Source organism: Pagrus major, chromosome 19 (assembly GCF_040436345.1).
Source record: "Pagrus major chromosome 19, Pma_NU_1.0".
In the NCBI taxonomy this organism is placed as follows: Eukaryota; Metazoa; Chordata; class Actinopteri; order Spariformes; family Sparidae; genus Pagrus; species Pagrus major.
In genome coordinates, this window is record NC_133233.1 from 15980507 (window position 1) to 16124685 (window position 144179).

Here is a 144179-nt window from a genome sequence, read left to right on the forward strand (position 1 = left end):
AAAAAATAACTCCTTTGGGTTTAAGTTTGACTGAAAATCGTTTTGTTCACAATGAAACACAATAAATTACAGTCCAAGACACTACGGATATACAAAAAAAGACGCCTTAAACTTATCAGCAGGATCGGATAAACTTGCAGTAGTATGGAACAAATGTCAACAACGACATCAGGGCGCTGAGGATAGGATAATGAACACAATGCAGGTAAACAAACCATAAGGAAAACAACAAAAAAACCTCCAAAACTACTGTCAGAATACATGATATTACTGTATATGTTACTATGCAGCTGAGATAAATGAAAGCTTGTCAGTGTGCTTGATTTGGTCCATTGATATCAAAAGGAATATTGTCTTTTTTTTGTGGTAGTCTGACCCTTTTGAACTGCCAAAATATATAATTATAGCGTAAAGCATATATGTGTGTTAATGACCAGACCTAATGTGCTGAATTAATAAATAGTCTTAACTCTGTTTTATGGAATCTCACTTATCTAGAAAGTACCAATCTAGACCTACGTATTTCATATTTTATTCTTAAAACTACTTTTAGATGTATATATCTGAAGTCGAAGAGTAAATAAGATGTATTTTTGTGGTTTGGACAAAATCAAAAAGGCTGAACAAGGAATAAAATGTATCAAAGGCTCAGTGTGTACGAGTTAGTGGCATCTAGCAGCATCATATCACCCTCCCCTATGGTGGTTGCTAAAAACGCAAAAAAAAACAAAAACCCTTCTAGAGTCAGTGTTTGGTTTGTCCTTTCTGGGCTACTGTAGAAATATGGCGGTGCCACATGGAAGATAATCTGCTCCCTCTGTAGATATAAAAGGCTTATTTTAAGGTAACGAAAACACAACCACAACCCCAACCCCAACCCTAACCCTAGCCCTGACCCCCTAACCCCCAACCTTAACCCAACCCTAACCCACTAACCCTAACTCCAAACCCCTAAACCCCAACCCTTTTTCCCCCTAAATCCCCCTAAAACCTACACACTGGACCTTTAAACCTTGTCCTAACTTGTGAAACTGCATGATAAATATTTTCAGAAGTATGTGATAGTTCCTTTCCTTACTGGTTACATACATTATTTGGCAACTACAGATGTATTTAGAGGGATCAAGGTGTTTTTGTCCTTCTTGCCCACCGTCATTTATTCGAAAGACTGAATACCGGATGCTCAACTGAAAGTTCAACAGTCGTTATGAAAACCAAAAGCAATAATGTCAACGTTACGGTTTCATACAACAGTTTTCACACGAAAAAACATTACAGGGTCATCATGGGAACACTTTGCATTTCCACAAAAGGTAATGATATGTTTTTTTTAATAGGTCGCTACGATGCAACGCCCAGTCTGAGGGCTCTTAAATTATCCCCCCACCCCCTCCCCTTTCACATTACAAATACTTGTACCTTCAGTGACAGTTTTCCTTTGCCATCCTGTGCATTGTCATTGCCTTAGTTGTCCTCTATTTACAGTGGAGCGCTTTCAGCAAACTAAGCACCGTAAAATATCTGTCTGTTTTTTTAAATGCATGCTTTTTACAGATAAGTCCCTCTGTGCATTTCCTTCTTTTGCTAGAAAAAGGAGACTGTCATTATGTACATCAGGAGGACCAAAGTGTCTACATTAGTTGATGAATTCCCTCAAGAGCCTTCTCTTTTGAGCCCACTGTTTGTCCCCAAAGTCGCTCTCGAATCTGCACGAAGCACTGCAGTTTCTTTTTCAGCAACACACAACAACACAAGTAAAAGGGACTTGTCATGCCATGCAAAAATATCTGTCACTACAACAGCACCCTTGTCTTTTCCCTTCCCGTCTCCCGCACATCGGGTTGAGGTTGCAGTGGGTCTATTGTCCCTCAGGAGCTTCTCTCACAGTCACATGCTGGTTTCACAGGTCGGAGACAGGCTGCCGTCCCCGGGTATCAGGTGGATATCTGATGTAAACATGTGGTTCTCTACTTTGTGTCCACTTTGGTTGCTGTCAGCCTTGACCTCCCCACCTGCCCCAACCACATCTTGGGTGCAATTTTGTGCTGCTGTCTTGGGCGACAAGGGCGCCACTGCAGCGCCCGCCACCTCCATCAGATGCTTCTCCTCATGGTTCTCTACGGACTGATCTTCATCGCCGGGTGGTGTGTCTACCACCAACCTCTTACAGGTCTCCTCCTCTGTGACTGGGAGCAGCTCCTCTGAACTGGGGATGAGTGGTGACATCTCTCCCTCAGGGGACTCGTCTTCCAGGATGCTGGAGCTGATGTCTCCAGGAGAGGTAGTGCTTGGCGGTGTTAGCGGGCCTTCAGCAGAGGTTTTGGTGAAGTTGACCTTCAACCCCTTGATTTTAAGAGGGTTATTCCCTCTTTGAGCGCTCTGGAGGTTCTCCACAGCGCTGTTAAAGCTCTCCCCTTCTTCTATGCGAAGCTCTGATCCGTCACCTGGGTTGACGGATTCATAGAAGCCATCTTTGAGAGGGGCGCCAGTTAAGCTGTCACAGCTGACCCTCCGTTGCCTAAGATCCAGATACGGTGGTGCCCTGGGGTGTTTGATTTCATAGGGCACAGCTTCTTCCTCATCTGAGTCATGTTCTCTACAGTCTGCTGAGCAGCTTGCAAAGTTATCAGGTGAGGAGGGTTGCACCTCCTTCATCTCAAGCTCTACTTCCTCTTTTAATGTGAATTCAGGGCTGTGAGATTTCTTGGGTGAGGCAGGGCCGGTCATGGTTGTGCTCAGAGTGCTCATGGAGCTTGTAGTGTTGAGGTTAGTGAAGGACTGGGACTTGGTCATCTGGTTGTACATCTCCTCCAGTTTCTGCACATTGAGGTGCTGCGGGGTCCTGTTTGTTCGCTGGGGACTTCCAGTGGTGGTGATGGTTATCCGATGAGGAGTACTTTCCAACAGAGACTCTGGGTTTCTTTTATCTGGCGACTTCAGGTTTGTCTCGGAGCTGGCGTGCCTGGTAGAGCCCCAGCGGCCAGGTGACAGGTGGTTGTCCAGGGAGGTTTTGTCGTCTCCTTTCTCTACCACCACGTCCATCAGTTCCATACTGCGGGCAAAGGCATCTTTTAGGTTCATTGACACAATGCTGCCGTTTCTCTTGGCTCTCTCCAGTGCCTCCCTCCTCTTGATGGCCTTCTCCTGCCTCTTCTGCTCCTTGTAGAACTCAGAGAAGTTGTTGACAATAATAGGAATGGGTAGGGCAATGACTAGCACTCCTGCAATGCAGCAGAGCCCACCCACGATCTTTCCAAGTAAAGTCTGCGGGTAAATGTCACCATAGCCCACGGTAGTCATTGTGATAGTAGCCCACCAGAATGAGGCAGGGATACTGGTGAATTTGGTGGCATCTTCATCTTTCTCAGCAAAGAAGACCAAGCTGGAAAATATCATGATGCCCATGGCAAGAAATAAAATAAGCAGCCCCAGTTCGTTGTAGCTCCGTCTCAAGGTAAACCCTAGAGACTGGAGCCCTGTGGAGTGCCGGGCCAACTTCAGGATCCTCAATATTCTCATGATCCTGAATATCTGCACCACGCGGCGCACGTTCTGGAACTGCAGCACGCTCTTGTTGGACTCAGTTAGGAAGATGGTGACATAATAGGGCAGGATGGCCAGCAAGTCAATGACATTCAGCGGGCCCTTGAAGAACTTCCACTTGTTAGGAGAGGAGAGGAAGCGAAGGAGGTACTCCATGGTGAACCAGGCGATACACACAGCCTCCACATGAGCCAGCTGGGGGTTGTCGCTGGCCTGGCCGAACTCGTCTACGACCTGGAGCTCTGGTAAGGTGTTGAGGGACAGAGCGATGGTGGAGAGGACGATGAACAGGATAGAGATGATGGCTAGAATCTGAAAAGAGAGCACAGGAGGGAATGAAAGATTAGTGAGATTCTAAGAAATTTGTTGTCTTTGCACACACTACAAATGCATGAGCCATGAAACGCTCAGTTAATCTATCTCTTTGTCTCTGTCAATCAACGTATTATGGCTCACTTGTTTTGACAGATATGGGATACGCTGTGAATAATCATAGGCATCTGATTTGAGTTAGAGTCAGGAAAACATGCATGATTAAAGGGCTGAGTATAAGTGATATGAGTCTAATGGAGTGTCTGTCTTTGCTTAAAAGGCCCTAGGGGTGTGTTCTTGAATGAAAATGAGCCACCCTTACGCATATTCAATATATATAAAGCACATCACAGCGTTGTTTATGAGGACAAAGGAAGGTAGCATGGTAATGTAAAATGACAAACGAAGGCACAAAATGAGCGATTCAATCTTTGAGTGAATGAGTCATCGCAGGATGGATTGTTATATGAGGAGAAACTTTAAATAAAGTAAAATAACTAGGTCGGATTTCTATTTTGGAAACAGAGAAGCGTGTTTGTGTGTGTGTGTGTGTGTGTGTGTGTGTGGGATCTACAATAGATAAAAGGACAAAGGGATTTTGGCTCCACCTGTTGGCAACAATATAAAACTCCCTCTATCTGTCTGAAAATATGATGTACTGCTTTCAACAATAAAAGAAAAGTTGCTGCAAACAAGTTTTTGAAAACTTATGTTGAAAATATAATGCTTTGATACAGCTCCCTGTGCTTTCTGCTCAGTCAGGGAGTAGGTAAGAACATCCTGCATAATCCCATGAGGTCACGCGCAGCATGAGGCAGTGTTTCAACTACAGCTCTTTACCTTGATCAGGGTTTATTGACCTCAGTAGATTAAATCTTGCCTTTTCTGACTGAGGTTTGGTGTATGTGAAATGACAGTGTGAGCAGTATGGTCAGGGTTAGGGTTAGGGTTAGGACATCATCCGTCCCTCTTCCCTTTCTTCTATAGTACCTCTCCATATTCTATCCAAGCCTCTTGTCTTTCACCAGAGCCACAGATGTTACTCCTTTCAATGCTGCTGGGATTAGCTGATGTCCTTTTTCCACAGCTCAACTCTGCTCAGCGTCTCAACCCACACAGGTGAAAAGTCTCTGTCCTACACTCTACAGTACTGCAGCATAACCTCAGCAATCTACTAAAATCCAGTGCATGAAAAATTTGCATTCCTTTGTGTGAAGTCCTCTATGACCGGAGCAATATAAAACCTATTAAAACCTAATGAACAAAGATTGAAGAGTCTCAGTCAAGATAGGAAAAACAAGGCACAGGGAATACTAATCACAAACCGCAAGTAAGTTGCAGAACACACTGATTATCTTACATAAATTTGCACAGTGCAGTCTGGTGACAGCCACTTCATCTCCTGTGAGACTTGCGTATTTTAGCAAATATCACGTATTAGCGACTATCATGCAGGGTTGTTTGAGTTCAAGGATTCTGCAGAAATTTTCAGGGGACAGCCGTTTCTATGATCTATCCATTAGCCTCTAGCTTGCAGTGACACACTAGATAAAGGGGCTAAAGGCTAGTGACACTGCCTGAAATTGAAAAATGTTTTAAAAGAAGGAAATTCCTTTTTGGTAAGAAAGAGGGGACAAGGGGGTGTCATGGTTCAGCAGACGAGTGTTATCGCTAATTGAATGCTGGTGCTGATAAGGTTAAACCTGTTAGCAGCTAAGTGAGGCACCTGGCCCTGGCTTGGCACAGAGCTGAAAAGACGCAGATTGGTTCTGAACCCCAGAACTTTTTGGCAAGCTCACTGGAGGCTCAACCACTGGTGCCAAGCCACTCGATCAGAAGACCTTTGCTTGTGTCCTGTTGCTGAACACCTTGGCACCAAGTCAGCTCCAGAGGTAGAGGACTAGATGATGGCATGCGATAGTGATTTTGAGTTTATAGGCTTACTGGCGTTCGCCTTTGTGGATTCATTTTTCAGATACAGTAGAAGAATATAATAATAGATTTATGAAAATACAAGCAAAAGGTTGCTCATTCTTCAGAGGTCAACTGTTCTTTCGCAGAGGAGACAGTTAATCTCTTACTGTTGCACACTTCGGAGCAAGTGAGCCCTTATAAAACTGCACTGTGAACAGCTGAATGACTCGTGGGCATGCACACAAACACTCTCAGAGACACAGAGAGAAAGTGATTAATGTTTTCCCTGACCCACACCCATGCAAGCTCACCTTCCTACACACCCATGCACCCCTCCCTCACGGACAGCAGCAAATGGCATTTGAGCGTGAGGATGAGCAATCCTGCGGTGGCTTGCATTAACCTACTGTAATTGAGTGGGAGTAGTTAAGAAGATCAATTACTTGGACTCAGTCTTCTTTGCCCCTGATTTGCATGTGCGATGGCATTAAGGATAGCATCAAATGCCGCGAGCGCTGGATTAAAAGAACGGAAATGAGCGCGGCCAGGCCAGTTGACCTGGAAGTGACCCAGTGGAAGAAAGCCACAAGAGGCAGGAAATGAAACAAGAAGTGGACACTTTCAAATCTTAAAGAGGCAAAGAGATTGGGATTAAAATGTCACTAGTATCCTGATAATTTAATAAAGGAATCAATTGTACCATCCTAAATACAGACCTCGACTACTGTCTGAGAGCAACAAAATAATTGCTTTTGTCCTTAAGAGCTAAAACAAAAAGCAATTTAAAAGAAATATGCTGTTTCTAAGTAAAACTGGCAGCTAAATTAAATGCAACCAAATGGAAGCTGTCATAAGTCAGACATGATATTCAAAAAATTAAAGGGGCACTGTGTAGTTTTGGAGAATAAATTCAAACTCAGAATTTTAATATTTACAATATTAATGAGGTAATAATACAAACTCATATTTATTTTTTCCATAAATGAATAAACAAGCGGTTCTCAGAGGAAAATAAGGTCCCCAGAACACTGTTTGAAGCTAGAAGGGTGGAAGGGTCCGCCAAATATAAACAAAGTAAAACAGTATGAAACTGTGTTGTCCTTTAAGGTCAGTTTGTTTGTTCAGTTTATTCAGTCATGAAAAATGAAATTATTTATTTAGTTTGTTAGTCGCTGAAGATCTTTCTCTTCTGGTTTGAATTTCCTCCCCAAAACTATGTAGTGCACCTTAAAAAGGTTCTCACACTCTTCACTTGGTCTTCATCTTTCCCTCTCCCTGTTCCTGTGACCTTATGATGCCACAGCCAGGTCATGGTCAGGCCTGATTGGCTTAGACGGGAGGGTAATGTCCTCAGATGATTAGGTGATGTGTGTGACGTGCTTCAGTTCCCTGTGGCTATTTTGGCTCTTTTACCACCTCCACTGAGTCTGCTGCAAAGACTGCTTAGCATGACTGTGCAAGGGGAGAACGGCTTCACTTTGAGGTTTACAATGAGATGAAAGACAGATGGAGGGAGAGAATCATTGGACGTCACATGACTTTTATTTTTGTACAATACTCTGAGGATTTCCCCCCCGGGATACTTTGGTCCTTTACTCCTGAGCACATTATAAAACACATCATGAAAAAGTAAATCACTTGATGAATGTCCTTGCAAAAACAAAAACCAGCTGGCTCAACTCCTCAAGGGACAGCTTAAAATATAATGCCAGCGACAGTGTAGGAGGCAGTTTTAGGAGAATATCTTTTGTGCGTCAAGGGAGTGAATGTGCTTTAGCAACAGACGCAGCACAATCTGAATTCCACAGCTCCTTTAAGGTGGTATTAGATCTGCTGGGAGCGGGACAAGTGAAGTCAATCCACAAAGGAACCACTGAGTTAGGAGCTCTCTGGAGCCTCTCTTCTGAGCCACTCTCGATTTCCATTTTCAGCCACCTGTCATCTCCACCACTACTCTTGTAATTGCTAGAATCACCTTTCCCCATCCGCTTTCAGCTCCCACAGGAAGCAGTCAATAGGTTCACTAACTCCTCTCTTAATGTCCTGTCATTGGTGACAGCCCTGTGGTCGCACCCCACTTCACCTCCTCTGCCTGCTTCCCCATCATTCCTTACTTTGAGGGAGGAAAGGCGCTGCTGGGAAGAAAAATAACCTGCACCACACCAGTGGCCCATCTGCCAGCTTTGGGGGGTGGGCTATTGATTGTGTACACATCACATTATGGACACTGAGCCAGGTCCAGCGAGCCCCTATTGATCTCCTTGCTCAGAGCTCTTACGGACCATGATCCACCTCTGAGGTCCCCACTAACCCTCCCTCCCTCTACCTGTGTCATCAATTTGCACTGGACAAATTGAGCCATTCCTCAGGTATGATAATTTTTTGCTGCGGAATCAATCTGGGTGATTATGGCTATGGTAATGGGGATTGATCCCAGGACTTGTGTGTTATTTCATCTTCTCGGACTGTATCTCTTCCAGTGACGTCGCTGTCAAAGCATGGGCGAGTGTTGGGTGTCAGGTAGCTATGCAGCAGACATACTCTGCTCATTTTCAGGTTCATACATTATATTAGGTTACTAGTAGATCAGGTTTACAAGCTTAATGTTACACACACTAGTTTTCTCATACTGTCCAGTGTTGCAGCACTGTATTGCCTCTCTGTCTGAAACGCTCTGTTTTAGCTCCAGTCTCTTTAAGGCCCCGACTCCCGAATACCCAGGCTGCTCTTATCAGTCCGCTCATATATGCCTGAGCCAGCACCGCTAACAACAACAGAGTAGCTTCGCTAAATTAATATTTACGTGCCAAACTAGCCGCTTGGCATAAATTATGTAAATATGTGACATGGTGACTTAGTGTGATGTCACAAAGTCACGAGGCGTTTCAGGAGCAGTGTTTTCCATGGGAGAGAGGAGCTTCTGTTGGTGCAGACTTTGACATTTTTAACTTTCAAAAATATTTTACATGCAGAACCTATATAACACACAGGCGAGGAAAAAACAAAAAAGCATAATAGGGCTCCTTTAAGACAAAGCATAATTTGTTAAATTAATGAATTACCCTGCTAAGTTCACATGTTCTGGTGGGCAATTTCTCTTCATTAATCAGACCAATGGCTCCATATGCTTAGGAGGATGCAAATGGCAAGATTTGAGTCCTGAATGTGCACAAATTCGGTTAGCGAGCCATTACCAGCTATTAATGATGGCACTGAGCAAATATGGCATTGTTAAGGAACCTGGCACACATACTTAAAGAGAGATTTATTAGGCATGGATAGTGAGGGTTATGACTTAAATACATGCACCCTTAGAGAGATTCAACATTAATCAACAAAAGAGGAGAGACATTTTCCCTCCCACTCTGTCAGGATTCTGCTGGGTAAGTGCCTTTTCCATGGCGAGTTTCCAGCGAGCTCACACAGAGAGAGAAAAAGCAGAGGGGGGGGGGTGTGATATTTGGTGGCCGTCCACTGTTTTGTCCCACAGCTCCTCCAAGGTTCAGAGAGATTTGGAGGAATGCCACAGTCATTACGATTTGGACAAACTCGAGTGAATTCCTTAAAAACTGGCAGGGTGTGCGCGCAACTGAAATATGTCCCAATATTTTCTTTATTACAACTTTGCAACAAAATCAGATAAAAGAGACCACTTCAGTGTCCATCTGACGAACTATTTTTGGCAGCCCCAGTGGGAGTTGAGCGCATACTAATGAAGGCTTATTATTTCATGAAAAACTATTGAGCTGTTCATATATCTTTGACAGCTCTCAGTGCAGTCAATAATTGCAGTGGATATAACCCATTTGTCTTGCCATAACGCAGTATCACCACACTGTGTCACTTACAATTTAATTTGTCATCAGTCAGCTCAACTATATTATGTGTCCCTCTGTGCTTGGCAACCTTTATGAGGAATATTGGCATAATGTGATTAAAGTCACAATTTCAGGGTCAGGTCTCATTGAGGTGCTTTACAATCAGCCCAAGAGACAAACATTGCATACAAATGATTTGTCTTTGTTGGGGTTTGTTTGAAAGCACAGAGCCTTTGGTAAATCACCCATAATACCCCTCTGACACTGGACAAATTAATCACTAACACCCACAAACATCTGACTTTGGTCTTCGGTGTAAAAGGGTACAATCTGCATTCACTCCTGGGTAAAATTACAATGCAGTGGTCATTGGTATTTAACGGCTACAGCTCCAATTGGTATTGATAGAAACATAACAACCAGGTGTACGAGCTAATTTTCACCAAAGTCCTTTCAGGAAAGTCTTTCCATTTGGCAGCCATTTTGGCAATGCCCCTGGACAGGTTTCTTCCTTCGAAAAGGAGACCAGGCCCCTATCGAAATAAATTGGGCAGAATATGTGCCATACAAAAAGGTTTTCAAGTCAAAATATTTCCAGTGGTGTGTCTCCTCTCTTATAATGTCTCTATTTTCACCCCTTTTCCGGTGCAATAGTATGATCGGTGTTACAGTTTCTGACACTGAAAATTCAAAAGGTTTTTCTTCAGTCTCTGTTTCAAGCATTGCATATATGCCCTAATTTTGGTCCAAATCTGATTCCCCTTTCATGTTCTCCTTGCTGAAGACATGCAGCAGCAGGGGTCCTAAAGGATTTAGCCAACACTACATGCTGAGGGTGTGAGGTTCCCGCAGCAGCACAACAAATTGGTCGAGTGGGCTGACAGCATTTGAGAGGAATCAATAATCCATTTCTCATCAGTTTACAGGCCACCCGCACCTTTTGCCTCTAGAGTGCTTGAGTTAATTTTAAGCAACAATGTTACAGGGGAGAAAGTAAAGGACGACCAATAAATAAATAAATTCATCTACATTATTCAGGAGAGTCCTTCCACCATCCACACATTTTTCGCCTGTAGTGGTTCCCTTCATGGTTTCTGGACTAAGTTTCCTTTGAACTCTTCACCAAACTTCACCGTATCCCGTTTTCGTACCATTCTTGTAAACACATTGTTCGTGTGCTTTTCACTCTGCCCCTCGAAGCCCTTTCACTCCCTTTCCAGGCTTTTTTTCTTTTTTTATACCAGACTGATATTTGTTTCTTTGTCTCTTTCTTTTTTTGTTGTACAACCAGGGAGCAAAGTGGGCTTGTATGAAATATTTATAGAAAGCATTCGTCCGTCGGGCCAGTAGTGGCACAAACACGCCTTCACAGAACAGGCAACACAGCCGCGTGTGTCAGCATGTGGCGCTCTATTACAGCTCAGATGGGCTTAGGGTTGAGTGATGCAACCATGATTAGCAGATTGAAATATCATAGGCTACATATCAGCAAACACATTGTGCTGACATTTCCCCCTTTGGTGTTGTGAAATTCTGTGAAATGTGCCAGTGTGTGAGAAGAATCTGACTTCTTTTGTGATGCTGCAGTCATGTTGTGGTGGTGTGGAGGAGACAGTTTGTTGTTTTCAGGCGCTGGTAGCGCCGGCTACCTGCAACTCTGAGACAAAAGACGAATTTTCCAAACTTTCCCAAACTAGTCCCGTGGGACTAAACTAAATACGAGTCGGAAGTTGAAAAGTTCAGCAAAATCAATGCATTGCACAGCCTGTCCAGCTTTGCTATCTGCCCTGTCAAATAAACACAAACTCCAGCAGAAGTAAAGGTTGGCAGCCATCTTCTATCTCTACTGTTCTCGACCAGTGACAAAGCACATTATAAAGCAATGGGCCTTTGATTTCACACAGAAGTAAATGACATGTCGGTTTTGTCAGCTGGAATGACCACTGTTGCTAGCAGGTTTTATTACCTGGAATTAGCTAGCATTTGCTCAACAGCTGACTCAATTTAAGACCAGAGTGCTAAAAGGTACGTGTATGACAATAGGTTGCTAAAAGAGGCTAAAACAACATGTCCCACGCAAAGCATCTTCTCCAGTTGATGATCCATGTGGAAGTATCAAGAGCAGCACTCTTCTTCTAGCTAGTTAGCCCTACAGTAACCTGTTAGAAGCAAACATGCTAATAAAACATTTGCTATGTTGCTATTTAGAAGTATGACTAAATCTGTGTTTTAATGTAGGCTAACGCTCTCAGGTGACACGTTTGGTCCAAAACCAAATAAAGAGCAGGACAAACCTGACAGCTAACGTTACACTCTGCTAGCCTAATAGTAGCATGTTATTTGGATGTTCCAGTCCTAAAATGAAGATTTTAGTTTATAAGCTAAGTAGCTTGACATGCTAACATCTGGGGCAAGGTAAAATTAAACATTTATAAGCGAGTTGCCACACAACAAACTCACAGTCACACCTGCAACACCAGTAGGCTACTTCAAATGCTAAGCTTGACATGCCAGAAAGGCCATTTTTGGCCTCAACCTTGAGAGAAATTCCGCAACTCTCCTTCTCAATCAACTATATTGACGAAATTATTTAAAGCCCTGATAGGATCCTTGAGCCATCCGCTTACTGAAATAGATACCTAATGCTTGGTCCATCCTACTGTACTATATCCTGTAACATAGCCCTCTCACTCTGGTATCAGATTTCTACACCCACTGTAGTCTTCAGGAGAGATATGATTGCAGTTTAACAATACCTCATCAGTGTATTAAAAAAAGATTTCCCACTGTGAGCCGACGCTATTTCTGTGGACGACTCAGCAGTTTTGCGAATTAAGCGATGGATTGTGGAAGTGGTTCCTGCTGAGACCAAGCCTCCCAGGAAGGGCAGTGGGGAAAGTCATGCACACTGCGCCACAAAGCATTAAATACAAAGAATAAACTGAGATTTAGGACGATGTCTTGATTAGTCTTAGTGAGGTCATCACTTTTAGCTCCTGTCACTTCTGGCCAACTTCTAATCGCGCCAATCTTTGTCCCTCTCTTTATCTGGCTCCCTCGCTGTCCGTCCTCTGTAATCTGTCCATCACTATTACCCTCTTTGCCACCTTGCAGCCAATCACGGCCCCGTGACTTTCACAACAGAAATGTCAGGAGAAAAAACAAAAAAGACACGGAGAGAACGCAGTCGCAGGGGAGAGCAGGCTGTATTAAGCTGCAAAATAACTAAGATATGGGAGCAAAAATCATTTATGAAATAAAACTAATTTATAAGCTTAAAAACCTGCAGTAATAAACAACAGACAGCACTCCTAGCGGGAGAGAATCCAATAAAACTAATTCTTCTAGCAGTAAAATATGTAAGAACTTGCCTGGAGCTATGAGACAGTCAGAGCTAGAGGTTTGCTTGTGCCTTTGTCTTCTGTTAACATTTCTCTGTTGCTGTGTAATTGCTTCAGCCATGTCTTACAGTGACAATAAATCTTTCTGATGATGGTCAAGATATATACATTTACATTAGGGGCCAATTTAAACAGTGTCCTTCCTTCATGTCCTTTCCTTGCCTGGAGAGACGGTGTCGGTCATGGAAAGAAGAACGTGTGCACATGCGTATGTTTCTGTGCGTGTGCCGCTGCATGGCGTGCATGTGTTTCTGGGTAGAACAAGCCTTTGGCCTTCATGGCGTGGCAACATTATTAACCTATGTGCCTCCGACTTCCCCCTGAGGAGAACAGCAGGCAGACCGTTACAGCGAGTACCCTCCGCACACACTGATGCACATGTACATGCACATGAGGGCGTATATATGAGCTAATTATACCTCTAAACACATGCTCATTATGTTATGTCTGCATGTGCGAAAGATGAAGCTTTAAAAAAGGAACAATGTCAAATGACAGCAACGTAATTGCAGCAGATAACTTTCTTACGTATCGGATAATTTGCGGCAGAGCAGCTCTGCGTTCCCGCTGGGGGAATGTGCCATCATGTGTGACAGAGAGAGAGCGCCAGAGAGGGCTACAGTGTAATTACCGCTAAGTGTGCTAGCCCTTGTGCCTGAGCAGTGATCGCTGTGTTAATCACCCGGCCAAGGCCCCCATAATCAACACTTCCTCGAGCCACAGACCAAAGGAAGGAAGGAGAAGCAAACACGCAGCCCTGCGACGGTGAATATTCATGACGCTCTGCAAATAACTCGCCGAGGCGCTCGCATTGCTCCGGCGCACGCCTGTACGTATGTAGATAAGAACACGGCAAGGATCTCTTACAAGCTCCCTGCTCCCCTCTACCCCTGGGTCTCCTGATAACATCATCCATCTGAGCTTGGAGGCAGAGGGAGGATGGAGGGTGGAGGGTGGAGGATGGAGGATGGGAAGGTGGGACAGCAGTGTTGAAAAAGTGTGTTTGCTCTCTTGTGTGGTGCTTTCCAGAAATTTACTTGGAATAAGAATTACTCTCCCGTCACCTCTCCTGGGCGCTTTTTTTTTCTTCTCTCTCCTTCACAGATAAGGCCGGGAAAACCTCGCAGGAAAAACTCTCCTCCCACACACACATGCACACACACACACACACAAAACACACCAATACATACAGCGCAAACGCTTGTACAAATCCCCCCCCCCACACCGCTACCTGTCTCTTGCTCTCTCACAATCCTTTTTCTCTCTTTCCAAAACACACACTGTCACATTCAGCTGCACTCAGCAGGCTCCTATAGCTCTCGGCACAACACCGGCACATTTAAAAAGAGAATTCCCCTCTCTCTCTCTCTCTCTCGCTGTCTCTCTCGCTCTATCCACCCCCTCCTCTCGTACCTCTATCTGTTATCCTCATGGAGAATGTCTTCCAGCACTACTCGAGCCGAGCTGAGAGCAGCTTTGTGACTTAAACATTGTTTTTCTCCCGTTATGCTTTACCATTCAGCCGAGTGATCCGCAGAAGCCCCTTTGAGCGGCGGAGTGACGGCGACAGATCTCTGGGGTAAAGAGAGGTGACGCGAGCCATCATGAATTCCAAACAATATGCGGTAACATCTGCAGTTACGAGAGTGAGCTGAACCCCCAAGCACTTGTTTCCTCCACTGGTCAGCTGTAGTGACCTTAGATACATTCAACGAAGAGTGCCTGCACCCACAAGAGGGAGCTCCTCATCTCTCTTGCTGAATTCAACTAGTGGAAATGTCTTTTTGTGACTTTGTTATTTGATTTTTTTTCCCATGGAGGTCAGATGGAGGTGGAGAGAGAACTCAAGCTGCCTGGGTTTTTGATGCGCAAAGGAGGAGTTGAGATAATCCCTCGGCTACTCCCTCTATCCTTCACGCAGAGAATGAAAAACAGACACTTTCTTTCTCTCTCTGTCTCCTTGTCTTTGTCTCATTTGGGATTGCAGGAAGACTAGTGGTCACTGAGGACCCGGCTAATCCTAATCAAGTATATAAAGCTCAACCCTGAGACTCCCCCCTTCATCTATATTCCCCACGACATCAGCATCCAGCATCTGCCCCGACACCTTCACAACACAACTGTTTGACTGCTGGCTTCAGACGTGTGCATTGTGTCAATCTCAATTGTACCTCTCACACAGTCTCTTTCAAGTTATGTGCTAGCGGTGCAAAACTCCCCATCGTGGCTTCGCGTGATTTATTGTTATTCAGCTTCACTTCCAAGGACGGACCTGTGCCTCCATCACTGTCTGTCTTTACCACAAAATCCACACACATATGCGCACACGCACACTCGTTCATGCTTTTCTCGCATTCGCTGGCTTCTATTTTGGAATATTTTTTCTGTCCTTCCTCTGGGAGGCTGGGGTGAATATGAGCCGAACTCTGTTTACAGAGAGAAACACACCAAACTGACAACACGGTTTCCTTTCTAATGAGATTCACCCTGATGATGTTGGCATGAATATATTCATGAGTGACACAGCGGAGAGAGGAGACGGGTACAAGAGCAACGAGCAAAAAAGAGGGAAACAACAGTTATGAGGACCAACAAACAAAACAAATTAAAGGTGCAATGTGCACTTTTGGGGAATGAATTTTAATCAGAAAAGAAAGATCTTCAATGACTGATCTTTTTGTTTTGCCAACTCAAACTCAATAAACAAACTCTCTTCATTTTCACAACTCAATACACTGAATGAACAAACTGACCTTAAAGGACAACACAATTTCATACCGTTTTACTTTACTATTTGGCGGGCCCTGCCACCTTTCTAGCTTCAAAGTGTTCTGGGGACCTTATTTTCCTCTGAGAACAGCTTGTTTATTCAGTTATGGAAAAGAAAAATATTTCTGAGTTTGTTTGTAAAAATTTCACCTCCAAAGCTACATAGTGCCCCTTTAAAAAAGACAAAAATACATGTGAATTTAGATTACAGAGCCTCTCTATATATCCCTCCTATTTTATACAAATTTCTTTTCAGTCCTCTTCATCCTAATTACCAAACAACACCTTCGCTGTCTGTCCTTGGGAAAGAGAGGAGCTTAGCAACTGTGGTGTCAGCAACATATTGACGCTCGTCTCCATAACCACAGAAACTTGTGAATGAAATCCCCGGTTCACATGTGTGAAAGGCAGCCGTCATCACTGCAAAAAATCCTGCATCACCCGGAGGACTTGGATATCTTATTTTGTCACTGAAGCTTGATAAAAACCCACTTGCACAAACGCACACTCCCGTTTTAATATCAGCTGAGTGATTTCTGCAATTATCTTCGCTGGGGCAACCCCTTCGGCGGAGCACCACATGCTGCTGCTCTCTTCCCTCGCAATGTGCCATGATGTTTACTTCAGTAATGACTCATGCCGGATCATACTCAGTGGTCGTCAGCAACAAAAGAATAGCCAACACGCTACAATAGAAATGTGACTTTGGAGGAGAAGGGGGGAAAAAAAAGCGGTATGAATGACTGAGCAATTGAGCTGAGTGCTGCTTCGCGGCAGAGGCAAGCAGGGAGCGCTGATAAGGGAGCTGTAATAACAGGCAGAATTTCACAGCCTTTGTTCCACGGCAAATGAGAGTGATGATCACCAGGCTTGGGAGCGGCACTGGGTGACTGTTTCCATGGAGTTAGAATGAGGTATGCCTGTGTGTGTGTGTGTGTGTGTGTGTGTGTGTGTGTGTGTGTGTGTGTGTGTACATCTGAGTGGGTGGCAGTATTGTGTGTAGGTTGGGGTGGAGACTGGGGTATTATTGATAGGTTGCCTGTCCTTGAGAAGGCCAGATTGGGACGCCCCCACTCTTCACGGGAGATTTCCTTTAATTAATCCGAATGAGGACACACTTGCACACATGCACACACAAAAAACGCACACACACTGATGACTGCATGCAGTTGTCACTGAGCAGTGAAGGAGAGGATGGAAGTGTAGGACTGTGTGTACGAATTTTACAGATGTTATTTCAAAAGTTGCATGATAAAATGCTAAAAAAAAGAGCCCCTTTCACACAAAGTTCCCAATAAATTACTGGGATAAGCTTTTAGGCACTGCTTCCTTATTCACAACTGCAGCTACATTCAGGAACATTTACGTCTTGCGCCTTTTCACACATGCCTCATGTAAATACTGTAAATATCCTTTTTCCTTAGTATAGTTTATTTAGTCTATTTTATTCTATCTTACTTGTTTTTTGTCTGAGTACTTAACCTGATGTGTACTCAACGTGCTGACTGACAAATAAAGTATTTTGAATTGAATTGAATTGAATGCCATGGAAATGCCGGACTAGATAGGGCAAATGACAGTCCAGCAGATGGTGGCCCTGCAACAACTCAACAGAAGAAGAAGAAGAAGAAGAAGAAGAAGAAGAAGAAGAAGAAGAAGAAGGGGCAAGGCCAGATATACCAAGCCCCAAGGAACCTAAAAAAGAAGGGTCATTACGTCACTGAATCTCGCTTTGGTGCAAGACTGTGGTGACGGCTGCATTGAAGTCTATGGGAGATGCATGGAGAAACACGCTCAAACATAGCATGGCTACGTCATACGACTTCCGATGAGGAAACACCTCCAGAAATTGACACAGAAAAACACATTTGACAAATTAACAAGAACATTAAAGGAGCATTGGATTCAGCGGATTCAAATATATCACTAGTGGAGTCTTGTGACTTGTTTGATCCATTTGAAAGCATCTTTCGACAATCGCCAAACATCATGACCCCGCCACTATGGCCACATTAGTAGCTCGGTGAAGCTCCTCATTGGAGCAGTGCTTTGAGCTCAGTGGTAATGTTAGCATGCTAACATGACAATGCTAACATGCTGATGTCTAGCAGGTAATATTTACCAGTTCCGCTGTCTTAGCTTAGCGTTCTAGCATGCCAACATTTGCTAACTAGCACTGAACATAAATTAAAAGTGACCCTGAGAGGAACGTCATTAGTTTTTCTGGTTTTTGGTTGAAGAAAAGTATTTGAAAAATTACAATTTTGAACAATTGCAATTTCATGGCAATCCATCCAATAAGACAATAATATGTCAGCCTTACGGTGACCCTAGAGGAAAAGTCAGGGAATCACAAAAGTCAGTAGGACTCATCCTCTAGGAGTCATGAATGTCTGCACCGGATGTAATGGCAATCCAATAGTCCAATACCAGCATTGCCATCCCTAGAGGCACATGGCTAAAATAATATAAGAGAAAAAAAAAACATATTGTAAGCAGATTAACATCTTTCACAGTTTACCTGTGCCTGCTTGACTTTGATGTATTGATTCGTGTCTGTTTCATTTTCAATTGCCCATGTCATGTTTGTGTGTCTGTATCCATTGCCTGTATTGGCAAACACTGGAGTGTTGATGTGAGTCAGCGTGGCCTTACGGCTTATGGCTGAGTCAAATCAGGTAATCAGCACAGCTGCGTCGGAGCAGGTATAGGATTAACAAATCTGTGTGTATAAGAAGATAAGCCCCCACAACATTTCCGCAAACACTAAGAGTGGTTGCGTGCACGTGGGGGGTGGGATCAGCTGAAAATGAAAGGCTAGGTGTGCAGTCAGATTATTGTCTCTTACGTCTCATGTGAGGGAAAAAGTGAGTAACTGCTTACAACCTTCTTAATATCCTTACTAAAGATAGACCTGAAATCCTATTACAATTATCTTGAATCATCCTCAGATTGAAGGGTACGATTGCCCCCACAGACTCAAAACCCCAGCCTGCAGGTCCCTGCAGGAGGCCGCGGAGGAGTGAAAGGAGAGCCTCTGGTGTTGCACCAACACACGGACGGTGAGGTCTACACACTCAAGATGTTTCCTTTGCGCAGCATGGGTTAAGTACACTGCTGCATGGTTATTACAGCCCAGTGTGGGGGTTGACAGGAGCAGATAAGAGGAGGGTTGAACGTACATGAGCAGACACAGCAAGAGACAAAAATTACAGACGACGAGCATTTGCTGATAATAACATAGTCATCGTTCCCCGGGGCCGATTCACTCGTGAATCAGAGCAAATGAAAAAATTCACATGTAGAGGCAATGACGTGGTTTGAGCGAGAAGTGAGAAGAGATGCCCTTCATGCAGAAGACCCATTTCAAGCCCACACGTTGGCAAGCATCTGCGCTGCTGAATGTGCAAGACACCAAATCCCAACCAGCTCTGTGGCTGACTGACTGCGACCTTTGAACTCTCAGAGGAGGGAAGTACAGACATTATTACTGCTATTAATGTCTCTCGTGTGACGCTGTATTCAGTGATAAATCAAAGATGAAATCCTTTAACAGCCAGGTCTAAATTGAGCAGGTTACAGCAGTAATGTGTTCATACATGCTCACATTCTGAAAACCAATTAATCAATAGTTCGATTGACAGAAAATCAATGTGGATAATCATCATTTTTCAAGCAAAAATGCCAATTATTCTATAGTTTCAGCCTCTCAAATGATCTCTGAGGAGATGATAAGCATCTTAGGGTGTTATTGATAGGTTGCCTGTTGTCTGTCAGATTCAGACGCCCCCACTCCTCATGAGGGATTTCCCTTAATTAATCCAAATTAGGCCACACTTGTAATTCATGCAGGCACACACACACACATACATAAAAATGATGAGGATTTGAGGCTTATCTCAGTTTTTATATCATTGTAAATTAAATTATGTAAATTAAGTAGTTTTGGGGAAGAAATTTTAATCAGAAGATCTTAATTGACTGTTTTTGTATGCCTCGACAAGCTAAACTGAATAAACAAACTGACCTTAAAGGACAACACAGTTTCATACTGTTTTACTTTGTTTATATTTGGCGGACCCTGCCACCTTACTTGCAGTACTAACAGTGTTCTGGAGACCTCATTTTTGTCTGAGATTAGTTTGTTTATTCAGTTATGGAAAAATAAATATGTCTGAGTTTGTATTATTACCTCATTAATATTGTAAATATTAAAATTCTGAGTTGGCAAAACGTTACAACTCACCATTAAAGCTGCAATTACCGCTACCAGAGGCCAAGCAATTGAACAGGCACATTCTGAACGGGCACTGCACTAGTTGGTAAAATATTGACACAATGATAATGTTGATTACTATTCATCAGTAATGTGTACATAATGACAAAGTGGGTAAAGGTACGCATTAGAACGAGCAAAACAGTCTGATAAGTTAAGAAAATAACATCACTTTACTGTAATGCAGCGTTTAAAACTAACAATATCTAAAAGGTCAGACAATATATAGTCTTAAATCATGATAATGTTGTAATATTGATAAATTACCCAGCCCTAGACTAAACAATAAGTCATTTAATCAGATAAAACCTTAGAAAGTAAAAAAAAACATCTGTTAGTTGCAGCCCTTCTCCAGTAATGCATTTGTTTGTACCTGCAACACCACGTGTAATACAAATCAGATAGAAATACAGATTTAAATAACACACAAACACAGAGTAAATAATAATCAGCGCTCGTGAGCTGGGATGACACAGCAGGAGAACGGCAGGCATATTGTTCTCATACCGAAATCCAATAACGAGTGAACAAACGATTAAACCTTTACACACTGACATTCTTGGATATGTAATCCTATTATGGAGAGGAACTCCAGCGCTACATTAGTGGACTGTGAAGTGGATCAGCAGTGTTGAAGAAGATGATATTGACTTGGTAAATAACCTTTGTTGTACAGCTCTGTCTGCGGCTGAGTGTCACGATTCATAAGACAGAGAGGGAAGAGAGAACACTGCTATTGGCTGATGGTGAAGAACATGAGCTCGACTTAAGCTGCGTCAAATGCTGCCAGCCTAATGCAATCAGGAATCGGTACGGCCCTGGTACTGACCTAAAATGGCTTTGAAGTGCGCCAGGCCAAGGTCTGCTACTCAGATCCTCAGGGTTACAGAGGACATTTGTCTTGGGTGCTGTAAAAACTCTTGAAATCCTCATTTAAATTCTGTGAATCAGCAGTTCTTTCACGTCTGTATCACTGCCTTTTAGATGTTTTATTGATTTATAGTTGTCACCAAAAAGTCCGGTAAGAAGAGGTCTGCTTACATGCTTTTTTAAAGGTGCAATATGTACGAATTTTAGATAACATTCAAAAATAAACTAAAATTACCAACAGACCGTGAATAAAAAAGAGCTGATGTTATATCAAAGATGTCTATGTATTGTGTTGCAGAGATATGAAGTTAACATGCTAACCAACTAGCCCAGGCCCGTCCTTTTCATAAACCCACTCAGCAGTCTGGACTGCAATTTGCATGGCTAATTGAGATAACTAGCTAACAGCAGCTATAGTTAGCAGCAGTTAGAGGTTACTCTGGCGATACGCTGCCCCTATTTGTGTGAATTCAACAGGTGGCCAATTCTTACATATTGCACCTTTAATGATAAGCAAGCAAAAATGGTTCATGATTCCCAGATGATAAAATATTTTGTTGCTATAACAATGCATTACCAGGGTTTTAAAGGTCTATTAATCATTCTTATTGCACAGACTAATAAAAGGCAGACACTGCAACCTTGCAGGGACCTAACACATTTTTAAAAGCCTAATAATTCCAATACAGCGCAGAAAGAAAACACTATAAAACAGACGTAATGTGGGATCAGAGGTAAATTATATCTTGATTAAGAGGGAGCCGGGAGCGTTTCTTCTTTGGCTTGAATAAAGGTTGTAAAATAGAGACCCTCTCCTGTGACCTCATCTTCCCTTTAAAACCTTTAAGCATCTTTGAAAACTGTCCATCTCAAACAGCCATATTATAGTTATTCGCAATGGCAAGAAGTCAAACCAAAATAAGGTTAGCTTTGTAAGGTTTTTTTTTGCCTCTGATGTAACAGCTACTACACATATTTAAAAAAATAAATCTTGTCGCCGTATTATGTTGTTATGGAGGAGGTGAGAGTGCTGTGAAACCAGACTTAGTCATCCTTTTTAAAAGGCAAAAATCTTTGTGCTCTCATGGAAAGTTTAATGCTAAAGTTTAGTGAACTCTGCGATGGATAATTTATAACTCTGGTTTCAGTTCTTCCTGAGCGTGTGAAAAAGTTGATAACTGTTAGTAAGAGTTTTCCAAACTTTCAGACTTGCAGTAATTGGCCTTCTTTTTGAACTTTCATTTTCCATGTATTTGCTCCGGCTCTGCAAATCTGAGTAAGAAAACAGCTGAACAACACTTCACACTGTGATGCTGCTTTAGCTGCCTTCGCTGGAGAAAGTCAAGGTCAAAATAATTGGCCGTGTCTCTCCTGGTGTCACGGACTCCCATTCGTTTTTCCGCTATGTTGCCTCAGCTGTGTAGTAACAGGTAAACAATGTATTATGGTCACCCTCCCCTCGCAGCAGGGGAGCTCTTCCTCTTCATAATTTAAACCAGGATACAAGAAAATAGGTCCCCTCTGTCTCGCCCTGGTAGTGATGCACATCAAGCTAACACCTCACAAAGTGATTCTTCGCTGAGCAAACATAACCACTCTCCTCAACACTTAGCTTAACACGATTGATACGCTTGGGGCGAGTCTTAGGAAACAGCAGGCGCTCCCTCACAGACGCACACACACACACACACACACGCACACACACACACACAAAATGAATAATGTACAGTATAATGAGTGTAAAACTCTGCCCCTGGCTTACAAGGTTGAATACATTCACATTTTATTATGAGAAATTGCAAAGCAAAAATACTCCCAAATTACTGAAGTCATTATACAATGATAAATATTGTTCCAGGATATTTGCTAAATGATCTCATGCTCTTTAAATCTGACTTTATTGCACAAATGCTCTTGTATTTCTTCTATTTTGTATTCTTTTATATACCTCTACTTTTTATTTCCTTTACTTTCAATACTTTTCTCTGTACTTATTTTTGCTATTGTGCTGTTGCAACAACTGGATTTCCCTCTCTGTAGATCAATCACCGTTAAGAAAATGTCACATGTGAAATGAATATTTTCAAACATTAAAAAAAGCAAGGACATTTGAAACTCATGCTAGCTCTTGCAAACTGCAACTCCTTGTATCAAGGCATCTGTCTGTTTATAGCATAGATTTTAATAAAACAATAGGACAGTGCTGCTCAGTGTTGTTTCTAATCTGGCCCAGTGGCCACTCATGGTATTGCAGGGAAACATTCTCTTGCGGCCCAAAAAGTACTTTCCCCACAGAGCACCTGTTGACAGGACGACCGTAAATAAGCTCGATTATGACTCTTTCTATTATGAATTTTTGATCCATGGAGGTTTTATAGTATATAACATTCCTTAAGCTGAGAAAAGCAATTAAAAATCGATGACATCATCACAATGTAAAGTTTATGGGCCAAGCGGGAACTTAAACCCATCTTTATTGCCTTTATTTTACATGAAATTTTGAATTTCGACATATGAAAACAAGATTTATCGTATCTTATCTTACAATATTACAAGTATGGTCCAGAAGAGCTGAATACATCAACAGGATCATCATTGTCAATATGAGAATAGTACAAGTACATATCTATATATGCTTTTCTGTTGGAGTATTTGATTGATGATGAGAGACATGCATTAAATCACGCAGCTCTTAGCTACTGGCCCATTAGCAACCAGTACTAATGAGCAGCATGAGAAGCCTCTTACTTCCTCTGTTGACCTCCCCTCACTGTTAAGCGTCACGCTCCAGTTCAAATACAAAATTTATGCTCCCAAAATGGCCCGTCGAGGCACGCCATACCCTCAGAAAATCCCACGATCAATGTCAAATATTGATTCTTATTCATTAAGTCCAGTCACAAGCCCTCCAAGTGTGTGGCTTTTACTCTGAAAAGCCTGTCAGAAACTTTCATCAGTATTAATAGGGACTGGTTGGTTGGGAAATGTGACTGCATAAACTCGGAGGTGTGTGTGTGTTTGTAATAATGGATTTAGGACAGCGGTATGAAAGCTCAGGTGTACTACAGGGATTACTGCTAGAATGAATCGGTTTTCTTTTCGTTCCACAAATCGCAGTTTAATCCCTCTTTATGATGACTGTCTCGCAAAGCAAACAAATCGTTTCTTTGTTTCTCTCAGGTCCGCGTCTGCACCGCTTTTTTTTTTTGCTCCAGTGAAGAAGAAACACAGGCTGGACTGTGACTTGACACCAGCGTAACACAAATAACATCGACTGCACTTGTAGCATGTAAAGATGATATTCCTGTAGGGATCGTTGATGCCTGCTGTGCTGGTGTGTATGTGTGTGTGTGCATGTCTTTGGTTTAAAAGCTTGCCGGTGCATCTGAATGATGATGTCATTGCTGGCATCAGTGGTTGACAAACAGGAACAGTGGAACCAATGGCTGCCAGCGTATGTGGCTAAATTAGGCCTGGGGACAGCAGACGACGCTCTGGTGTCGCTGGGGGTCTAAGAACAGTTGTCACATGAACAACAGTGGCTTTAACCTTGGCACCCAGCTTACATTGCATTCTATCAGTGCATTCCCCTCGCACCATCCCACCTTATTGACCATGTATGCAAGCGGTCCCTGAAGATGCTTGGTATCTTTGGTCCATCCTTCCTCTCATTTAAGTCTCATTTTGCCTACATATCCATCATATCTTACCAGATAATAGGCCCTTTTCACAGCACACTGTTTGACTTGGCACAGGTGTGACCTGAGTGAGCATGAACAATACCACTTTCCTGGAACTGGCTCACCTAAATGGATTGCAGCCATCATTAATGTTATGAGCTCCACCTGTGCGTTTCCTGCTTTGACAAGTCAAAACGTCATCGGTGAAAAGGGTCTACTTCAGAAGAGGTTTTTGAGAATGATTTCTGGAAGACAAGCTCCACCTGCACCTCTTTTTAAAGAAAATATTCACCGCTGTCTTAATCTTTAAGTATATGAATTGCAAGCATGCTCTTCAAGATACTTTTAATATTTACCTCCACCAATGTTTTCACCTGTCTCCCTTTGTTGGTTGGTTGTAAATTCTACAAGAGCCCAGGACAGGCATGCTGTCATACGATGTTGGTGGTCTTGATTCCAGTCAAAAAACATGTTTATGTAAAATAATCTCAATGGGAACCAGCGACTGGATCAGAAGGCAACCAATTAGAGTCATCAGACACCACCCACTGTATGACTTTACCTCCTGACAGTCAGCACCAACTGCCACAGACTGGTTCCCTCCATTGTAATGCCCAAAGCATTATAATAATCTGCTTATTACAGTTATGCTTTGGGTGTCATGTGTCCCCCTCTTGATACTAAAATGGTTGCCTCCTTCTCCTTCCACATTTCCTCTCAATTAATCCCCTCATTTCAGCCCTGCTCCTCACAGCATCAAACTAACACATCATCACTTGTGGCTGACTGACTGGAATCAACACGGTGTGACAGCGTCTTTGTTTTCTCCGACGTCTCCGTTCAGGACAAGAAAAAGAGACAAGTTGCTGAAGCCATCTGCACGAGGATCAACTGTAATCCAGCCTGACAAGCAAACCCCATAATGACTCTGTGTGCCTGCAGTCAAGTTTATTAACACGAACAAGGCAGATATTGATGATAGTAAGTAGCATCACTCATATGCTGCAGTGCGCCGGAGCATGTGGCTTCACTGTGGGCTGCTGGATAAACAAGCGATGTTCTATTCTCTCATGTGCGTGTGGTGATGTGTGAGGCCGGGTAAAACGAGGGAAGACAGAGATCACAGAACATGTAGGTGCCTTTGGGGGCTGCGTCCGAGGCACCTGAATGCCTACAAAGACGTACACACGCAAAACATCATAAACATGCTGAAAAAATAATTTCTCCTGCTATGTTCTTTCTAATTAGGCAAATTGCTCCTCTTCTTCTTAATAACCCTTTGGACCTTGAGAGGATCGGACACTGATTATCAGAGACAAACGACCAATTAAAATAGAATACATGGCAAAGATTTCTTATTCAATAATCAATCTCTCTCAATTATTAAATTGATGCAACTTTCCCTCTTGATCTCCCAAGTGTGCCATTACTTTGGCCTTAATGGATACACAGACGTATAATGCTGATCCTCCTGTAAGGATCTGTAACAAATACCCTCGACTGGCTTTATCTTTATTAGGAGCTGCCTGTCCTTGGTCAGCACTTTGGGCAGGTGGGTTATTTACAGGAATGTAAATGCTCAAAGGCTTTCATGAGTCTCAAAGGGAGACTGTGGAGGGTGAAGTGGATTGGGTGGATGTTGGAGGGACTTTGCAGCAACCTCAGCATATGCATTTTATTTTCTGTTATGTTTCCTTCAGTGAGTTATATAGGTTCTTCTCCATGTAAAATATTTTGAAGTTAAAAAGGTCAAAGTCTGCACCAACAGAAGCTCCTCTCTCCCACAGAAAACACTGTTCCTGAAACGCCTCGTCAGTAGTCCCGCCTTTAATACTGTGACTTTGTGACATCACACTACGTCACCATGTCACACATTTGCATAATTTATGCCTAGCGGCTAGTTTGGCACGTAAGAATTTTTTTTACCACAGCTGCTCTGTTGTTGTTAGTGGTGGTGGCTCAGGCGTGTGTGAGCTGACCAATCAGATGAGACTGGATATCTGGGGGGGGGTCTTAAAGAGACAGGAGCTAAATCAGAGCGATTCAGACAGAGACAGTATGATGAAACTGTTGTGTTTTTTGCACTTAAGCATGTGAATCTTTTCTAGTAGTAACCTAAGATAAAATCATAAACCTGAAAAAGAGCGTAATATGTCCCCTTTAACGGGTACAGAAATATCTACTGAACTTAGCATGCTATCCAGCTAGCCTGCGTCCCCCACCCAAAGCTCCTGTGCTAGCAGTGTAAACCAAAATACACCCCAGGTCCCCGAGCTCCCAGTCCGAACTTCTAGCTGCAACGCTTACTGAGCAAACTAGCTAACTGCAGCTATAGTTAGCAGTAACTGCAGTGATATGTTGCTCACTATTTGTTTTGAGTATGAATTTGACAGGTGGCCAATTCGTACATACTGCACCTTTAATAGTTGTTTTTTTTCTTGCTGGGTGTGTGTGTTTATTTGTGAACATTGCACAGATTTATGAATAAGGTATGAAAACAATCAGTACAGAGAGAAAGTCATCTCTAACCTCTTGAGTGCTTCTGTGAATAACATGAGGAGGGGGATTCAGAAAGGAGAGTGTCAAGAGAGTGAATCAGAGAAAGATGGAAGAGAACAGACCATGTGCATGACCGTCTGAGGAAATGAGTATAAATATCCCTCTTTCATGACTAATGAGCTACACACACACACATACACGCACACGCTGACAAAAATAGACACTACTTTTTAAGCGAATTTCCTCACTCTCATTTTAGATTAGTCTCTTTGGTAAATTCCAGGAAGAACAGCCTACATGACCCAGTACCTGCTAATAATAAGAGATCTGCGGCTGGTGTGATAGATAAACTGGCTTCTTTTCTGCTGTGTGCATGTGCATGCACTCACGTACACAAGTGTGTGTGTGAGGAGCGGGGAGTCACGCGTTACCGCAAAATGCTCCAGATGGGAGTACATGTGGGAGGACCACGGAATCTCCCCAAGTGTCTGTGCCGCATCCATGCCATATTTGGTGCTTCAGAGTATCGCTGTCAGTCACGCCAAGTTTCGAGTACAGTGTGTACATCCAGTCAACCTCGGATAAAAAGCCTTTCCAAATAATTTCTAGTGTTTGTTTAACCCTGCTCAGACTGCTTGAATGTTGGCATTACGGTATCAGCGCTATTCACATGTGCCAGATGTTCACAGAAATGTATAATAAACTGACTTTCAAGGCATTGCTTAAACTTTCTGCAACTCCAGCTGGTCCTCGGTGCCTCTGTGACAAATCCAACCTATTTGGAGCCTAAAATACAACAAAGTCAGCTCGTACAAACCCTTGTGTGACATTAAAGCACCCTCAGCTGTAAATAAGAAGCCAGTCCAAGCGTGCTGGTACTCCTGAAAGAGCCACTGTCCTCTCAGCTGCTTGAAGTACGCTCCAGGCATCCTGTAGCCTGCCTTATGATCCCTGACCAGAAACAAGCACAATCCCGGATATCTACTTTATGATCTATAGACTCCTCGGCACACACGCATTTTCTCACACCCGTCACCTCTCTGTCTCTCATAGTTTTCCACTTCAGAGTCGGTGTCGGAGCACGATATTAGTATCTGTATCCGTGCATGTGTATGTTTTCACTGCAGCTCTTCCTGCCTGCCGCTCTCTCCACTGATCTGCAGCGGCGTTGGTGGGGGGCCGCCTACACACCTTCCTCATCATCAGCTGCATCCTGACTCCTCTAAAGTAGTAAGCCCATTACCGATGCCAACATTTTGCCACCGTATGCCTTCAACAGCGGATGTTTGGAGGGTTGAGAGTAACTTGACATGAGGGGAGCTTTTCCATTTTTAGATACTTGCATAGGCACAGGCCGTCGCTGCTCCTCGGGATGGACTGAGCGCACTCGCATTTCACATGGGGATACACCTATACAGACTGGAGCTGAAACCTCTCACAGGAAATGCAGACTGCTCTCACACAACAGCAATGAAAAACATCCTGAGAGTGTCAGCTCCTGTTACTGTTGGTTATAGCCTGCTGTAAACACGAAATAAAAGAGGGAACCTATAGCAGCCCGTCTGCAGCAGAGAGGAGGACAGATCCTGACATGGACATATCGCCTCTCCAGTGATGCATGGAGCACTAAGGCCTAGGGAACCTCCTCTTGACTTCCTTCAACCCTCAATAAAGACAAAAAGAAAATTCCCCCCGGACGACCTCGCTCCTCTCGCCCTCCCATCCTTTTTTTTTTTTGCTCCTCCTTCTTCTTCCTTTGAAGAGGCCACCTTTAACCCAGCAGTGAGAAGAGGATCCATTGTTTTCCCTCCCTCTTCCCCCTCACCTGTCACTGTTGCTGCTCACAAAAAGGCCTTGGTGATGGGGAGATTGCTGCCTTTCATTTGTCTAGCCCACTGCACCGCTTACTGCGAAGCTGTAATTAGTGTCAAGAACAAATTTGTTGGTGCTAATAAGGCTGCAAGCTGTGGTGCTAGCAAGCACAACATGGCTACACACAGAGCGGAGGGACCAGATGTAGCTGCTGCTGGCTGATAGATAGATAGGCTGGGAAGCTGGAGTTTGAGAAGTGCCATGCAGTTTTGATCTGTTCTATCTGCATGGCTGTGACAGTCTGTTGACAGACAGTTTACAACATAGCTGCAGTTTATTGTGTTAAATTCTGTTGCAGATTAAACTGGACCTACAGTTAAGTGTAGGGTGGCCTATAGTGCCATATATAAACAAGTCAGCAGCAGTTATTGCATGGCAGATGCAATACGCGTTAGCCTCACCCTCTGCAATTTCTGCGGTAGAGGGTATTTCAAAGTTACTTAGCTAACAGCTTACTGGCCAATATGTTTCAATAATATGTAGTTAGTGGACTAATTCATCATTATGGATGGGTGCTGCACAGTAGTTAAGCGTACGGTTACATTAGCTTGCTCACATGATTGAATGAAGAATCACGGGTAGACCATGATCAATGCTGTGTATTTTTATTTATTTAAGTTTATCTTTGCTAATAATATGTTGGATTCATGTTAATGTCTATTTATAAAAACATTTAATGCTGCTGTCATCATTTTAGCTAACTTCCTGTCCGTTTTGCAGTGAGCAATCCCCTCCATCCTCTCTACGTCACCACAGCGGTAATCGCCAGACATAGCAGCATACGGGAGGATCCTGCAGACAGACCGCCTCTTTATGGGGTTCTCTGTCCAGATTGGATAAATTGGGCAGGGATATCAGAACATTTCTTTTCATGTTGCTGCATGATTAGAGGAAGGCGAGACATGGGTTTCTGACAAAACACTCTATAACAGTGATTACTCTTGGAATATAGAGCCATGTAACCATTAATTTAGTTGAAAAAAAAAATCACTTGCAGCAGCTTTAAGTTTTTGAAATAAAAAATATTTTGTCAAACTAAAATTCAGCAGCCCACCTGCAGTTACTCTAACGACCCCGGAGACCCAGGATGTAGACTCTTTGTCTTGTTATAGCAATGGTCGCCTTCTCACATGACAGGACAATAAATCTGCTGCAGCCTCTACTCGACACAGTGTGCTACAAAGGTCTTATCATAACAAGCATGTGGTGTTGATGTCGCCAGAATTGAATCAGTCATGAAAGATGAGTCTTTCATTTGGATGTGGCAAAAACTGCAGCGATACCTAGTTTGATATATTGCATTCCCTACAGAGACTTCACATAAAAAGTAAGTCGGAATAATAAAAAATAATAATGATGCTGGGGGATAAAGTATGTATATGCCTGACTCATGTGAGCTAAGATTACATTGTGACGTAGAAAGGAAAGCCTTGATGAAAAGATTTATGTACAATGAGATTTTCTCTAATCCATATAATGATACCCAATGAGAATTCAGCTCACAGGCTGGCTGAAACCAGGCAATGTTAATGCAAACCTTAACAGGAGCATTTTACACAGTCTGGGGCAGGAAAAACATAATTTTATTTCCTATAAGATATAATAGCCAAATCAATCACTTCCATTTGAAATGAGGAAGGAAAAATACAGCATTAATCTCTCTCTCTTTAAAGCTATAAGCGCTTTCTGCTCAAGGCTCCTTTCACGCCTTCAGTGTAGTTTGTGCGCCTTGAAAATAGATCTTCGAATATTTCCAGCAGAAGCGCTCCCAATGTCACACCTCGGCCGTCTCACAGAGGCCCGTTATCAAAGGGGGTATTACTCCAGTGTATTCAGGAAGAGATAATCCATATGTACTGAGCTCTCAGCAGATATATGCCTTAGGAGAAGCCATTTCACACACCTATCACAAATTTATTGCTTATGAAAGAGGAACTAATATCCTTTCCTGTAGACTGAGGTATAAGCGCCAGTGTGCTTGATTGAGAGAAAACAAAAGCGCTTATGCAGCTCAATTCACCTTGTTTTTTTGGAGATGAACATAATTCAGAAATGGGAATAGCAATTTAGTGATTATTTGAAACAAAACTCAGCTTATTGGTTGAAACCACTCGATTGATGTAATTCTCAAGCCCCATTAAAGTGTGTAACAAGGTATGCATCCCATCCAATCCCTCACCGTTCTGAAAGTCTATATGCTCGCTGAATATTAGGTTTGATTGTCTATTCTTTCCTCCCTCCTGTCCTCCTCCCCTCCCTATCTGATGTCCCTGTCAGTGCTGTCCACCTGAAACAAAGTTAGCCTGTTTATCAGATAGTGCACAGCGTGTCTGATTAAAGCTCTGCAGGACAATCTCTATTCATCTGGCACACAAATTGAGCCATAGATTAGACTCAGACCCCCCGCCTGAGAGGAAGGGGGTTCCTAAAAATAAACGAAACGACTCCAGTTTGTTAAATTACACCGCGCATCGGAAAATAATGAGGATAGGAGTTTCCCGCTTCGACATGCAGTGTGCCTAATCATTTGGTATTCATCATTACTTGTACAATTTTAGTTTCCTCTGGCTGATTAAAGTCTGAGATGGTCTCTATAGGTGAGGAAATGGACTTTGCCTCTTTGTCTGTGCTATGCGCTTAATTGGAAAGAGTGCGCCTCAGTATCTCTCGGTAACTGAGGAGGTGGGAGATGGGAGAGGCCATTTTCCTTTTTATTGACTGAATATTGACTGGTACTGTAAAATTCAAGAGTTTAACTCATCCCTCAGGCTGCACCCTCTCTGCTCACCTACTGTTTTTCATGGATGACCAAAAATATGACCTTGTAATCTCACCACAAAGCACACAACACTGTTATCCCCTCGTGAGACATGACTGTAATGTCCCATTACAAAGAATGCAAGAAGTACTTAAAGCACATTTCTCCCACTAAAATGAAATACCAATGCTGTAAATGCACAATTGACATGAAAAAGAAGGAAAAGTGTTCGAGACCGCATATCAGCGTTTATTCCTGACCGAATGTTTGCGTTGTGATCGAGTGCATGTTCTGGAAATTTAATTGAGAATACATTTACTGACAATAAACACGATTATGAATCAGCACTGGCCGATACTGAGAGAAAATGAAATAACAACCCTGTCAACAAGAAAAGACAACAGCATTACATTTTGAGAGGAACGCAGTGGCTTCCCTGTTGTGTTCTCTGAACTGCATGATGCGGAAACATGCTTTATGGAGACTTGCATGCGTGCCCTTAATACACTTTAAGATGAATCACGGTTGCTTTCACAATAATGAAATCATGGCAAAATACGATAAAGATCAGTAGTGAATTCTGTCTCCACCCCCTTACACTTAAAACAATTCACTGGGAGCAGTTTCACATATTGTCTTTGTACCGTTGCTGTAAAAAAAGTGGAGGAGCAGCTGCAGCTGTGAAATGAAGAACTACATGACTCTTCAAACAGAGAAAATGTGGAAGGAACTCAAATTAGTCTCTAATGCTCATCCGTGTGACTGAACAGTTGTTGAATTTAATATCTTAACGTTATTAAGTGTGTTTTCTCAAGTTGACTTCACTTGTTAAGTGGAAACAGACTACATTCCCTCTCCCGAGCCTTTTTAAGTGGTATCACTGTTGGCAGCAGCGTTTTCCTCAGAGAAGCAGCTACCAGCAACTCAGGACAAAACGTGAGTTTATTCATTCATTTAGTCAACGATGGAGATGTGAAAGCTGATGGAAATGGTGCCAGGCTGCCAGCCTGACTGCGGTGGCAGACAAAATAGCATTGTGAAAGTGAGGTTCGCAGCGAACCAATCTAAATGCTGACGGTATCAGTATTCTACAGCCATTACATCGTGCAATCAATCATACTATAGTTAGTCAGGGACTCCATAAATAATTAAATATGCTACATCTGTAATATGGATTTTTTTTTAATTGAACGAGCATTGTCAATTCAATTCTATCAACTACTGAACCTATGCAACTACATTTCACTTTATCTTTTCTTTTACTTTGGTTTTCGTATCCAACTATCTTTTTGTCTTTATGTACACGTAAGTATATATTGTATGTCATCGTATAGTCATGTGTTTATATGTTGTATCAACAGCTGCCAGACTTTATTCTCCTTGCAAAAGTAATTTGTGTTATAACATTTATTTAGATATTAGAATTTAGATAATATATAGTATAGTGTAATGCTTTTGATCAAATCTAGTTAAGCTATTTGCCCTCAAAAGTGCAAAAAGAAAGTGAAAATGATAAAAAACAAAAACTGTCTATCCAGTTTAACAATCACCTTGGTCTAATTATGTTGCAGTTGAACTTACATTTTTTTAGGTTGAAGTAGCTCAAATCTTTTCACAGTGTTTGTCTGCAAAACCTTTTTACTTGTCTGCTCATGCAGCTAAAGCATGATTTTTATTTACCTTAAAGCACTTTGTTAAAGTGGAGGAAAGTTTGTCTTTGCCAAGAGTGCTAAAATACCCAAATCTCAGACAATCATAGCTTAAATTATTGATATTTTATTGATTTTCTGTTACATTTGGTGTCATGATTGTTTATAAGTCGCTCTCAGTGGTTGTCTCCGTGGTTCACAGACTGTAAGCAGTCAAGGATGAGTAGTTTTCTAGGGCACAAAGACAGACTCTGAGCATTACTGGCATCACCAGTGACTTATGTACCCCCAGAACCCAGATGGTTGGCGTGGATAGAAGAGAGAAAAAAAAAAGAAAAGAAACAGGAGCAAAGATTTAGACAAGGTGGCTGGAAGGGCAGAGGAGATTATGCAGAGGTTTGTAGCAACTCAGGGGCAGCGATGAAGTTCTGATTTCTTTATTCCCCTTGTCTATTTATTTCTCTGACCTGTGCCCTGCTGCAGTCTCTCCCAACATCTGCCCACAGGGGAGCTAAGCAGATTAATTGAAAGATTTGGATTTCTTTTCATTTAGCTTGGCTGACTCTGAGACTCTTCTCTCCTCATCTCCCCCCTCCTCCCAACTCATCCTGCTCACAATCGCTCGACCTTTTCTCACACGGCCCCTCTCCACCTCCTCCCGGCTCTCACTGCTCAGAATGAGATGAAGAAACCCAAAAATACTGTCACAGGATTGTTTATAGCAACGCGTCCCGCTGCAGATTCTGAGGTCCTCCTTTAGCCTCGCCTTGGGAGTGAAGAGTTATGTTTACCATTTATAGAGGAGATAAAAACAGGCTGGCAGGAGAAATTACAGGCCTGTGTGTGAGATGAGGACACAATGAGCCAAATAAAAAATATCAGTCATCAGGGACATAAACTTATGATCAATCCTTATGTCCCCAGAGTGCAATAAAATGCTATTTTTTTTACATTACCGATGCGTTAATGAGATTTTATACGATTGTATTACTGATTCTGAACCAGCGAGATTGATCAGTGACACTATTCATATCTACATTATATCGCTCTCGAGACTCACACACACACAGAGTCATATGAGACTGAAGGACACATTTCTTAGGAGCATTTCCTGCTTTCATTGCTGTGATACTCCCAGACAGGCGAGCTGATGGGTTTCGAGGACGTGCATGAATTACAGCAAAGGCTGATGGAAAAAAGTGGGGAACAAGGGAATAAAGAGAGCCGAGGAAATCATGGGAGAGGCAGGTACAACTTGTAATCTGGAGTTTTGAAGGTGAACCTTCAAGGTAGCTATTACTGTACAGGCTCTGGGCACTTGGCTGAACTCTATTCTTCCAGCTCACACGCGATCCTGCGTACACACATACACGACAAAATCTCACTCACGCATAAACTTTCCACTTTCCATGAAAAGGTCAAGTTGCTTGCTACCGTTTCCGAGTCAATTGATTGGTGCTCATTCGACATCAGAGAGCTTGGACAGAAATGTGCTGATGGGATTGAAGAACGGTCTGAAAGAATGTCTTATAAAAGTGACATTTTGCCAGAAAATCCTCATTTTATACCATATTAACAACAGTGAGTGTCTTGAAATGTCAACTGCGACAAATCTGGCGCACTGCCCTTAATTTGATGTGTTCTCTGCGTCCTAATGACTGAGCCAATAATTACATTACCAAAGAGAGACATCAGCATGCATGTACGATCACACGCTCACGTAAAAACGCATACACCTCGACTAATACTCCCCAAAATGCTCGTACGCACACACACAATAAACTTAATCAGGCACAAAATTAAATCCTGACACACAGACTCGCACAGAAACACACACATGCCCATGGGTGCCGTAATGAGGCTGTCTGATTTAGTGTATTGATCACCCGCTGTAAGCTACAGAGGGTCCTTGGAGAGCATGGCATCACATAAAAGACAACATTACGGCTTATCAGCTGGGGCCAAACACAAGGTGACCTTCACTTTACTACCTCATGGTCCAGCCTGTTACAATTAGTCGCATGGGTGGAGCGATAAAGACCGTGTCCCAGGGTTTTTTCTGTGTGTGCAGCCGACGTGTGCATGGACACGTATGTCAAAAGCACTTTTACAAGCAGAGCAGGAAAAAGGTTGAGCAGGTATAAACAATGTGAGCAAAATATTGCAATCTATGTGGGTCTTTTGGGGACATTTTTCTTCTTTTCTTTTACTAAATGTTCTAATCCCTCAATTTTTATTGCAATATCATGCATATTCAACAACAAATTGCGGGGGTACACTTCATTTTCCTCATACCACCACGTTTGAAATAATGAAAGTAAAAAATCAAATGATGCTTCCCTTGAGGCCTTACAGATATGCCTAAGTGGAGACAAAAAACTGCAAAAACACCTGCAGAGACTTAAACCCACCCTTAAGAATGCATAGAAAAACACACAAATTTAGATTTTTTCATTTATGTTCATAGAACAAACAGAACACGTCTGTAAATGTCAAAATGTCTTCAACAAGACTAACTTCTTAATCACACTAATTAAGAAATTACATCTATGTATGTTGTATATTGTTAAATCTGTTGAAATGCCAAAGTGTAGTGAGAGTTACGCAGAGGGAAACCATAAATTGTTTGCACTTTGCACCTTCTTTGCACTTGAACTCTGGACAGACCTGCCTCGCTGTTTCCTCTTGCTTTCAGTCTTCATGCTAAGATAGAAGATAATAGTCTCCTGGGTGTAGCTTCATGTTTAGCATACAGGTCTGAGCGTACTTGCCAACCTTGTGACCTAAAAAATGTGGAGGATTTTTAAAAATAATACTGAAAATGCAACAGCATTTCTACGTCAAATCATTTTAATTTGACTTTTAATTCTCAGAAAACAACACAGAGTAATTGCCCTCTGACATAAACCTGTTTTAATCTGTGGCAAGTAATATTCATCACCTTTCATTCTTTCATGCCTTTTTGCCCCTGCCCTTGAGAGAGTCTGTGCGGGCCGCTGCCCTACGTTTGTCAGCCTCTGGATGGGGATTGACACGGCGGGACCCCCGTGACTGACAGCAAAATCAGCGTGGCAGAATTTACAGCCCTGTTCATCTAAAACTTTACGTAAGACACGGGAACTCTTCTCTCAAGGGCGTCTGAAAGTTGTTAAAATATTCTTTCTTGTCTTCATCTCTCTGCCCGTCTCTCGCTCACTGAGGAGGATGAGGTGCAACAGTACTGCAGACTAAACGCCGTTATGATAACTGAAAGGGGGAAAAGTGTGAGGAGGAATCAGGGAGAGAAAAAATCTCAAGAAAATGGGGTGTGCATGGATATGAGATTTGGTTTTGATCTTTACATCTAACTCTCAGCAAGAAAGTGAATAAGCGTTATTTTCCAAAATGTTCCTTTGAAACTTGCAGTTACAACAGTCGCATGCAAAGTTGATCATAAAATATGCGCGTGTTGTTAAAAATACAGAATTACAGGAGCATGCTGCAATCAACCAGCAACCCTGACACATACAGAAATACTGTACATATGCAGTTTCAACATCCAGCATCATCCCAGCACAGCAGCGGGCCTGTTCGCCCATCACGCACAGACTGTGCTGAACAGCTTGTCCATACAACTTCCTTGTACAACAAACAGCATAAAGTAACATCATTAGCCAGCTACAGCAGGAGGGCTGAACATTTTTGCTTTGCACCCTCCTCTCTTGTACTTTCAAATGACCATATGGCTTATGCATAATTATGTGTACATTTTGAATCCATCACTCCTGCAGAGTAATCCTGTTCCTCTCCCACGCTGCGAGGTCAGTGTTGAACAAGATGTTTCAACTTATTAAACCAGCGAGCTTTCATTCAAAATCTTACAGAAAAATTCAGCGGCAGGCACCGGAGAAGACAGAAATACAGAATCACAGATAGAATTAAATATAATCCTCTTTGTGTCATTTATCCGTGCATCTCTAGTGACTGACATAGCCCGTTTCCAGATGAAAGAAAATATGAGGAGGAGGAGTAGATTTTTCTTTCCTTGACCTATGCTCTGACAGAGGTTTAGATCTGCACCACTTTATAATCCCTCCCTGGGAAATGACAGATCTGAGGGGTCATCAGAAGACAACCTTCTGTCAGGGGGCTACAATGATGAAATACCACTCCTGCCAATGGGACGTTTGGAGGATGTTATAGATTGAAGTGAGCTTCTGTGTATTTTGTGTTTGAGAGGAACTGTTTCATCATTTTGTTTCCAACCAATGCGCAAAACAATATTCTCTCTCGTTTTTGCACTGGATCCCAAATACATCAAGGTTAATGAAACTCAACATTAGAGCTCAGTTTACGTCTTCTCGCCTTTGATTGCTCCTTCTGTGGAACAGTAACACTGATGTAATTATCACATGATATGTGAGCAGCAGATTTATAAAGTGGTCCCCATCAAGTGGAAACTTTTTTGCTTTCGATTGCTTTGCTTACAGCTTTGTTTCAGTGCGTCTAAATAGTCTTGTAGGGTTTTAAAACCCTTAAAAGAGCCAAATGGTGTGTTTAGAGTAGGGCTGCATGGTATTTGAAAAAAACTAACCAAAGCTCCCGTGCTAGCGGTGTAAACACTAACACTCCCCTGGTTCTCGAGCTCCCAGTCTGAACCGCATGTCACTCACATGCAACAAACTCCCATGTATCCAAGAACCGTTTAATCGGATAAAATTATGTAATATCAGACTTCTCTTGTAGATAGAAAATAGAAAATAAGAACTGTGCGAACAGCTGACAAGCAGACCTGTGTCTGTTTGTGTTCAATCAGAGCAAAATCAGTACTCACCAGATACATAAAGTACATTTTGCCTTCATTCAGCAGTCGAATCAGAGAGTTATAGAACATTACAGTGGATTTGGCTGGTTACGGCAGGCGAGAGTTAAAATGAATCCACTTTTTAATCCCAAAAGTTTTAAAAAACTTTCCCTCTTCGACGCCGGGTCTTTATTCCTCCATTTGCACTGCCCTGGGTGAATCCACTAATGTCCTTTTTCCATTGTTGCAACTGTGCTGCCTCCTAACTTCACCTGTCCTTCTGTCTAAACACACAATAAGAGGTGGATACATACATAGTTTAACTGAGCAGTGACACTAAGCTACAAAGAAAAACTATATCTGCACAGATTTCTGTGTGCAGTGCTTTGGATATTGAAGACCTTTTTGTAAAGTCTTCACCACTTAGTTCTCTTCATTAGGATTTCTTCCTCCAGCAAAATTTTGCTGGAAAGTTCTGACTTTTCCATTTCCTAATTTCCCTGGAGGGGCTGATTAACCTTTCATCTAATCTAACTGTGGCGGGGAATAAAGACATTCCCTCAACTTTCATCCATCTTGATTTTCCAAACCCATTCAATTATTTATCAGTTGTAGAGCAAGTGTGGACCAGGCGAATAAAATGTTGGATTCCTAAAAGCGTTTACAGCTTTACAATAACATACACTATCGACCTATGATCTCACTCTGTACATCGCGGCTATTTACATTTGAAGCTCTCAGACGAAGAAAGTATGCAGTAAGTCTAAACAGGTGTACAAATTCAATCCATCACCCCAAACAACGCACCCTCAGGTCACAAGATTCACATATATCTGTTATCAAAGCCACCCAAAAATGAGATGATGTGATTATAAATGCAGTTTTCTTTTAGCCAGTCCTGTTACCAGGGCGGAGGCTGAAGGATGGTGTATTTTGGGGGAACACTTTTTGAGTGCTCTGTCCTCCAGAGTCCGGTGCTCCTTGCCAAAAATGGAAGAATGCCATAATCGATACGGCCACAGCTATTCCAGGGGCAATGACAAAGTGGGTGTATTGAATTTTCCACATTTTGGTCCAAGAGAGATGATACTATATTGGAGAAAAATCCAAAGTGTTTCCCAGGAACATTTCAAAGAGTGTTTTTTTTGACGCCCTTTCTTTAAAATAGCAACGCCTCGGCCTCAGCGAGCTCATTTCTAATGACGTCGAAATTGCACCTGTCATGTATATTTAATATATTTGTTCAAAGGCACTCAATTAACAGACGAACAATCCCCGGCCTGAAGTCACTGACATCATCACTTTCAATACCTGTAGCTGCCTAAAATAGCTCACATTTTATTCTGTGGCAGTCATTTATGAACTTGCCGAGTGCTTGTGAGCGTGTAGGTGTATATGTGTGAGTATGAGCGAGTGTGAGTGGTATTTTCTCGAGCTGTTTCTTCTGTTATGATTTTTTCCTCTCTCTTCCTCTACTCTTTTAATGAGGTGGCCATGGTTACCGTTTTCTCCAGGCCTCGGTGCAGGAGGATGGATAAGGTGTTCATGGCAGAGCAGCATCATCTATCGTACCTCATGAACTGGTGGCTACAGTCGACCACCACAGCCTGTAAGGATGACCAAGTATCTGGAACATGTGTTGTGACAGTCATATTTCTTTATATGGTCAACTTTCCACAGCCTTTTCCTACATCATGCTGCTGACAGGGTACCTGCTACTATGAGGTAATCTGCTCCATTAGGCTGTAAAGTCGGGTGCTTTTTCTTGTTATACTCTTACCATATATTCATTTTAGCACAGTGAGGTTTAAGTGAAATATGTCAACTCCAGTTTAAGGTGCAGGGTGATCTATTTGTTGGGTTACTGGGGTGTTTGCGGAAGTGGCAGAGTGTCATTTCACTTGGCCTATTGAGCCTACACACATCAAATCATACTTAAAGAGGTATTTCACCGCTAGAGAGATGGCCCTTGCATAAAACTGGGCTGTCTATGCAGTAGAAAGACAGTTATGTGTGTATCCCACACATATACTTTACTTGGGCAGGCCGTCAAGGTTTATTTGGCGACCCATTTTAGCATTTTTTACTTTTCTTTTTCTTTTAATCCATCCGAGAGAACGACGCCATCCGCATTGACCCATCACAAGAAGTCCCAGCTAGCCATAAGCTACCCTCAGATTAACTGGTTACTAAGAGGTTAGCTAGCATGATAGCTAAGGAGCTTATATTGGTACTTCAGTATCTGTTTATTTATTGCAAGTCATATTATATTTACAGTATCAGACAATGTTATCGCACATGGCAGATTTTATTCTTATTGTGCAGGGCTAATGTTGAATGATGGAAAAAAGATGGAAACAGCTAAGGAGCCAACATGCAACAACCTAAAAGTATTCATACTCCACAATTTGAGATCTTCTGGTCCGCAGTGTCCCCCACTAACACCCAAACATGGCAGGATATCAACATAACATGGATGGGTTCCACCAAATTAAAACAAACATCAGTACATAGTATGATAGGACAAATGTAGTTAATGTAGTTTATTCTTTCAAATGTCACAAAAGTCAGATCTGTGTTTTCTGAATTAAAAAAATCTAACCTGAATGCATCTTTTAAAGCTGTGCTAAGCCTTTCCTAATGACTACCCTTACACTGCACCAGCTTATCATTCGGCCAGTTAATGTGAGCTTCTGCCCTGGGAGTGGCTGCCCTGAGCTTTATGGGGACTAGCATTGACTTGGTTTGCTGATTTTTACAGGGAGTCATTCGACTCTGTGTTGATTCAGAAATATAGCTTAATGCAGCTTTAAATATCAGAGCGCCTTGCCAAGACTCATCATCCTTCAAGGTTTTTGTCAATATAAGAGCAGATGGACGGACTGACAAGCAGAGCTCAAGCTTCAAATCCGAGCACCAGACGATCGTAACATCATAGTGATAACAGTCATAAATACAGATTTGTAGCATCGCTCTTAGTTACTCCCCAGACAGAGCTTTTATCAGAAGGATCAGTGTTTAACTCATGAGGCACCGTGCGACAAAACAAGGCACAAGTTGTCACATTGTTTATACTGAGAGGTCTCCGGCTTTACATAACGTTGTATCTCTCCATTTGGCACAGTGTTTCTTTGGTTTAAATCAAAAGTGAAAGGTTATAAATATTACACACCCAACCGGCAATATAAATAGAGTGAGTAGACACGGCTAGGACTCGTCATGCCAGCTTGATTTACATAAAATGCTGCATAAAGCTGTCTTGCTTTATGAAGATAAGCTTGTCAAAACCAGACTCGAAACATGAAAAGGAGATTAACATTAGTTCTTACTGCAGAAAAACACAAGTCCAGTTCAAAGCGTAACTTTCAAGTTGGGTGGAAAGAAGCAGCGGAGGCAATTCTTCTGCAAAGTGTGGGCGTTAAATACAAAGAAAAGGACTCCTATATGTCTTTAAGACCACGTTTCAGGTTGCAGCTTTCTAATATTATCCTGTGGAGACACGTGTGTGTGTGTGTGTGTGGTCCATTCATGTTTACTCTAAAGCATAATCACAAAGATGTAGCTGCTGCCTGAAGGAGCCCAGTCAGTGACAGTTAGAGAAAAGGGGGGAGACTGCAGGAAGACATGCGATACAGTAGTGGAGTAACTCAGAGGTGAAATCAACCCTCAGGCCAAAGAGTGCATGACAAGTTAGGAGGTCGAGGTGGGTCAGATTGTCAGGGACATGGCTGCAGGGAAGTGATTAAGAAGAGGCAGTCAGCAATATGGAAATGGGCGAAGGATTAGGATGTTGAACTGTGCTGGTTGAGTGTCTTTAGATGAGGCAAGCGCAGCGTAGAGGTGAAGAGCAAGAAGGAGAATATCAGGCGTTTTGATAGGAGTTATTCAACAGGGAAAAGCTTTCTGGCCTGACAAACTCAAATATAGGCTGTATGTTGAGCATGCTAAATGCTCGCTATCTGTCTGTTAGCAGGCATGTTAGCTCTGTTTCTAACGGAACAATAGGATCACAGTTTATTCTTAAGACGTATCGGTATCGCCGACTTCTGTCTCATAGCTGTCAGTAAACAAAGCCTCTTTTGTGGAGCAGTTTATACTCCAACAGAGGAGGGTTATATAAAAGAAGGTGATGACACACAGCTAATAAGCAACAGTAGCTGTGTTTCCATCCAACTGTCAAGAGAATCTGAAGCCAACTTTTGAAATGTTGCAAAAACAATTACCCCCCCCCCAAAAAATGAAAATACACCTTTCCAGCAGCTTTTTTTGGAGTGAGTAAACTGCACTTCACAGAGCAGTTCGTCAGCAGGGAACATTTTTTAAAAACACACCTCGCGTTTAGCATTTTTTTGCCCGCAATTCTGTCGTCATAACAGCAGGTGAGCCACGTGTGGAGGAAGCTTGTTGTTAATCATGTAGCCGATCAAAATCAATGTGTGTCGAACGACATCGCAATTAGGTGTGCTATTTGCATAAGTAGGCCTACATAAAATAGGAGACATCGCATTTTGAAATCTCAGCTGTTCCCCTCGACAGGGGATGTGCTCAGGGAAGAAGAAGAAGAAGAAGAAGAAGAAGAAGAAACAAAACCAGTTATCTTGGCTATCTAGAGGGGAATGTGAAATATCGGGAAAGACACCAACAGAGGGCACAGCTTCTTCTTCTTCTCTCAGAGCGGAAACAGCTGATCAGAACTTCTTTGGAAAAAGTGTACATTAATGCTTTTTAAAACATGTTGCAAAATTGAGTTTTTTTTTCTTCAAATAATTGGTTGAGCTCCATCATTTTTTTTTATGCAATATTTGAAAATGTGCACAAAAATAGGCTAATGGAAACACAGCTAATGGCTTCTGCTCTAGCTTGTTCTCTCAGTGGTCAGCGCTGTGAGGACGGCCCGCAGTTGGTAAGGTTCCAGCTTCACCACTGTTGAAGCCAACATGAAAAACTTTTACTTCGCCCTTGTGCATCAACCCACTTGAGGTTAATCCACTGGAATGAAGTGATTTTACTGCAGAATTTCACCATTTCAAACGCCTGTATAAGCAGGCTTTCAGTCCGTCCGCCTTTGACAGCTCTTTGTTTTCGGCGACAGAAGAGATGCATCATCTCTCAGACTCTTTGACTAATAAACTGTAAAATGCACAAAACCTGATATAAACAAACCATAATCCGCTTTGACACCCAGCACATTTCCTCCTCCATAACGCGGCTTTTATGCGGCTACATTACAGCCTCTCATGTATGTGATTAAATTAAGAGTCAAATGCAGATACTGTCACTCCGGCTTTGTGCTTGCTGAACTTTCATGCGGCATCCCATGAGACTTTGATTCGCTGTGTATGGTCCTGAGGGACGATGGTTCATTTTCACAGCAGGACATGTGCTCTCTAACTTTTGTACAGTCTTGCAGCATTTCTCAGTGCTGAACAGCAAGATATCAAAAAGGGGAAGTTACGCCTCCCCCTCATCCTCCTGAATTCCTAATGGGGACAGCGCTGTGCCTTCTCTTAGCTCACACACCATGAAATTGAAAGATAAATAATTAAATTGATCAGGAGCCAATCAATGAGTTTTAAAGTTGGCAGAGACCAGTTCCCTTTAGCTTCCCACACTGCCACCTTCTACAAAACGCCGCTCATGTGCTTTGAAGTGAAGAAAGAAGGGGAGCGTCATGTTGTCAGCGAGCAGTGGCACACACACATTTGCGCACACACGCGCGCGCGCACACTTCCAGACCAGAATTAATGAGGTAAGAATGCCAGCTTAAGGCTCGCTTGGGATAAATCCATGTATAGATGAAGCAAAGCTGAGGAAATTCAATCTGTTGTCTTAACCTTTGCCGCCGAGGCTAACACACAGGCTCTTCTCTGCTCCCGTTCTCATTTGTGATCACTGGCCATCGAACATTGGAGAGTTTAGTCGATAACGCTTCCATCCATCAAGTCCTCTCCACTTATTGAGGGAGAGCAACCAACCAAAAAAATACCTTAAACCTTAATCCAAATATCTTTCCACTGGCTTATTGGAGCTTACACTGGAAACAGCCCTCTACACCATCTCCTTATAGTATTATAGCTTCAAGAGGGTCAGCTGTCATTGAAGCTGAAAAAGAAAATCATCTTTTCCTTTTCTCAAGACTGCAGTTCAAGTACACTTCAGGTCAGTTGCATAGCGAGGTCTTATGTAAGTGCCATATTGTCGGAAGTCAACAAGTCCAACGTGATTTGCACCGGACGAGGACAAGCAGTCAGCTGAGTTTTAAATTATTGCAGAGCATCGGTGTGACGAAATATTAACCATAAACTGATTCACAATTCAAAGACAAATTTATTCGAAATGATCTGTAACAGGATATCAGTGGTATCAGGTTCCTGTCATGCTCTGTCATGTTTTCAGATTTCAGTTTCAGATCGAAAAGGATGCGAAGGTCTAATATTTAAGTGTTAACATACACACTGAAAAAACTGACTCTGACCACTTATAAATGTTACATGTTTTATATCTGGTTTATTTTAGAGATTTTAAAGGTGCGATAAGTAAGAATTGGCCACATGTCGAATTCATACTCAGAACAAATAGGGGGCAGCATATCACTAAACTAACCACTAACTGCTGCTAACTACAGCTGCCTTTAGCTAGTTAGCTCAGTTAGCAGTCCAGACTGGGAGCTCGGAGCACTGGGGAAGTGCTGGTGTTTATCTCGCTGGCACAGGCGCTTTGGACCATGACAGGCAGGGGCTAGCTGGTAAGCGTGCTAACTTCAGTAGATATCTCTGCAGCGCAATACATAAATGTCATTATGTCAAAACTGTTCACATTTTGGTGATAATTTCTAATTGTTTTCAACTAAAATCTTACATATCCCACCTTTAACACACAATTGAATTCTGCGTAACTTTTTTCAAATGAATTTTAAGATGCACTGCCCGTGTTTAAAAGCAATTAAAGAAAAATGTGTACAGATAATAGTCTCTGTCATTAGCCGTTCAATTCAATGTCTACCCTCTCATATTGATACACTTTGAAAACATAATGTGGGTGTGACTTCGTCTTTGATCAAAGCAGATCCAGTAGGACTTACAGCTCTTAATTACTGTCATAACGTTGATAAAGTGTTGAGTTAAGCTATTGGATTGATCTGAATATGCATAATTCATTTTAGTATACTGAACATAAAAAAATTGACTACCTTCTACTCAAAATAGTTGAGAAAATGCAAATATAATTAACCTTAAATTACTAGATAAAGATAAAAATGGCACTCAACTTAAAAAATATAACAATATCCAACTTAATAAATGTATCTAGTTCGGGATTATTTTTATTTCGTGCAACCAGTAAACAAGTAAAGTTTTTTTCAGAGCAGAGGATCTTATTACAACTGTATCTTCAACATCCTCGGCATCATGATTTCTGCTTTAAACGGCAATCTCTGTAGCCGCATCCCCCCCATCACTGCAACGTGGAAGCTGGGTAGATTGATAGAGTTTTGCATGGCAGATGAATAAAAGTAAATGAAAGCCATGGCGGGTCAAACATTGCTACATATAAGTCATATAAGTCTATAAGAAGCTTAAGGTATTGTTGAAATGTTTACATGAGAGAGCTTTCTTTTCCGCAAAGCTTCCCACAAACATCTGCCCACAGCAGGCCAGGAGGAACAGCTGAGCCAGCTGCCACACACAAACACACAGATACTTGCTCGTGAGCCACTCCTGTAAATTTTCAGCCATGCCTTGTATTTTTATTTCATGCCTTTGCAGATGACCACAGGGACCTTCTCCATCGACCCGGCGACAATTCGAGCATTACTGTTAAACAATGGACATTTTATGGCTCCATAAGCCACCGTGGAAACAAACTGCTATATCTTCCACTCTTCGGAAATCAATGGTCCCTTGGGTTCATTTCACCAATCACCTTCTTCTCGCCCGCCTTAACACTGAACCTCCCCACTGTTGCGGAAAAAAAAAAAAAAGCCTGCGCCACCAAGACGGATATGTATGCATGGCAACAGTTGCCCGGAGCTACCAAAGCTAAGAATAACTGGATTTTGGATCAAGGGCGAGAGAAAAATCATTCACAAGAAACCTTTGCAGTTCCAGTTAATGAGTCTCTCCTCTCATGCTGACAGTTAATTTTAATGAAATGCAGTCCTTTCAATTTACATAATGATCCTTTCACAACAAAATTAATAACAATGTTGCAGAGAATCAATCACTCCTAATTACGATATCAGCAAGTAATTTGACTCCTTATCTTTATGTAAATATTCTTATTTATGCAGGAGGTGGCCTTGTTGGGAAGAGTTTAGGGCACAGGACATAAAGGTCAGAAGAGAGACTCATTTATGGATTTAAGTTTTAGACATATAATCACAACACTCCTAAAGCTTGATTTCCCAAGCTCAGTGTTGAAAACAAGACCCTGGACCTGCACACACACACACACACACACACACACACATACACAGCTGTCAAGACCTCACAGTGGCCTGCAGTCGGTAAATACGGTACACGACCATGGCAACAGCTAAATGCCACAGCACAAGTGGAGCACATTTTACCCACTGGGAACTCACACCACAAATCCAACAGAATGTCAAAAGAATATTCAAATAAAGGATCTCATAACTCCGGGGAAATAAAACAAATACCGGTGACCTTTTTAGCTGTCTTTAATGGATCGGGAGAGAGGAAACTGATTCGGGAAGTCTGATCAACAAGTTAGTCGATGCTGTAAGATGGTGTTTTTTTGAGAAAATGTCTTTGCTCCAAATACTGATATTTGTAGATGTATAACGGAAACACTTCATCAAGTGAAGGGTTATGAAAACGAATAACTTCAAGGTGCTATATAAATACTAAGAAAATATCAAAAAACTAAATCCAGGGAGAAATGCACAGGATCTGATATCGCCGTGGTGGTGATGTTCCTGGATCATCTTAATTAGAGGTCATAGTGGTGACATTTTTATGTAGACATAAAACCAAGCATTGGCAATGTGGCCGTATTTTAGAGGCTGAATGTTAATGATGCCTTTAACGAGGCTCCAGGACAATCACTCCAACTGACCAATCACGATAATGTAATGTCATATCTCTTCAACTCTGGGGGAAAAGAAAAATATCCACATGGGAGAAGTTATCTTCTTAAACACATGTTTAACATTGTGAAAGGGTATATTTGAACCCAAACCATAATTTTCTAAACCTAATCAAGGACTTTTGATTGTCCCAGAACAACATCAATCATTAAGTTACATGTTGAACAACACCAGCACAAGTTGCAAAGCAATGACATCACAACGTCGTGATTGGTCAGTTGCAATAAGGGTCTTTGAGATTAATTATGAGGGAACACCAACGTGGTTTTCACCATCCGTTCCGTCCTTTCCACTCCTCTTTTCTCACATCTTTATTCTCCATGCCTGTTTATCCATTGTTGTGCTGACTCCCCTATGGCCGGCTGCTGTCTGCTCAGTGGGATGCTCAGTGAAGGTCCATGTGACCGTGGCTGCATCCTTTGCACCCTCTTTGTCCCTCATCCACCACTGTGAACACACTAGGTGGGCACACAGCTGAATATCTAGCTCTCTCCTTGTGCCGCCGTGCTGCTATCATTAGCCTGTGCCTTTGTGAGACAACTGACCCTTGTATCCCTCTGTTCCCACCCTCCCTTCTCCCCGCTTCCCTATCATTCGCTCACCCGCACTCACCCACATGGGAGCAACAATTAGGGAGGCATAAGACTAGTGAGCCAAACCACCTCTCTCCACGACCTCCCCGAGGGGGAAGGCGGGTGTGTCAGGAGAAACGGAGAGAGAGGAGAGCAGAAAAAGCTGCAGCACACAGCTGCACCCCTTCCTCAAAGGCTGTAACCTCGAATAAAAGACAACATCCAGATGAAGAGAAGGGGAAGCTGGCTGGAAAAGAGAGAGAGAGATATGTGATGACACTGTGGCTGTCCAACTGTGTCCACAGCGGAAAGTAAGAAGGGAAGTCGGGGGGGGGGAGGGACCGCAGTCTGACCGCACTCGTCCGTGACTACACCAGCTGCAGCTAACCTGACCACAACCTCACCTGTCTGCGTCCTGCTTTTTTAAACCACCAATGCTGTTTACGTCTGTACTCGCGGGCATTCGGGTTTTATCTAAGCCCTGAATTTAAAAACACACATAAAAATTAATTGGAAATCTTGCTGTGAGCCATACTTTAGTTTAGTTTAATTTAGTTTATGACCCGGTACTCTGAGAAAATGTACCCTTGACTAAACTTAGCAAAACAAGGAGATGATTCACACAAAATATTTTAACATAATTCCATTTATTTCACTGGAAGTTAACCTTTCAGTCAAGGCAAACTTTACCAGAGTTGTTCACATATTCGTGCAGACCGGCTCATCACAGATAAGTAGGCTGTCGGGAAGCACCAGGGGTTTTTCCACCAACTAGTCTTCAAGCTGAGTCACTCCACCATCTCACCAAATATGCACACCACAGCCAAACCAGTGTGGGTCTTACAGAACTAACTAAACAACAACGGATATGTAGAAACAGTTGCAACATTAGAGCACAGTGTAAACCACATAACACCAGAAACACTGCAGGAACACACATCAAATGAAATGCTAGGAGGTTTCCCACCTGCCTAACAATGGATGTTGCAATTACATCTATCAATTTAATATGTTTTTCTTCCACCGCAAACTTAATTAAATCCAATTAAAAATGTGTACTTGGACCAAACATAATTAAATATCTGAGACAACACAGATTAATAAATTAATAGTTTTACAGTCTTGGGATTAGAGACTATTTATTAAATGAACATCATTGTTTTTTTCAGTGCAGGCCTTCAACTAATGGTTATTTTAACTATTTAAAGGGGCACTATGCAGTTTTTGGATTTAGTTCAAATATAGAATCCTATTCATAATATTTATGAGGTAATAATACAAACTCAGATACTTGGCTTTTCTATAACTGAATAAAAAAGCTGCTCTCAGAGGAAAATAAATTCCCTTTAACACAGTTTGAAGCTAGAAAGGTGGCAGGGTCCACCACATATAAACAAAGTAAAACAATAGGAAATTGTGTTGTCCTGCAAGGTCAGTTTGTTCATTCAGCGTATTCAGTCATGAAAACAAAGAGAGTTTGTTTATTTAGTTTGTTTAGGCATAAAAAAGTAAATGAAGATCTTTCTCTTCTGATTAAAATGTCTTCCCCAAAACTACATAGTGCACCTTTAATTAATCTGTTTATCATAATCTGATGAATCATTAATTGTATCAAATAGTGAAAGACAGCCGTCTGAACTTTGAGGAGCCCAAGATGACGTCTTGAACTGCCCAAACCCCAAAGATATTTGATTTAAATTGATATAAAATAGAGAAAAGCAGCACTTCTGAGTCAGTGGAACCAGCAAATGTTGGAACATTGGAACATTGCTGCTTGATAAATGACTTCAACAATTATTCGATTAACAAAATCATTCAGTCAGTTACTTAATGTACTTGAGGCACGTTCAGCTTGAATCTCTGAAACTATCTTGGAGTATCTGAGAGTCAAGAGCAGGTGAGAAGTTACTTAGTATTCTATGACTAAATGTGGCCCCGAGGCTCATTTTCCTCCTCTGCGTGGTTCACCCTTCTATTATTTGGGCAGGATTTGAACATTATCAAAAGGTAATTACAGGAGAAAGACTTCCTTTGTCACCCTTTTGCTGTTATTTTCTCAGAGGAGGCTATGACCTACAGGGATTTCCCGGCACTGCTCATCTTGAATCTCTTTATTATTCTCAGTTTAGCGTTGATTGATTGTTGATATAGTGCACAGCTTGTTATTAGTTGTTATATTATTGTAATCAGGCTTCAGCTTACTCACCGACAGCCTTAAATGGCATCCACACACCCTCGTAGTCATACATGTGACTGAACTCCCCCACGTCTGTCCCGAGCTGTGATGCACATGTAGTCCAATGCATAAACATGAGCACTCGCCCAGCCATGTGCAGTCATACCCGTACACACATCCCACAACCCACTGTACAGATTTCACACACTCTTCAGCTCAATTTTTTTCAGTGTTTTTGGAAAACACTCAAATGCCCCCTGACGTTGTGTTGACTAGGCGACGAGTTTGAGAGCAGGTAACGAAGACGCAAATCAGCTATAAAGAATAAACTTCGGGCAAAGAAGAGTGAAAACTGACAGCTAAAGTGCAAAGAAAGATGACGGGCCAAGAAAGGAAGGAGAGGAATAGAAAAGTAGAAAAGAACATTTGAGAGTAGATAGAAGAGTAGAAGAGTGGGTACAGTAAAAGCTCTCCTCTGTGTTGGCACACCGCCAGCCCCTGGACAGAGATGCAGCTCGCTGCTCCCCGCCTACTGACCGCCTCCTCATCTGAACGCTCACTCTGCATTAAGGGCCTCAATCAAATATTCATTCTCCAAAACCAGCACTTATATAACCAATACAACAAGTGTGTCTCCACGCTGACCCGACTGAATAGAACAATGTGTTACACGGAGCGAGGAGCAAACAATCATCCGCACGGCAAGCAAAGGGTCAGCAGCGCCGGCTCACTCAGAATAGATGATATTCTTTGCACAGCAGCTAACAAGCTGTGGCTCCAAAGTGCACCGCTGCGGCTAATTAATGAATAAATCACTTCAGAGGGAAAGTAGGAGGCTCAGTTCATGAAACTGAGAAATGGGCAAAAACATCGCTTTTATTTGCTTTGATAATGAGAGCAAAACAGCTCTAAATAAATGAAAAGGAGACAGACATTTCGTGCATCCTTGAGTACTAACAAGCATGTTGAATACACTTCCTTACTAAAAAACAACACTTGCAAAGCCCATTTTTGATGCACCCTGCATTGTTTACCCTCATGTTTGCTGATTAGCAGTCTCTTTGTTTGGTGCCTTTTGTTGGCACAGTGCTGCATTTCTTGGCATGTTTTCCACAGTCTGAGTGGAATAACCCAAAACTGCTGTCAGGAAAGGGAACCTCATAACTGTGCACATGTGCACATGGATGTGTGTCCTTGAATATCTGCCAGACATACAAATAAATAACAAAAACACTTCACAGCGCTACTGGTGGGAATAAAAATTCAACCTCTACCTTTAAAAACACACCAAAGTAGTTTAGTTGGAAAGTGGGTTTTTAGATGTCTAGGCTTCATATGACTAATATTTCTTTTATGGGGCATTTATTTGTCCAGGCAGTCTGTATTTTACTCAAATTTACAGACATTATCTCCTGGATGTGATGTCAGAGGCTCTGTGTAACCAGGGGTGCCCCCAGACCTTTTTATAAGGGGGGTAGAAGGAGCCAGTGAAAATCTTAAGATGGCCACCTTTGGTCTTATTTGAATTTTGAATTTAACTGAATTTTGAAGTGTGTGTCCTTCAGCAGCCACATTATTAATATAGTTTAGAGTCGATTTGCCCATTTTCTGTTTTCAAAGCTTAAATACATATTTGCAGCTTATTTTGATCAAGTAAAACATGCTCTGTGGCTGTACTTGAATATAAAAACCTTCTGTCACACATTTGACACGTCAATAAAGCTGATCTCACAGCACAGCTGTTGACTACTTTTCAACATATTATGAGCCAAAATCAAATGTTATACTTCTTCAGCTGTCTGACAACAGAAAACAGATGCTTGACATGCCGATTTGCACGGGACTACTGTGTTTGGCGAAATATGGTAGGTAATATGTGTGAATTTTTACTTTACAGATTATGGATGTGGCAGATTCGCCTAAATTGTTATTTATTACAAGAGATCCCCAGGTAATACTAGTCCTGTGTGAATAGGGCTAATACCTAACCTTAACCCCAGATACGGAGGAATCATTCATTTCAAAATATAGTCTAGTTTTAACAAAGATGTCGTGACCCTTCCTGACCAAGCCTCCAGGAAAGGTGCTGGGTTATTGATAGTGGCAGCACAGGATATTGGATCCTCCACGTTCATCATGTGACACACACTGGCCCATAAAGCATTTTTCCCATATAAAATCATTGGACAATGCAGCAGCTGTAAACTAGAGAATAAATGTTTTTTTTTCAGCATCAGAGAACTTCCAAAATGTATCAATTTTGTCCAGTTACGTTTGAAAAGTCAAGAGGAGGCGTATAATTAAATTGCTTTATTCCATCCACGCCTGCAAAAAGCTAACAGGAAGTCAGAGGAAGCGGTGGGTGTGCAGTTCAGAGCTCGTGGTCTCTGTCTTTAAAATGTCCAAAAAGTAGATTTTTCATGTACTGCCTTTTCCCCTTCACAATAAAACCCAGTAACTGATATAATCTTGATCCTAATCATTCCAACAATGGCAGAACTCAGTGGCCATTACATTCTGTCACCATGGTAACTAGCCTTATCAGCCGACACCACTGAACGCCTTTGTCATTTGTCAATTGACCTCAATTCTTCTCATGGGTTTGACCCGTGCAGAGATGACATCTCCTCAGAAAAGCTCTAACCCAGGACAAGAGCCCCGGCTGAACGACAGCATGTTATCTGCCAAATAAAGACACTTTTCTCTGCAGATCATTCCTGCTGATGAAAAAATCTGTTGCTCATTCAAAGGGGTAATATGTTTGGTCTTGACGGAGGATATTACACTGCCCTTAGAATATGTCAGAGCAGGAAAAGTTTTTGCCATTAGTGGTAATATAGTTAACATAAAAACCAAACTGCTCTTGACGTTTAGATGATTTGTGGGTCATAAACAAGACATTAAGGTTGAATTGACTGACATATGCCACAAAATTAACCCACCACTATCCTTTAACCGTCAATCAACCACAAGCTGCAGCTCCGCTGCTGCCTAATAACCTTCTTTGTGGGCAATTAAGTCAGAACATGAATCAAACCTCAATACTTTCTGATGCAATGTTTCCCTCAGTTCTGACTTTAATGTTACATTAGTGAATTTCAAGTCCCAACAGCAGACTTTGGCAGCTTGATGTGCGTTTCTTTCTCCAGTGTTCTGTCTCCAACCTCTGTCTCCGGAAAAGTGGATGAAATAGAGTGCCTTTCATCTAGACTCTCATAACCTAGATGCTACTGTGTTGGGTGGGGGAAGCCAAAGTCTCCACTGTTAAGTGGTCAGTAATGGCAAAGTAATTCAATCCGAGTGGGTCTTTCTCTATCCACTCAAAACTTCCGGTACAATCCCTCCTTGTTATGCGGGTGGGCAGCTTTCCGGAAAACACACCAAGACATCTCATTGAGTCTGCCAACAAGACAGTGATGCAATGGCAATTAGAATGCAATTAGGGTTGCAATTGTTCTTTAATTGAATTGGGTTTTCGGGCTTAGAGGGCTGTGAGAATGAAGCATATAGGCCACATCTTAATCTTGAGACATAATGTTCACCGTGCTGCCTGCTGAGGCACGACGGTGATGCCAGGGTTTAAGAACAGACTGAATTTTGGGCTAATCCTCATTGGAACACAAGATTAGGGTTGTGTAGGATGAGCTCCAAGGCATGGGAAGAGAACGAGAGAGACAAGCCGACAATGAGAAAAAAAGCTCAAAGTTTAAGGGGAGTTTTTGTTCTTGCACTCAAAAAAGGTCATAATGATTCTGTGCAAATCACCCCTGCCTCTGGAACAGAATATTGTATTCTCTGTCGTTGTTGGTCCTTTGTATTTCACAATCCATTTTAAAAGAACTTGTTCACTTCAAGCAACATTGGATGACATGCATAGGCCGCGGGTGAGGATGAGGATAGGCAAGTCTAATATTTGACTAACGATCTTTTTGTTTCTTTTCGTTTTAACGACCTTGGAGGACAGTGCTATCGTGTTCATAACTAAACCGTCATCACAAACAAAGCAATTTATTTACATGTGTTTATTGGAGCATTTACAATAACCACGTAGAAACAGCTGTTGATGTTTTATAGGAAGGCAGAATCCGGCACAAATTCAGCCATTTCATACAGTGTTTTCTTTACCAATATATTTTAATGATTAGAGAGGAAGCTTTTAGTATTTCAAACATTTCCATGCGCGCATTTATGTCCTTTTATCAAATATCGTGGCAAGCGTCTAAAATAAATATGTTTAGACATCCCATCAGCTATTAATCATAATGTTAATGTTTTGTTGAGTGGGAAATGGAGGTCACTGTTTCAGAGGTCGTACTATTTCTCTGGTTATAGTTCAGAGTTCTCAGGTCCTACTTTACTTGTCATAAGAGAAGGTTTATTAGGTGCCAGAATGTCACAGCAGAATTCACACTTCAAGCCCCCTGAGCTGAGGCATTTTACAAATCTCGAAGAAGTGGTAGGATATCAAATGAGGTGCCAAGAAGCACATTGCCGTGTCCGACAAAGCATAGCTGCCACTGGTGAGGTTTAGGGGACACCTGAGCTCGGGGCTCTTCAGTGGTGTTTGGCTTCTATAATTGGAGATGGTCTCATTCGAGGTTTTTTTCCACTGAAGGAAGGAGACGGAGACCTTTAGATAGATGAAGTTGCTGCTAACAAACCAGAGAGGTTCCTTTATTGTGCGTTAATGAGCGCGAAAGCACCTAATTACACACTTCATAGGTTACCTGTTGTTCCTAAAATGCTTCTGAAATAAACAAAAAACCCTGACTCCTTATGAAAATGATTCAGCTTCGCCAGTCCCTTTGAAAGTTCATTCTTAAAAAGAACCAACTTTTGCTTTACAAGTAAACTCATGTTTTATTCTCTTTATTGTGCATTTTCAACATTTATAAATGAGGCTCTCTTCTGCATGCTCAGACACATTTAATACTTGCTCACAGTCCACTAATTTCTTTGAGTACTCGTATACCAAACAGTGATGCAATAAACACTGCCATAAGCAACACATACACATATACACACACAGCCAGGTGCAATCCCATTTAACCAGATTAACCTCAGCCAAACGCTCACTAAACATGCAACACTGACTCAGACAGGTTGTACAGCAACTCTGACCATGCTGCTTGTTAAACATGACCCAACTTTCCCTCTCACACACACATTTATACACACACACGCACACGCACGCACACACACACACACACACACACACACACATGCGGAAGGAGAAATCAAAGCGACTATCCTTCTGTACATGTGTAATGATGTTATGAATTATGGATGTGCTGCACCATTGTCTGTGGTGAAGGTGGAAAAGGCAATGCAGTGCCAACTGATGTGTCATATCTCAGAGAGAGGTGGCAGAGGGTTCTTTACATAATTATTTTGTTTTAACCTTCCCTATATGTACATATATACATTAGGAACGTGTAAGCTTTCATGTTCTTCGTGCACACGTGTAATTGTGGATGACTTACACACTAATACACTATGTGGTTATGGTGACTTTGTAATGCTGCCTGCACATGTTGGGTGTTGCTTTACGTCAAGCCTCAGTAAAGTGACACATAGGCTGGATGCCAACAGCCATCCTCTTATTAACTTTCATTGTTGTCTTTTCCAGCAGGGCACTCTGACAGTACACGCAAAAGACATGATGAACTTGGAGACAACACGCTTCGCTTCCCCTGCCTAAACTGTTGACTCTGAGAGGCTTGTGTTTTTCTCTGTAAACTGATAAAAGCATCACCAAAGAGAGGCAATATAACCTCTCCAGTGTTGATAAAACCGTCACTTAATTCACAGATGGGTTCATTTACAAGTGCTTTATATTACAGCAGAGAAATAACAAGGAACTAGCCAGGAAATAGCTTAAAAATATGAGAATATCTTGTTGATATTAGGTTTCATTTTTCAAAACACATCTCAAGGTAATAATTATATGGCAGAATATCTTGTTAATAACATGGTAGCATTGTTATCGATATATCGATTCTGAATATGATACATGCTCTGCAGCAATGCCCACACAGGCCTCCTCCCACTCGTTTGACTATAGTCAAAAGTTAATTAACTTATGCTGTTGTGTTTAAAGGTGCAATATCTAGCTTAGGGAAGACATTTTAATCAGAAGAGAAAGATCTTCATTTACTGATTTTCTTTTTATGCTTAAAGAAACTCTCTTGTTTATATGTGGCGGACCCTGCCACTTTTTCTAGCTTCAAACAGTGTTCAATTAATATTGTAAATTCTGAGTCTGAATTTCTTCTCCAAAACTACATAGTGCCCCTTTAACACATCTTTATATATTCATCTTTTAATAAAAATGTAAAATTTGAATGGTTTAAACCAAAATATTCGTACATATTGCACCTTTAAAATCATGTCATCCCCCTCTTTCATCTTTGTGTTTTGGTAAGTTACTTTTTGGTAACTACACATAACGAAGTCATTATGACCCATTACACTCCTCTCCCCTGTGTATCTCTTCCAAAAAGTGACTCTAGCTTTGGACTAAAGAACACACTGTGCAGCTGACGAGGAGAGCCACGTGTGGTGTGAAAGCTTTCCCCTGTGATCTCTGAGAGCTTTTACCATCTCTATTTCCCAGAACAGACTTTAGGGAGGCTCTGATATCTAACAATTAGCAGCTTCCTCACAGTGATACCCGAGTGTATAATTAATGTCCCGCAAAAACATTTTGGCCAGCCACTGCGTACTGTATAACCTGATGCTAATGCATGCTTTCATGTGCTGCATTTCCTATCGTGGGCATAGTGCACAATCTCAAAAGGGAAAAATCTGTGTCGCTGCCAGTATATGGAGTGGCACACCAGGGGAGGATGCTCCACTAAATTGTGTGATGTATAAACAAAGTGAAGTTCTACCATAAAAACAAATCAATACTTATTCAGAACATGATTTATGAATGCAGGCAGTTACAGGGAGTGTGCCAGACTCCATGCACGCTGCATGGGTCTGGATAAAGTAGAGCCATGAATCATTTTCACGTGGCAAAAGCCATGGATAAATCATAATTGGCTTGCACTGAGTCACGCGCCGGTGCTGGCTACTAGACGGGATCTACAAATTGCAGCGGAGATGGACAATGGTGCGGCGTGATGATGATGGCTGGCTTCTCTAACTTCTTGGAAAGGGTCTCATCATAGGACACAGACAAACTCTCTGTCTCAGTTAACAGATCCTTTCACGCGGTGTCACACCTGCTGCGCTGTGTGCTGAATGGGCCGGCGCGTCCTATATGTCAGCTCATGACAAGACCACACACACACACACACACACACACGCACATAGACACCCCAGAACTGGATAAGAGGAAAGTCATCAAGTCCTTGACAGTTGCAAAAATTACTTCCCCTACAGACCTTCACACACACGTCCACGCTCGTTGTCCGTCCCATCCTGATAAGCATCGTCAGTGATAATGGCCTTGTTAATGAAGTGAGACGTGCTTGAGACCAGCGGCTGATGCAGCTGATGGTTATCAGTGGGTGGAGCCGTCAGTGGTGCAGTAATAAAGTCAATATTTCCTGGGACACACTGCTGAGACAGGGGATGAGCCTCGATACGCGCTCGCACATCATCTTTGCAGTCCGTGTCTTTTTATATGTGTGCGTTTTGATTACGTGTCCGCCTTTTGTGTGATACGTGATAATCCTGCGTGACGATGACCTAACGAACACACGCTGGACATGCACTATGTATTCGCATGTGGAGCTATAAAAAGGAGCATTACAATGGAAGTTTTCCCGCACTGCTTCCTGCAATCAGCAACAAAGCATCATTCAGCTAATGACGGCTTTCGTGTGGAGCAAATTACAACATTCAATAGTAACAGGAGATCGCAGCGGAGCCCTCTTGACCATTAGTAATCCTGCCAAACACACATCACACATATTTAACTCCCATCACTGAGAGAAAAAAAACCACACAGAGGATGTAACCTCTCTTAACAGCCCGCAATTTGTTGGGATGAGGGATGGGGAATGTTCTATAATGTGCTGGATATATCAGGCTTCATAGTGAATCATTTTACATCTCTCAACCGCTCGATTACTGGCAAGATTGACAATAACGTTGGACCTCAGAAATTCGTTAGAAAGGAGACAGTCATCGCTTTGATTGAACCCAGGTCCCACAAATTCAGCTCACGTCCTGTAATCTGGCGGTGAAACCCTTCAGGTGTGTCAGGTTGTCATATAATCAGCTCGCGTTAAATTAGACCAAGGCTAATGTCACTGCAATTTCAATAGGAGGGAGAGAGGGAGGGCTAATTACTGTCACCCATCCTCTCATTCCCCCGGAGATGTGAGGTCACGGGGAGGGGGGGGGGGTCAGGAGAGGCAGACACAACAAAGGATGAAGAGTTTGGAAGAAGGAAAACTGACTATTTTCATCATCCTTCAAAGTGAAATAGGAGGACGGACAATGGATCGGTCCTGATACACCTGACAACTGTAATATATTGCATTTAAATTTTGGCAAACCTTGGACACCACGGCGCTCCAAAAACGTCAAATTACACTGACAGATTACTCTGAAGTCCAAGAAGGGCCAGAGCAGACAAGTTATTTGCCAATCTGTGCATTATCTCTACCTATCTATCCATCTATCTATCTATCTATCTATCTATCTATCTATCTATCTATCTATCTATCTATCTATCGTATCTATTGTATGCTCTACAAGGTGACTGACAGACATCAGCTCATCCCTATCAATCACAAAATCTTCGCACATTATGCCCATTACATGCCATCCAAAAAGAGGTTAAGACACATCAGTCTTTAAAATGCTCGGCTGTTTCTGTCAAACAGAACAAGTGTAGAGGAATAGAGTGAGGGGATGTGGGGTGAAATGAAGACAGGGATGTAAGGGGGGAGAAGGAGATGTGCACACCGACATAAAACCCCCATTAATCACAAGGCTGTCCTGCACGCCTCATGTGACAAATGAAACAGAATAATGGTTTCTGTGCGGAGTAAAATATGGGATGGAACGGCCCTCATACTGTAATGATCCCCCCACCCTTCCTCCATAGCCGGAAATCAAATTAATACCAGCTCTCGGAGCCTACTTAGAGTCTGCACTGTCCTCTGCCGCACGGGCGTTTCTTAATGGATTAGCCGACTGCGTCACATGTGTGACAGAATTTATATGAACTCATTTGCCAATTCTCTCCTGCATTCAGTGATGACTGCATGTGCTCCCCAAACACAAGTAAACTGTGGAGCGTAATGATGATAACAAATCACTTAGCACATGCACCTGGCTTTTCCGGAGAGGGCCGTGACATAAGACTATTACACAAATGACACAGGTTGTTGTGAGAGGTCTAAGGAGATACACGTTGGATCTCGGTATTAATGATGTTGTGCCCGCAGGCGAGAAACAAACAAAAAATCCACACCAAACTAAGGGTCGCTTTGAAATACTGCAGGTATAAAGCCCAACAAGGCTTAATGGGATGTAAAGATCAGCCAGCAGATACCTTACGTTACCTTTGAAACTAACCTTCACGGTTAAAAGTGGAAATGTAATTATTTGAAAATGTGCTTTTGTGTTTACCCTTAGATCAGTTCAAGCCAGGCTACATCTGAGGTCAAGCCACTTGTGACCACTCAACAGAGGCAGTAATGCATTTCTCACTGACAGTAGGCTACTTTGAAATACATTATTAATCACAGTAATGTTCACTTACTTTCGCAATTTGGGTGTTGGCTTGTTTGTTGTCTTACTGGGAGTTTGATGGATGCTTGACATTAATTGGGTCTCTCTGCTACTTGTTAGCTCGGCAGAGAGGTTTGAGTATTAGCATAGCGAAAGAGCTAAACTCCTGCAAATGAAAAATGTGCCTCCTGTTAAGTTGTCTATTTAGGCTACATGTTGTGTCGTGTGCTCTTAGCTTACCTTGCTTTTCTCTCTTCTACAGATGTCATGAGCCCACCTTGAGAATAACCTGGTTTGTCCAGAGTTAGAGGAGGAAAAGAAACAGCTAGCCCACAGCTAGCCTCGTTTTGTAGTTCAACATGTGTTAAGTACAGAATATTTATGGGTGTAGAGAATTTTCTAATGCGACAAAAGTAGGTTACTGTAATGAGTAGGCTAGGTGACTTATTAGCTTGGCGGAGAGGCTAGAGTGTTAGCTTAAAGCAAAAGAGCAATTAAGGCTGCATGTGTGTTCTTAGCTTACCTCGCTAACATCACAAGCCCGCCTTGAGAATAACCTGGTTTGTCCAGAGTTAGAGGAGTTTGAGTGCAAGCTAACAGAGCTAACGTTAAGCTAGCTGTCAGCAAAAAAACACTAAACCGTAAGGGTAGCTGCTTGGTAAACTGTTATTAACGAGCAGCTAGCCCACAGCTATGTGTTAAATACAGAATATGCGCGGATGTGGAGAATTTGGTGTGTTTAAAGGCAACAAAAACAACCGTCGTGGCTAATGTAGGGGAAGTTACTGTGATTGTTTCTAACTTGTAGCGGCTACAATCTTACAGACAAATTCAAATTTTTCTACCTGCATGTGTTGGAGCAAGGAATTTAGAGGAGGCAGGGGAGAAGCCATTCACTGGCACTACACAAAGAATAACAAATTTGCCAACTCTCCTCTGTGCGTATCATATCCAGCTGTTCAGCACCACATCAAACCCCTGCATTTGTTCATAATTAATGGTTTGCCGCATTGTGGGACTTGAAGAGGATGATACAATGCCGTCTCATTGTTTGGTTAAAACATGAGGATGCTGCACTCAAAGTGTTTGGAGTGGTACGTTGCACGGGCTAACAACACAGAGGGGCTGTGGGGGAACGAGGAGAGATGGAGAGAAAACAGTATACAGATTGGACTTGGTATTGGATGAGAAAGTGAGAGATTATTGCTGTAGCTTCACACACGGTTCACTGCTCCTGGTTCGGCCCTTCCTGGGGGTATTAGATGAAATGTCAAGATATTATGAGGTTTGATGAGGTGAGGGGACATACAGTATGTGCGTGCCTCTTCACCTTGGTGCGTGAACATAAAAGAGAAAGAACAAAGGTAATGGGGGCATGTGCATTTATGCACAGGGCACAGTTACATGATCTGCTTAAATATATCGCTATGATTCTCCGTGGGGCATGTTGCGAGAGCTTTCATGTCTATCTACATGAATACGTGGGTGTATATGTGTGTAGATCTCTGTGTAGGTGCGTGTTCGTGCCCTAGTTTAGGTCAGGTCATGTAATATAGAGCGATTGTTCTCTGTGAGGTAAATACAATAGATGGGAATAATCTCAAAGAGATTGCTTTTCAACACCATCTCACTGAAAACAGGCTAACACTCCCGGTCAGGTAGCAGAACACATACAGCTCCCTTTTGTGGCTACGGTGTAATTTGGACGGGCTCGCTGATCGCCGCGCACAAAAAAGAAAAAGACAAAGAAAAGCAACCCAATAATGAGCCGCGATGATGTTGAAAATGTCACCAAGCAAACAGCGTGCGCATCCACATAGCTTCCCTCAGAGTGCTTCCTCGCACTCCCACAGAAGTCCATTAGCTTGTCATTCGCTTTCTTTACAGTCATTCAGCTTTTGCACATGGCCCGTGGCAGTGCGGAGCAGCTTGCTCCACATGAATAACAATATCTGATTATTCAGACAGAAGCCAAGTGACTCAGCTGTCTCTACTGTATTCTATCATCTCATCTCATCCTTCCCTTTTCTTTCCTTCCTTCTTCCTCCTGCTTTTCTCTTTTAAAACCACTTAGACTCTTCTCTTCTCCTCAATCTATCTTCCTCTCGTCTCCCTCCTTTATTAATCTAGCAGGTTATGGTTCACGTTGTTCATTTCTCTTCACTCTCCGATCGTTCTCTGCCTGCGTTTTTTTTTCTTCTTCTTGTGTACATTCTCTTATAGATGGGAGAAAAACTAACTTTGCCAACGGCCATGTCGGCTCGCTGTTGTGTGGGCGGGATCACAGAAGGATGAGGGGGAGTCTGCCACATTCACAGGACAGGTAGAGCGCAGTAAAGTCAGGCCTGCTGTCGAGACATAAAAATAAAGCCCGGGACTGAGCGCCCACAGGGACAGCCCTGTCTGTATCCACCTTAGAATACACTTAACTTCCAGCTGGATATATTTAGACCAAACAGACTTGTTCTTCTTGCCCCGTCTTATATTTCAGCTTCAAACTATGAATGGCTGAACAAACAAAAACAGGTCAAAATGCTCCGAACAAATGCAGACGATATCTGTCATGATCAGCTTTTAATGAAATCCATATCTCAGATTTATAATCCTTAAGATTCAGTCCTGATTGATTTGGCAACACTCTCTGTTATTAGTGATGAGTGCAAGCGCAGGCCTAGAGTTGTGGGGGCAGTATCCTTTGTTAGATGTACAACATTCGTCCAAACTATTTGTGATGTCACATATAAGTCCGCCTCTTAAAAAAAAAAAAAAGCAAACAAAAAAAAAAAAAGCAAACAAAGAGCAACTAAAACGTTTCACCGCCGGGCATATCAACGAATCTGGCAGTCCTCTGCTGCAAAGACAAAAATGGAAATGTATGAAAAGCCCACCCTGTTCTCCTGACTAACTTGCGCGAACGCTGGATTCATTTAAATAAACTGACAGGGCAGACAGTAAGACAGCCCCGCAGTCATGGTTTCTAAGAGGTAGCGCTCTTTGATAAGGAAATAAGCCTCACAGGGACTCCAAAGAGCTGTCCGAGTCAGCCCGTTTCAGATCTGGGCAAAGTGCAGAGTCTCACCAGAGCCAAACCAACCCTACATCAAAAGACATCTGTCCTTTCCTTTGCTGTTCAATGCCACCCTTTCTCTGTTTTCCCTTCATCAGCCACCTCCTTTTCTTTTCCCGCTGATGAAATACAACCCTTTGAAGGAGGAAACTTATTTTTTTTAGCATAAATGCAAGGACAGTTAATCTCCCTCCCTACCCCAGTGTCTTTCATTTCACCTCCACTGGAGCGGGAGACCTGGTGACCTGAAACATAAAGCTTTAATTGTGGTTATGGAGTGCTGACCTGCGATGATGGGGGCCACAGGAATCACTCTTGCAGCGGGGTCACTGTGTTATTAGCAAATGAGGAGATGCAGGGGCACCGGCAGCCCGGCAACAGAGACGAAGCGATGCCGGTGTGAGAAGTTCCCGATCCTGAGCTCACAGACCACCGCAGCAGTTAACAAACGCTGAGTGAGGATGTGTCTAATTAATATAGGTATGATAACAGAGCTGTCCTGCTGTACCAAATGTTGCGCTCCACTTCTGTATCTTGGGGCTCTGTTTGATAATTACCCAGCTAATGAGAGCGAGCAGGGGTGCAGATAATAGGGGTTAAGTGAATTGTAAAGACCAGAATGTCCCTCTGTATTCTTCTGATGCACTAATTACGACTCACCACGGCAAACACAAACCATAATCTCTATTGTCGGAGAAGAGATGACAGCGGGGCAAACATGAGGATCAGGAGCTATCAGGAGCTATCAAATGTCACGCTGGAACAAAAGATTGGAGAGAATATTTCATGATGAAATCTGAAATGTGATATTCAGGACACGCACTGCCTTCTGTCATGAAAGATATGTTGGATTTTCTTTTTGCAAAACTCTCCCTCAAAAGCGGACCTATGATCTTTGACTGTCACTCATCGATCAAGAGCAGCTGGCTGAAATGTGTAGCCGCGCAACTCCTCTGGAAAAAGCCATCAATAATGGAAAGGGGCCCGAGAGATGAGACGTGTAGTCAACGTAGTTCTGTTGCATTAACCATGAGAGGGTCTCCCTGCTTTGTCTTTCCCCCTCGAAATCCAAAAAAGAACAGATGGAAATCAGTAGAAGAACGGACAGCAGGTGCTCTGGCTTCTTCGTAGACGAGCCTGGGATTGATCTGGGAAATGGAGGAGAGGCCGTGGGCACAAACCCAGCGCCTGGGCCAGTGGCCAGAAAGAACGCAGCTGCACAATTCCCACTGTCCTGGCCAGGGCCGTGGCGAGGCGCCTCCATCTTGTGCTCTCGGTGTCTAACACGCTTGATCTGCCAAGTGCTCCTTTTTAATTAACTACTCCACACAGCTGCATAATTACTCCACTAACCTTCCCTAATCAGTCGCTCGCTGGTGCATACAATATTTTTCTACTCCTGTTCATTGTTCGTTACCTGAATGCATCCATAATGCAACTCAGGGTTGACAATGTTGGAAGCTAATCCAGAGCAACACGGCTGTGCAGAACTTTGGCACAGCCTGATGCACGAGCTGTATTGAGACCGAAACAAACTCGGGAGGAATTATTTTACGAGTTGTTATTGTCGGAAAGGTGTTTACATGCGGCGTTTTCTGTTCCACAGCCGCTTCTGTTTGGATGTATTCACCAGCTTGTGCATGTTCTGGCTGTCTCTATAATCAGGCAGCTGTATCGCAGTAAGCGAAGAGACATAATTGTATGCTTTCTGTTCCATTCAGCCCAAACCAGTGTGAAGTGTTAAAGTATCCACTGTTGTCTTGGTTACATCTTCCTTCTTGTCTTTTCTGCGTCTATAAATAACACTGAGGGGCCTGAACTCAGAGGAAGCCCCCATCGGTATGAGTCAACAGTTGGAACACAGCATCAAGTAGCGAAGCTGAATGGCAGAATGTAAAATAAACGACATGTGAAACCAGGTAAATTGAGCGCCGTCGTATATAGATCCAGATTAGGTGAGCTGGAACACGAGAGATTAATTTGAACCCACTTAATCTGTCACTGAATCAATAACGACTCTTAGTTAATGAACATCAGCATATAGTGTATTAGAGAACAAATAAGCAAAACAACATGACACAACGGCATGTGATTCCCATACTTGTGGCAGCATGACCTTCTCTTAAGCCCGTGCATGAGCAATCCGACACTGGAACTGAGCCGATACGGATTCCAGTGTGCTGCTGTTGATCCGGAGCTGGCAGGTAGGATTTAGCACAGAATTTTAACTGCATTTCGTATTCAGTCGTTCCGCTTTTAGTGTCGGTGTTGATGATTGAATGTGTTGCGCACAAACTGCACCTGTTTTCCGTGAAACACACGGGAAGATTCAGTGGCTTAATACAGGATGTCTTGACGAGGTGACAAGGTGACATGACAACACGTCATCGTGTCACAAGGTAGGCAGCCTGTCTAACTTGGCTTGGATATGGTGACATTTAATATTACAATGTAAATCAAAATGTTCTTCCAATATTGATACGTTATTTCCTGTTTTATTTTGAATGACATCCTCCATTTGTAGTCGCTTTCAACTTACTGCTCACCTGTGTTCCCAGTGTTCTGCTTCCCTCCTGTGCTTCTCCCCAGTCGGGTCAGACACACACACACTTGTCTCACATAATCCTTGTTAGCACTGTGCTGTTCCCAGTGTCTCCACCTGCTCCTTATGCCCTTGTTAGTTGACTTTGTTTTTAAGCCTGTGTTCCCTCACTCGTTGTTGGTTTGTCTCTTTTGCTTCCCCACGTCAGTCCTGTGTTCCTTGTGTTCCTCAATGCTCCTTGTGTTTCTGCCTGTCTACCCAGTGTTTCTTTGGTTTTGTACCTGTTTTTTGTAATTTTTGTATTTTTGTCGTTTCTTTAGATTTTAGATTTGCCCCTGCCTGCTCCTTGTATGTTCTGCTGCCTGCTTTCTGATTCTTTGACCAAAGAAGTGTTAACCAAGAAAACTATAAGCAGATAATGAAAATAATCTGCCTTAACATGATCACAATACTCCACTGAAAGTTGATAAAAGACTATGAATCATTGAAATACTAAATTACCTCCCAACCCACTGGCAGATATGTTACATACCAATTTCAATCTGAAAAAAAAAAAAAACTGAATCTGAATACATGCAAATAGCTGTGACCCAGCAGCTGATATTTCATCTGATGCACCCTGAACACATGCAAGTGCATAAAGGCTAAAATGTGCAACAAAATACACACACCAGACACATTTCAATAGTCAAATATCAACATGTGTCTTCATGTTTCACTGCAGGTGAAACTACACCATGATGAGACAACCTTGAAAACCATGCATTGGTGTCTCTTGGCTCTCAAACATGCTGCAAATCATCTAACATGTTGTTTTCTTACATCTCACATGTTCTTGCTGTTTTGCATTTTAAAACATGCAAAGCAGTGGTAAACACGCCTAAACCGCAGCGGTTGCTGCATCCTGCAGATAGGCTGCTCCCATCCCCATCCCAACCATTCCCTCTGAGAGTTGTATGTGCCGGTCTGGGATGGGTGGGTGATGTCACTGATGCTTTCCGGTGCGCTGCTTCTGTAATGGAGTCAATTTAGCTCCACACTGAGCCATTTCTGTCCAGCCTCGCCCCATGAAGGACACATTAGTCCCCCCCGCCCCCCCACCCCGCCATCTCTCGTTTCTTTTCTCCCATCTCTTTCACTTCCTGCTGCTTCCTCTCATCTTTCTCTCTACGCTTCTCCTACTTTTATCATACATCCCCACATTTACATTTTGTTTCCTGTGCTACACATCATCAGCTTTTCCCATATCGCGCCTCACCACCGCCTCACCTATCCCGTCGTGCGATAAATGCGATAATGACGCGGCCCTGAGCGGGTGTATGAGCATGATCATATAATAGTCAAATAAAAACTGTAGCTTTGATTAAATGCTAATCATCAGCGCTGAGTAGTGGTAGTGCTCAGAGAAAATTATCCACCACACTCACTCACAGACACAGCCTCATACACATATCCCAGTAGCCTGAGAGTGTATTTTGGAATAAAGTAAACATCACTTTCACTGGGTTGTTTCTTGGAAGCAGTTGTGTGGGAGTACGTTGTGTTTAAACACCCCACTATCTGGGGCGAACACTCCCGCTGCCTCCTTTGAAGCTGCTTCAACTTTAACCCCAGACAAGTTTCACATTCTCTCTGAACACTTTTTTTCTTCTCCGTTTTAACCAGAAGCATAAACACAAGTTGCCTTCCATCACTATCAAAGCCCATCACGGTCATTCCCTCTCCATCACCGGCCCGTATCTCCACAAGTATGCGGTATTTTCCTTCAGCGCTGCTCCAGAGTTCCACGAGCTTATTAATATACACTCACACCCATCCGACCTCCAGCTCCATCCCCTCCATCTCTGCCTCCCGCATGACTACACAAAGAAGGGATTAAGTTATCAGGATGATAAAGTGAGATCCATACACTTGTGCTAAATTTGACTTGTCGCAGTGGAAAGTGAACTCTAAATAGTCCGGTCTATGTTTATGCCAGATTAGCACCGGCAGCACGCACGGCTCACTTGCTAATTTGCCTAAATTGTCTTGCGCGGCGCCGTCGGATTAGGTGGTGTGATGACTTGCACTCTTGCCGCACGGGCCTGTGAGCTCGTCATTGGGAGTTCAGTCTGGGATACACCCACACAAACACACACACACAGGGTCACATTTTTTAAAACAACTTGAATTACTGCCTCTGCCAGCAAGTTAACATCCATGACTGGGGAAGTGAACACTTTGAAGGAAGGAGAAACTTGCTGTCGTCACATAGTTTCTATTTTTACAGATAAGCACAGAGGACTGATAGAGAGCTTTATCACATGGTGCATCAACTATCACCTGAAGCTCTACATTAGCAAAACCAGTGAGCTCGAGGTGGACTACAAAGTGTCAGATATAGATTTTGCTGCAGAGAAGCTATAAATTCTTAAATGTTGAGGCTTTACAAACACATCTTCAACCCAGCAGCACAGAAGATCTACACCAAGGGATGCCTTTTTTTTCTTAAAGGGCCAAAACTGAAACTAAAAGGTGGACCACGGGCCAAAACCAATCATCTATTGTATAGTATTGTTAAGATGAAATATATATATGGAAGACCTGAGAGGCAAGTAAGACAAAAAAATTCTGGTGATCCATTTTCTGAGTCTATTCCAGTAGTATAGTTTTTTTTCTCCTGTGTTTATGACTTAAGAACACATGAAATGAAAATGTTTTGCCAGTATAATCTCTTTTTTTAAGATCCTGAAAATAATCTTCTCACTTGCCTCTCAGGGCTTCTGAAGTACTCGGATCCTAAGTTCCTTTAGTTGTCTGACTTCTTCACAAAGTGTCGCTCTGCTCGCTGTGCTCGGATTATGAAAATGAATTAACAGTCAGGGATCCTACATATTAGAAGAGCATTTTTACCTCACAAAAAATAAAACAGATCATATTATATATTTTTTAAACTTAATTTATTTTTTTTATTTGTGCTAGAGACATCTGGCAGGCCAACTTTGGCCCACAGGCCCAAGGTGAGAAACCCAAGATCAGTGTCACCTATTCAGTATACCTAATATGAAATATGGTCACAATCTCCCCTCCCACCTGAGTGTTTGCCGTTGAAGAACAGAACATTATGATGTGTCAGTGAAGCTAACCTTTGACCTTTTGGATATAAAATGTCATCACATCATCCATTTAGCCGATCAGAAATTCGTGTGAAATAATGTTGAAATTAGTAAGTTAAATCTTGGGTTATGTGAGGTCGCAGTGAGCTTGACCTCTGACATTTGATCACCACCATCATTTGAATACACTTCCTCAAGGTGTTCCCTGACATGTTGCGTGCACAAGAATGGGACATCCCAAAACCATAATGCCTCCGGGCAAGGCTCTCTGCGGCGCAGAGGCATTACTAAAAAACAAAAAAAACTGGTATGAATTTGTCGAGAAAAAATGACCGTTTACAATTTCATGAAATATTAAAGGAGCTGTGAATAAAAACGTAACGTGCTATTTGGGATGATAGAGGTTACATGGAGTGTCCTCCGCAGGGGAGACATAAAATGCAGGGCAGTTTTCTCTGTTGAGTAGCGGAGCAGAGGAGAGTGGGTGGGCGTGTGGGCGGAAAGCAAATGGAGGCCAGAAAAAAGGATTGGCATCGAGGGTAGAGAAAGAAGAGAAAAAGAGATAGAGTCGCAGGTCGGGAGGAGATGAAGAAATGAATGAGAGGAATTAAGATTTAAAGAACTGATGTTCTGTCGTTTTATGGCATCAGTAAAGATATGATGTCCCAGTCCTAAACTGAACCTGACACCTTGACTTTCCTCTGTGGATCTGTTTGTACTACTCCACATTATGCACTTTGATACTATTAGCCTAGTCAGCTAAATGCAAATATGTCTCATATATATATATATATATGTATATATATATATATATATATATATATATATATATATATATATATATATGTATATACATAGAGAGAGAGGGAAATGAAGTACAACCTAAGCTTTGAACTTCAAAATAAGAGCGACCACAAGGTGAAAAAGAGTTCAAAAGAGGGGAGACGTGTACAGTGAAAAGGGAGATAACCGCACATCCACACATGCTATTGTACAAATCAAGTGTGGGACGTGTGCTTTGCAAAGAGTGGTACACCTCAAGGGGCAGGCTGAACACACACACATTAAACATTTACCTCAATCTGCAGTGGCCAAGAGAGAGAGAGAGGCCAGCTAACATCGCCAAATACAACATTATTTCATCTGACAGCAATATTGATGAAGCTCTTGGATCGAACCAAACATCAAATAAATAGAGTTAGGAAATTATTTAGGGACTATTGATCGTTCCTCAGTAGTGTGTTTTTCGTCCATGTTCAGTCTTCTGCGTGGCCTAGCAACAAACAGTTGGCGAGCTGGCTGGCTGGCTGCGGTTGCAAGCAAGAGAAGAGACGAGCCCTGGAGCTATCAGTAAAAAAAAAAAAAAAAATTCTTGTGGATAGGAGTCACAGAGTGTTATGGTCACAGAGTCACAACCTTAACCAAAGCTCCATCCCTGCAAAGCTGCGTCTACAGCACTTCTTCATAATATGCTTTTATCCCTCCAACTGCGGCAGTCTGTTACTCTGATAGACTGGAGCTCACCTCCCTCCCACCCTCCCCCTCCCTCTCTCTCTCTTCCTATGGTATTTCCCCGTGTATGCTCTATTTTTCATTTCCTTCAGCCAAAACTCCCTGCTACTGTCTGCGAGCACTTTGTTGCAATTCAAGTAAATGTCCTGGCTATCAATATTTCATATCAAAGTACATCTCCCGTACTATGCTCTCCTTTGCTGGCGCTGCCGGATACAAATGAGTGCTTTTGTCAGAGCACAGAGCAGATATCTGCGACTGATAAGATTGGAGATTTCATTATCGTACTATTTAAGTTCATAGAAATAAAGAAAAAAAAAAGAAAAAACGGTCTCATCAAGACGTTCTCTCAAACAGAGCTAATGTTTAATCTAAAGGACTAAGAACAAAAGGGGAATTTGTGTGACATTTACAAGTGAGCTGCCGTTTAATATATTCTTGTGAATGGAGCTCCGCGCTCGCTGCAGAGCACTTGAACTGCAACGTGCTTTGCATGATGCTGTCTGTGCAATGTTCTACATGGCTGGCTTCAGTGTGCTGCATTTGCACCTCTACATGTTCATGCACACACAGGCGCACAATACACACACATGTATGCAGCGCGCACTAATGTAAGCTGCGGGCTGTGCAGCTTTCAGTGGGGACCAATGGGAAGACGCATATACGGTGGAGCGTCTGTTTCTGCATGCAGGCTACACACCTGAAAAATGTGGGCACACGTGCATGTAAACACGCAAACTCAAATACATGTGGACACGCGGATGTACCCATCTGAACATCATTGTCACAGCACTCACAATCGGTGGAAAGGACTTTCCAAAATACAAAAACAACGTTTAGGATGGACGGCACAGTCTGGTGCATGCAGTCATACGAAGAGTACGTCTCACTGTCACACTTTTGCGAGGGCATTTGTCGATAGGCGAAAGTATAACCGGTCTGATCCACACTGCAATGGAGTGGTAATGCAACCAAAAGCTGCCAAGAGACATTACCCAAACAACTGGCATTTACATCACATTTACATTTGTTATCCATCAGCCCTGCATAAAACTTTGACCTATGCCAGAGTGTATTTTCACTGTTTACTGCTTAATGCACTACAGGCTGTATCAACTGTCTTAGGTGGAACAAACTGACATTACTGTCTTTTGAAATTATATGGAAAGAGACTTAACCTTGTGCATTTGGGATTTTTTTTGTTTCTTTTTTCCTGTTGTACCGAACTCATTCTAAACCCTTACCCCAAAACCTAGGTACATATTGAGCGTACACCCCCAATGCTAAGGAGAGCGATGAGAGCGAACTGAGACAGTTAAGTCTTGGGCTGCGAAACCAAAACAATGAGCTAAAAGATGCTAAAATGCACCTTAGAGTTGAGGGAAACGGCACTCATCATGTCCACCTGCACCTGTTCCTCCCCCTCCTCAGAGAAGCCAGTCGCTCTCCAACCCTCCCCCATTAAGCCTCTGCTTGGCCTTCTATCAGACACGCTAAACAGTCAACCATCCTAATGAGCCTGTCTTTGGCTCTGTTAAGCCTTAATCTGATATCCTATACCAGCAATAGTAATTGATTTGCCGTCGTCATAGGCATGTGACTGCTGCGTTGACAGGCAGACAGGACGTCGCAGCTGACACAGTGTAACGGGACAGTTAATTTCTGTCCTTAGACTCTATAATGTCGTCAGAGGGGATTAGGGTAGCAGCACATCAGGTTGTGGGTGTGTCTGCCTGTCGCTCAGACAGACAGGAGGCTGGATTTATACCTCTCGATACCAGAGTTAATCCCAGCAAGAAGACAGACTTGGTATTTCAATTAGGAAAGAGTAATTTGCGGAATTTTCTCGTGTTCAGTAAGACAAATCACGACGGCGTGATTAAATCGCGGCCCCTCTTAAACGGTCAACATTTTAAAATTAATATTTATTAAACTTTTAAACTATTAAACATAAACAGCATTCCTCTGTCGCAACTTTCCGCTGCCAAAGTGCGTGCTGTTTCTCCGGTCGCATTCCTCCAACTCTGAGGAGATCCACGGGCTGTTTAAACCTGTAAATCTGGTGGTAAACTCACAGATATGAGAGCAAAGTGAAGGAGGGGATCTCAAGAGGAGGGCTGAGCAAATAGGAAAATAAATACATGATTAAATGTTAAATAAATTGACATGAAAATACAGATAAATGTTAATCTTTTGATGAAAGTGAACCCAACTGTTATCTTTTTTGTCTTTCATGTGCCTTTTTTTACTTAAAGGGGCACTGTGTATTTTTGGAGAAGAAATTTAAAAGATTGACAATATTAACGAGGTACTAATGCAAATATTTATCTTTTCCATAACTTAAACAAGCTGTTCTCGGAGGGAAATAAGGTCCCCAGAACACTGTTCGAAGCTAGAAAGGTGGCAGGGTCTGCCACATATAAACATCAGTCAATTTCTCCCCCAAAACTACATAATGCACCTTTAATATCCTTCAGCTGGTCAGGTCTGTGAATACAGATGTATCCGTACGTACTCTTGCGTGCTTGAGACGACTTGAGAATGAAATTAATACGCCTTCTGAGACGTACGTACCCATACATACACAGTCAAAAGGTCACGCTGGAAGTGCGTCGCTTTATAAAATTCCACTTTGAATCTAACAAAGATTAAAGGCGAGGGTTTCATCAGCTGTGACATGTGAAGAAAAGAAATAAATACATATTGAAGTAATAACAGAGGAGATGAATCATGCCTCCACGGGTGGATGAATCACTGCCTTAGCCGATTTAATGCTTCACATTATAATCCGCATTAGCCTTTACCCGTTCACAATGCAGCTATATGTTTAAATGAGACCTCCTAATCTCTCCACGTATTCCCCGAGACGAACAAGTGAAGAGAAAATCTAGATTTTCAGGTTTTATTCCCCACATGATTACATATTGTTTTCCACTCGATGTGTTGTAATATGGCGGGACTGGTCGCCCTGTTGGTATTTTTAGACGTGAGCTTTTCCTTTACATCTGCCTCTAAGTGTTAAGCAGTTTTAATGCTAAGCTTTATGCTGTGAGATGAACTTTATGGCAACATTAATGCAGTCTTAAAGCAGTATTAGTGTGATCCTGATAGAGCACGACTACTTGCTGTAAAGTGGGGGGGGAAGCAAACACTCAAAAAGGCGAGAATAGCAACACTGGAAACGTGACAAAGGCCGCTGCTACTTTTCTTTGTATCAACAGTCATCCATCAACATTAGTATTGCTATTCGCTCTCAGACACCTTGGAACAGGAGGTGAAAAGTAGGGATGCTTAAGAGTGCTAGGTGGCCTTTGGATACTGTCACGCTACTTAAGGGGGATTTATTGCAAAACAAGTATACTTTAAAAATCTTTAGTTGGGCCAGTGCCTGAAACGGTGGCCAGCACCAGAAGAAGAGTTTGGCTGCAGGGCAGAATTCCTCTTCTTGTGGGTTTGGCTGATTCATATGCCAGTGCACTGCACAAAATAAATACAAATAGGATGGGGAAAGTCTCTTAAATGTTATTAGTTCTGTCTGGAAAGAAGGTAAAAGATGAGACAAGAGCAGAAACAACTGATATGGGAGCAGGGGGCGTGATTAGAGGACACCAGAGAAGAAGTATATTTCACACGAGAGGAGATGTGGATAATCAAAGAAGGTTATAAAGAGAATAAACTTTACAGTGAGTCACTGAAGGTGGCACAAACAGGCATAGAAAGGAGCTGAGCTGCTGTAAAAGTTCAGCAAAAAAAATATAAGAATGCAGACATAAATACATAATATCTGCTGGAGCCGAGGGAGCGAAATATCAGAGATACGCAATCGTGTACAAGCACCAGTATTGCCGTAGTGTGCCCGGCCAATGGTTTTTCTTCACTTACACTGTACATACTACGCAGCCCTGCACTCTGAAATACAAAGAGACAGGTGGGCCTTTCAGCGCAGCGGTCAATACCTGAGAGTCGTCTTATCGATTGGCAAGGCCTCAACAAAATGTCAACACCCAACAGACCAAAATTTTCCCTGATCCTGCAGTGATGGAGGACAGATCACTCCTTAGCTGGCAGTAAAGTAACACAGAAAAAACAGAAAGGAAATGTATCTGACAACACTTCAGAAGAGGTCCAGAGCTCAACACACACACACACAGACAGACACACACACACACACACACACACACACACACACACACACACACACACATCCTCAATGTTTGTCTACCACAACTGCACATTCACCAGAGGCAGTGTGACCTTTCGGATGTGTCAGACGCTGATCTTTTGGCCCTCCTGTCCTGACATTGACATGGATCACATGGTCTGAGTGTGTGTCTTCGCCCCAGTGTGCCCTCGGGCCAGCCGGGTTCCTTCCCACCAATGGCAGTAAGCTGATTACAATCACACCAGGGAGCTAAAGGACTGTATCAATGCCTGTCTTCACCTCGCCTGACCGGACACGCAGATGGACATTTCCAGTTCAGGGCCCTTTTAGTGATGTGTTTGACTGATTTAGTGATTTTATTAATGGCTTGGTTGAAAACTGAATGGCACAGGAGGAGTGGGATGAATAGAACATATGAAGCCCTTCATTTTTGTCTGATGTTTCACACAGTAGCTGTTAAGGGGATTAAAGCTGTGACCTTTGGGTTACTGAGAGGTTTCAGTTGCTGGTGGGGGATCTGCACTAAATCTGGTGATTTAAAGGTCTGCAGTGTAGGATTTACACCCTAAAACTTTAGGTGCAATATGTAAGAATTTCAGTTGAAGACATTCAAAAATGAACTACAATTATCAACAGAATTTGAAGAAATAGCCTAACATTTTTGACTTTATGACATCTATGTATTGTGTTGCAGATATATCTCCCGAGGTTAACATGCTAACCAGCTAGCCCCGGCCTTTACCACTCCAAAGGTCTCTTGCTAGCGGTATAAACACCAACAACAGAAACTACAAACACTCCCCTGGTACTCTGAGCTCACAGTCCAGACCGCTAGCTGCACTGCTATCTGAGCTAATAGCTAACAGCAGCTACAGCCAGCAGCAGTTAGCAGTTTTTACTCTGGTGATGTGCTGCAATCTATTTGTTTTGAGTACAAATGTGAAAGGTGGCCAATTCTTACATAGTGCACCTTAAAAGTTTTGGTAAAATGATTTTACTTGAAATGTGTGTAAAAATGTTTGACCTGTTTTCTAATTAAAATGACCCTTTTAAATGAACGATTTTGTTAAATTTATGTGATCTCTTAGAGAGAGTGTGCAGCCATGTTAGCGGCTATGTGAGGCTGTGCTTAGGCACAGCTAAATGCTAATACAGTAATGGTCACAAAGAGTTCACCACATTTATCACGTTAGTTTAGCATGTTAGCACGTTAACATTAGCTGATTAGCAATTTACACAAAGCGTAGTGGAATGCGATGGGAATGTCGTTAATTTTACATTTGTTAAAACTGGATAAAAGGTCGGACAATCATCAAAGCTGTTACTATTGATCCTGTGGACATCATAGATATTCCTCACTAGCTTAGCTTAAAAAAACATCGGCACATCTCTGAACAAAATTCAAGTGAAGTGAGGAAACTCACTTCTGAAATGAAATGAGCAGAAATATCTCCTGCTGGGGGCATAAATTATTAAATATTGTGCTTAAACTTTTATGATTCGATATGAGAATACAGTACAGAGGAAGAAGTTTTTACAGAACGGATGTCAGGTACAGGAAAACTGAAATTTAAGGTGCATTAAAGCATTTGAGTGGAGGCAGAGTTACTGTGGTCAGCACTGAGGAGCTCCTATGGCTCAGCAGAAGACGTGGGAGGCCCACACACACACACACACACACACACACACACAACAAAGAGCTGGAGATATAATAATTTCTTCTGTCACTTCCCGGGGTGCAGGGAGACAGCAAACAGCTGGCAGCGCAGCCCACAGTGACGCCAACAGCACGATGACATGAGAGAAAAGTGTACAGAGAACGAGGGGAGGACGGTGTATGAGAGTGGGGGCGGTCCAACGGAGGAGCTAAATTAGGAAAACGACAGCAAAAGATAAAGACAATTGAGGAGGAGGAAGAGGAGGAGGAGGTGATGAGAGGGAAACGTGAAGAAATGTGTTTGCCCAATCACAATAACTTCTGCTCTGTCACCCTGTCTCTGTTAGGCATCGGCTAACAAGTGGCTTCAACCCTTTTCAACCTCCCACTGATCTGTGCTATCTGTCTCTTTTCTGTCGCATCCTCAGAGGCTCCTCCATCGAGCAGAGGTTTTTTAATTAATCTCGTCTGTCCTACAAAGTCCCCTGTTCTGCTGCTGATGCTCCAGAGACCCTCTGATTGTCCTGCAGAGCCGGGCCGTGAGAAAGGCAGCGACACCACTCTGCTTCTCTCTTTCACACACACACACACACACACACACACACACACACACACGCAAACACACACACACACACGCACACACACACACACACACACACACACACACAGACAGAGAGAGACCCAACTTCCCTGGTCCTTCTCAAACAGAGGGGAACAGATTATTACATCTTGATGCAATTAAAGCCGACTGTATTTTACGCTCATCATATCACAGCGGCGCCTGCTCTGAAAATGACTGTGTGAACTCATTTGAACACTCCGCTGCACAATAAGAGGTAATTTCAGCGTCAGTGAGAACTATTAAAGCATTTGGCAAAAGTGACACAAACAGAAAATTACCAAAAACACTTCATCTGGGGGAGAAAAAATGGAGAAAATCATCCCCGGAGATAGAGCGTGCAAACTGAGGGCACTGTAAAGCACAAGCGTTTCCCTTACATTTGCATTTGGGGTTGGTTGTGGGGGCTGAGGTACCAGCTGCTCTGCCTCTCACACAGCCTGTATAGAGATGAATTGCTCCCTGGGTGTCGATAAGTCATCATGGCACACCATGGTCACCATGGAAACTACACAAACATGGCATTTCCGAGGAAACAAGTAAAATGAAGTTGATTACACATTTCCTTTTCTTTCCCTTCAAGAGCTCCATGAAGGGTTTTTCTTGGCCTCCAAAGGATATCCCCTTTTGTCAGTGAACATTCTCAATGAGCATCACTCGGTTTTGCTTCTGCTGCATGTGAAGCCGCTCAGTTTGTTATCTATGAGCAGCAGCGCACCTTCGTGCTGCAGCTATGGAAGGGCAAAGAAAGTGGAGACACCTGAGGAGGCACTTCTCTGACCAGTGGTACTGAATCATAAACATGACTGATATGGAGCCAAAAATGTAAAAAAAAAACCCCACCACAATGAATACCAATGCACTCTCATATCGCTGCCTCCGAGATGGAACGGTGAGCAGGGTCACAATTCAGCTTTCACCCCGCGAGCAAATAAAGACAGAGACGTGGAGGGGAAAGGAAAACAGCAGGCAGGGAGATGAGAGAGCCTTATAGGGAGAAACGGAGGATTGGATGAAAAAATGTGAATGTAAAGAGAGGCTGTGAATGCAGATGGGGTGGTAAACAGAGAATGGAGAGGAGGTGAAGGATATTGAAAGAGAGATGGCATGGGGAGAGCGAGGGAGACAACAGCGTGGCACCCACTGTCTTGTGGCACGCACAGAGTGCTGGCTCAGCAGTTTTAGAAGAGGTGTGCGTGCGTGTGTTTATGTGCGCTGTACTTACCGAGGGCATAAAGTGTGTGCATGCATGTGCAGAGATGTGGAAAACTAACTGTGAGCTGTGACTACATAGTGTGTGTTTGTGTGCGAGGGGGATGCACTGAAGCACGTAATAGAGACCCGGTGTTCATAGCATTTAGAATGATGACTCTTCTACCCCCTGTCCTCTCTCCATCTAGACCTCTTTCTGATGCCTTGGTGGACGAAGGGAAACGGCAGGAGACAGGGGGGAGCGGACCTCACAGGAGGCAGGGGAGAGGAGGACAGGGAGGAGATGAGGGAGGCAGCAGGAGGAAGGAACACATTAGCCTCTTACCCAGCGCGTCACTCAAGCTGGCAGTGCCAGCCAGCGCTGCCGATCGCTGCTGCTGGTCCACAGCCACTCCCACAGCCTTCAGTGGGATTTATGTCTTGCTCTGATGGTGCTTACACCGCGGGCTTCTTTCCAAATTTACATCCTTGGGATTTTTTGCATGCTGAACAGGCTTCATAGTGCCTGTTCAGGTGCAAAACAAGAAATGGGAGGCTATGGGAGATTAGTAATTCTTGTTTTAAGAGGCTGTAATTGTTATGAGTCTATTTACAACATACCACATGACGACCTGCATGTGAGAACCCTCTCACTACTACAGGGTTTGCTCATAACAACTACTCATTGTTTTTGTTTTTTCTGAGCCACAACTTTGTTGTTGTTGTTGTGGAGTTGTTGTTTCTTCATGTTTCCCTTTCCGTCAGTGTGTTTTATAGGTTCTTGTTCGTGTAAAAGATCTTAGAAAGCACCAACAGAAGAAAGCACTGCTCCTGAAATGCCTCGTCATTAGTCCCACCTTTAATTCCATGACTTTGTGACATCACCGGAGTCACACATTTGTGACACACTTTATGCCTAGAGGCTACTTTGGCACGTAAGAATTGATTTAGCACAGCTGCTCTGTTGTTGTTAGCAGTGTTGGCTCAGGCGTGTGCGAGGTGGCCAATCAATATTGTTGGGATTTGGACCGGTGGTGCGACAAAAAACAAGCAATTTGAAGCTCTTACCTCTGAGAAATTAGGATCTTACACACTGGATGAGTACTTGAAATAAAATATGTTCTGATTATCTTAGTCTAATAATATAGTAGTAGCCTTATTCATAACAGATTTATTCACTTTGGAAATGTGAGGGTGTATTCTGGGGATGACAGTGGAATCACTAATGAGACTTCAGCCATCAGGCTCCTCATACCATCTGGCCACTCATTAGCCTTGGCTTGTATTGGCCTTGTTGTTTCTACTAGACTTGTGTTAACGTGAGTTTTTCTTGTTCCCCTGAATCCAGTGATGCCTGTTGTTCTCTCCCCTCTCTATTCCTTCAACATACTGTGTATTAGTCGCGCCCCATGAGCACCGTTTAATGATATCTTCATTCATGAATCACTACGTGCATGGTCAAGTGCAATAAGCCTTCAGACAGGCCGGTGGGCTCTGCTGGGACACCACTGCCACTGAGCTGCATCCAGACTATAATTCCTTTGCATGCAAGTTCCCACCGGTAATCACGAAAATATTATATTTGTGCATAGCAAAGCAAAAGGAGGAAAAGACGATGGAGGTGTTTTTTTTTTGCAATTACTGCACTCGCCGATAAATGAGTTTGTTTGCAAATAATTAAAAATGTAGAACAGCGTGATTTGATCGGATCAATTTTAAAGGTTCACTATGTAGTTTTTGGGAACAAAATTTTAATCAGTCGAGAAAAGATCTTCATTGAATGAATTTTACACCTCAACAAACGAAATAAACAAACTCTCTTTGTTTTCATGACTGAATAAACTGAACAAACAAACTGACCTTAAAGGACAACACAACTTCATACTGTTTTATTTTGTTTATATTTGGTGGACCCTGCCACCTTTCCAGCTTCAAACAGTGTTCTGGGGACCTTGTTTTCCTCTGAGAACAGCTTGTTTATTCAGTTTGAAAAGTTTGTATTACTACCTCATTATTATTGTAAAGATTAAAATTCTGAGTTGGAATTACTTCTCCAGAACTATACAGTGCACCTTTGAGGGCTAGAAACATTGATAGCTTTCTCTCTTCAGTGACTTCCTTTGGCTCACTTTGAATGTTCCCTTTCAACCCTGTGGGTGACACTCAGATTCAACACTATAGCAGATCAATAAAGAGCTGCAGTGTCCTCACCTCCCCTTCATTTTAAATATGACCCCGGGATACCTCTGCTGTGGAACCAAAATGAGATCTAGTCAGCCTCTGAAATGTGAGAGATAATCTGCAAGAATTAAAAAATGCTTTTGTGTGATGAATTGTTGATTTAATGTATCCCCTGTGTATTATCTGCCACACATATATCTTTTGTTATTTCTGTACATATAGTGCGGGAAATACCAAATGCACTCACAGGATGAGTGTAAATGTCCTACAAATTGAGCAACACGATTAAATTTCATGTATTTTAAACTGATTTCTTTACAGTGAGCTGATAGCACAATGCTGGTAAACGTGCAACACGATTGTTATGAAAGTTGATATTTGCTGCTTGGTAACATAACTAGAAATTCAAACAACAGCAGCACAACTGTGGAGAGTGGAAAGTGCTCTGTCCATTGCTTACACCCCTCTGCCATGTGTTGTCCATATGAGGAAATTCATGTTTGGAGTGAGTAAATAGCAGAACAAACTGGTGAGTATTCCCTGTATATACAACAAATCAGCCACTTCTCAGGAAAACAATAGAAGGCACGCTTATAAATGCTTCAAATAAATCAAACAGCCACAGCACACAATGCATGAAACTGAAATCAGAGTGCATTTTGAAGGGGAAGTGAGAGAAACCTCTGCTTGTCTGTGCCCTTATGGAGATACCACTGTAATAATAACCGTTTCCGAGCTGAACCAAATCATTATAGAACTCCTTTCATCTTAATCCTTAGGTTGCCGGTGACTTATACAGAGAAAAGGGAGACAGAGGTGGACAGGGGTTACTGGGTTGAAGTGAGTCCTGGTACATCCAGATGATAAATGCTGCTGCCTGTGGACATGCAAGGACTATAAGAACTCATGCCACCTATAATCTAGGAGGTTCACTCTTATCTGATTATGATTGCGGGGTAAAGAGGATTTAGGTGCTGGTGCCTAAATGCTAGGCTGTGCTGATTAGAAGCCCGGTGGAAGGCTTATGTAACTACTGCAGGAGGGGAGAAGGTGTGCACTTCCTAAATGACAAACTCCTCTCCTGTAAAACATGCGGATAACTTCCTAAAGGCCAAAGCAGATAATGTAAAACAATGCATGCTCCTTCATGTTATCAGCCGCTCTGCTTCTTGCACACAGGCATCGCAATGACAGAAATAACTTAAAGGCCCATAATCACTACAATCTGATTTCAACAGTCAAGGTCAGCACCCAGTGGGAAGGCTTTTCACGAAATAAGCAAAAAAAAACTAAAATCCATTTGCTCAACAAGCTGGGAACATTTCTTCCATAAAATGCCGATGCCTATCGATTTAACCCTCTGAAGTCTGACCACAATCCATGCAGAGATGAGAGGATGAAACACAAGATAGCGGACCTGCTGCTTGAGTTTAACCCAAGGGGGGCACATACTGCAGAGAACATTTCACTTAATGCTGACCAAAGGCCTCTCCCTTTCCCTCTCCCCTCCTCCCTTCATCTTTGACTCCCCCACTTGTGTCAATACACACAAAAGGCCAAACGTTTGCTTCAGTGCTGTTAAAGCCTGGATGGTAATGGACGGATGGAGAGTAAGAGGCTGTCTGCAGTGATCTGAGACAACGGGCAGCCGGGAGTTAGAGCTCAGCTGTGTGCTAATTCAATTTGCTCCTGTCACATTTAAAGCTTTGCGTTCTTGTCACCTTTGCTGTGTCAAATATCCATGAATCTATAAATTAATCAGTGAAATTGCGTGTTGTGCACTTGTGGCTGCACTGCATTAAAGGGAAAGTTGAACCAAAAATCAAAAATGTGTTGTGATATTTATCCATCTAGATTGTTTTGGTGTGAGTTGCCAAGTTTTGAAACTGTTGGCTTCAGAAACGTCTGCCTTCTCTTGAATGTAATGGAACGAGATGGCAGAGTGGCTTGCCCCAAAAAATACATTTTAAAAAATTCAACAGCAATGTCTCTTTCCACTTACTCAAAATGATCCACAGACCTTTCACGTAGAAAACTATTTTTTTCTCCCCCGCTGAACTACACCTTAACAATGTACAGAAGGAGGCATAGTAATGGCGTCCTCCTCAGCCGAGCTTAGCTTATAAACAATCTACATGGATAAAAAGGAAAAATGTGTTTTTAATTTTGGGGTGAACTGTCCCTTTAAAACATTCAAAAGTGGTCTAAAACTAAAATGATAAACAAGGTGTGAAGGAATAACAGTTCAGACATCATGTCTGCGTATTTTGTTGTGATGTATCTACTGAAGTTAGCATGCTAACTGGCTAGCCCCCATCCACAGTTCCTGTGGTAGCACTGTAAACACTAGCATTCCCCAGGCACTCTGAACACCCAGTCTGGACTGCTAGCTTCACAGCTAACTGAGCTAACAAGCTATATACAGTATATAGTTGCCAGCAGTTAGCGGTTACTCTGGGGATACACTGCCCCCTATTTGTTTTGAGTATGATTTTATTTATAGGTGGCTGATTCTTACGTATTGCACCTTTAAGGCAGATAAATACTGCAAAATGAAGATTCACAAACACTGGCATTTGAGCTGTATTATGCTACAGCTTTCTCGCTTTGTGTCATCATCACCAACAGTGTCTGTGCTGGACTGACTTTGGCTGCTCCTGAGCGTGGGAGGACCAAACACAAGCACAAGTCTGCGCCCATGCAGGAGCCATTGCTTAGCATTCCCACTAGCTAGACTAGATTATTAGATAAAGGAAAGAGTGATGGTGCACATCCACATTAGGAGCAAGCACAAGGCTAGACACGGCTGATGTAGGGAGGGAGGGGGGGGAGAGAAAGAAAATCCAACTTGAAATGTCTGGCGAGTAGAAACATTGATCTCTTTAAAATGCTCTGAATCCTCGGCCATTATTTTCCACGGCTGCCCAGACTGAATGGACTCCAAAGTGAAGAAAACCTGAAGAGAGGAATGCTTTCTCTCATCATACTGATGGGTGTTTTTACAGCTTCAATACTTCATGTGACATTGTTAATATTCTGGAAAGCTTTGCAAATCAAAATAAAAAGATGCTGCCCTTGCAAACTATACCATACATATATTAAAACCGAGCACTGAAGGCATCCATGTAACAACTAATAGCATTAATTTATGATACCAGGAGCGCAGCCTGACTCATATGTTAATGTTGAAGCTCTCACTAAATCACCAGTTGTGTAGCAAAACGCTTGGTGAGCTCCTGATATTTATTACACAGTTTCTGCACACGGTCGTGCTAATCTGAACGTAGAAATAAATGCATTTGAGGCTTCTAATCGCGTTTCCCGTCACGCTGACAAAAGACACTTCCAGCGGAAAAACATAGGCATGTGACAAACTGCATTTACAAGTTAAATGCAGCGAGATGAGTCTTTGCGGGGATGATGATTGGTAGTTGGTGATACGTTTACACAGGAGAGAAAGCCACTGTAATTCAGACTCCTTACAGCAATCAAGCAATTTGGAAGTGGCCTCCTCATGTAAGTGTATTTGCTGCACAGCAACACCAGTGAGTCATTGTAAACAAAAGAGGGTCAGCGCAGCACAAATCCTTCTGGCTCAATATCAAGGATGACACGTTCTACTGGATTATTAGAAATTACAGCCTACAGTACGGAAACAAAGGCAACATCCCTCTGATATTTGAACACAACATGTAACATAATCTTATATCATTTAATAGCACAAAGCAGTTTATTACCAGTGGATATAAGATGTGGAGATATCAAACAGATCAGACAGGTAGCACTTAAAGGGTAACTCCACCAATCTTAAACATTCAAGTGTGTTTACAGGTCTTGCGGAGTACTACTGCATACGTGATAAAAGTAGTAAAAAGTATTTTGTGGCTCCAGAGGAAGCTGCATGTAATGTGATGAATTGCCTCCAGTGATGTCACTCAGTGGCTAAGTTGCATCGTGGGTAATGTAGGCACCAGGTTTTGAAAAGTAAGAGTATCTCTGGCTCTGATGTATCAGTTTTGATCATTTGTTTTTAAACTGTCCATAATGAGTCCAGTGTTAAAACAGTGCAATGCCTGACAAGCGGACTGTTTTTCAAAACCTGTCGCCTACATTACCCACAATGCATTTTAGCCATGAGTGACATCACTGGAGGCAATTTATCAGAATATATGTAGTGAGAAGTACTCTCCATGACCTGTAAACACACTTTAATGTGTAAAATTGGTGGAGTTGCAATTTAAAGAAACAGTTCACCCGAAAATGAAAAATGTGTCCTCACCTACTCACCCCCAAGCCATGGGAAAGTCAGGTGATGTTTCTCAGTCCACAAAACATTTCTGGAGCTTCGCAGCAATCAATTTTGGGATCTTGGGGCACAGTTCCCCATCCACTTCAGTTGTTTAGGAGAATGCTTTGAAGCTCCAGAAATGATTTGTGGACTATGAAACATAACCTGACTTGATAACAAATTCTATTTTTCAAACAAAGTTTCCAAAACACATCAGTGATGGAAGCTCTGCTTCTCAGGATATTTCAGCTGCGGGCTCCTGCAGGTGCACATATGCAGCACGAGGGCTTGCAAGAGTTTGTTGTGACATGAACTTCTCACTTTTCCCCCTGGACGCTCACCTGTGACAAGCCGAGTGCCAGATAGAGCCGGACACAAGATGACGGCCTGCCCCCTCCTCCTCCTCCTCCCCCCCACGCAGCCGGGGCACTCAACCAAAAGTCACGCAGTAACACAGAGAGGCCACTGCATTAGCCCGTGTCCTCTTTGTTTTGACCATTGCATTCATTATTCATCAGGAAAGGTTTGCACAGATCCAGCTCAGCATCCTGAGGCGTAACTTACATGCCTGCATCTCTTGCATCACTCTCTCTCTCTCTGTCTCTCTCAGGGCTTTCCTCTGGCCTCACTATCTTTTATGCCTCTTCTCTTCCTTCACTTGTGGCTTTCTTTAAACACAACTCGGAATCTTTCTTTCCTCTGTGCGATGTTGGATTAGTTTCCATCTTTTCCATTCTGCACATGCCCCATTGCTAATGAATGTAATCCTATCTTGATTGACCCTGCTGAAAAGGTCAGTCCTCTCATGCTTAACCTTTATTTAAGGGCAGAGAGGGCCATGGGTGCCACAAAGCAGCACGTTGGGCTCTAATATCTGATTAAGGCAGTGTGAGAGGTAAAAAGAGACAGAGAGGGAGAGAGAGAATATGTGTATGGCAGAGGACTGTGATTGCATTTGACAAAGAGCTCAGGTTGCTTAGTATAAAAGCACACGGCTGTGTACCAGCCTAGTAATGGCGTTTCCTTGGTCAAGGGCTTTCAAGGGTTCTCACTGCGCGGTGCGTGCCCCGTAAAAAGGCTTCCCTGACCTCGGGGAGCTGCCATCTGACAGTCCAGCAGCCGCGCGTTAGTCTATTTTCCAAACGCACTCTCAGCTTCGGATAACCTCAGCGCGTTCACAGGGGCAGAGCCATTACGGCCACGTTCACGTTCTCCTCGTGGAGCCCTCAGCAGAATGTCAATGCAACTTGAATTAGGGTGGGATTTCCCTTTAAGGTTTCACAGGCTTCCCCCACACGAGAGTGAACAGGTCAGCAATACTGGGAGACGCACTGAGGAGGTAAATCACTTTAAATATCACACAGCGGACCAAATTACCTCACTGCTGTCACCTGAGTTCCCCCTGATAATTTGATTCTTGTGATATACAGCTTCCTGAAGACAATTATTAAAGAGGCACTATGTAGTTTTGGAAGAATTTGAATATTTACAATCTTTATCAGAAATATTCATTTTATCCTTAACTGAATAAACAAGCTATTCTCAGAGGAAAATAAGGTCCCCAGAACACTGTCAGTCACTGAGGATCTTTCTCTTCTGATTAAAAATGTCTCCCCCAAAACTACATAGTGCTCCTTTAAGCTGATGTGGGACCCTTGTCAATCACAAGTCACCAGTTGATTCAGGGAAAAAACAAGCCATGCAGGGATAAAACGGGAAGGAGGAGCTGAGCCTCGTGTGTTCATTACCATATTTTTGCCATTTGTAAGGCTGAGCACTGCGCTGTAAATTTTGCACGAGGCACCGCGGCTCTGAAATTGAATCTCACATGATTTCCAAACTGTCTCAGCCAAAGTGAAACATTGTTCGCTTCGAGGGGAGAGGGGCTGCAACAATGCGGCACACGGCACATACAAAACACCAGGGTTGATGTTGCTTTGGTCACACACACACACACACACACACACACACACACACATAGGAGGACTGTGTGTTTATGATCCTCTGACATGCAATATAATCCCGGCCAACCCAGCCCCTGCACTGCCCGATGATGAGATCAGGATACTGGAGACCAAAGGTAAATTACCAGTGATTGGATTTCATCAAGGTTGACCTACCTAATTGAGGACTGAGCCGAAGCGGAGGAGGAGCTGGGAGAGATGTCATCGTTTTAACAAGGCAAGCCTTAATATTGCCACACAGGCGTTTGATTCTCTAAGACTCTTCATGTACAAATGAATGCGACTGATGCAGCAGTTTTCCAAAACATGTGGCGCGTGGGAGAGGAGCAGCGACTACGACCACCTCGGTCCGTAATCCAATCTAATAAACCTGCTCGAGGTAAATATAGTAAAGAGCCGACAGCAGTCACCTACATCCACAACTGCGCCAAACTTTCATCATCCTGTCATTTCGCTAAGTCACAGTCAGATCCAATCAGTGAGTAAGACTGACATATAAATAGCACAGGAGAAGAGACCTGTCACAAGTCTTTGACAGATCAGGTCTACGCTGACTTCCCCTGCGCAGAAAGCTATACTCAAAGCTGACGCACTCACCAATTAATTTGTCAAAGCAAATGGAGTCTAAATGTAGCTCCTGCAGTGATTTCACAACTAATTTATCAGTGCCAGAACTATACTTTACCATGTTTGCTTGCACGTCACCACATCTACTTCCACTCCTCACCTCCTGCTTTTTTCTTCTGTCACATCCACACAAAGACTTTCTCTATATTTAATTCATCCCTAACAACTGTTGCTACTTACGAGGATGGATGGCAGACAGATGGCACAAGAAAAACACCTGACGAGAGTACAGTAAACGCCTGTTTAAGATTCAGAACTGGTGAACTCATCCTGGTTTTACAGGTGGGAGTAGGCCTTTAATAAGTGTGCTGGTAATGTGTTATGATCCAGGCTTTGGATGCGAGATGGGGGCGGTGCGATCACACTTCCAGTTTCGGTTCCCTACCTTGGCAGCCACCGAGGAGCTGGGCTTCTCCAGGAGATCCCACAGCTTCTTCCTCTTGTCCGGGCAGCAGGTGTTATCAAACTCACCCTCTCCCTCCCTCTCCCTCATTGTCTCTGCCTCCCTCCGCAGCTCCTCATTCATCTGCTCTTTTTTCTGGTGGTAGCGGGCCTGGCAGCAGGACTCCAGGTAGATCTCGTCAATCCCCCAGTAGTCTAACTCCTGCCCGAACGAAAGGGCGCACATCTCCTCCATCATGTGCAGCTTGCCCGTGCGGTAAAAGTTCAGGATGGAGGTGAAGGCCCCCGGGTGCCTGTCGAAGAAGTATTCGTTTTCGTTCAGGCTGTAGTCATCGCAGACTTCCATCAGGGACTCGTGGGTGTTGCAGTCTCGGAGCTTGCCGAGTCGGGTTCTAGGTAGACGGTCCAGGGTCCGCCACAAGACCTCATGGTTCAGGCCCCCGACGTTAAGGCGGACTCTGCGGGAGCGGGCTTTGGTGCGGATGATGTCGATGGGTTCAGGGGGCATGGAGGGAGCGTTTCGGATGGTGGCGGGCTTGGGCCCCGCTGGTCCAAGCTTCTCAGCCATGGTGATGGGAGAGGAGACTTGTTGGGGACGATGCTACGATGACAGAAAAAAAAGAAAATAGAAAAAAAAAAAAATCTAAAAAATTTGAATTATGTTGGATCCTCTTTAGGGAAGTCCCGCCATGGCTGAGAAGACAAGAAGAGAAGAAGAAAAAGTTAATCAAGATGTTTTACAAAATTTAGCATCTATTTTAATGGTGCAATATGTAGATTTGGGAAAGAAATTTACATCAGAAGAGAAAGATGTTCATTAACTAACAACAAACTAAGCAAACAAATGCTCTTTGTTTTGCTGACTTAATAACAAATCGTTTTACTTTGTTTATATGTGGCGGACCCTGCCACCTTTCTAGCTCCAAACAGTGTTCTGGTGACGTTATTTTCCTCTGAGAACAGCTTGTTTATTCAGTTATGGAAAAAAATAATATTTCTGAGTTTGTATTATTACCTCATTAAATTGTACATATTAACATTCTGAGTTTGGATTTCTTCTCCAAGACTACACAGTGCCCCTTTAACGCTCTGTTTTGGATGCGCTCACCTGGTACTTCAAATTGCCTGTCAAAAATAACAGCCGCTGCACCGTCCTATTGACCCATTTCATCACATTTCTAAGGTGTTAGACGGAATCAATGATTTTGTTTTAACAGTCAATATGGCTGCTTTGCTTTGCTCTCCACTCAGGCAGTGTTATGGCTGTACTAGTGAGGCAATGAACTCCTGCTGGAGCACTACTTTCTATGCAGCCCGTGGTGGAAATGGGACTCAGTGGCAGGTCAGGAAACAAATTAACCGAAGGAAGCCATGAAATCCATTGATGCGTTCTGACTATTTGGATGGAGGAGGCAATTTCTGGAATCTTATTTAACTTGCCTTTAAAAAAAAAAAATTAATATATTTTCCTTATATCTGACGTTTGGTCATTATAATCACATTTTGTGACTAATGTAGAACACTTGTGTAGATTTGTCTTATTTTAACAGGATTAAATGCCACTTCTAGTTGGATAAATCCTGAGAATAATACAAAAAGTTGTAAACATAAAAGTCTTTAATAATTCATTGAAGCTTTTCTTCTCTATCATCCTAGTACAGGGTTGAAATAAGCCCCTGAATGCAACAGTTTTTAGTCACATTTGCTAGAAAGCAGCCTGCTTCAAATGGAACATTGTGAGTAGATGTGTGTATGAAGGGATGTAAAGCGACATCTCGATGCTTGTTCTGCAGTCCTATAAATCCAGAAACACTGCGTACCTGTTACCCTACAACCTGTGCTGTGTTCTGCACGGTTTTCATCATGCAACCATGTAAATCAGCCTCTAAAATCTGTGCTGGAAACGCACGAATTGTGTTCTGACTCTGTTTGAAGTCGCATCCAAATTCTTAAAAAAAGTCACAGAGAAACAGCCCCTCTCACCTTGCCGTGATAAACCACCTTTTGCATGCAAACTCCTCTTGTTCCTGAGGGAGCAGGGGATGAAAAGGGAGCCGGGATCCCCCGTCAGTCAAGCGGCCACGACCGAGGAGAGCACTCCGCGGACGCCGCGCACTGGACGCGCGTCCCGCATTTTGTTGGAAAGCGAGTCGCGAAGAGAAGGAGGAGGAGGAAGAAGAAACAAAAAAACAAAAAAAAAAGCCTGAATGTCCTCCTCTAGGAATGATCACAGGAACGGAACCAGCGCTGCTTCGCCATCGGAACACAAGGAAAAGAGTCCTGCCTTCATCCCAAAAAGCTTGCAGCGTGCTCGTTGAGAGAAGACGGGCTCACTGAATCACTGTGCTGCAGACGTCGTGCGCGTAAAAGGCAACGGGAAGGAACGGGATAAGCGAACTGCGGAGTGTCCCGCTGTACACTACATGAGGAGGAGCGGAGGGGTGCGCACGGGCTGCACCACATCCTAGAGGTGAAAACCTTAATGCAACTGGGCAGCAGATCACATTCTGTGGCACCATAAAGAGACTTTAATGGAGATTTTTTTATTTTTTTATTGTTTCACATCAATGGCTATCAAGGCATAGAGCTATAATACAAACACCACATCCTTTATCTCATATCCCAGGAATCACATTACTATCAAAGGCCCCTTAAAGGTTTGGGTTTGAAGTGTTATTTCAAGTGCAGAATTTGCCATGGGCGACTTTAAGTGAAGTGACCATGAAATGTTATGTTGCTTCTGACTGCGAATGCACAGGAGAGCCGTTTACTCTGCAGCCCTGTGAAGAATCCCCTCTAAAAACTGATGGAAAATAATATGTTTGTAGCACAACAAATTGCCCCCTCACGCACCCATTAAAAACAAAACAGCCAAAGCCTTAAAAGTAAGTTTTAAAAGTAACAGCGGAGATGCTCCATTTGACCCCTGAACTGAATAAACAAAATGTTCTCAGGGGAAAATAAGGTCCCCAGAACACTGTTTGACGCTAGAAAGATGGCAGGGTCCGCCACATGCAAACAAAGTAAAACAGTATGAAATTGTGTTGTCCTTTAAAATCAGTTTGTTTATTCATTTTATTCACTCATGAAAAAGAGAGAGTTTTGTTTATTTAGTTTGCTTAGGGATAAAACAGTCTGTCAGTGAAGATCTTTCCCTTCCTCACCAAAACTACAGAGTGCACCTTTAAGCCAGGTAATCAAAACCCATCTTATCTATTAGCTATCAATATGTAATGATCTCCCCGCTCCCTGGTCTTAAATGAATAAATAGAGATATTAAATTATGTATCCTGTATTATCCCTCGGATCGTTACCTACACCGCTGGACTGTTCTCCTCTCTATCCCTCACTCTCCGTTCATATGAATAGTGTTCAATACAGCAATGATACTCCCCCCATAGAGCCATGTGTCAGTTCAACATTTCTCCTGAGCCAAGCGTTTTTCCAGAAATTTGATTATACACTGCATATGTGTAATTGATTTCCTTGCCGTGTTCCTTCCTTCCACTGACAAGTGATCAATAATGCTGCATTGACTAAACGGAGCCTTTTGTGTGCACGTATACTATGTCTTAAGTGTGTGGGCTATGTTGTTTGAAGGTTAAAGGCTTTGGCACTGTCCGGATGTCACACAGGGGTCTGCCTATGCACAAATTATGTACAGTAATCTCACATCATCTTTATGGCCGTCACATATGGACCTGATTAATTATTTGTGTCTGACTTCAGCACTCTGGCGGTCGAGCACACGGGCTGCCTCCATTTCTTTGCCATGCAAATTTGATTTGAATATGCCAGGATGGTTACAAGGGGTGTGTGAGATTATGCGTGAAGGTGCAAAAATTCAGCTGAAGTGTAAACCCACCATGGTTTCACCCACTGGCATCTGGACTACCGTTCTGAAGCCTTGATTTTGGCATGATAACTGTCACCATCTTAGTGTTTTGGCGGCCGGAAGTGACCATATTTGGATGAGAGGGTGGAGCTTAAATCGTGAATATCAAACATGTTCGATGTTTACGATTTAGAATCTGCGTGATTAGTTAATTACTTTCCGAGCCAGACCACAACAACCAATGAGAGTCATCCTGGATCAGTTCTACACATTTTAGCCTGTGAGGCTAACGTTAGTTAGCATACAAACTTAAAACTTTCACCACCAGTTCTCGCTTAATAATAGAAAACCTGTGTTGACCTCGTTTAGTCGTCTGCTTTTTAGTTTTTTTTTCTGAACATGCATCTCCACTTTGTTTAAGTCTGCTTCCCCAGATCCATGAAGCCAGAGCGCTGAAGCCACACCCCTGCTGCTGCACATCGGTGTTGGCTGTTTATTCGGTCTTTATATTGTCCATATTGTACCAAATTTGACACTGCACTTCCTTGGATCCTCAGCAACAAACCTGGCTAGTGTGAAGGTGATTGGATGAACAGTTCTGGAGATATGCGAATCACAAACAGATGCTCAGAAATTTGACCTTAATTTACAAAATGAACATCATGCCGTGTTGAAGAAGACTTGAAACTTGTCATTGAGACCATAAACTCATAAGGAAACTGTTAAGTCAGGTAATAAATCAACCAGTGGAGTCGCCCCTACTGGCCATTACAAATAATGCCGTTCCTAAGGCACTTTAAGGCACAGCTCCATCCATCCATCCTTTAAACAGTCAGTGGTTGAAGCTTTTTCCAACAAACACAATGTTATCCATGATGGCATCAATTTGTCAGTGTTCAGGACTGGAATGTTGAAGCATAACCCTGACCCCTAATTGACAGACGTAAATTATTCTCTCGAAGACAAAACCGCTGATGACACAGTCGTTAATTACTTAGGGTACAGAGAAATGATTAAGGGCAATTGACTGTGTCCCCTCTCATTAATTATCACCAAAACTGGCAGCCAATCAGCTATCCTATGAGTCATGATGTGTGAGGTAGCAGCAGTGATACAAAATAAGAGCAGCTTTGGTTGGGCACCACAGCTTCTGAAGCAGGCAAGTGTGTTATGAGGAGTAATATCATACTTTGTGCAGCACAGCCTTCCAGCTCTGTACTAACACCACCTGCATGCACGGGTACTCCAGGGAGTTGAAGCCAGCCTGCGTCCCACCATGTGGGCGGAATATCTCCAGTTAGCAGCAGCTTGATATCTGTAATTACTAACTTTCAATATAGAAATCTGTTGATGCACTGCAGGTTAAAAAAAGACTGCAAAATGTTTTGGTTTTTTTTCTTCCCAGAGGGTGTTCATAGGGATAAGGTTATACAGGTTTTTTTTTAATTTCTGTGTACTATGTGGGCATGTGCGCTTGTGTGGGTTGTTGCCATAGCAACCCAAATTGTAGCATCATGCTGGAGAAACACTTTGGGCCATGGAGCCAGATAGACTTGCCAGCTAGCATGGCTGGCAGTGACTAAATCAACTGTTTGGTCAATTAACCTTTGCTGTCTGTATTTATCAGAATATATTATACACCCTGACAGTGATAATGGAGACTGAATGCCACGCAGAGGCTTTAAACAACGAGTGAAGAATGTAACTTATAAAGAAGAACTCAAAGGTGAACAGCTGACCTAACTTAACAGTCAACTCCAGCTTCCCTCTCTGTGAGCGTGTTCTCATCAATCTCAGGACCGAAAAAAGAGTTGACTGACTACACCGGCTGCCTCATCCCTGAGCCGTCACTGCCTGCTGTATTTTCCCTTTCCAATTTGTCATAAAATGTGTCCACTTCATCATCCAAACAACGCTGTGGACACACTCGTAATCCACAGCTCGTGCTTCTGACGCTGTCAGCACATGAGAGAGAGACACACACACCATCATCTGTTCATAACGCCTTCATTAGAGAGAGCAATGCACATATCATTTACAGCGTCCCTGTAAGAAGCGCATAGATAAAGAATATGCTGCTGCGTTGGGCTGTTAAAGCATGAATACATGCATGAAGAAAACTGCGCATTTAAGCAAACAAGCCATGTTGCCTTGTGTGTGAAATGGGTCTGTGTGTGGTGGGAAGAGACAGAGGGAGAGGAAGAAATGTGGATGGCTGTAATTTACTGTGAGCTTCTGCAGGAGGGGGAGAGCAGAAGTCACATTCAGTTAGATTACAATAATAAGCACTCAATCAATGTGGGACCTCTTTCTATTAATAGAAGAGATTTAAATACTTGTAAAGAAAAAAAACGACATAGGTGGACAAGGTTAAAGGGGCACTGTGTGGCTTTTGGAGAATAAATTCAAACTCTAGTATTTTAATGATACTAATAATACAAAACTCAGACGTGTTACTTTTTTACATAGCTGAATAAACAAGCTGTTCTCAGAGGAAAGTCAGATCCCCAGAATGCTGTTTGAAGCTAGAAAGGTGGCAGGGTCCGCCAAATATAAACAAAGTCAGCAGTATGAAATTGGGTTGTCCTTTAAGGTCAGTTTGTTTATTTAATTTGTTTAGAAATACAAAAAAAAAATCAGTCAATGAAGATCTTTCTCTTTCTCCCCAAAACTACATAGTCCCCCGTTAAAAATGCATTTGCTCTCTCCCACTGTATTTTTCTTCTGCTGCCTGCTGCCAGTACAAGCCGAGAATAAAACGTCCTTTTCGGCGGTGTCATTTATTATTATGTGAAATTCAAAGTTGAGGGAGGCCCATAACTGCCTCAATGTGAGGCCACCAACTGTGAATCTGAAGGCTCTGTGAGTACAGTGCCGTTTGTGTGAATGTGTGTGGCGCTGCGTCCGTGCGTGCTCGCGCGTGTTTTTGTCAATAAGAGGGAGGAGACACGCCATGGCAGCAGCCTGTTTATTCTCTTTGGCTATTTTTAGCTGCTGGCCATGTCAAGGTCCACACAACCACATCACCCACCCACAGTGGGCAGCAGTGGCCTTCAGTATAATGTTCTGCCGCAGACCAGGGTCATTAATCTAAGTCGTGTCTTCATTCATCCCACAAACACACCTGTTCACCTCTCATGCTGCCAACAACACTTAACATGTCGAAAATACACACAAGACAATGAACATGAAGATGCTTTGGTATTTTGTTGTGCAGGATACGACTACGGTACGCTGAGTGTCCCAGGGGCTCGTTGGTCCGAGTCCCTACCATGCAAGCGTGCGTCACTAAATTCTGGTTCAGATCCAACCAAGGACCTTCACAGTATGCCATCTCCCTCTCTATCTCCATGTGTTTATTGTCGCTCCCTACTGCCATCAATCAAAGCGAGGCAACAATGCCTTAAAAACAGCCTTTGAAAACATACACCCTGTTTTCTTGGTGTATATGTAGTCCACAGCACTCCCAGCCACCGCTGTGCTGCTGTTAGCAGGGGACAAACAAACATGATTGATCACTACTCCTTCCAGCCGGTTATGTTTGCATAATACATCCAGGGCCACGGATCACTAATTGAATGGGCGTTGTTTTGATATTGTTATTGGGATGTCAGCTGCAACTGCTGGTCAACTACACTCACAGACATGTTGTCCAGCACAGCCGAACACACTGCCACAGGCAGACAGGCAGGAGCACAAAGGTTCATGTTCTCATTTGGTATGCGTTCTGAGTGATCCGATCACAAGTGGACAGCTGTAACTAGTGTTGTAGTACTCGAGATCGGTCTTGGTCTCAAGACCATTTTTTGAGTCTTGTCTTGGAATCGAGGGCATTTTTACTCGGTCTTGTCTCGGTCTCGGACTGGGCGGACTCGGGTTTTTTGAACAAGACCGGTCAAGACCACCACTGATAGGCTTTTTGTCCATGCCTTACTGATAAGAGTGAAAAAGGACCCTCTCAAAAACAACTAATAACTTCAAATCATTGGTAGTGTAAAGATTTCCCTGACCTAAAAAAAAAAGAAAACTCACATTTTGATGTTTTGTTATGATTTTCCTTTGATATATATGGTCTTGTCTTGGTCTCGACCTCTAAAACTCTTGGCCTTGTCTCGGTCTCGATACTCTCTGGTCTCGGTAATGTCTTGGTCTCGGTTGGTGCGGTCTTGACTACAACACTAGGTGTAACACTCCAATTGCAGACGCATTTGAGATCCGACCACTCAGACCACAGTCGGAGGTGGTCTGGGACACATGTAACCACATTCTTTTAGCAGTGTGTACGCCACAACAACCATCATGGATTAAAAACGCTGTCTGATTTCCATGTGGTTCGCTGCAGTGTAAATGACGTGTTTGAGCTCTCTTAACCTGCCAGTGTAAGCAGCAGACGTTTGTTTCAACCAACCATTGAACTAGTAATGGCAATATCCCAGACGATATCCCTGACAAGAAACGTAACAAACTTTGTGAAACGACTATGGCAAATTCTAAATCATAGGTGCCTTCGTGTAAATTCTGCATTAATTACAATACATTAAGATGTTTCTTTCCTTGCAAAAAAGTGTCTGTTTTCAGTGTGTAAAGTGCAACGTGTCTGCTTCCGTGTCTGAAGTGCGTTGTACCTCCCAGCAGCTGTTTGAACATACTGTTTCAACTGACTTCACCATTTACACCAAATATATTAAAGAATATAACGTATCGATGGTAAACATGTGAAATTTTACAAGTACAGTAAGCAGTAACTAACACAGGCTACTTCTTTGTCATCTGTGGAAAAAGTCACCAGACTCCTTTAACAAAATGCTCAATTTTGAGACTTGTTGCAGTAGAAGAAACTGTATAAACTTTATGAAATACTGCCTACAAACATTCTTAACTATCTGGGCCTACTTGTTAATTCGGCAAATGTTATATATGAAATATTTCCTTCTTTGTGTAATAAAAACGTTGTATTCATTTCTTCCAGTGATATAGGTGTACATTTTCATATAGAGCGGGAAAGTGAGATCCGAGCACATGAGGTCAATCAAGACACATGTCCAGATGCATTTAATACAAGGTGCGAACTGACGGCCTCGAAGCTGTCCACTTGTGATTAGATCACTCATGTTAAAACCGAAAGTGAACAGGCTCAAAGAGGCGCTTCACTCTGCTTTGTCTCTACACCTCCGCATCATTGTTTAACAAATATAGAGTGCCACATCCTTTGCAGCACAGCTCCGGTGTAACCTCCAAATTCCAGGAGTTTGTGCCACACTCATCAGCATTCATCGGTGTGAATAACGCCGCCTTGCAGGAGAGATGAGATGCTCAGTGCTGCACTTTTAACCCAAAGTGCTTGTGGCAGCATGATAATGTGAATATAATGCACTTGGTCTAATTGCTGAGAAAAACACCCAGCCCGGCAATTTGGCCTGCTAACTAGTGTCAAGAGTTGTCCTATGAGAGTAAGCGTTTATGTAATCAGGGCAGGTGTGGCACCTCCAACGTGTTCCAGTGATCACTGTGAGTTGTACATTGAAGTGAAAGACAGGGAGGAGAGACCGTGGTATGAATAGCAATGAAGTCACTTGCAGTGTAGCTGGCATATTAGCTGAGCTCGGGGTGGACCATTTAGTATTTCAGTCTGCTTCTGACTTGTTGAGGCTGAAAGTGCCATTTTTATGTTCTGTTTTCGTCCAACACACAACACCCTGCACCTGATATCGAAGAGAGTTTGTACTTTATTGCAGCACACATCTGAAACAAACCAGTTAGTAAGGGATTTTTATATCCCAGGCGCTGCTGTCTCTTTCACTGTTTTCAGATATCTCACTGTTTTCCATTAGAACAAACCAACAAACCTCCATTCCGGCCTGCTAATCTATGCAGATCGTTCCTGCACATCACTTATGCTGATGTAGCACAAAGGCCTTGTTTATGCCGCCATAAGTCAGAGAGTTGCATTGATACTGTTGTCAGTTGTGTAATTGGGTCCACAGGTAGTGTTACGGTGTTATGAGTCCCTCTGCGAAATAATGTGAAAGATTAATCATTTGGACAGGAAACCAAAACTTGCCCACTCCTGGGAGGGATATTGTGATGGGGGAAATTCTTTCCTCCGCTCACAAATGAACACAGAAGAAGAAGAAGGAGGAGGGAGATCTATTTAAATTGGTGTGTAACACTGACTGTGTTTGTATATTTTCACAAATTGTCTTTATCTTAAAACCAGCAGGATTGATTAAAGTAATTGAGAAAATCCAAAAAGAGTTTTTGAGCTTGTACTGTGTTGTTAGTAAGAAAAATGTATTAATGTAACATAAACAGGGAATGAATGAATGTTACGATTCTAGCCACATATTGCGCTAAGGAGGTGTTATAGGCCCCTGGATTATTGATACTGTACTTGACCGCTAATGTGTTGACCACTAAATCCAATTATGTAGCCTTTAGGGGAATATTCTGTGTTGAACAGCTGGAAAACAACTTTTAATACATTGTTTGTCCATTTTAGGTTTGTTTTTATGTAAGTTCTTGTGGGGCTGTTTTTCCTACCTGTATTAGGTGGGGTTCTTCTCGTTCTTACAATTCAATGTTTGATCTTCACTGTGTAGAACGAAATATGTGAAGAGTTAAACACTAGAAGGCTGTTTTCACATTTATTACTGTGCTCATCAAAAATGTGATTTCAAAATGTCACAAATCGTTTAGAAGTCATCCTGATCCAACAGGTGCCATTTTAAAGGATCTCAATGTAGTACTTTTTTCTGCAGAAGCCATCTCAGACACACATCAGTGAATTTGTCTCTATACCTTAATACGTGAGTGGATGGGATCTTTAAAGGGTAACTGCACCAATTTTACATATTAAAATGTGTTTACAGGTCTTGGAGAATACTACTGCGTATGTGAAAAAGGTAGTTTAAAGCCTTCTGTGGCTCCAGACGAAACTGCGTGTTATCTGCCTCCAGTGATGTCACTCAGTGTTGCAATCAATCAATCAAGTTGCATTGTAGGTTTTGAATATCACTCTACTGGTCTAGCATTGCACTCCTACAGCACTGCTGGACTCATTATGGGCAGTTTAAAACCAAAAGACACAGCAGAACCAGGACATTGCACTGTTTAATTCCATGCAATCTCAAAAACTGCTGCCTACATTACCCACAATGCAACTTAGCCACCCATGCACATCACAGGAGTCAGTTCATCAGATTACATGCAGCTTAATCTGGGGCCACAAAAGGCTTTCTACTACTTTTTACACATAAGTGGTAGTACTCATCAAGACCTGTAAACACACTACAATGTGTAAAATTGGTGGAGCTACCCTTTAACTATGGGATCACGCCAACGTCCTGTCCACCATCCCCTCAGCTAACTGGACAGTGCATGTGTGTCTGTGTGTAGTATGTGTGCATGATAACCTTGGATATTTGCATTAACCAATTCATCAAGCCGCTGGACGTGCAGCAATCCAGTGTACACAGTAGATATGTTCAATCACTATCAACGTCCAGGGGTGATGTGATATCATTTCATCTTGCCCGTGTCCTTCAAGGCTACACATATTGGACTTTAAAGATCATGCTAACTGCTGGAGAATGTCAAGGCTCCTCATGGACTCTGGTCCACGCTCTCTGGAAGTGCCTTCTAATTTACACCAGTCTACTAAAGAGGTCACTGGTGCTGATCTTGATGTCTGTCCTTGACACCTGGTGATCCGCCTGAATGTGTCCCACACTGATTGGTCCAGAGCAGCATCATGGTGCAGGAAGATGTGACATGTGGGACTGGGGACCAAGCCAAGGTAATCAAGTACCAGATGTACTGTATGTCAACTGGTTTGTGCCAGTTTAAGTGTCAATTTGTATGCAACTCTGCATCACTAAAGTACAACATCACCTGTAATGATAAGAGCCTGAAGGTGGCTTTATTGCCTGATCTTGAGGTCATGTCTTGAACGGAATCTCTAAATCATAATCTTCTTTTAAGACCTCCAATATATCCTTCGGTATTGTATTTCTAAATAAAAGTGTGGAGTTGTACATACACATTGCACAGAAAGTGGAGGGGTTGAAAGGGGCCGAGCAGTTCAATTTTGTCCATCAGACTGCTGGGGAAATTGCTGCAAAATTAAGAAGAAATCCATCACCTTGGGCATTGTCCCAGATGGACATTTAAGTGCCAGTCACGATTTTGTACACTGTGTTCCCATTGTAGAAGTGCTCTTACTCCAAGTAGCACCGTCTAGGGAATCCCTGTGCTTCGCTTGTCTGTGAAGACAAATTGTGTCTGTCCTCCTATGGTTCTTCTGTCGCAATACACACAAAAAACATACAAACACCTCATTTCCTGCATTCTGTTGATTTTTTATGCACTTTTCTTTATCAAATTATGGTGGAAATGCCTTTATTTATTTAAAGGAAAACAAAAAACGAGACAATTCATAATGTAATGGAATAATAATGCAGTGAGGCTCTCAGGCGTTCTGTATTGCTTTGAAATATTTATTCTTCTGTGGATAAACTTTTCTCATTTAATGTTATCACTGCTGAGTCAACACACCTGTAGATTAATCATTTCATTTTCATGAATTTATAAACCCTGGACTTTAACTAACGCTCAGCTATTGAAGCTGACTGAAAACAAGAAAACAACACCATTATGTCATAACTGATTAAAATGTTGTTAAAAATCTATCAAAGACTGAAACCTTGTTAAAGCCAGTCCCATATTGAAAAAACTCTCTTTTTTTCTTCGGCTTTTGAATGTAAATCAATACTCTAAATTAACAGAGTGAAATTGCCTAACACTCTGAGCCATTAGCTGAAAACGTCGCGCTGAACGAGAATGTGAAGCTTATATTCCTCCTCCTTTTCCCTTTCTGCCTCCTCCATGGTTATAGATGCTCCTTCTTCTTTTCATTTTATGGCAGATTCAAACCTTTTGCTTTTGAGGCTGCAAACTGCTACCACATACCTTTGTGCAGGCATCGTTGCATCTTTGAGTTGAGTTCTAACGGTTCGTCAAAATAAAAGTTCTCTGCTGCTTTTGTGTTTTTATTTGGGGGACAAAACGCACGTGTTGTAAATATTGAGGGGAGATGTGTACCAGAATGAAATCTACACCTCTGAACACACAAAGATGCTTTCAGGTTCAGTCTCTTGGAACACAATGCACATCTCACTGTTGGGACTCAAAAGCCTGACACTTAAACTCAATTTTGTTTCTTTTCAGAAGGAGAAAAGCTTGTAGCCCAACTTTAACCTTATTAAGTTGCCATGCAGTCTTATCCAATATTTTTGGTTACAGTAATGGTCTACAGTATGAGTTCCAGAGGGAGGGAGGGTTTTACACTTTCACAGTATGAAGTCCAGTATGACCACCGGTGGTTTCTGTGATTCATTGCACAGCTCCACACCTGTTGGGGGTTTGGCGCCCTAGAGTACAGTTGCAACATCCATGGCAGTTGTCTCACTAGTAGAAGCTCCAAATACTGATTCAGTGAAGTCATATTTGATTGCTGTTGATGTGTCCCAATGCTCATTCAAAAATAGACCAGATGACCATGCCTTCTGTCTGGGAAAGCACAATGCTCATGCACGTGCCTTTTGGGTACATTATGTCGGCACATGTGTGGTGAGGCTGACTCGTACAGTTGTCTTGTAGGATGGTTTATCTTTTGGTCTGCTTGAGTGCTGCAATGTCATGAGTTTTACACACAATTATTTATGGCCTGGTGATTCAATACACTTAGCCATCAGTAGAAGTCAATAGCAGTTTTTTTCCTGCCTCTGTAAATCTGAGACAGGCCATTTAAAGGTCCAGTATGTAGGATGTAGGGAGATCTATGGGCAGAATGGAATATACTATTCATAATTATGAATAGTAATTAAAGCGTAATTGTTTTTATTAGTGGATAATCCCCTGAAACAAAAAATCGTAGTTGTGTTACCTAAGAATGAGTCTTTTTTATCTACAGTGGGAACCATGGCGGACTTCCACCAGTCCATGTCTGTTTGTGCAACCTGTGTGCAACATGTCAAACAATGCCCTGATTGATCTTTACTGCAGTGAAAAATTTGCACGCCCAAATCCCCACTGACGAGGCACGCTGAAAAGAATCCTGTCAGGAACTGAGACTTCCTTCCCTTCATCCATCATGCTGCGTGCCTGGCATCCCTGCGCAGCTCAACACGCCCTCTACCCAGAACACAGGTCCAAGCCCTTGTCCAAAAGTGGAGTCATGATGAGAAGTATCAAAATGAGTTATTGCTGTCACCATAAAGGAGAACCCCTGAGGACAGATGGCGGTCCTTGGATCATTGCACCCACATTAACCTTCCTGTGAAGGGATCAGGTGCAAGCTTACTTTCACAAGGGAGTTGGGTCATTGTTCTAAGAATACCTCCTCTGGTTTTTGGAGGGCACATAAAGAGGCTTGCGTTCAGTAGTTCCTGTCACAGAAAAATCCTTCTGGGCCCTGGCAGATAGATGGAAAAGGAATGAAGCCCTCAAAAGAAACGACAGACGGGCTCTTGGCAGCGATAGTAATGTGATCCTTTGGGTGCTCTGTAACTCACACCTGAGGGAAAGGTTAGCACACCGTTGAACTCCATCCATTTGATTACCGTGACAGAGGCAGAGGTAATTAAGTTAATACAGTTTAATTATGTTGAGTAGGAATCAATGAATGTTTCATTGTTATTCGTGGTCACTGGCAGCGCAATGCGGTGTGAGATAGCCGTATCACCAACAAGTGTTGCATGTTGGCAATTTGGATGCGATTCCGGAAATGAACGCTTCCACAGCCACCATACAGATACAGCCAAAAGTCACTGGAGAGGAGCTGACGATCTGTTTGATAATTCATCCGGAAAATACATTGATGTTCTTCACTGATTAGAGCATTCTTTTAATGTTAAAGGGGCACTACGTAGTTCTTGGAGAATGAATTCAACCTGAGTATTTTGATGATAACAATAATACAAAACTCAGACGTATTACTTTTTTACATAACTGAATAAACAAGCTGTTCTCAGAGGAAAATAAGGTCGCCAGAACACTGTTTGAAGCTAGAAAGGTGGCAGGGTCCGCCGCATATAAACAAAGTAAAACAGTATGAAACTGTGTTGTCCTTTAAGGTCAGTTTGTCTATTCAGTTTATTCAGTCATGAAAATGAGGAGAGTTTGTTTATTTCATCAGTCACTGGTGATCTTTCTCTTCTCAATAAAATGTCTTCCCCAAAACTACATACTGCACCTTTAATCATGCCTTGAATTAAGCTTAAAAAAAAATGCATACAAGTAATTTAAAAGCCATCATCCTTCATGCTGTGACGATAGATGGGTCCCATTATTGTACTGAAGAGTGTTTTTACAGCACAGTGACTGTGTTGTCGAGATCGTATTGTTTAATCATACATTATACACAAATTGGGTCCTTTCATGTCACAGGATGATTCATTTAAATCAAAGTAAACATCGCCTCTCTGTATGAAGTAACACAGTCGTTATATAACAGCGTGTTCCTGAGTATACATTGAGACAGTGGTGCCTGTGGTTCTTGAACCTGAATCTCAACTCTTCAAGGTTTGCCATGTGTTTACCATCCACTGTTGAAACCGTATTGAGTGCTGTCTTTTTTAATGACTGCATTCATCAGTATAAGGTTTCAGTCATTTGAAATACAGCTCAACTGTGTTCTATGCAAGGTGTTTAACTGTCCGCTCTCCAAGTGCCCTCTTGGTATTTTATTGAACTAATTTATTCTGAATGGAAACCCTAGAGGGTATAAAGCCATCTGTTTGACATTGCCAGCTGGACCCTGTCCGATAAGAGACATTTTTACAGCGAGGTTAAGCATCAGAGTTTAAAAATACACAATGCAGCGAGGGTTGGTAAGTTGGAGCGGGTGTACTACTGACTCCAAATGAAGGACAAGCTACTGAATGCACGCTGATTAGATCACAAACTATGATCTCCATCTTGGTGTCCTAAACTAAAGACACAGTGTTTGGAGGAATCAATAATCCACAGGAGTTGCAGGAAGAGTCGCTTTAAAAACCGCTGAGATAACAGCTGAACACCTGACAGAAGATAGAGAGAAATTTGTGCAATACCAATGAATAAATTATTGCCTTTTTTTTCTCTTTTTTTTTTTACTGCAAGGTCAGCTCTGTTGCTCGGCTTCTCCAGGGAAACCTCCGCCAACACATATGAGCTTACACACAAACACACACGGACACACACACACAAATGCAGTCCCACACACTGGTCAATCACGGGCTCCAACACATGCACCACTGCTCTTCCTACACGGAAATGCATCTGATGAGAGGATGCACGCACGGCTGTAGCGCACATGCATGCCACGTGCGCCCAGCAACACATACACACGCTCTCCTTCGTGTGGCTCATTTCTCTGTTATAATGAGTAGAGAGTTATAAAGAGGGCACCTTTACAGTGAGTATCTTGACCTGTGCATGTGGGAAGCTGTTTGCTGTGGGAGAGGAGGAGGTGCAAGGGTGAACACGGCTCTCAGCAAATACACTGAAATTACCGCGCAGAGTGATAGAGTTTCAGATGCAGAAACAAAAGGCTTTTCCCGTGCGGGCGTCTCACAGTCTTGCTGGCTTAACACTAAAATCTCACAGATTTGAAGGTGACACGTGGGGGTAAGATGCCTCCGCCTCGGCTGCAGGTTCCGGACAGTGTACACAGCATGAACTCACATAAATATCCCCAAAATAAATCGGAAGGCGAGAGAATGATTAAACTTTTTAGGATTATTTATTGTGTGCTGAGCAGACACACTGGGAGTTATTTATTTGCCGACCATCAAAAACATTTATGAGTCTGTTTCAGCAGTATGCTCCAAACAAGAAGCCATAAATCTACCGGTGTATCCTCGCTCCCCTCCCCTTCCTCACCCCTCCCTCTGTTGAGCTGTCTCCACCTCGCTATCTCTCTTACCACCTCTCCTCACTCTCATTTCTCATTTCTCCGTGGCTCTCATCACCTGAGTAAGTGCCCGCTCTCATAAAGATTTGCCATCAATTTCAAATTCTTCAGTCCTGATTGGATTTTTGGGAGTTGAGGGGGGTGGGGGATAGGAAACGCACTGTTTGATTTGGTGTTTCCTCTCAAACAGCGAAGTGGGAACACATTTCAAAACTAATGTCCTTGATGCAGCAATTCTGGGAGAAGAAGTGGGAAAGACTGTGGCCACAAGGTAAAGAGGATTAATAAGAGGTGCCACGGTTTTTCTGGGATGCTGCTGGACTCCACAGGCATATTCGTACATTTGAAAGATAAGCATTTCCTCTCCAATTAAAAATGTAACAGCACTGCCTGTCTAAGCACAGTGGGATGCTCAGGAATGGCTGTTGAAAAGGGCTGTGGCAGTCTGTCTTTATTAAGTGCCTCGACATGTGTGTTCCCTGTCAGAAGTCTGTTTTGTCTCCACAAGGTGGTGTCATGCTCATTAGCTAAATGTTGCAGCTCATTTTCACAGTCAGTCTCACTCTGACACTCTCAACTGCATCTATCTTTTCCACATCTACATCACTAGCTGAGAGAAATTAAGTAGCGTGAAGCAGACCTGTGATTAAAGGGGCACTATGTAGTTTTGGGGGTATAAATTTTAATTATGAAATAATGCAAGATTCAATTTCAGAACCGCGGTGCCTCGTGCAAGATTTACAGTGCAGTGCTCAGCTTTACAAATGGCTAATGAATGGTTAATGAATACATGAGGCTCAGCTCCTCCTTCCTGTGTTATCCCTGCATGGCTTGTTTTTCCGTGAATCAACTGGCAACTGGGGTGACTTGTGATTGACAAGGATCCTTCATCAGCTTAAAGGTGCACTACGTAGTTTTGAGGAAGAAATTTAAGATCTTCATTGACTGATTTGTTTGTGCCTAAACACCCTAATTAAACAAACTCTCTTTGTTTTCATGACTGAATAAACTGAATAAACAAACTGACCTCAAAGGACATTTACATACATTTTACTTTGTTTATATTTGGCGGACCCTGCCACCTTTCTGGCTTCAAACAGTGTTCTGGGACCTTATTTTCCTCTGAGAACAGCTTGTTTATTCAGTTATGGGGAAAATAAATATTTCTGAGTTTGAATGTCTTCTCCAGAACTACACAGTGCCCCTTTAAGTCTGAGTTATCAAAAAAAAAAGTCAAGAAAGATTTGAGTTCAAACTGTATGTGGACACGTGTGGTAGGAAGTGCCAAGTGTGACTGTTCAAAACCGCTCACCGCCGAGGGTAGTTCAGTGAAGTGAGACGGGGAAGCCGACCGCTCATTACCGCAGTTCGGAAGGTATTGGTCCGTAAAACTGGTTGTCTTGACCCCGTCCATTGACCTTCAAAATAATGGTTGCAGTGGAGTGGAGACAGTTCATTACCCACAATGCCTGTCAGTCCACAAGCTCACACATCCTCAATCACTAAATAAGGGCAAGAAAACAGGGCATCCCAGAGTGGCTCGAATCTCATCTCTATCTCCTCTCTGTCCTTTTTTTTCTCTTCTATCCGTCCAGCCTTCCAATCTAATCTCTGTCTTCCATCTCTCCCTGCATCCTAATCATCACATAAACTCTCACTTGGTTTCTTTCTCTGCGCTCGGCTTTGTAAAATAAGCAGAAATCAACCACTTGTATGTTGATATTTAAACCTTGTGTTTCCTCGCTGTGTGCCTAAACAATTGATGAGCGATTATGCAATACAAGTATAAGTAAACAGCTTTCGTCTCTGATACACTGGTGGTCAGCTAGAGTTAACCCAGGCATAACCGCCTTGGTGTCAGGGTTAACAAGCTTTGTCTGGGCCAAGTGGTGGAGTTAACCATGACTCATGATCAGCTCACTGATCCGCAAACGATGCGCTGTTAACACTTGTCATCCTACATGTATGTGGCCATATAAACTTTGTCGAAACTTCAGAAACCAAAGGCTCCAAATCAACTCAGCAAACAAAATGTAAGCTATTTCCTTAGGGATGCATATATATAAGTGTTGCACCTGTTATCCTCACACAGTGTTTCTGGAGTTCATCCTCGTTCTCAACTGTTTACTGTTTACTTTTGGTGAACATGAATCATTTACACACCAAATCATGTAAATATGGGGCCACGGTTTTAAAATACAAAAGGGATGGCAGTTTATCTCAATGCATTGCAACTAATTTACACATTAGTTACCGTAAGTTTAGCTGCTAGCTACTATCTCAAGTTTTATGCACCCTGAAGTATTAAGCAAGCTTTAAACTCTAGCTACTAAGACCTTATGTAATTCTTAGAGGAATTAGCTAAAGAAACTCGATGGGAGGCATTGTTTTTCTTTTTTAGACACTCAAACTCCAACTTATAATTTGTTTGTGCTGCTGGTTATCTCTGAATTGAACCTTACTTATCTGTTGCTGATACTATAAGCCGCAGTAGAAGAGAGGACCCACCGGGCCGGGGGCTTTAGTGTAAGTTTAGTGTTAATGACTGGCAGAGAGCACAGCACTGACAGATGGAATAATACTGTTTAAAGAGGATTAAAGGTGGGCTCAGGGGAAGAAGTTCTCCAGGTATCTCCGTGGATGGAGCAGAGAGGAGCACTTGAAGTGCATTGATCACTTTTTCCGGAAGCAATTGCAACACAAATCCTTCTCTTCCTCAAGCGTGGTCTGGAGTTTTTGCGGCTTTGCGTGAGAACTGTTATGGCGTGATCAACTCAAAACAACCCTTTGACCCTAAGCTCATCATGAGAAATCGTTTTAAGGACATCTGTATATATGTATACCACAAACACAGCTGCAAAAATAATACCAATATAGCAGCAAAGTAGACCCTGGAAGAATTTAAGAATAAAAATAATTGTAATACTGACAAATACAATGCTCCACTAACAAGTGTGTGAGGGCACGGCCCAACAAACCGAGCAGATGGTGTAGCTAGGATGGGATAGAAAGATACTGTCTCTGACCTGACAAGCAACAGCGGCAGCCTGTGTAGTTCATGATTGTTTTTCCAATTTGACCTGTGCGAATCCACACAGATAATCACAGGCATCAGGATCAAGGATTTAGACCTCAGGGGGTTCCAGCAGTCATAATGCTCCCAGTAGTCTCAAGACAATACAGTTGAGCTCACCTCAGCTTAGCTCAGGCCAGCTGGGGCTGGGAGAGATGGAAAACAACGAGGAGAGAACGAGACAGAATGATCCAGATCAGACAGTACACTCTGAAGTGTCTGGGAGAAAGGGACCATCAGTTCTGATGTTAGATCTCATGTCCAATACAGCTCGGACCTCTCAGCTTGTCACACATAAATGGTTTTAGCGTTATCGTGTTATCCTGTCAAAACTAACATTTAGCCCCACAAGGGAAACATTTCACAGGATCAGAGATAACCTACTAGACCATAATTCGGTGCGGGAATTCCCACTTCTATAAAACTGTCATTCCTCATATCTGTCCACATCAATTCCTAGTTTGGGACACCTCATTGTTGCCTTGTAAGAGGCAAGAATTAAAATTTAAAAACCATGAAAGTTTCATCAAACAGAATAGTGTTCTCTCAAAAGTGTTTGCTTGTTGTGAAACTCGCCAACCGCACTTGAATCTTTCATGGTTTTCCTTTTATTTAATTTTTAATTTTTCAAATTTTTACCCTTGTCTATAGAGGATAATGAGGGGGAATAAGATTTTGTTTAGAAAATATATATTTACGACAACAGGCCCCTGAAGAAGTGCCGCCTCACACTGGATACGAAATGTGATTGAATAAAAACTAGCACAGGGGGAAATCAAATACTGACACACTCATTATTCAGTAGGGTGTTTACTTACGCTGAAGACTAAGTAACAATCGCAACATGAATACTGAGCAGCCGATGTCAAGGTGTGAGATACCATCACCTGCTGCGTGCTGTCTTTCACGGACGGGCACATTTAAATCACAGACGTTCAGGATAATTACTTCACCTTTTCACTTTTGTTACTAACAGCAGTATTTCAGAGTGTTTCGATTGCCTCGAGGAAGAAATACAAGCATCATGTTTTCCTTCAGAGAAAAGAAAGGGAAGCATTCAATTCAAATGTGTCTCTGGCATAACTCCACATCTCTGTAAAGCCTGAAAATCATGCCTTTGAGCTGTTAATTGTCTGCTTGGAAAATAATCTAATCCCCCAGTATGACTAAAGAGATTCCCCGTGCAAAACATATTCATAATGAAATTTGCATCCTTGTTTCGGAGTCATTTACAATGCCTGACAAGCTTGTCGCTGTCGGACATGAAAATCTCTTGAACAAGCTCAATCGTTATTAAAAGTTGTGTTGGGTCGTGTTGGTTCAGCAGGCGGGAAAGTGACTTTTTGTTTGACTAGAAATTCAGCGACGTTTGTTTGAAAAGTCAAACGTGCTGACTACGGTTTCGGCGGTGGGGACAAATAGAGTGTCAAAAAGCAGTCTGACAGCCAGGCCTGCAGCACGGTCCCCAAGGACAGCGCCACTCTTAAGAGGTAACCTCATTTATAAGTGATGGAACACCAACGCAGTGCCACATGTTACCAGGACCACACACACCCTCCTCACACCACTTAGGCCGTTGTGAACTTCTGATTGACAGCTGTGCGGATAAAGCACTCTGCATATCGCTGTTCTCAGCCACTTTTGTGTACAGTAACGCATTAACATGCCTTTTAACTCTAACAAGAGGCTTTTCCACTTTCTCAAAGCGAGCTGTAAATAGCTCTTATGGTGACTTGTGACGCAAATATTCGGCCATGTTGCTGGAGGATATCCTGCTCTGAGTTCTCACACTCAATATGTTAATCAGGGCAGATATGTAAAATTGGAAATAAAGTTTTTATGTGTATTATTAATAGTCGTAATCGAATGCATGGGTGAGCATGTGGACAGGCATGTAAGAAATGACATTTTTTATGCAGTGGGGATGTTCGCAGTGTGCAGCATGCCCTCTGCATAATGGCATGAATGTATAATTTAGTCCCCAGTAGCCCTTCCAGCACCAGAGCTCAGCAACCGACTCGTCAGCAGTTGCGGCACCGTTCGACAGGTGCAGCGGACCATCCTATAGGTGCCACTTCACTGCTAAATACACATTCTCCATCCGGACGACAGAATATTCAAATCGTATCGCCATTACACAGACATGCAAGGTCACAAAGGCAATCCCTGAAACAAATTTAGTCAAAACACACACATGCACACACCGCTTGGTCTTCCTCACCCCTCTCTTCCATTTCCAAATCATTATGTGAAATTATTACCCACCGCAAATTTCCCAGACAAACACAACCATATTGTTCTGCAGGTACTATGTTTTTATCTAACACAACCTGATGCAGGCAATTCATCAAGCTCAACTGGTGAGATAATACTGTCTTTGTGACACGGGCTCCGCTTCTGCCGCATGTGTGGCTTTTCCGCAAATATTGCTCGGACAATAGCACATCTCAAAGATAACCTAGGAGAACAATAACCGGGCAAATATTAGTTTAAAGCAATTAGATGTATGCTAGGTTTGGAATAACGTATACAGGATGACATTTATTATTATGAATAGTTTTGTATTTTATTGTTTGGCAGCAAACTAGAAATGTAATATCTTTAATGTAATTACCTTTTTGCGGATGTATTGGCTCATTAATTACAATTCAGCTATAAATCAGATCTGTGACAGGAGCTGCAATTAAGTTTTTAGTGTTTCAGTTCAGAGGTATGATGTCAGCAAGAAAATACATGCTAAATATCCTAAAGTTTTTAAAAATACATTGTAACAACATCTACTAACCGGAATCAAACTATAATAAGACTTACAGTGCTGCTTTGAGCTAATGCTAACATCAGCATTCTAACGTTAGGGTGTCAAGATGTCACAGTTTTCCAGGGACAGTTCCCGTTTTCGGTGGCATGTCCCCGCAAAAATCACCGCATTCAACTGTTCTTCAAAGTGAAACAGTTTACGTGTCAGGACAGACCAGGCAGCAGGGCGTAATGGTTAATGCCTCAAACCCGTTGTGTTTGTTTTGGCCAACAGAGGGAGCTGCTAGAGGCTTTATATCACGTCTTCTTCTTCTACTAACTTGCTCGCACTAGTGTTAGCATGCTATCATTTGCTAATTAACATTTAACACAACATACAGTCCGATGGGAATGTCATTAGTTTTTAGAGATGAAAATTATATGGAGGACTGAAACTGCCAAAGTCAAATATAAATTAAGAATTAAACCAGTGGCTCAATAATTACTGAAACTGAAAGCATTAATTAATTTATAAACGGTGACATACATTGATATTTTTGTTTTTAATTTGCTTCTGTACCCAATTATTTATATTCTAATTTATCTAACCATTTTATTTATTTATTTATTCATTTTATTTATTTACATATGTATTTATGTGTTACCTCACAAAGGGAAAAGAATACAGAAATAAAAACAGAAATAAGTATGTAAAAAAATCAATTAAAAAATGAATTAATGATTAAATAAAATGGAAAATTAAATGGTATGGTAGAGTAATTAGATTGGAAAATTAAAACAAAAGTACATACATACAGAGGCAAATTAAAACAGAAATATCAATTTATGGCACATTTTATTTTTATTCATTTTTGGCACACTTAACGGCATCTAATTTATTTATTGAGTCATTTATTTATGGCAGTTTCATTCCTCCATACATTACTTGTTTAAGCTGCTCTTGTGACTTGAAAACAATATATAAAATACAGCAAACATTTCTCTTGAGTGTCTTATTGATTTGAAGTATTATTCTTGATTGATATTAAACTACATTTCAAAAAAAGCTTTAAATTTCAGTACTGTTGGCTTGCAGGATACATTTTGTGTACTCAAAGAGTAGTCTACAATCTCGGAAGATACGCATTCCCTTGATGATATTGCTGGTAGGAATACTCGTATAATCCTTAGTTAATGATATACCTTATCTGATAATCCTGCCTGATAAAGATTCCCTGAGGGAATATTCCTTAATCCCCGCCATCAACAGGGAGGTCTTAGAGGTCGTCTTCCTTGTGTCTTGTCAAGAGTCACTTGCTTGAAGAGAAAAAGGACAGGCCTCACCCTAAACATGGGCAGTAAAGGAGGTAGTTTCTTCTGCAGAGTTTGATAAATGGGATGCTGTGTGCAGCCGGGTGGTCAAGCTTGTGCTTTGGTTTGTTGAAAATGTCAGGGAGCCTTGCCTTTCAAATACTACACAATAATAAGGTCAAGATTTGAAATGATGGTAAAGGCTGTTTTGGACATAAACGCATGCTCTGTTTTGTGGAAAGAAAGCTTCCAGTTTGTTATCGAGCCCCAAATGACAACCACTTTGTCACCATTACTGTGTCAAAGATTAAAAGCTACATTTCACACTACGGCTATTTTTCCCTCCTTATTACAGTTTCATGCATTCACTCACATTAACTAAAATCATACTGTAGTATCATGTTTGCTGCTTAATGTATTACTGATAGCCAAATGTCCTCTCTCATTACAACATAGGCTTGCCTCCTTCCCTGTGAAAACATCACGAGAGTCATTTGGTCACAAGGGGCAGCGTCTTGCCTGCATTAGGAGACAGACAGATAGTCTCACCACACTATTTAAAAGCCCTATTGCACTGGTGAGGAGAACATCCTGACTGCTCAGCTCGACATCACACAGATACAGTAAGTACAGCATGTCTTTCACTTTAATGTTTCAGCTTCAGGGCTTATTTATGCAAAATGTACAAGGGAACATGAAAGTGTTAGGGATGTTTTGGATGCTGACAAATGTTTTCATTGTGGAAAATATGTTTTAGCTTGTGTTTTTACTTTAAATGTCAACATAATCAAAAACGCATTTGATTTAATTGGAATAGAATCGGTTCCTTTGCTGAGTGTGAGTAATATCCAACAAGTGTCCACTTTGAGAGCAGCAACAAACCTCATTAAATATGAAAGTATATGAACTTTATGCAGCAAAATGCACTTAAAGTATTGAATTAAAGTACTTGCTTTGTCTCATGACTGATATATTTATGACATTATTCAGCTGATGCGTCAGTGTGTACAGTCGAATAGCTACTGTTGCTGATGCTGCTTGAGCTGAAGCTAATTTTAACTTCTTTATATGCCATTAACTAATTTAGTCTACCGCGTTCCTAATTAAAGCATCATAAATTCATCATACATCTGTGAAGTAAAACAATTGAGGAAACCGAAAATTACCAAGTAAATTAGACTAATCATTTGAAGTTATTCAAACTTTTTAGCTCGTTCAACTTAAACTTAATAATCTGCTGTACTTGGTGATTCTGAGGTAATCGGTTTCCTGACTTTTTGAAAGTAAAGTCAACTTTTAAAAATGTACAGTGTAATTTTTGGCCATCATGTTTGCTTTGTTTTGAGAAATAATGGATCATTTAACCTTTTTTTTTGTTTTGCATTAAGACCATGAGAGCTTTAAATGTCTCTTTGTTTGAACTTCTAACAATTTATGGATATCCAAGATGTGACAAGGGGCCCCAACCAGACACTGCTTTCTGTAAGGGGTCCCATGCCCAAAAGGTTGGAAAACACTGGTTTTATTTTTAACAATGTGCTGTATTTTATGAGCTTATCAAGTTTTTCTGTTTTGTGTTATTTCAATCTGAAAAGTAACTGTAGTTGTATGATAAATGTTTTGGAAAAAATAGGACATTTCGTCCTGAAATGTAGTAGAGTAGTGGCAATAAATGTACTTAAGTATGAAAAATACAAATAAAAAAACTACAATATTGAGCATGTTTTTTTATCCTATTGCCAATAACATAAATACATAAAAAAAAATGTGCTTTGGTTCTGATGCAACATGCAATCTGCAAAGTAACTAGTAACTAGACTTGTCAAATACATGCAGTGAAAAAACTACAATGTTTGCCTCCAAAATGTAGTCGAGTGGAAGTATAATGTTGCATAAAATGGAAATACTCCGACAAGTCAAGATATCACTCAAGTACATACTTCAGTAAATGTGTCCACCACTGGTTCTTTAATCATTTGAGTTCATTATTTATTTATCAATTTATACTTCAGGCTTTATAATCACTTTGGTTTTTATATTCAGTGATCATAATCTAATAGTCCAGTGTGACACTTTAAATTTGATTTGAGCTCAATTCACACAATAACTATTCTTAATAAGAATCATAAACTAAACTGGTCATTGTAGGTGTTTTTAGGTAATGAAGATTTTTATTAGTTTTTTAAATTGTAAACAACATTCTGAAAGTGATCATTTATCCCTCGTGTCAGTGACATTACTGTATGCTTTTGTACATAAAAGATGTAAAACCAAACTATCAAAACAAATCCTTTGTATCCAGTTATATTAAATGTAATCCAATCTTCAACCTGTTTGTCAGCTGGAAAATGTGTTTACCAATGTCCATTAGTACACTTCCTGTACACTTGGCTTGGATGAATGTCAGACTTAATCACCCAAAACCAATGACAATTATTTAGCGCTGCTTCTCGGAAATGATAGGGAGGATGACATACAGTACAGTGAGTCATTAACCACCAAATTAGAAGAAAATGAGGTTGAATTGAATTTTTTTTTTATCTGGGCTACAGAGGAGGTAAAGTGAGCACACTGTCTTTGCATTGCGGTCAACACATGACCGCAATGATCAAAGTAAGCAGTGTTAAAGTATTGACGGATCATAATGGAAACATTTTCTCTGGTGGAAATGTTTTGCATTATCTTATTATAAACATTGGTGAACTACATTGTGTTACATTTCTGGGTCTTACTCAGCTACAAATGCTACATCTGTAACATCTGTATAGTCTACATTTGTGCCACTGTACCTCATACTGTAATTGTTGCAGACAAGTTATATTCTTGTGAAGTCCCTGAAGCGAATGCCATATGTTCAACTAAGAGCTACACATTTACTTTATGATTCCTTTTCTTTGTTTACTGATCACGAAAAATCCATCGCTAATCTGCAGAGCTGCCTGAAGAGAAGTGAATTAAATTGATCGACACGGTGACCACAGCGCGCAGAGGTTAGACTTAATTATTGATCTCGGTAAATAGTCGGTAAAGGAGCAGGCCCTGTTAGAACCTCCACCCAGTTTAACTACTGTTGTTGTTTTTAAAGAAGCTTCTGGGTCTGAAAAGTGAACCCAATGTAGAACTAACTTATACCTGCATACTCTCTAATGGCCAGCAGGGGACAACTCCACTGGTTTCAGAAGGAAGTCTGATTGCATGTAACCTTATGAGAAAATGACCCTACTTCTCATTTGATTTATTACCTCAGTGAAATGTATCCTTGCGAGTTAATGGTCTCAATTGTTAGTTTCAAGCCTCCTTCAACACAACATGATTGTGTACATTGTGGTCCCATTTAGAGTTAAATAGACGAAAAAGGGCTTGGCTACCTTGTGATCGATTAGTCACTACCACAGCGTGTCCTCAGGCTCTCAGTCAATTCCAATCAGGAGATCCTACAAATCTCCACCTTTCTTGTAAAATATGGTCACCTCTGGCTCCAAATAAACAAGATGGCGACGGGTTTTCAAACGGTAGTCTACAAACCATCAGGTGCTACCAAGGCTGGGTTTACACTTAGCAGCTGTTCTGACCTGAGAGACAACCTCGATCAGTCACAGCGTACGCCAAAGGAATGTTGCTGCATAAGGTCGAGGGGATTTCCAATGAGAATACTCCACAGTAATTTTCTCACTAAAAAAATGGCATTTGTTGTTCGGCCTTTTGATGTAACTGCCGGCCTCGTACAGTAAAATTACAAGGTCTTTCTCAATCTCACTCACCCAGGATCACCCAAGGACACCTGGGACTGACTCAAACAAGCTGCCCCCCAGCTGTGAAGAAGATAATTGCTTTCTTCAACAGAAGGGCTTCAACCTCCAAACACTCAGTGGATCTGAATGCCCTTCTGGGTAAAGACAAAGTCATCTGTGCCCATATCCCCTCATGGCAAGGAGAGCCTATGGCTTAAGGCGTTATCTGCCCTCTCGGTCACATAACACTCTATGTGCTTCTGGCTTGTAAAGCAAGCTTTATACACTCACTTATACGACCAGATGGAAACTATGGTGAATTGTTTTTCTATTTAATTTTGTTGCATGCTTACAGTTATGTGCATCCTTGTGTGTTTGTGTGGTTGTTTCTAGACCCGTGCCATTAACCTTCATGTGGGCACCCAGAGTTTGTCTCCAGTGAGTTGAGTGATGAACTTCAGCAGGGAGGTGACCCGACAGACCAGTTGTTATACATATGTGATAGAGGATGAGGACCCAGCCCTGGCTAGCCTTAATGTATTTGAGGTGAGGATGTCACCAACCTGACACCATATAGAGATAATGTATTTTATTCAATGTAGGAAGGAAAAGATATGGTGTTAAGATATTACTTTGGTTAAAAAGAAAGTCACCCATACAAGAGGCTCTTGAGTAAAAGTCTTACAGTATCTGGTACAAAATATACTTAAAGGGTAACTCCATCCATTTTGCACATTAAAGTGTGTTTACAGATGTTATACTAGTTTTTTCACATATGCAGTAGTACTCTCCAAAACCTGATGGCACACTTTAATGTGTAAAATTGGTGGAGTTACCCTTTAAACATCAAATGTTTTTTTCTGGCAATATGGCTGAATACAATATTTGCCTCCAAAATGTAGTGGAGGGTATGTATCAAGTTGCGTTTTTTAGGTAAAATGCTCAAATAAAGTACAAGCACCTCAGAATTGTACTTAAGTAAATATACTTAGTTACATTCCATCAATGATTTTATAAAGTAAATGGCAAATTTCAATCCACAGGTCAACAATGAAACATTTTAAGACGTGATTTGTCCCCTCCTCAAGTATTTACAATATGAGTGTTTATGTAACACCCCATCGTTAATCCCAACCTTGTGTAACCTTAACGAAAGTCACTGTGAAGAGCCAAACAGAGACCTGATGTCAACTTAAGTATTGTATAATAATGTTACGTCAATGGCAGTATTCAAACTAAGATTGTTTCAGCCATTGGTCTGAAAATTGAACAAATAGACATTATTTTGCAACAGAAGACAGTGATAGTTATTATCGCCTATAAGAATTGTTAATTTCACTCTCTTGTAATGAAATCAGAGACAGACAGACAAATGGAAAAGTCTACATCTCTGACATTCTCTTCTCGTATCACTTTTACTCTCCTCCTATTGTTTCACTTTGTATATTACCATCCAGCTGGCTGAGAAGGGTGACCTGGCTCTCCTGGAGAACCTGGTGAAGAAGAGCCCAGAGGTCCTGAGTGAGAAAGATGAATGTGGAGCCAGTCCCCTTCATCACGCCGCCGCAGGAGGCTACATCACCCTTATTCAATTCATCACCACTGTCAAAGAGCCACAGGGTAGGCATGCCCCAGTCATTGATCATAAGTTGCGCTCGGGCACAGTCAAAATATATGTGTATTGTAAATCACCATAACTCTGTCTTTAAAGGTCCTATGTAAGAATTGGCCACCTGTAAACTTCATACTCATACTTTATACTACTACAAACATCACCAAAAAGTTGGGTGTCTACCCAACGCTGATGTTGTCCCTTGTTTGGCTTCAGTTTCCATCACTTTTATTCTTTGTTGCTGATTGTGGTTAGAAAATGACCCTGAAGCAGCCTGACTTCTTCAATCCTCTCATGTTGGACTGAAGGCAGACTGGATGCTTAAGTGAATAATTATTGCCTCTTGATGTACAAAGTGGTAATACAAGACAGAACAAGCTGCAGCTAGCTGGTTAGCATGCTAACTTTAGCAGATATGCAATACATAGACTATTTGTTGCCTCTTGTTTTACCTCTGTTTCAATCACTCGCCGTCTCCGCTTTCTTTGCCTCCTCCATCAGAGTAGTTTCTGAGTTTCCACAGTTGTTCCACCATTACCTTCGGATAGTGACAGGGGAAACCAATGTCTCTTCCTATTTTGGTCAGCAATGGCACGCCGAATAGCATAGCGAAGTTTGTAGGGAACCAATCTCTACGCCAATGGCCATAACACTGAACTTAAAATTGATAAGTTAAAGTAAAAAAGCTATCTATTTCAAGTTTAAACATTTTTTTTTTTTACATGTAGCTCCTCTAAGTTACTGTATAAAGCAGTATGTTACATCACAGAGTATCATGTCTGGTACTTCACTGTATCTACATGCATCTTTATGTAATTGCATTTGTGTGTATTTGCATGTTTACTCGTATCCCCTCCCAGGGCTGAACTGCTGTGATGAGCAGGGCAATGGGCCCCTGCACTGGGCAGTGGAGAACAACAAGGCAGAAAGCTGCAGGGCTCTTCTGGACCTGGGGGCCGACCCCAACTTACTCAACACTGCCCTGATGTCCCCTCTGCACCTGGCTGTCAGCCTCGGGCACAACAACCTGGTGGAGGTGAGGAAGCTGAAAGTGCCCAGCTGAAATAACTGTTTATAGCTATAAACTGTTATAACTGTTTTTGTGTTTTGTCACTGATATCAGGGTCACTGCAGAGACATTTGTTTTATAGGCACTAATAGCACACCTGGTACACTGGTCAGTACACATACAGTACAACAGGAGGGGGTTGTAATTTTTATTTTTGCTGAAGGGAGAGTGACATATTTGTGAAAACAAAAACAAAAGGTGTTTTGTTTTGTTCTTATCCAACATTTCTAACTTATTTCATATTTAATATGTGTGAGCTTTATTGTATCAAAAAATAAATCAAGAAGTTACATCAAAATGATGGTTTGTGCATTTTGCCATATACAGAGGATATGGGGTGGCGTCAAGATATTTTTAATCACAAGCCCTTCAGCACACATATGTTACCTGTGCCTGTTTACTCATTCAGTGGCTGTAATTACAGTTTACTTAGTGGCAGTTTTATGTCATTATGTTTGCGATTAATATACTATTATGAGATTTGCAGGAGAGGTATTGCGTTTTTTTTCCATGTGATGGGAGGGTCAATAGGAAACATTAAACATTATTTCCTTTTTATGAAATAAAATAAGATTCAGCTCCCCCTCCCACCACATTTATAGTCCCGTGAGATTTAGTCGCTCTGATAGTGCCATTACGCCAACAGGAAGCCCAGTGTAAAATAGTTTGTTCATCTTGACTTCCTACTTTATAAAAAGATGGTAAGCTTTTTGTTTAATAAAAATAAAAAAATAGATAAATAATAAATAAAAAATAGAATAAAAAATAACAAAAATATACAATATGTGAAAAATAAATAAAAAATTTAAAAAGAAAAATACAAAATGAACAATAAAAAAGGTTATTTTAAATGAAAAAATATAAAAAAATAAAATAAAAAATAAATAGAAATAAAATAATATGCAACATATGGCAAATAAATATAAAAAAGAAACAATTAAAAAAGAAAAAAATAAATAAATGAAATAAATACAATTAAAAAGACAGATGATAGACTTAAAAACATTTAAACAAAAGGAAGGAAAAGGATTGTCCACAGTCATATTATCACATCACATCTCTTACAGCACATGAACTTGTCTCTTAGAGCAGCCGCTGCACTCCAAAGTCCCTGACAACTGTTTACATATCTGACAAAACCTGACTCAAGCGTCTGCTTGGGAAGACCTTGCACCGTCATCCCCGTTACATTTGGCTGTCATCCACAAACTGACACAGCTGCTGTATGGTGGAGGATAAAGGACACCGGTGTATATATAGGAGAGTTGAGGACATAAACAGGGTGGAGCTCACTGTTAACTTTTTATCTGTGCTCCCTGCAGCTGCTGCTGTCCTACAGTACCACAGATGCCAATCTTCAGGGAGACCTTGGAAACACCCCGGTGATACTGGCCTGCTCCATCAATAACTTTGAGGCTCTCAGCATATTGGTGTGTGGTGAGAGTGATGCATTCAGACTCATGTATTCATTCAGTTGCACTGTCTACCTGTAATGGATAACTGTCCAGCTGTACAGAACAGATTATGTAGCTGTTCTTTATACTGACTGCGAGCCCACTGCAGCTTTGTCTCTCACAAAGAATCGTTCTCTGTTTGTCCTTCTCTCCATCCATTCTCCTGTCTGTCACAGATAAAGCATGGAGCGCGTCTATGCAAACAGAACAAGCTCGGCCATTTCCCCATCCACGCAGCTGCCTTCGCAGGTGCTAAGAAAGCCATGGAGGTGATCCTGAAGAATGGTACGACAAAAGGGATGATCCGTCATCAAAAATTTGAGAGTGCTGACAATAATGAAAAAAGTTTTTGACAAGGCCAAACAGCACATTAAAACACGCTGGAGTTCACCTCAGCCCCTAGAGATGTCAGGAGAAAAATGCTTGTGCTGCTTTGTACAGATGCCAGATGCCACAGACGGACAGGGTGTTTATCCACAGTGGGAGGTCTGTTTGGTAAATCTTGTGTTGTAGGAGGAAGGTTTAGTTAGAGCACAAAATATTTATGATCTATTTGTGATTGCTCAGCCAGGGAATTAATGGGGAATCACATTCTTGTCCTGTTTGGGAGTTTAGCCAACGCAGACCGCCCACCATGAATGGACACAATTACTCACTACTTCCTTCCAAAAAAAAGCAAGACACTTAAAGGTGCAATATGTAAGATCATGAGGTACAAAGTGGCTAGGGGCTGGCGGGTTAGCATGCAAACTTCAATAGATATCCCTGTAACGTTACACATAACGTCAGAGCTGTTATGTTTCACATTCTGTTGATAATGTTAGTAAATATTTGAATGTTTTAAACTAAAATTTGTACATATTGCACCTTTAAAGGTGTTATTGTTAACATTCAGCCGCAAACCAGCAACTCATGATGCTGACAAAACACAGGTACAACGTGATACCAACGGCGTTATACAGTTGGCTGACAAACTGGAATCAACCGTCAGAATTCTTACACAGATAAAACCAAAAGAAATCACTTTCGACTAATTTTTAAACTTAGTAATTCACGATTATAATAGTGTTTTTAAGGATAATAGACACTTTTATTTTGCACCATTCTTCAAGCTCTGTAGATAGACTTTTTTAGTTAAAAAAAAAAAAGATTTGTCTACATGAAAACGTCATCAATATCAATATGACCTTTAATGTTAAAGTCAAAGAGGGCTGGTACAAGATGGAAGGTCCTGCAATTGAAATTCCCTTGAAAGTCTATGAGCAATAAAAACAAATATGTTTACCCCCACGAGCACTGACTGAGACTCTTTTGTTTTGAGCCTCACATGAATTCGGTACATTATTCAAAATTAAGAAACAGTTAATTTAATTCTCTCTGGCAGGAGAGGAGATCGGCCACCAAATTGAGCAACACATCAACTATTTAGACAAGTCCAGGAGCAGTCCCCTCCATCTGGCTGTACGCGGCGGGAACATCGAGGCCATCCGCTTCTGCATTGCAAATGGGGGCAAAATTGATCAGCAACAGGTACTGACATCACAAAACAGAAGAAAAATCTATCATGTAAATCTTCTTTCATTTGGTTGTCCCCACAATTTTTCCTACTGCTCTGCTTTGCATCGTCATGCCGCTGCCATCCATCTTCCATCTGTCAATTGCTTGTTTTGTTTTGTTTTTTGGACTAGATCTCATTTGCCTATAAAAGCTGGTCTCAGTCTCTGTACTGTTAGAGCACGTCACTCTTATCACGCCCATCTGGGGAGTGATCGTTATGTCTAGCCCTGGGATAGTGGCCAGGGCTGCAGCAGGAATAGTGAGTACAGTAATAGCTTCGGTTGGCTAAATTGATACAAATTACCTCCACTTACACAGGGAGGCTGAGTGGAGCGATCACCGGCCTCCTCCTGCCAGTCCTGGTTATCTCATTAAAGGCTTGTGTTACAGCGCCCTATGTTCGGCCAACAAGTCTGGGAGATACTCTGCTAATGCTGCACCGGGGAAGTGTACAATATGTATGTGCGTAAGTGGGTACAGTTCATGTGTGTGCATGCGTGTTTATGTTCGGCTCTGTCTAACCCGGTATGTCACAGTGTCTCTGAACGGAGCAGACAAAATCACGCCTGAAGAGCTTGTGAATATTCATTATACTGATTCATTATTCATCGCTCATAATGTATCCATGTTTGTTGCTGTCCAGAACGACAAGTCCACGCCGCTTCATTTGGCCTGCACCCAGGGTGCTACTGAGGTAGTCAAGCTGATGCTGTCCTCCTTTGACCAAGTGGAAGACATCATCAACCTAACTGATGGGGCGAATCAGACCCCTTTACACAGGTGGGCTTACCCTAAGTTTTTCTCTCTATTGAAATGACTGAACTGATATCATTTCCAGTATTTGTCTGTGTTTATAATGCCAATGCAAGTGGCTGTGGAGGCTCTCTGTAATTTTATCCATTGGGTTTCCAAAATGGTGAAATACAAATTTGCTCGATAACAGCCTCTTGTCAGTCATCAAGCTGGCCATTTGTCTTGATATTATACATTCTGATTTTATAGCTGAGCTTTGAGCTTACCATTTAAAGTTAAGTGGTTTTAAAGTTGCAATATGTAAGAATTTTGTTTCTTGTGGAGCCTGGTTTCATTGCCCGCTTGCCTGGTTCTGGTTGTGGTGCCCATTCCTGGATCCCCCCCTGTTCCAGGCATGAAAAACCTCCTCCTCCTGGTGGTCCTTTGCTAGCAGTGTAAACAACATCAACACTCCCCCCTGTGCTCCAAGCTGCCAGACCAGCCTGTTTAAGCTAATAGAACCACTAGCTGCACAGCTAACTGAGCTAACTAGCTAACGCCAACTGCAGTTAGCAGCAACTAGCAGTAGCTTCGTCTGGTGGCCAATTCTTAAATATTGCAGCTTTAAAGGAGTAGTTCGACATGTGTGGGATACCATGGGTTGTTAATGTGTGGGACTATTTATTGGCATGGCACGCGTCATTATTGTGATGTTGCCAGGCGACCCAGTGAGTCACAAAGGTATATAGTACCCTATAAACATGTGTACAGTGTGGGTTGATCAAACAAATGAGATATAGCATGTTCATTAGTGAGCTTTAGACGCTAGCTGTTTCTCCCCATTTAAGTCTTTATGCTAAGCAGCAGCCGGCTGTAGCGTCACATTTGGCAAGACTCGGTCAGACTCGAGCCTCCGTACTGCGCTAACATTTAAGACAGTAATCAGGACTTGTCAGTGGAAGTGTTACAACTTTAGAGTCGATGTAAAGTTGCAGAATCATTTTGTGTAGAGTTTGAATTTTCTCGATTGTAAACCATCTCGACAGGGCTGACCTTTGAGTGGAGAGATCCCCTCTCCATAATAGAGGAAGCAATCTCATTAGCTGTATCTCACCATCTAATTTGATGGAGCTCTCTTCAAAAGGACCGCGGTTTGCAGCCAGTCGTGAGACAGGAGTGAATGGTGCAAATACGTTCCCTCGAGTTAACCTACCGTAGTAAAAGTCATTTATGAATAGGCAGGTTTTTAAGTTAAACCACTCAGAGTTAAGTCCCTTTAAAAAGTACACCGCTACCATTATGTAGATGTGTAATATCTGTGGATACTATCTGAACAGCTTGCTCATGCTGTTTAAAGATCAATCCATCTTCATACAGTCAACACTATAACACGGTGACAAACAAGACGAACAAGGATATGAAACCCTTGGGTAAGGCTAGCAGAGTAATGAGCTTTTAATTGGGGGCAATAATAACATAATAAAGATATGCTTCCCACATTGATTTTATCTAAAAGCTATTTGTGTTGGCACAGCAGAAGGAGAAAGACCGGATATGAGGACAAGAGGAGGGAGGATAGGTCTGTGTGACCCCATTTAACTCCTTTATAACATCTGGAGAGAAAGTCCTTACCCTAAATTTTTATTCTCATTGTGATATCATTGTTATAATGTGTTGTAAAACCCTCAATACCATCCCCCTGCCTTTCCCCAGCCATAGCATCGTCTGTGGATTAAAGATTTTTGAGATTTCCAAGTTTTGCAGCAAATCATCTTCCCTCCACGTAAGTCTCTCTCCTGATGCAGAATGTCACCAGAATACCAGGAATTAGTTGTAAAAGTGCGTCATTGAAGTGAGCCGTGACAATCCAGGAGATAAAAGACGTAAATCTGGTTGTTATATCATGCTCAGGACAAGACAGAATTACAGTGAGATCATCCTTACTCAACATCTGACAGTATTGGTAAGACCTTGACTCACAAATCACGTGTTGGGTGTCTGGTTTTACAACAACTGTGTTTACTTTTCCAGGGCTACAATATTTGACCACACAGAGCTGGCAGAGTACCTAATTTCTTTGGTAAATAAAGCAGACACACACAAACACCTACGCACACACACACACACACACACACACACACACACACGTGCACACACACACACACTCCACAGCTGTCATGTACTAGACATTCCCATCTTCAATATCCGGGACTGTGTCGTCAATCTAAAGACAGTAAAACTGCATTTTTTCTGTAGTAAAAGCAAATTAAAGGGCAAATCAACATTTTTTTGCATCAATGCTGAGGTCAGTTCTCACTGCTTCTTGTATTTTATTTATTTATTTGGTCATTTTACTATCTGTTTTCCCATTGCCACCATTAAACAATATTTGCAATTTTAAAACACACCTCTCGACTTAGCAGACGTTACAGGTGCCACCCATTGCTCGTAGAACATCTGTCACCATCTGCTGCACTTTCATAGACCGTTTTTAACAGAACTGTGTTGCTAGGAACAAGCTGGGGTCCAAGTTTATCTCCTGTCAACTCATTCTGTTCGCAAACACTGCAACAGGAAATACATTTGTGCACACTGCGCACGTTTTATTTCACAGAGAGTGACATTACTTGGCACCAAAGACCAGTGTATTGTGCTAAATTTTGCTTGGGGGTTCAAATCCGGTCATTATGTCAATGGTTTTTCAAAATGAGGAACAAATTGTATTATTCATATCTTAATAAGTAATAATTTGAATAATAAAAACTTGATGCTAATGTTAATGTTAAAAAAGTTACATAATGTTGCTTTAAACTGAGAACCTTTTTTAAGGGTCTTAAATATGCACTTACATAATGGCTTACGTGTACATTAAATGCAACAGGATGATGCTAAAGCTGAATGTCTGAGGCATAAACACTGTTTAATCAGCTGATGATTCATAGACTTTATCATTATGTTTGGCTGCTTAATTAACATGCCTGTTTGTATTTTCAAACAGTATGATTTATTTTTTAACGTTACAGTACAGTTGTACAACAGAAAGGTTTTGAGGATTTGGACTAATCGATGTCAGTTCTATCTTTGGTAATTTTAGCTGGGGTTGCAGGAGTGTAAACCTACAAAGCTGCTGACATTAACCTAAACCTATCGTCTAGTCACTGGTGGACCCTGGTGCCCCCATGTTTGAAACAACGCTACGGAAGTGCCCTCTTGGATGCCCCTTTGACAGACAAAATATGATGAAGAGCCCTCTAGGGTGCCCTACCAGCAGACAAAACATGGCGAAGTGCCCTCTCTTCACTGTCTACCTATAAATATATGATGACTTTCTACACGTTGTTGCCTCAATGAGCCACACTAAGAAACTCGGGAGCTTTGGGTGTTTTGCTATAGCACCTTCCTCTCAATGCAAACTCCACTCTGACCGAAAAAAACACATGGAATTAATATAGATGTTGCTAATTTCCCATGGTCTCATTTGTTTGCAGTAATTACAGTAATGTGTGTTAAAAATTTAATGAGGTAATTAATGTCGTGCATTGTGCGTTCTCTCGTCAGGGCGCAGACCTAAACTGCATTGATTGTAAGGGAAACTCTCCCTTGCTGCTGGCTACGAGCTGTGGAGCGTGGAGAACTGTGACTCTGCTGCTGTCGAAAGGTGAGCCGCTGTACTGTATTTGACCACCAGCGAAGCTTATCATACAGGTTGCGCACACTCATGCATGTGTTTCGTGTCTTTTAGGCGCAAATGTAAATGTGAAAGACAGGTGCGGCTGTAACTTCCTTCACCTGGCCATTCTACAGCCCAAGGGTCTGAAAAACATCCCAGAAGACGTCCTGCAGGTGCCCTCATTCAATCGCCTGTTTGTGACTTAGCAAATGCACTGTATGCTGCTTAGGCAAAGATGTCACTAAGATTGGAGTTTAATTACTACTCTGTCTTCGATCAATTTGCCTTGAGCCTGGCTGCATGCATTCAAGGCCAGCTGATGAAGTTCATTATACTCTCACTAAGCCAGATGATCCTTTAAAACATTGTAAGCTTTACCTAAAGCTACAATGATGCCTTTAAAATGAGCCACAGAGGAAGGCTGATATTAACACTGGGGATGGGATCTCTCCTCTCTGTATCAGTGCTCAAATATCATCACAGGACTTTATTATTTATATAATCTCAGTATTTGTGTGTGTGGGTGTGTATGTATGTGTATAACCATAGTCATGGTAGATGTTATATAATATGCGCCCTTTATGCCGCATGATTGCATTTTTGCTTTATTTAATATTTCTGCAAACATCAATATGTTTATAATGTGTCTCACCTTAGCATAACAGTGTGAAGGCACTGCTGAACTGTGAGGATAATGAGGGCTGCACCCCGCTCCACTATGCTTGCAGACTGGGTATCCATGACTCAGTGAAGAACATGCTGGGCCTCTCGGGGCAGGTCGGCCTCGCATGCAAGTCCAAGGACAAGAAGTCTGCCCTGCACTTTGCTGCTCAGTGAGTTCGATTGGCCCCCGAGGGCATGACTTTCCATATCATTGAACAAAAAAATACTGATTTGACCTGATTTTCGCTCGAAGTTGCTCAAACTCGATAGAAGAAGTGCCAGCAATGTCACTGCTGCTGACACTGACCAGTGTGGGCTGCAGTGTACACTCTGTTGTTTCTGTTAGGCAATTTTAAAAGCTACAACGTTCAATTTGCAGAAAAGGTGCCATATTCACACCTTCAACAATGTGTCCCACCGTGTTACTGTTAAAGATCTGGAGCAGTTACTTTCTGCACAGTAGAATATCCTTGTCTCAAAGGAGACATTGTATGCTTTTAAATGTTCCTCTCTTTTAGTGTGTAGTATATATTCTTGTGCATGTAAAAGATTTTGAAAGTTAAAGACAAAAATCCGCACCAACAGAAGCTCCTCTTTCCCACAGAAAACACTGCTCCTGAAACGTCTCGTCAGTAGTCACGGCTTCCGTCATTTCGTGATATCAAACTACGTCACCATGTCACATATTTGCATAATTTATGCCAAGCGGCTAGTTTGGCACGTAAGAATTGATTTAGCACAGCTGCTCTGTTGTTGTTAGTGGTGCTGGCTCAGGCATGTGTGAGCTGACCAATCAGAGCAGACTGGGTAATGAGGAGGGGGGGCCTTAAAGAGACAGGACCTAAAACAGAGCGTTTAAGAAAGAGGGCAGAGTACAGTGCTGCAGCCCTGGACAGTGTGAGAAAACTGATGTTTTTTTTGTGTATTAAAGCATGTGAACCTATTCTAGTAGTAACCCAAAATAAAAATAGGGACCTGCAAATGAGCAGGATGCGTCTCCTTTATAAAGTCCGGCTTCATAGGCAGCATCAGATGACAGTTTGACATTGTTCTTCTAGTTATTCTGTAACAAGTGTTGTGTATTGACCACACAAGTATAAAACATTAATCAAAAATGTCTCCCCAGAGGACTTTGACTTATAATCCTCCGAAAGCCAAGACTTTTATCTCTGTAATTGAACAACAGTGGTCAGATGAAAAATGAACAATGTGCCGACATTTAAAGCTGTTACCTCGCTGCTGTTTTAATCCGGTGAGCAATTTCTGCACTCACTAGTCTTTTGATGATTAATTGCCGTGACATACCTATTATACAGTGACCCAGAAGGAATTGTCACAAGAATAGAATTCAATTAGCGAGGCACATATGTGAAGAAATGTTACTCGCGGTGTAAAATGAGTGGACATTAAACATTACTGTAATTGATTTTTCTATCATGTACCTTCTCTTTCATCAGAGCTGGAGGGCAAATGAAGGCCACGCTATGATATCATACCTTAACCATTGTAGACACCTCATTCCCTTTCCCCACCAGTCCCACTGCACGAACACAAAGTGCTGCTGACCTTCTTAAATGGCTCGCAGACAAAGAAAGATCATAGAGCAAAGCGACGTGTCACTTCTGTTTATGTCCTCTCGCAGTTTGCAGATCCATTAGTCATTAGCACTCCCCAGCACTTTTTAACAATATTTTACCAACAAGATCAAGACCCGTAACAGCAATCTCAAGCAAGTATCTTTGAGCAAGATACTCAATTGCCAAGATGAACTGTGTTACAATTCCCCCTGGCCTCTGGCTTTGCTGAGCCGTGGGCCTTGTGCAAAAAGCATTTCCATTTCAGAGATCATCAGATCACAACAGTGGGAAAAAGTTCTTCTACAGCTTAAGGCTTCTCCTCATTTCTCTTTTTTAGGTATGGGCGCATTAATACATGTCAGCGACTATTGGAGACCATTACGGACTCTCGTTTGCTGAATGAAGGTGATGAGCGAGGCCTGACACCACTCCATTTGGCTTCAAAAGAGGGGCACACCAAAGTTGTACAGCTGTTGCTGCGCAAAGGAGCTCTGTTTCACTGGTAAACTCAAATACATAAGCATAACAAGTGCATATACTGTACATCCAAAAGCACGATGATATACTGAACTATACTATGTGCTGTTTTGCAGTGATTGCGATTTAAAGGTGCAATATGTAAGAATTTTAACTACATTTGTGAAGAGAGTTTGGCCCAATCCCAATACACCCCTTGCCTCAACAATTTAGCCCTACGCCTCGGTTTTGAGTATCTGCTCCTCTAACGTCAGTGCAGACTGGCAGGGTAGGAGCCCTGTTTGCTAATGTTAGCCTGTAAAGCACCGCTAACGTTAGCGGCCAGTAAGGAAGCAGTATTCTTTGTTATTTATGAGGTCTGGTAGTGTGAAGTTACGGATGAATTGCGAGCGTCCAGATAAATGGCCAGTGGCATTGTGATAATACCAGGCTTGCCGCAGTAACACAACAGAAATCACCAAAAGTCTGGTTGTATCATAAACACCATCGACATCAACTGACGATGTATGAGGGTGTTGAATGGTTGTCCCATTTCATAGGAGGGAATTTCAAACACTACCCCTTCTAACTCTATTCTGAGGGTCAAAGGAGCACTTAAAAAACAAGGGGTAGGGGTAAAATTTGGACGTGGATGCTATGACATCTGTGCATTGTGTTGCAGAGATATCTACTGAAATTAGCATGCTTAACAACTAGTGCCAAAGCTCCTTAGCTGGCGGGGTAAACACCAACAGTTCCCCGGTGCTCTGAGTTCCCAATTCAGATCGGTAGCTGCAGGGCTAACTGAGTAAAATAACTAGTTGTGAGTATGAATACGACAGGTGGCCACTTCTTATATATTGCACCTCCAAAGTATGCAAGGCTGTAGACATTTTTTACAATTGTCCCAAAATCCTGTTAGCCGAGCATGTCTTGTTTACAGTGACTACAAGGGCTGGTCCTGTCTGCACCACGCTGCATCTGAAGGATACACACAAACTATGGAAATTCTCCTGTCAGCAAATCCCAAGTTACTGGATAAAACAGACGAAGATGGGGTATGAATTACTTTTATCTCAAAAAGTTCATCATCATGCAAAAGCTGTAATTAATTTTACACCAAGAGTACAGGCTTATTTTTGCAGTTCACGACCTGTTACATAAAAGCATTAGTGCATTAATAGCAGTATAGCACTGAATAATACAGACATCACTGTTCAATAATGAATGAAGAGTACTGTCTCCTGTTATGTATTGATACACCAGAACAGTGCGCTCCACGTCGCAGCGAGAGAGGGAAATGCTGCTGCAGTCAGGCTCCTGCTGACTCGGGGTGCGGAGCTCACCTTAAACAAGAATGACACATCGTTCCTCCATGAAGCTCTGCAGAATGGGAGAAAAGATGTGGTCATAGCTGTAATTGACAGTGACAGGTATATTATTAATGCAACGTGCCTGTTGCAGATTAAAGCAACTTTAACACTGCAGGTGTTTTTATCCGCTGCCTTTGCAGACCGTGTATTTATCTTGCTTTACAGTGTCCAGAACATTCACTTTTTTCATTAGCTAAGAGAAACAAGCCTATTTTGAGCTTTGCGACAATGAATTTTCAGATAATCTTGTGTTTTTTAAAAATGTCACCAAATTTGGAGTTCTGTTTTATTTCACTTGACAGTTAAGGCATTATCTATTCTTTTTCATGGAAATGTATGTAAGACGCTATCCAAATCTAGCCCAAAGTAAATTCAAAGCAGTTGTTGAATCATTTGGTGTACAGGCATGGTTTTGGGCTCTTTTGAAAGGTTATAGGTTGAAAGAAGAGAGAATGGGTCACTCATTGGCAGTTGTAGGCTCTAGGGCGGGCATAGAAGTTTCCAAAGTCCAAAATGTTGCAATTCTACACATATTTTAGTAGATTTGTGATTCATTCATGTTTTTGTTCTTCTAGATGTGCTGAATCTTTGAGACTGTTCATACCCGGCTCCAGTCAGCGATGCCCCATAATGGACATGATTGAGTTTCTTCCTGAGACCTACAAGGTTGCCACTGGCAAAGAAAAAACACGTGTATCATAAAAAATGAATGCACAGCAGTTGTCATAAGTTGTCTCTTTCTACAGTTTGCCATTATATATAACTAAGATACTCTGCCACTGTGTTTTTCTGCTTTTTTAAACAGCACCTTTTGGACAGCTGTGTGAGGGAATCTGATGACGATCCCAACAGTGCTGACTACCATGTAATCAGCTGCAAGTTTCACCAAAAAACATTCAGTAGTCTGTATTTCACAAAAACAGTATTATATTAAACAATTCTTTCTGCGGTTTAGATTGAATACAGTTTCATGTGGCTCCAAGCTCCCCTCGCAAGGACCAAGATAATGGACAAGACCCTGAGAGCTCGGCCACTGGCTGCGCTCAACGTAAGCAACGTTTATTTATTTATTTATTTATTTTTAAATGTAGGCTTAACTACTCACCTTCAGGTAAGTAAGGGCTCAAATTTTGAACATACGGGCTCATCACATCATGATTAGCCTTTTCATTGGCAGTGTTGTTGACACTTTTCTCCCTTCCCTTGTCAAGCTGCTCCTCTTCTCCTGTTACTACTACCATGTGTTGGGTATACATGCCACCTATTTCTCCTGTTGCTTGGTGATCAACACCTTCTATCATGCATTGCAGATGACTGCATCAGGGCGACAGTTCATGGGAAGAGGAAGAAGGGTTGATCGTCATGTGTAACAAACCATTTTGTGTTTTTCCTGTTTGGAAAGTGGCAGCTGACGAGACAAAGGTGTAAGCTGTGAATATACCAAAGCTCCACAGTGGACAAATGTGCAGAGCCGTATTAAAAGGCTGGATCAGATCATTTAATTTAAGTCGAGCTGAAACAAGAAATGCTTTTATGACCATTTCAGATCACATTCACAATGACTATGTGCACCTATTTAACAATATGTGCTAAAAAAGGACAAAAAATCTATTTATTTGTATGTATCCAATGTCACGTGACATTGGATCATATTTTATGGCGACAATGTTTTCTGGCTTTCCTTCTTATGTCCTGCTCTGCCTGAACCCTTGAAGTTTTTACCTATTGCTTAAGTAACCACTCACAGTGGCTAACTGTACCAGGCTCCTAGCGCACACAGACACAGTTGAGTCCAAGCACAAACTCTGTGTCCCAAGTGCAGCCAGCAGTGGTTTACTGAGTTTAGCTGCTGTTAGACAGTTACCACTTACTCGTTTAGCCAAGCAGCTAATGTTAGCAGTTCTATTAGCTGACTAATGGAGCTAAACCCGGTAAGAAATCCACCTTGGTACTGTATTCCCGGTCATCAAATTGGCAGCCGTAAGTCACAGATGCTGCTCTGCTCTGATCACTTAATTGGCCGTTTGCACTCGGAGCTCCTGGTGATCTGGTCAGACATAGTCAGCAACTTTGACCAAAGTCGTGTCATCTAAGTGCATGGCAGAGGGCTTAACTCACTTTCAGTGCTGAAGCTAACGCGATTGGTTAGGTATATATGTGCACAAGCAAAGATCACACTACTTTCCGATTCAGCTCGACTTTAAAGGTACATTGTGTAATCTCTGTTTTATAGTCATTCACACAGCAGCCAGCACTTCTTTTCCTTCCACAGTGGCTTTGGATTACAAAACCAATCTTCCACCAGATGTTAGAAACACTTCAGAGCATGTTTTTTCCTGCTGATGTCATCCTGTGGAGATCAATAAGATGCATACGCGCTTAAATCTTTTCAGTTTTAGCTGTCAGGTTGCTCTTTATTGCTTGTAGAAAACGTGCCATTAACAGAGGGCTATTTTTTCTGTTTCTCTTTGTGCAGGCGATGGTGTACTACAACCGCATTGAACTCCTCAACCACCCTGTCTGCAAGAAGTACCTAGCAATGAAGTGGTGCGTATTCGTGAGAGTGAAATTTCTCATTCTGATTTGTTGCAACTGTTGCAAAAAAAAAAAAAAAGATTTGTTCTGCTGACTGCGCCACATACAAGTTCACTGTTGACTCTGAATGTCTTTCTTTTAACATTAAAACTGCTCTGTCTCCTTCTTTTTTCAATCCACAGGCTGGCTTATGGCAGCAAGGCACATTTGCTGAACATGTTTCTGTACCTGTTAGGCCTGCTGCCCCTCACTCACCTGATAGTGACTATGAGACCCACTATGAACATCACTGCCACAGGCGAACACAACATCACTATGGTGCCCGTATCTTTCCCAGAGGTACAAATGACAGGAACTCATGTTTAATGTCAAAATGATTTAAAGTCGCAATGTTTAAGATCTGGACAGAGTTTGTGTTCAAATCATTCACAAAGTGAACTAACTTGGTGTTAGTGTTGACATTGTGTCAAAGTCGTCTATGTACTGTGTTACAGAGTTGTCTACCGAAGTTAGCATGCTAACCAGCAAGCGCCAGTCCATCCTGTCCCGTAATGCCACTTTGTACCTCAGGAGGCGATAGTCCGATAGTATAGCCCCATGTAGTTTCAGCAGGAAGATGCATGCGAGCTGCAAGTTTACTACATAGTCTAGTCAAGTAACCAAATTAAAATCACAAAATGTCAAGAATTTAAAAATATTCTTACACCTTTTATCCTTACTAAACAGAAACCACTCCCGCCTGTGTCCGCCAGTGAGATTTCACGTAATGAAGGGCAAAAATAATCACTGTTTGTCAAACTAAATCCCATTATTTTTCATTTCACAGCAAAGTCTGCTCAAATCCATCTGCATCGTGATGGTCATAGTTATGAACATCTACGCCATAGGGAAGGAAATGGTGCAGATATCGCAACAGGTACAGTGACGCAAGTGTCATTACCTCACATGAAGCATGTGCTCATAAATCTGCTCAGCACCAGGTCTATGTGTACACACTACCAATCAGGTGTGATGGATGATGGCCTTCTGATTTAGATGTGCAGGTTCATTAAATGACCACAGTCACAGCCCCTCCACATTTTACCTCAGTCATTTTGATTATAACTCTGTGAAACACCATCCCATGTTCAGTGGTGTACAGTTGTGCATGATGCCCAAATGTCCAAATGTTGTTTGTATTTGCAAGACTGACGGTCTGGTATGAATCATTCTGTATTTTCTTGTCACTTGAAAGCGCTGGAACTACTTCAAGGATTATACAAACCAGAATGACTGGTTTTCAGCCATCCTGTCTCTTCTGTTCGTCATTCCCCTCATGCTCAATGCAGAGGGTTCTTTACACTGGCAAGCAGGGGCCATGGCAGTTTTACAGAGCTGGATTGGATTTCTCTTTTATCTCCAGAGGTACTGTCGACTCTGAAGCCATTGTACTGTTTCAATCATTTATGTTGTAGAGGCCAATAACTGGTATAAACTCTTGCTTCTCCAGGTTTGAAGGTATTGGCATCTACGTTGTGATGTTTTGGGAGATCATGAACACACTGGTCCGTATTGTAATGCTGTTCATCTTCCTGATGTTGGCATTCAGTTTGACGTTCTATGCCCTGATGCTCAACCAGGTAGGAGAAGAAAGAAATAATAAAATGAAATAAAGTACAAGGTAACAAAACCTGCCTTCCAGCACCCCTGAAGCCAGCCTATTAACACACATTTGTTTAATCTGTTCATGGGGGCTAGCTGTTTCCTGCTGTCTCCAGTTTTTGTGCTAAGCTAAGCTAATTGGCTGCTGGTGGTAGCTTCATATTTATGGTACAAATCTGACTGGTATTTATCTTATCAAGCTATTCCTTTAAAATGATGCTAGCATAAGACAATCTACCATATTCACAAAACAGCTATTTTCCTCCGATGTCATGGTCAGGGTGGCGAGCTCAAATGCTGGGATAATGTAATGCTGTTTTGTGCCAGTCAGTCAATATTCAGCCATTGCATACATGCTAACGGATTGTTATAAAGAAGTGCCGCAGTATCTAACTCTTCTTATAAAACTGACTTTGTTTTCTTCCCTAGGAAGAGTTCAACACCGTGCCACTCTCAATCATGCAAACCTTTGTGATGATGGTCGGGGAACTGAACTACCAAAATAACTTCCTGGATGCTTATCTGAAGCAGGAGCTATCTTTTAGTATCCTAACTTACTTCATTTTTGCGAACTTTGTTCTGTGCATGCCAATTCTGCTGGTGAACCTCATGGTGAGTATGCTCTGACAGTCCATTTCACAGACTCCTTATAGGCTTCTCACATAAGATTCATGAACGGACGCCATGCTTCTCTTTTGTTTTTGGTTGTGTCGTAGATCGGTTTGGCAGTTGGAGACATTGCGGAAGTACAAAGAAATGCTTCCCTCAAAAGAATAGCCATGCAGGTGTGTATGGAAACAGCTCGACAATTATTTGAGCATTCTTTAAAATGTATCTTGTATTTTCAAAGCATAGAAGACATCATATCTGTTATCCTGTTTGCGTGTTGCTTGCCCAGTCTACCATAGCTGTCCTATAATATGTAACATCCCAATCTTAAATTTTAACCTCTCATAATAATGACATTTTATTTCCATATAGGGACACATACACACTGACACTGATGTATATGTGACAGGTCAATATCAGCCAGTAATATCAGCCAATGGATAAATCTGTCGGGCTCCAATATAAAATATGAATATATTATATTTTAGCTTCAGAATGTACAACCATTAGTATGAACAGAGGATAAGAGGTTCCTCTGGCTGAAAGTCTGAATTTCTGACCACAGATTGACCTCCACACTTCTCTGGAGGACAAGCTGCCTTATTGGTTTGTGAACCGAGTTGACAAGGACTCCATCACCATCTACCCCAATCGCAAGTGCTCCCAGGTTTGCTTCCCAACGAAACAGATACAGTACAATACATTTATGTATCTCTGTAGCTTATGTCAGCTGCCTTTCTTAATCCTTGCCTCTTCTTTAACCAGCACTATTTAAAGAAACTCATCACGGGGGATGCTGACGAGTCAGCTGAAGTCTGGAGTCGACTGCAGGCTAAATCAAAGAGGTGCACTCTGATAGAGAATGAGCTCAACAAACAGAAGTTCAGGTAAAGCACACAAGGGTGCACATGTTAAACACGTGAGAGTCAGTTTTTTTATTTCCAAGTAGGCCTACCACTGTGACTGAACAATGAGCTACCATAAGGAATGCAACAACTACATGGTTCATCAAGCAATTTAATGACAGTTTCTGATGCATGAGCAGCCCCTAGTGGTGACAAAAGAAATAAGGCCTGAGATCAGGTCACAGAAAGATGTGACTCACTGTACTTCTTTCTATAATAAGCACATGGAACCACTCAGCAGTATGGTCATCAAAGAGCCTGATTATAAATCTACTCAAGTTTAAATGAAGTCTCTCACTGGGACACGCGGGCCGATGTTTTCCTCTTCAGGATGAAGGAGATGGCGAGCTCGCTGGAGAAGCAGCACAGCCTCCTGAAGCTCATCATCCAGAAGATGGAGATCACCTCGGAGGCCGACGAGTACGACGGCCCTGTGAACGTCAGGGGCAGGATGTGGCCGAGCTTGAGTCAGAGTAGACAGCGAGGACAGACTGTGTCTCGGTGGGTCCCGCTGATGAAGGCCATCGAGTCCAGGAGAAAGTGAAGAGGCTGATCCTAGTGAACGATAAGTGCATTATAAAAGTCTGGGTATAACTTGCATTGTTATGACTACTGCACAATGTAATTCATTATATTAAGATGTAGCACTTGTATCCACTTTAAATTTACTTGATATTGTGACAGTTCATTTAATTAAGTGCTCTTCATTGAGTTGTCTTAACTATTTGTGTGGTTTAATACAAAATAATGTTGCATACTGAATTTAAACTTACAGTATAAGTGCTTTTATTGTAACATGTAGGTTGAATCAGTAACATTTCTTGTCCAGTTAGTTACATCAGTGACCCACTGAGAATGTCGAATGTTAAAGTCACATATATAGTGTGTACGTGGCATTGTCATTATTTTATTACACACACTGTAGCTGTTCCTGTTATGCTGTAATGTGTCTTTATGTGCAATATGCACCCATGTATCTCTCAAATATGATGTGTCTCCTCTTCCTCTCTCTCACCCCATCATTAAACATGTCTACAGTCTTAAAAGATAATGATTTCACATACAGCATGTATATATATATATATATATATATATATATATATATATATATATATATATATATATATAAATATATATATATATATATATATATATATATATATATATATATATTGTTTTAGCTAGCAACACCATCGAGCCAAATTGAACCTTTGAGTAGCCCTGATATATGCTTTCTGAGTAACCTATACATTTTGCTGTAGACATCAATGTCTGATTATACAAAAATTATATGAACTGATTTTCTTTATTTCTGGACTGTGTAGTATTTTTTTGAAGAAAAAAAAAATCTGGTTCACATGAAGACAGGTGTCTTGTAGGCCCATGCAGACAGGGGAAGGTTTAATGCATGACAAAATGATAGAAAACCTTCCAAAACTCCTCGATGGTTGATGGATTATTGCCACCGATTTGTGCACTTGAGCAGCTTCAGTGGCGATCCTGGGAATCAAAGGAGGTTGGGAGAGAACGGCCTCTGACATCATGAGCTTGCACCTGTCCCTCTGCCTCTCCAGCACAGGGCCCCGATAGAGGTCACGACCCCTGAAAGTCCTTGCTGATAGACAAATCCTCGCTCTCCCTTCAAGTCAAGTTTTGAGCGATATTTATTACTGTTGGCCCTGAATTTAATTATTCCCAGGGCAAATGCAATAACCATGTAACCATCAATTACACTGATGTTTTGGACAATATTTTCTGCTTTTACTTGAGAGGCTACAGCAACAGAATGACTAATGAGCACCCTTGTTTTATCTCAGCCTGCTTCTTACTGACAGTGAATGAAGCAGCGAGTTGAAATATGTGTCACACAGCCAATATCTTTTCGTGTTATGTAAAAAAAGGTGACAGCTTAAAAATGAAGAGTAAATCCAACAGCAAAATCCCTTAGCTTGCTCCTTCAAGTGTGTCAGTCAGGCTGTCCACCTCGCTGACGGATGCAGTGACAGGGGATGAGATGGCAGCATGCCTGATGCTCTGACTGTCTTACCAGCGCGAGTGGAACTTCATATCTCAATCTCATGACACATCCAAGGATAAAGTGGGATCCCTCTGACGTCCAGCTGATGTCAGGTCTGCTTTTGTGCATGAAGGAGCGGGATTGGAGGAAGCATGGGAATGTGTCCTTGGATTAGGGTGCATTCTTGGCCCGTGAAGAGGGAAAATTTGAGTGGTGGAAAACCCTTCAAAACAGTGACTGCGTTTGCATTTTGACAATGAAAAAATGAATGTGGAACGTCATTATAAACAGGTGATAAGCAAGTATTAAAAGGCTGTATGTATTTGAAGTTTAAAGGGGCACTGTGTAGTTTTGGAGAAGAAATTCAAAGTCATAATTATAATGTTTACAATATTAATGAGGTAATAATACAAACTCAGACATATTCATTTTTTCCATAACTGAATAAACAAGCTGTTCTCAGAGGAAAATAAGGCCCCAGAACACTGTTTGAAGCTAGAAAGGTGGCAGGGTCCACCAAATATAATATAATACACTGCTTGGGCTGAGATGGGCTGATATCTTTGTAACACAATGCATAGACGTCACTGACATCAAACGTCAAAACTGTGATTTCTTCACATTTTGCTGATAATTTTAATGGATTTCAGAATGTTTTTGACTAAAATTCTGACAGATTGCACCTTTCAGAAAGGGACATTTGAGCCAGCATGTTGGAATAAATTACACACCATCGTGGGAACTGTTGGAAGTACAGTAAAGCATTGAGCCCAGTGCAGAGTACACTACTCTCCCTTAGTGACCCTGGCATGGCCAGCTACCAAAGCCAAGCATGCATCTCAGCTGTGGTTAGGTAATTCTTGGCAGAGTCTTGCTTTGTCATAAAAAAAAAAAGATCTAAATTTCACACTTATTATGTGGAGTAATAGCTATCAGGGACCTGGGATTTTCTGGGAATCTCTTGAGAAAGTAGAGCTGGGTGCCTGTAAGTGGTGTACGGACACAGAGCTCTCCAGTTATGCAGAAGAATTGTGCTCCCACTCCTCCAAGCATCAAAGATTTCTTTTCAAATACAGTGTGCAAAGCAGATATTCTGTCTGAAGAGTTGAGTTTGGTGCAAAAAGTATTCATTTCTCAGAAACTTTCCAGACAGTATTTCTGCAAACACATTTTGAAATCCCGTAGCTCTGGAGGCCCGGAGCAATTCTCCTCCCCCTCTTGTGTTAGCTCTTCATCTGAGTCCACACTGAAAAAATATTCTATCCTGTCTGATCTCAGAAAGGTTCTGAGGGCACAAAACAAATGCAAAAACCACCAAGATGCACAGCAAGACATGTTTGTGATACTATGGGAATGGAGACGGTGCCTCCTCGCCTCTGCCACACCCTTGTCATGCCAACGCTCCAGATGTCATGGGAACCGATAACAGCTGGGGCTGGTGCACGCAGGCTGCGTGTGAAAGGCTGCTCCATCTGCAGAAACCCAATCCCTCTGTGAAACCAGTGAAGGATTATGCACTTTTGATAAGCTCCTCAAGACATTTCTATTACCGAAAACACATCTGTGGAGCCGACAAAGGAAATGTTCACTAAATATGTGCATTTCCAAAGGTTGTGCATATTATTGTCAGGGAATTTATACAACACATTAGAAGGATTATCTCTCTGTTTGGAAAAATCAATCCATAGAGTGAATTTGCTATTTCATTACACCTCCCACTAGATCTACCGATAATTAGCCATTAATCTACATGGATTAATGTGATCATCAAGTTGCAGATGAGCAACTAAAGTCTTTCACAGTATACACAAGGAGACAGAGTTGTGGTCTTTCTGAGGTCACGGTGGAAAGAAAGGGGGAGGAGAAATGTACAGATGCCAAGTCCAGGACAGTTAAATTAGAGGGGTAGCTAAGCAAGGAGGCATGTTTCAGTTTTAGAGAGAGCTGCAATCAGTCTTGACCTCAAGCATTGTCAAGTGGTGACATTTCAGGGCGAAAAAAGTTCACCAAATGGGAATTTAAAAGTGGTTGCACCCTGCTGACTTCCAGCTTCTTCAGTCTCATCAAGTTGAGGGATCTAGATTTCCAGTCACTGCTGCCCCTGAAGTGCCACTTGCCTCCGAGGCACAGGTGGAGCAGCCATGTCCACTGGCTCTGCTGCAAGTGATGCCGAGGACTACGAGACCTGTGACAGAGGGACCGCGCGGAAGACCACCTGCTACAACCGGTATTCGGATGAGGAGTTGGAGGATGAAGGCGTGGAGGGGAGGAATCTCAAGCACGAGCGCAAGCTCTCCAAGACGCACCAGAAGGAAGCGCGCCAGACGCAGAGAAACGCGGCCAACGCGAGGGAGAGGGCGCGGATGAGAGTGCTGAGCAAAGCCTTCTCCAGACTAAAAACCAGCCTGCCCTGGGTACCGGCGGACACCAAGCTGTCCAAGCTGGACACGCTCCGACTCGCCTCGAGCTACATCTCTCACCTGAGACAGCTCCTGCAGGAGGACCGCTTCGAGAACCGCTTTGCGCACCCAGTCAATCTGGTATGAAGAGATAACTTTCCAAAACAAGCATGGTCTGATACGAACACGAGTGTTATTTAAAGGGGGAAAACATGGAAAACCCACTTTAATTGTCTATTGATTTGACTTTTAATCACTAAGAGATTCTTAAAATATTTCTGCAGTATTGTGATTAAAGGGGCAGTGTGTAGTTTTGGAGAATATTTACAATATTAATGAGGTAATAATACTCAGGAATGTTTATTTTTTTTTATAACTTAATAAACAAAGTGTTCCAGAGGAAAATAAGGTCCCCAGAACACTGTTTGACTATAAAAAGGTGGCAGGGTCCGCCAAATAAATGTGTTTGTCCTTTAACGTCAGTTTGTTTATTCAGTTTATTCAGTCATGAAAACAAAGAGAGTTTGTTTATTTTGTTTGTCTAGACATAAAAAAGAATCAGTCAATGAAGATCTTTCTCTTCTGATTAAAATTTCTTCTCCAAAATTACAAAGTGCACCTTTAATAATAAATCTTGGCTGAATGTGTTTCTTTACTGCTCAACCTGTTGTCTTTTGCTTCACCAGAGTTGGCCTTTTATGATGACGGGGCGATCAGACGACAGCCAAGACATCTCATCCACTGTAAGACTGTGTGGAGCAACAGCGTAGGACTCCCTCCTTGATTCATCTGCAGCCTGCAGACAATATGAAATATTGACTCCTCTCCGCTGCCAAAAACTGACTCAATCGCTACATCCTGAACAAAGACTTTTGAATTCAACCTTTAACACACCATGGATTGTATATTTCAGAGCATGTCAGAACTATATAGTTTGTTTTCAGATATATTTTCTTGTGTGCATGTTTGCTATAATTAGTATTATGGCATGTTTACACTGTGTGTAAGATCATTTATATTGGATTTAAAGTCTGGATTTTACAAACATCAGTGCCATTACTCATTCTTTCATTTCACCGACTGTTGGATGGTGTTACACATATTGATCACAAAACCTTATTGATGTACAGTTTGAGGAGCTCTGCCTGGAAAGATTAAGGAGCTTTTGGCAGATCTCAGAGTGCATTTCACAACATTTCACTCTGTTTTGCTAGTTTGGCTCGACTACATTGCGATCTCTAAGCCAAAATGCGCAGCAGGATTCATCTCTGTTGTAGATCTGGAGTATTTATTGTGTTTGTCCTTTGATATTTTTGTATTTCAGATAAAATGTGACTAAAAATGTTTGTCTTTGCGCCTTATGTTAAATCAATCATAATAATCCTGTCAGTGATTTGGCAGCATTTCATTGTGTGTTTATGTCATCTGTAAGGGCTCAGTGCGAAGACACAGCACAGGTAGTCTTCTGACTTGCGCAGTAAGAAAAGCACGAATCTCGATTGTTGAAAGGTGCAAATGTAAGAATTTGCCACCTGTCGAGGGGGCAGCATATCATCAGAGTAACCGCTAACTGCTGCTCACATTAGCAGCATTCAGCCATTCAGCTAGCGCTCCTATTAGCTGACTCTACCTGGACTGGGGGCTTGAAGCACTGGGGGAGTGCTGGTGTTGTTTACTATTGGACAAATCACCTCCTGAGGTACAAAGTGGCTAAAGGCTAGCAGGTTAGCATGCTAACCTCAGTAGATATTTCTGCAGCACAATACGTAGACGTCTGTGACATATGGTCAAAACTGTTATTTCTTCACATGCTGTCCATAATTTTAGTTAATATTTGAATGTTTTAGAATACAATTCTCTCATATTGCACCTTTAAATATGTCTTTTGCAGATGAATCCAGTGGTTGTGAGTAGCAGCAGCATTCATAAGCTCTGAAAAGCAGAGATCTGATATTTCATATGTAACCAAACTATAAATGTGCATTTGGAAAGTCATGGAAACTGTTTACATATTGCCATTTTATCAAAATAATGTTTGGTTTCTTTGTTTTGCGTCCATTCACCACATAGTTGTCCAAACATTACCCAAACAATACATTTTCGACCGACTTTTAGACATCTTTTATTCTTTTTTTCTTAATTTTATAAAACTCAAATGGGATACATTGCAGTTGCAACTGACAGTACTCTCCCCACCGTACATAGACGCCATCGTTTATTCAGATCACCACTCTTATCTGCCAGCGGGGCTCCAGAGATCTCGAGCCATGGCGTCAGGCGGAACGCAGTTGTTCATGTTTCAGTCAAAACAAAAAAAACTCCCCAAAGCATTGGTCAAAAGTTCATCTAGAAGCAGAAGTGCACACATGGGGCTAACCCCCCTCCCCTCCTTACACAGCCAAACCTGCACACATGCTCATAAACATCCACACTTAGTCGACGGAGAGAGAACGGATGACAGTGATCTCTTAATCTCCGAGTCCTTTTATATCAGTTGAACCCCAAAATGATGTGAGTACAGATGGCTGGAGATCCAGGGCCCGACAGTCTGACAAAGTGATTCGGGATGAAGAAAGAAATAAAGAGAGGGGAAAGAGGAAGAGTTTTCATCAGGTTCATGTAGAGTCGCAGCTGTTGGCGTGTTGGTGAGTTTCCCAGAACTCTGAACTGCTCTCCTGGGAGAAACCAGCCACTGTTGCTGGACCCGGACAGCTAATGAGCTGCCTTCTCACACTCGGTCTGCCTCCGTTCTCGCACCATCAACTTCAAGGGAAAGCAACTTGTAAATGTCCAGCGTGCATCTTGACTGCACTGATAATGAGGTGCCATTAATCAAACATGGCATGTCAAGGAAAATGATGTGTTTGGGAACCGGCTGATCCAGTTCTCTGTGAGGGAAGCCTTATATTTCACAAATAAAAACAGCTAATGGTTTGTGACAAATTGTGACGATGCCGGCTGGGGCGACAAAGACATTGGTGCGAAGATGAAAATGTGTCGCTTCATCAGGTTTCATTTAAGCTCATGTTTGTAGTGTTACATGAGTGGCATCTAGTGGTGAGGAACATGAACACAAAACAGCAAACCCATGGTACTCCTCATACGCCGCAGAACATTGTCAGTTTGCAGAGTTTGACCCTTTAATGGAAAACTTAATAATGAAATAATTCATTCATAATTTCTTTATTACTGACTTATCTGTGCAGTATTTGCAAATCAGCATCATTGTTTGTGACACTTGTAATGTTAAAACCCTTAAACAAAAATTAATTGTCCTAAAATTATTGTAATGATCACTTCATATTTATTATAATATATATTATAAGTTTGACTTAAAGGTGCAATATGTAGGAAATGGCCACCCATCAAATTCATACTCCAAACAAAAAGGGGGCAGCATATCACCCGAGTAACCGCTTACTGCTGCTATCTGTAGCTGCAGTTAGCTAGTTTCCTCAGTTAGCAGTGCAGTTAGCGATGACATTAGCCGCCTGGACTGGGAGCTCGGCGCGCCGGGGGAGTGTTGGTAATGTTTTCCACCTGAATATAGTCTCTTGAGCTACACTGTGGTAATACAAGACAGGGAAAGCAGGGGCTAGCTGGTTAGCATGCTAACTTCATTAGATATCTCTGCAACGCAATACATAGATGTCTCTGACATAGCGCAAAACTGTTTTGCAAAACATTTCTTTGGAGAAAATGTGTTTATTTTTTAAAGTATAGCTTTTTGACAGAAAATCTGGTAAAATGTATCACTAATGCATCATTACTCTCCAACACTCTTACATGCTGCACCTTTCAAGAAGTTACAACAGTCTCCAAATCTATTGAATTTACACTGGTTTCCCTAAAAATCAGAATTTTTAAAGCTTTAACTTCTAATTTTTTTCAATATTTTCAAGATACAATATACTTATAACAGCCTTAAACGTGCCATTTGTAAGAAAAGTTGATTTTTGAGTCTCATTCTCAACTCGTCAAATACTGGACACTTTGGGATTGTAGGTCGAGCCGGCCTGACAAGTTGAGAATTAGACTCAAAAATCAACTTCTCTTACAAATAGCACCTTTAATGTGGTAGCCTACTAATGTTCATTTTATTGTTATTGTGTGCTGTCCAAATATCTGGACAAATTGCAGTTTTATTGCTTTGGCAACATTTTTCTCTGAAAAATGACTTGAATTGAACTGACAGTAATTGCTCGAAAAGTTCCCAAAAACCAAATAACCTTGAAAGCGATTGTTTATAGCAGCGTCTCAGCTGCAGGTTTAGGACGTTTCCCTGCTCCAACACACCTGATTCAAATGATCAGCTCGTCATCAAGTTCTGCTGAAGCCTGATAACGACCCATTCAATTCAATCAGGTGTGTTGGAGCAGGGAAACACTTAAAATCCCCCCAAGAATAGCACTAAAAAACACTGGTTTATAGGCTCCTTGCTCCCAACCAGGAAAGCTACATTGGCAACAAGTGAGACCATCTTTCACCACCGGCAGATCGTTTACTTGTTTGAGGAAAAATACGTCCTCCAGTTTAAATAGAAGACAGCATGAGTGGAAGTATGAGCTACTGAAGAGCTAACTAGAGACATGAGACGACATGTTGACATGTCTCGGTCAGAAAGGCACAGGTGTAAATAATTATAAATCAAATCAGATGACTGAAGGTTAAATTCCATCTCCAGAAGCTGCTTCAGTTCCCTGTGCACGCTGAGAGTCATAGTTAATGTTATTAGAAACACCTTTTCCTACTATAAGTCAAGATATCTGCTGTGAAAAGTGCCAGTTGATTTCTATAGACTTTGTTTTGTGAGTTAAAAACTGAAGAGGTTTTTAACAGGACGATGGAAAGATTTTGTTTGTAGGTAAAGTAAACGAAAAGTGAACGGAAGAAGTCCATGAACACTTTGACTTTGGCACGTTTAAAGAAATCCAAAGGTTTAAACACAAATACCCTCCAGGAGGACACAGGGTTGTATTTTGTGGCCTCAAATATAAAGTACAATATCTTGACTTTCAAAAAAACATGAGTAGTTATGTCCAGCAGAGGTCAGCAAATCCTCACAATGGTCAACATGGTCACAACAAAATGTGACACTTCCTGCTTTTTCGTGCACTATATTGGGTTTTTGGGAAGCTTCAGCTTTACATTCCTTTTTCTTGATCTTCTCCTACATCACTTGTTCAATTAACTTTTTTTGTGCATTCAAATGAGAACAACGACGGTTCATCCATCCTCTGCTCCTTGTGTGCTTTTCACGATTAAAATACT

The 144179-nt window shown here is 42.0% G+C and overlaps 3 protein-coding genes across 3 annotated transcripts; 2 read left to right on the top strand and 1 right to left on the bottom strand.

The window, feature by feature from the left end:
- Positions 1 to 1887: 1887 nt before the first annotated feature.
- On the bottom strand, positions 1888 to 87569 carry LOC141014726 (potassium voltage-gated channel subfamily B member 2-like). Its single transcript, XM_073488628.1, has 2 exons — positions 86985 to 87569; positions 1888 to 3855 (listed from the first exon to the last, which is right to left on the bottom strand). The coding sequence occupies exons 1-2, from the start codon at positions 87567 to 87569 to the stop codon at positions 1888 to 1890; spliced, it is 2553 nt and encodes an 850-aa protein (XP_073344729.1).
- Positions 87570 to 115089: 27520 nt separating this feature from the next.
- On the top strand, positions 115090 to 135036 carry LOC141014791 (transient receptor potential cation channel subfamily A member 1-like). The gene is made up of 27 exons (XM_073488701.1): positions 115090 to 115185; positions 116097 to 116259; positions 117112 to 117287; positions 118643 to 118750; positions 118951 to 119059; positions 120159 to 120304; positions 120975 to 121111; positions 123095 to 123143; positions 124622 to 124721; positions 124806 to 124906; positions 125391 to 125566; positions 127311 to 127475; positions 128373 to 128487; positions 128696 to 128862; positions 129378 to 129468; positions 129608 to 129667; positions 129758 to 129850; positions 131279 to 131349; positions 131520 to 131676; positions 132164 to 132253; positions 132572 to 132741; positions 132827 to 132956; positions 133408 to 133590; positions 133695 to 133763; positions 134153 to 134254; positions 134353 to 134474; positions 134823 to 135036. Exons 1-27 carry the CDS (start codon positions 115090 to 115092, stop codon positions 135034 to 135036), a joined length of 3360 nt encoding a protein of 1119 aa, XP_073344802.1.
- Positions 135037 to 138650: 3614 nt separating this feature from the next.
- msc (musculin (activated B-cell factor-1)) lies at positions 138651 to 139055 on the top strand. The gene has a single exon (XM_073488753.1). The coding sequence runs from the start codon at positions 138651 to 138653 to the stop codon at positions 139053 to 139055; it is 405 nt and encodes a 134-aa protein (XP_073344854.1).
- Positions 139056 to 144179: the final 5124 nt, after the last annotated feature.

Coding starts and splice junctions, on each gene's coding strand:
- msc (XM_073488753.1), top strand. CDS start 138,651: ATGTCCACTGGCTCTGCTGCAAGTGATGCCGAGGACTACGAGACCTGT.
- LOC141014726 (XM_073488628.1), bottom strand. CDS start 87,569: ATGGCTGAGAAGCTTGGACCAGCGGGGCCCAAGCCCGCCACCATCCGA. Junction 3,856..86,984: donor GCTCCTCGGTGGCTGCCAAG/GTAGGGAACCGA, acceptor CTCTCTTTTCAG/ATTCTAGCCATCATCTCTAT.
- LOC141014791 (XM_073488701.1), top strand. CDS start 115,090: ATGAACTTCAGCAGGGAGGTGACCCGACAGACCAGTTGTTATACATAT. Junction 125,567..127,310: donor GCCCTGCACTTTGCTGCTCA/GTGAGTTCGATT, acceptor TCTCTTTTTTAG/GTATGGGCGCATTAATACAT. Junction 128,863..129,377: donor GCTGTAATTGACAGTGACAG/GTATATTATTAA, acceptor TTGTTCTTCTAG/ATGTGCTGAATCTTTGAGAC.